Source organism: Protomyctophum parallelum (assembly GCF_964188405.1).
Source record: "Protomyctophum parallelum genome assembly, chromosome: 13".
Taxonomy (NCBI): Eukaryota; Metazoa; Chordata; class Actinopteri; order Myctophiformes; family Myctophidae; genus Protomyctophum; species Protomyctophum parallelum.
The window spans coordinates 5,905,210-6,049,388 of record NC_139708.1 but is presented as its reverse complement, the minus strand read 5'-3'; the positions used below and the strand labels follow the sequence as shown (position 1 = coordinate 6,049,388).

Genomic DNA, 144,179 nt, shown 5'->3' with positions numbered 1-144,179 from the left:
AGAACACCGGGCCCGAGGGATATTCCAGCGATGAGCCATACAATAAAAGTCATAGTAAAGTTATTTATTCCCTGTTGTGGAAAAAAAAATTGAAAAAAGAAAAACAACTCAGGGGAGAAGGCAGACAGCGCTGGTAACCTTTGAAGGGGAAGCTGCTCGGATATCCAGCTAGGACATAAAAACCAAGGGAATGACAGGGACATCCTACCAGAAAACAATAAAGGGGGTGCAGGGGGATTGTTTTTTATCTTTAACAGCAGCCGTAAAACGCACACAAAGCTTGGGGTCCGCAACAATGGCCTAGGGCAGGGGAGGGTGGCTAAAGATTGAAGTGGCAGGAAGACCACCATATCCCAGACACAAGGGTCTTCCTGCTGCAAAGAGAGAGAGAGAGAGAGAGAGAGAGAGAGAGAGAAGAGAGAGAGAGAGAGAGAGAGAGAGAGAGAGAGAGAGAGAGAGAGAGAGAGAGAAATGGAGTCTGGGAGGGGGCACAGGACAGCACATGGAAAGTTATAAAGAAAAGGCATGTTTAAAGGAAAATGGGGACTGGGTGGGGAGAAAGTCAAGGTGACACAAATATGACCTTTGATTACATGGGGTGTTTAGAGCAGATCTCAGCCATGGACAGACTCAAGACTCCCTGCTGTTTTAGCACCGCCACAGGACCAGGGATCGGAACAATATGGCTGAAAGATGAGCCCCTTGCCCCCCAAACCCGGCCATAAACGCTGACAGCAAAGACACTGTGTCTCTTGGTTTGACGCCATCAGACGTCTGAATCCTGACTGTCACCCACCCCAGAATGGGAAGACCGCCTCCAACTATTTGCTGGAGCCAGCCGGAGATAAAATTACTATTTTAAAGCCGCCTGTAAAACCAAGGGGCAGAATTAAACTGCATTTCATGAGTTTACATTGCTGCTGTGTCTTACTGTATCGGATAGGCGTGAGAGCGAACTTGTTCCAACGTCACATTTCCAGAAGACAGTGTGAATGCAAACTATAAATCGACAATCTGACATGCAGTCCAAATGACGAATGGTTAATATTAGGTGAAGATGGACACAGGCCAATGCACACGGACAGAATCTCCGGCAGGGCTAAGTAACATGCTTCAGTGGGCAAGAGGGGAGGTAGCCTTTGAGCCTGTGTCCACTGCCTGGAGAGCCCTAGGATTGAAAGCGAAATCGCCAGTCCGCGCAAAAGATATAGAGAAAGGAAATTCTTCCTCGAGTGTGGTGAAATTCTGTAACTCGGCAAAGGAACAGATCAGCCTTGATGCCGAGAGAGGATGTTGCAACAGCAGTCACTATTTTCAACACTGGAGAACGTGGGAGAGGCTTCACAATAAACACACTGACAAGTCTGAGGAGCCCTTTCAGGGAGCCACATCAGAAACCTGCTTCTGAATGCATTTTTTACATCGACCCTGAAATATTCATGCTCTTTGTAAAGTATTCATGTGAACCACAGTGTGCAAGTTAGTCCCTGGGGGGAAGGTGCAGTGAAACTGAAGGATTCAACACACTCAGCAGACAACATGCTCGCTTCTGCTAATGTTGCTAGCATACAGGACAGTTCGAAGGGACACTAATGACCTGCCCTGTCAATACTACAAAGCCTGAGTTACGCTTTGCTGCGCATGGGTGTTGCGCGCCAAAAAACTGCCGATCGATAAGCTCACAACGTGTTGCACTGCGATGTGTATTGTGCTTGTAGATCGTCTGTTTTCTGTGTGCGATATACCAGTGCATAACTAACCCTAAATGAAGCTTTACGACAGTGGGAAAACCAGTTTGTGCGCACAACGACTCGGAAGCGGTTGACCATTCAACTGCGTAGTATTTTATGACTGTGATGTAGTTTAGGCTTTGCCGGCAAGGAGACTTATACAAAACGTGTAATTATTCATTAACTTGTGACATATTATTTAAAGAAAAGATCTAAAAAAATTAAAAAAGACATTCCCAAAAGGGATGTTTTGTTTTAAAAGGGAAGGGGAACACTTTGTTAAATATACATAATAGGAATAATCTTTATATACTGTTTAATCACCAATTCTTCTATCATTTTACGTTGCAGTTTATAATACATCACTCCAAAAGTAGAATGACATTTATTGCAGTTATTGTGAATTATGCTTCTATTCTCATTCGTCTATTTGCATTATGGCGGACGTGACATTTTCAAATATTGTTATAGCAATGAATCATCTGTCGTGCATTAAAGGAATACAATAACACAGGTCAAAAATAAGACTGATAGATCCCTTTTCCTTCGTATTATTTTTTATGTGAAACTTTCAAATCATCCATTAATGAAATATTAATATGAATTATGTTAGGTCGTTGAAATCTAAAAGATTAACTCCATTTAATTCCAAGATTACAGAGTAGCCTACACAGTAAAATCCATTACGTATATCTATGTATCTATTAGTAACTCTTAGAGTTCAATGAACTCTGAGGATTTTAATGTGTAGATTCTCATATCGCTGCTTGTCGGGCAGAAACCTCTTATCACCATATTTCAACTTGTGTTTATTGTTCTCCGTAAATTAACCCATTCTGACCTGAGATCAGATTCATACGAGGTTTTCCACTGGACACACACTGGTCTGATTAACCCATTCTGACCTGAGATCAGATTCTAAAAATGTCAGTCGTTCTTCGATTAAAAAAAAAATAGCAGACCTACAAGCTCGTATCGCGCCACTCGGTGGCGCGATATGAGCTTGTAGATCTGCTATTTTAAATAGCTAAAGCACGACATGATGCCAACACCAAATGGGTGCCCGGTCAGAATGGGTTAATGCCCTAAATCATCACACAAGAGTGTCGCACAAAGTAGTGAAAATAGCAGATCTACAAGCTCACTATTGTCACAGAGAGATGAATTGTATGTTTGTAGATCAGCTATTTCACAATTGGAGAAAAAAAAAAGAAATACCCATTAAAACCGGGAAAAGCATCTATGCGTCATTTTAGATTTCCGCGTTGGCTCCTCAAAAAAAATACAAATACGTTCACACGCTTTTAAATTATTTTAACATTTGAATATTCCTGAAAGTGTTTTTCTCTCTTTCTCTCTTTTCTGGGGCTCCCACGCACAAAACATTTTCAGATGCACAAAATGTTGATTCAGTTTGAATAATATACTGATTTAGAAGGCATTTGTAGAATCGGCCTCAGGTCTTAACCCATTCTGACCGGGCACCCATTTTGCTGTCAGCATCATGTTATGCTTTAGCTATTGAAAAATAGCAGATCTACAAGCTCATATCGCGCCATCCGAGTGGCGCGATACGAGCTTGTAGGTCTGCTATTTTTTGAAAAATCGAAGAAACGACTGACATTTTTAGAATCTGATCTCAGGTCAGAATGGCTTCATCAGACCAGTGTGTGTCCGGTGGAAAACCTCGTATGAATCTGATCTCAGGTCAGAATGGGTTAATGGGTTGTTGTTGTAATAATAAGAAAGGAACGGCTTTGGGACATACAAGGTTTCCGCCGTACAGCGGCGATATTGCTCTCAGTCATACCCATGTGTTACTGAAGAGAGGGAGAACAATAAACCACCTGTGCTGTTCGATGAGCACTGATGATATTCGGGGGGGGGGGGGGGTAGATGACGTGCATGTTGTTGGTGTGCATGCTGCAACAAAAGACATGCCACATCCACTTAGAAAAGCACCTGTGCCATCTGTAGCCTATAGCGTTAGCCATAATGCTCTCAATGAATGAGAATATGGGGCTGGGCGATGTATAGGGACACAATAAAATACCACATGATTTTTGACCAAATACCTCAATATCGATGTCGTATAGCGATAATGTTGTATTAACCCATTCTGACCTGAGATCAGATTCATACGAGGTATCCGCTGGACACACACTGGGTCTGATTAACCCATTCTGACCTGAGATCAGATTAAGAAAATGTCACAGTCGTTCTTCGATTTTTCAAAAATAGCAGACCTACAAGCTCGTATCGCGCCACTCGGTGGCGCGATATGAGCTTGTAGATCTGCTATTTTTCAATAGCTAAAGCATAACATGATGCCAACACCAAAATGGGTGCCCGGTCAGAATGGGTTAAGACAATACAATAGTTTACAAAAAATGTAAAAATATAGTGATAGTACTAATATCCTAAACTACGTACCTATAACAACACACCATGAAGTAATGTGTTGTGAGCTTACAGGTCGCCCTTTTCATGCTATAGCGTATACTCATGTTGTTTTTGAATTGTTTTGTGATTCAAACTAGGACTAGAACACTTAAATATCCAAAATCCCAGGCGAATTGAGGCGATATTTAGTCTCATAGTGCAATATCAAAATAATATCAATATCTTGCCCAGCCCTACATTGAGAAAATAAATAGGATGTGTGTGTGTGTGTGTGTGTGTGTGTGTGTGTGTGTGTGTGTGTGTGTGTGTGTGTGTGTGTGTGTGTGTGTGTGTGTGTGTGTGTGTGTGTGTGTGTGTGTGTGTGTGTGTGTGTGTGACACTGTGCGTGTGCGTGTGTGTGTGTGTGTGTGTGTGTGTGTGTGTGTGTGTGTGTGTGTGTGTGTGTGTGTGTGTGTGTGTGTGTGTGTATACACACATGCGGGTGTGTGCTGCCAAAACATGGTGTGATGTGAATAGTGAACAGCCCTCATGAATAAACCTGAATGACTAATTATCATTATTGGCATAATTCTGCAATATGTGCAGGTTTGAAGATTAAAATGGATTCAGAATCACTCTACTGTTAATTCAGAAATGCCTCAAATGCATCTCATATATGATATGATATGCATCGCATATCACCTGCAGAATAGCAACTGAATTTTTCAAGAATAACAAAATCAATGGCTGGACTCGGAGAATAAGAGGTGATTTGTCAAAAGTCATATACAGTATTTTTTTTTTCTTCCCAGTAGCAAATGAGCCAGAAAAATGTTTTCCACGTAAACATCCAGTTCCAAATGTACTATCGACTAAACACTAGAAATAAAAATGTTGAATGTTATTTCCAAGCGCTATAAGTATGCAATTGCCTTTGAAGACAAATGTCCCTGCGTCTCAGCTGTTGGTGTGTGGGAAGGCCCGACTCCTTGCAATTAGAAATAAATTAAAGACAAATACGAATAGATTCAGTCCAACTAAAATGATTGGTTTCAGTGTCTACATGTAAAGCAATACAGGAGACTCTGATGGGTACATTTCTCAATTTCTTGAGGAGATTATTTACAGAGCACAGATATTTGATACAACCAATATGTCATTTAATGTGACCTGTCTCGATTCAGCCCATCTGCTCCCCGATTCACGGCCATGAATGATTATTCCATTCAGCAGTATACTATATCCTTTAAGCTGCTAGTTTGACTCTCCTATGTGACCATGGGATGAATGTGTGCATTCACGTTTGTGAACGTGAACATTTGCATGTGGTATAACAAAATACCCAAATCACAAGCCAACCACTTTCAACCTGGTGTCCCGGTTGTGGGCATCTCATTATAGGGCACATAAAATTTAAATTAAAATCATTTTCAAAAATACAAGCTCTGAAGCTCACAATGTGTTTTTTGCCTTTTTTTTTTAAGGTTTTTGAATATGGCTAAAATGGTTCAACCTGACACATGTCCTGTGAATCCATTCGCACCCAGACACTCAAATTCCCAATATTGAAGGAGGATTTTCTTGTACTCAAGAAGGCAACCTCTCCTCCCTATACGGACCTCCATAGCTATGCTTATTCATTCAGCCAATGCACCTTCATCAGGTGTATAGAAGCCATGAGCTTGGCCTTTATTTGTGACAAGGTGATATAGCCAGCCACCTAACATGAGAAATTGAAATGGAAAGACAAATATCTCTACAACCAGAGCCAATGGGCAACATGGGGATGTGCTTACCAGATGTAGAAAGGGAGAACAATTAAATGAAATATACAGTCTGTCTGTATTAAGGATATATATAGGTGTTTAGAAGTTTCAAGTATTCAAATAGGCTGTTTGCTTAATTAGGTTGCCAGCCTTGAGAGGAAGGTTATGGATATTGATTCTGTTCAGTTAAAATCTTGATCAAGCCTAATCAATTCCACACTGATTTGTAGTTTGACCTGACGGTTTAATTTAATCTGCCCCAACCACTGGGGCCATTTTCTTAAAATATAAAACGACTTCTAATCTGCAGATGTTGTGAAATAATCAGCTTTGTAGCAACGGCAAAACATATTGCAGAGAGCCTCAGCCTATTCTTCTATACGTGCACTGACTGTGAGACAAGCAGCTATAGGCTACGTGGGATCGTGTGAAACAAACATGTTCAATTGGTTTAAAAAAAAAAAGAAGCGCGTATGCGGACAAAATGCATTTCCACGAGCAATATAGAACATATAATTGACGTATAGTGGTCTAACCTGAGTGGGGAGCCATTGGAATGTGCGAGGGGTAGTATTTTCCTGGCGGGAAGTGGCCGGCATGTTGCACAGAGCCGTGGCCGGAGGGAGCGATGCGAGAGGCGGCACGGTGAACCAGCGCGCCCCGCTCTGGGAGGAGGTGTGCCGGCGCAGCGAAATCCCGTCCTTCCATCCTGGCGAATGTTGAATAATCCGAAATCCGGAGGGCAGGTCGGGAGAATCAAATGCAACCCATATAATAATCCTTTCCTGCGGATCTATGCATTGCATTTAGTTGATCGTAGGCTCCTCCAGCCAAAAACGTCGCCCCCAATCATCTTTTCTGTTTGGAAGAAAATAATTTACATTAGCAAGGCAGGCAGGGCAGGATGGAAAGAAATGCCGAATGATATAGCAAAAAATGTTACAGACATTTAAAAGCTTATATTACGTCTGGCAAAAAAATAAATATGAATCCTTCTCGCACTGCAATCACACCACGACCACGGACGGTTTACTTTCAGTAGCCGCAGAGCGCGTGCGATCGTCTGAAGCTATAAGCAGCAACCGCCCGGCCAGTAAAGGGTTTCAAAACCCCAGCAAGATTTCAACCCTATTGATCAGCCTAGGATACAGGCCTGGCCGCCTATGCATCTCACACAGAGGAGCATAGGCTCCATAGCAGCCTGCTAGACGCCTATAGCAGGCCTAGATCTGTGTATAGGCAACACATCACAGAATCGTATCTTTAATGGATTTCCATTATATATTCATCAAAATAACCTATAGCCGTATACTGTGTCTTAATTGCCTGCAGTCTGGTCTAAACCCGATTAATTACCGCCAGAGCCACATTACAGTATCTTGGTCAATAGTTGTTTATATTTATTTATTTTTTAAGTGAAAAGACAATTGTGTCCTGGATCACAATATAAATGGGCTATTTTCCCTCAAACAAGGTACATGTGTGGCAGCTTATCACAGCTCAAGGTGAACACTGCCTTCTCCTGCTCCTCTCCTATTGTCTCGGATTGTTACAGGCGTTTTATGGAAGGTGCCTATATCAGCTCTGTTCTGTTCCTTAGCGATAGTCTGACAACAATACATTTTATTCTTTTGACTGCACCGCAGCGATATCTGGTTTCGGACACTGGTGTGTTATACCAACTTAGACGTGGTTGTGTTTAGCTCTTCTTCAATGTTTTATAAAACTGACATTTGCAAATTGCATCAATCAACAACATGCATCAACGAATTCGAAGAACAAGGCACAAGCAAGCCACTGGCAGCACACAACACCCATTTCACCATCAACTCATCAAGCACAAGGCCCTATAATCTTCAAAATGTCATTAGAATGCCTCTCCATAACTGAGATGCATAGCTCAGGACTCAGGGGCAAAATGGGTCTCCTCTGTCCACTCTGTCTCTCGCTCGCTCTTTCTCTGGTGTTTTGAATAACTGCACTCTCACTGTCTTCAATCTGTCTTGTCGACTTGTCCTATTTCATGTCAGGTAATCAAATAGAGTAGGCTAAACCCAAAATGTGTTAGAGACTAAAGGCTATGTTCTTGTAGCAATATGCCATAAAATGCCATTTTCAGCAGAGAAAACAATTAAAGCAGCATAATATAAATTGTGTGATTGCGATAATGATGTTTGCCTTTGTCTTTTTTTTTTATAAGTATAGCCTATACAGTCCACAAACGTGACAGTCCTGTTTGGTGTTCATATAATGGCAGTGGGCATCAGAGGACCATCTGATCAAACAGGAATTAAACTAAGAGTCTATACAAAACGATATAAACCCCTCGATTTAGTTACATGTTATGGACATCCTCATCTCAGGCCGTTTTTTTAATGCGGCATGTGAGTCGAGAGCTGAAGCTCCAAACTAGACTCCCAAGGTGAATGGCCGACCGTCACGAAGACTGCCTTTGTCTCCACACAGAGAGACTGCTTGCTTGCAGTCAGAGTCAGCCATTACCGTCCATCGCCATACTGATGCATTTTATTCCCCCCAGCCCACTGTGTGTGCGTCCACTCTCACAGCGACAGAATAAAACCTCCCCAAAACCCCATCCGTCTCAGAAGCTGCCGTGCGAAAGCTTCTACAAATGTGTATAGGCTATTCGCACGAATTTATTTAGCAGCAGACGCAAATCATGTCCGAGGCGAGCCCCTTTCTCTTCACGTCAAAACGCGATTTTTTTCCTCCCCCCCCCAGCAAACTACTGTATATATATATTATTTTAAATGTTTAAATGATCGACGCCTGTTAATTAAATTGCGTAACACGGGCAGGCTACCTATTTCGCATGCAGAATCCGATCAGATGCAGAAACTCGGATAATAAATCAAATTATGTTTTACAGTTCGGAATCGGAGCAGGCTGCCGGAGAGAGGCACCCCTCCACGTCGAGGCTGGCTGGCCAGGCGGAGCACACCACGGCATGGGATAATGCTAAACATGCGTCCCCTTCCTCTATGCAAATGATCCGTAATATGAGTTTATGACGACTATAGGTCAACAGATTACGCCTAGAATAACTCTATTTTTTTTAATTAATCAACAATTCATCAATTTAACAAATAAGGCCTTTATATGAAATAGGGAGAAAGGCCAATTAGCCTATAGGCTATATGAGAAGTGGATAGAAATTGTAAATCTATGCTACACTACAAATTATAGAATGCTTCCAAAAAATAGATAATTACCGCAAAACAATTGGAAATATCTATAGGCTAGATAGCTCACCTAATTATAATATAAAATATAAGTTTTCAGTATATGGAAATGTTAAAATACTGCAACCTGTAATACTAATAGCCTATATTATTGTTATAGTCTAACAATGTTTTTATTATTAGGTCATTTTAGGCCTACAAATAATGACAATAATAATATTTTTGTCAGCTCATTGCTAAATTAATTATATCATTTATATATCCTATACACTTACATGCAAATGCATGTTAGGCATTTATGCAATGCTTATTGTAGGTCATATCTAACAATGTGTCAGCTGGCAGTTTATTAGTTTATTATACATAAAAAAGAGACAGGCCTTCAGATGTTTTATTAAAAAAAAAAAAAAAGTATATAAAAAATACTACTTACTGGTATGTTAAATCCTTGCATAACAAATAAATTATAAAATCACAAAAAAAGGAGAGGGAAGGTGCAGACCACAAGTGCGACGCCCATTTAAAAAGAAAAACGTGGATAATACAGTTTAAATCCCACAGTTTTCCATTTGAAGCTTGTGTCTACTAAAAAGCAGTAGGATACGGGGCTTGGTAACACTGTGGTGAATCGAGAACTCGGATCTCTCCGAACAGCGATTCTGTCTCTCCCAATGCACTGCGTGCCTCGCATCTCAGGGAGGGTAAACACACTCGCCCATTGGTCGGATACCTGCATGTTAATGCGCTCGTGCCGCCCGCCCGGGGACACCGGAGGCTCCGATTGGCCGGCGTCGCGGGCCAATGGCACGGTGACTGGCGATGCTAAACAAAGCGAGCGGCGCCAGATTTAAAGCTCAGAGTGGGCTTTAATATGAGCTCAATGAATGTAGGCTCCTCATTTATATGCATTCTGTCTATGTGTGTTTATTAGAAACATTTAGGGTGGGGTGGAGTAAACCATTGTAAATAAAGGCCAATGCGTTTACCAATTTAACTGGCTGCTAAAAAAAATGCAAGTTACATTTTTTGATATAATACTTTAGAATGAACAAAAAATAGCTATTATTACCGGTTTGCAAAGTCGTACATACACGAATACACAAAATGCTAAAAGGATAACACAAAAAGCCTTATAAGGGCTTGGTTCATTTGTGGTCCTGCATAATATTCTGTTACAGAAAATGTTTTTAAAAATGATTTAAAAAAAATCACACCTGTGTGAAGTGAGGGGCGCTCTTAGCATACATCATCATGAAGAGCTGAATTTATGTGATTGTGGTTAAATTTACGTCATATTTGGCGGACATTTGACCACATTTTTCCTTTGATTGTCAATGGCAAATATGAGACGTGTGTGGGGACAATATTTAGGTTATATTTGGCGGACATTTGACCTAATTTCTCCTTTCATTGTCAATGGCAAATATTGAGATATGTGGGGACACAAAAGCTGTATATAGCGTCCCTCAAAAATAACACTTAATGTTTGTGTAGAGCACTTTAATCAAACTCTACCATGAAGGCAAAGTGCTTTAAACAAGCATTCAAAGTCCATAGACTTGGCTGCCATATGATGTAATTCCGAAAGCCTATCACACACACACACACACACACACACACACACACACACACACACACACACACACACACACACACACACACACACACACACACACACACACACACACACGTATAGTGTGCTGTGTATAAAGTCAATCATGTAGCCTAGAGTACCAACCAATTTCATACGCTTTTATTATTATTAACAATTATGATTAATAATTAGTACTAATTATTATTCTTATATTTGTTATTATTATTATTGTAAATATGCCTAGTTGTCATTGCTTGTCTGTTCTTTTCTCCAAGGCAAGACAATAGTTGTAGCCTAATATTTCTCGAGTTATTACAATGGACTTGTGTTATTACATTATGCTAAATGTTTATAAATGTATTCCCCTGAATGGGTTGTGATTGGCTGGCACTTTGCCAGAGTATTGTCACTCACAGAGTGTAAACAAGACTCTGATTGGCTGTTGGCCAGTCCGCATTGGGCTGTCTAAAAAAAAAAAGAGAGAAAAAAAAGGCAATAACTGGCCCTGCGGTTTCAAGGCATCCCAGGGTTAGATGATGAAAGGAGATAAGAAGAGACAGTTTCAAGGCTCTCCAAAGGCGGACCCCATTGGCCCCGGAGCCATATGAGTCAAGCGTGAATCAAAGGGAACGCTGCAGAGAGGGGAAATTATACGTTATAGAGATATTTAAAAATCGAGGTTAGTTTTCGGATAAATGTGGAGCAACAATGTCTAATCGTTTAAAGTTGCGCAAAACAAGTTGAAAGGAGGCACGAACGCAGTAGGTATTTTAGACGAACGCGAGGCTGAGAAGGAGAGAAAGGGGAGCTTGCCGGAGTCGCTCTGCATGGAGTCTTTTTCACCATTTTAAAGTGTGGCTGCATGAGGTTTGTCGATGTAGACACGGTAGTGAAAAAGAATACTGCTACGATTTGTTTTTAAATAAGATTCTATATGTGAAGTGAACTGCATCGAAGCTAGATATAGCCAGCCATGCATGTTGTATATAATTGTATTTCGCTGGGTTTGTCGCTGAATTCATGGATCCAGAATGTCCGACTGCACTGAACTATATGTGTGTCGACGAGAGAGAGTGAATGGAGTCTTATCTTGCATGGGGGGGGGGGGGGGGAGCAAACATATTCTGAACGGTTCTTATGGCCTTGGCTAGTTGGCATTGGATGCAGATTAGCCTATATCAGTAGACATATACATTAATTGTTTTAAGCTTTTTATGTGAATTACTGTTCATAATGTCAGACCACTTTATGCATGAGTGAACAAAGGTATAGGCTACATGGCGTTTCCAAAGGCTAAACTGTATAGGCAATAATTTGTCTATTGTTTTATTGTTTATGTCTATTTTGTATATGAATAATAAAATAGTAAATTGTCTGCCTTTGGTATTGTTTGGTTCTTTTGGGAAACATATATATTTTTTTTTTTATGTTTAAAACCTCAATACATTATGAGTGTATAGGCAGGCGGCTATTTTGTTAGAAGAGTAATGCAAATCATGCAGGTAGAATTGTACAAAACAACCCATCATTTGTGACCCTGTGACCTACAAAGGCAAAGACCTCGATTTGAAACCCTTTAGGTGCAAATATCTTGATTTAAATTCTGTGCTACTCCATACTGGTGAAAATCAATGATAAACGTCTATCATTTGGTTGTAAAATGATAAACCTTTGTACACAGCATCACTTTTGATTATTTATATCCATATCTATATAAAAACTGGGCCCTTTTTTTCCAACCTTTAAGGATTGATTGATTGATTGATTGATTGATTGATTGAATAAATTATTTACAGTTTGCAAATAGTATAGTGGTACGATTATACAATGGTGTATAAACAATGGTATATAAAACAGCCCTAAGGGCTTTTTTATATATATATATATATATACACACACATATCTATATAATATCTATATAGAAACACACGCACACATACAGTCACACACACACACACACACACACACACACACACACACACACACACAGCATTTTTGTAAACTACGATTGAATTTAATTATAGCTTTTTTTCTCACTGTGTGAAATTAAAGAGGTGGAATAGACCTGCTATAGAATGTGTTAGAATTTGTATAATGTCATAGTAATAGCGTCTTAGTGTATAATGTCATATAGTAATAGCGTCTTTTCAAGTGAGAGCATGCCCATATATGTGGTCACGTGCGTGCGTGTTGTGTGTGCACGGGCACACATGCACAAACACCTTCTTAGCTATGGTATGGGCAGAGCGATAATACGGATTGATTGATTTCTTAAGAAAAAGGGGAAAAAAAGACCAGGTTTACAACGAGGATTGTCCTTGATCAATGAAGCGTCAATGATTGACACTTTGTGTCTCCCTCCCACATTTGCAGACAGAGAACAGGCCCTCGGTCACTAGGGGTGGGTATAGCCTTGAGAGCCTGCTGGATGTGAATTTAGAAAAACATTAGTTTGCTATAAGCCTCACATGTATAACTGAGATGTCGAGCACACACAGGCAGTCATCCTGATCATGGATCCAGGCCTACACACATTCTTTTGACAGTAGGCTTATAATGTGTGATTGATAAAAATGCATTTAACTTTTTAAGCAAGGTGTTTATTGAAGTGAACTGATAATAAAATTAAATAGGCTATAGACTGTGGCTGCAGCAACTAGACTAAAATTAACTAAATGGGTCAAATTGCAATGCTATGAAACTATGGCAGCACATAAAACATTCAGTGACTGGTATGTTTTGGGGTTGCATTAAACAGATGCAAAAAAATAAAAATAACATCAACGCACCAGCTATCATGTCCCATCTTTACTTTACTAGCTCCAAACCAGCAGTCTATTGTGCAATTTTTGACCTCGTCTTGGTGGTCAAAAACAATGCAGACAAGGACGATCTTTTTTTTAACCATTTGATAGTTATGCACGGTCAGTCAAATAATAAGAGTTTAACAAATGAGGTCAGAGAAACAGCCATGGCTAGTGTGTGTGTGTGTGTGTGTGTGTGTGTGTGTGTGTGTGTGTGTGTGTGTGTGTGTGTGTGTGTGTGTGCGCGCGCGCGTGCATGCGTGCGTGTGTGTGTGTGCTACATTCAGAAAATCTCTGGATCTAGTATTTTCTGATAAACCGATAGTTTAGCTAGCTACCACTGAAAATGCACAAACATCCACAGAAACGGCATTTCTGGGAATCTACTATACAGTATACTAGTATGTAGGTGTACAGACTGCTAATATTTCATGGTAGATGGATTGGTCTAATGGACGCACAGAAGGGGGTTGGGGTTCATGAGAAATATGTGAATTCTAGTGACATATGGCACAACCAGAAGCAGAGCCTTCACCGTTCTGGCAGGCTATTTAACAGCTCTGCTTTTAGACTGATTGAGGTTCACTTCAGGGACGAATTTATTTTCAAACAAATCAGACATAATGTGCAGCTTACATACATTTCATAATATTCTATATAACAATATACAGCATTAAACATAGCCGTCCAACTCTAATCATTAATCGCTAATAAAAGTTATGGCCTTTATGCGCCAGCAAACTTGACGGTCACACTCTGCAATACTTCCTTCTCTATGCCATTGGCTACACAGCCGGCAAACAAAAGACAGAGGAAAAATGGGGGTAGACTAGCCATAGGTTATCTTTTTTATTTATTTAAAGATTTTTTAGTTTTTATGGATTGTAAACATATTTGGTGAATGCAGTCAATCTAGTGTTAGTAGCGTAGAGTAGCCTATATTATAAACCTGGCATATTGATATGCATAGCTTAATGTGAATAAAAACAAATCTGTGACCAATTTAACAATAGTGATGTTGGAATTAAAGTAGTTTTTGTTTGTTAGAATTAGGTCTATAAACAGACCTAATACATAAATAATAACAAGTGGGGTGGAAATTGGGGTGCTGATTAGCTACAGTACACCGTGCATAGACAGTTAAGTCATGCCTTATTCCAAAAATGGAACACATGGGGAATCACTTGAATGTATAATGTGTCGAATCATAAAATTCACAAATAAAAGCAGTGTTTCCAGTGTTATTCATTCAGTGTTATCGTCAGCCAAGGCCTTTCGACACTGAAATCTGTCAACATAAGTGAATAATATTTTCATTTGAGGCAGTCCCTTTCTTCTCCTCTGGATTCGCACACACAGAACATCGACTCTCTTTACCTTTAAGTTCACCGACCCAGGGAGCCTGACGTCATATCCTTAACCCCTTCATTACCTTCCACAGGGATTACTCCACATTTGGCTACACTTTCCCTGCAGTCATATGGGAATCGACTATATAAGCAATGTTCATAAATAGTTGCTCCCCGTTCCAATGCAGTTTCGTGCTATTTGTGACCAAGAAACATAATCCAGCAGGAGGAGAATTTATGACGCTCAAGAGCAGAAAATGTGTGCTTGCCTGTGTGAAATAATGCTTAGAGTTTAGCTCATCAATAATATCAGCACAGTATGCAAATAGAATCAGTTTATTTCTTTTAGACCCATTTTATGTCAACTCTCCTCTCAAGGGGAAAAATACATATGGGTCTAATTCAAATGATTCCAACCAACAGATTTAAGCAAATCATTTTGCAAATCATTATCCACCATTTGTTTGACTGTGAAAGAGTTTTCCTGGCTGATATAAGACTGTATTACCATTTCATCTAACATGAGGGCTTTAACCCATTAAAACCATTTTAGATCTTTCCATTGGCTGTTCAAAAATAGCAGATATACAAGCTCATAGCACATCACGTCGTGCCGTGCCGCGAGCTTGTACAAATTATATTTTTGAACATTTTCTAAAAAGCTTGAAAGTAGAATTTGTAGAATCGGCCTCAGGTTTTAATGGGTTAAGACATACACAGCGACTACATTGTGCCTCCATTATTAAACTTATCGGCCATGTTTTTTTTCTCCTCTCAACATCTGCAGCGAGGGGTGCTGGGGGACACTGCATGATGCTGCCATGGTCATGTGACCAGGATGGCTGTTGTCACTAAAAAGCTCTTGTTTCGAGATAATAAAGGGAGTTTGTGAGGCGATTGATTCCACTCGCCCCCCCCCCCCCCCCAGCTGCAGGTTGGAGAGGCATTGCATAAACATCACATGGCTCAACTGGCCAGTGATAACGCAGATCAGACCAGGGGTCTGGAGGACACAGGCCTATAGTATCTCCCAGGCTCAGGGGCCCGGGGCCTGCACAGCCCTTTCGGCTTCCTCCTTTCACATAGCCCCCACAGTCATTCATTTCACACACACAACCCAGCCTTTATCCACATCTCCTCACTGAGCCCTAAATGGTTAGATTGTGAGCGGCTAACATATCAGTATATGCCCACTGCTATCGTCCGGTTTGATGCGAAACGAGACCGCATGATTTCACGACGGTGGTTGGAATAGAGTACATGAGAGGGACATATGGCTGCTGCCTCCATTGTGAATATATACATTGAGGCCCAGTTTTATACTCCGTCGTACGACGGAGTCGCGGGATATAGCTGGATCCACATTGTCACAATGCATCACAAATGGATGTGAGGCATTGTGAGATTGTAGATCAGTGGCCATGGGGGCAAATCACCTGTTAACCCAATAAGACCTAGAGGATGATCCTACAAATGTCTTCTAAAACAGTTTTGGGAAAACCGTATGTTGCTATATATATCAGTGATTCTCAAACGTTTTCACGTCAAGGCAGACCCCCAAAATGTGGCCGCCGACCCGCACCTCCAACTATTTTGTTCCAGGGACCCCCAGAAGCAAAAGTTTCATTTAAAAGTTCTCTTTTGCATACCACATAGGCACATGCCTGACAGCGTGTCACGGATTCGAATCCCGATCCCGACGACCTTTGCTCCATGTCATTCCCAGTCTCTCTCTCTCCACGGTGTCCTATATCAATAAAGACACAAAAGAAGATGCACAAATTGTTATGATTTTTCAAATCACTTTGTGCAGAGTGCCACGAGCTTGTAGATCTGCCCAAGTATAAAATTATGCTTTTTTTTGCTAAATAAAAAATGAAAGAGAGTGTGTTTGTTATGCAGCAGGGTAGGCCCTGCGTCAAGTTGAGTGGGAACAGCCTGCTAAAAAACATCCCTGGCATGCAGATGGTGTCAGAAATGATGAGAGACCAGATTATTACATGGGTTGGTGTAATTTCAAAATGACAACCGAAGAAGTATAATAAGTTCATTTCTGTAGTGTTTATGTTATCTATCTATCTATCTATCTATCTATCTATCTATCATTTCGCTGGTTAGATCTGAACCGTAAGATAAACTAAAAAGTCAAATTAGTCATAAATACAAAAGTATGCCAACTGACTATTTCTACTGTACTGTACGACATTTGAGAAATAAAATATTGAAAATATTTAGTGATGGTGGAGTCTAAGAGAGTCTTATAGACATAACTAACCTCGCATGTGAAAACTTATAGTATCTAGCAGTCATGAATGTGAACTGCAGGAGAGGCCTCCATACACCAAATTACCAATTTAAAAAAGGCTCTTGAGACACCAAAGCTAGAGCCTTGTTCCAACTTGTGGTCTCCAGTTCGCAACCCGTCTTTACTGCTGTTACTGCCGTAAAACAAAGGATGCCGAATGCGAGGCTGTTTAGCGATGACTAATCAGCGAGAATTCCAGGATTCAGGCATTCTTCTCAGAATAGCTAGGCCGTGTTCCAAAATGAACATTTTCAGGCTATGTAAGTAGACACGCTGGTGCTAACAGCTGAGTATTTTAATGGCACAAGCAAGTGCCGAAGATGACAATGATGTGCTTTTGTTAACGATATTTTGTTCAAGCAAACTCTGAAGACATCTTGGGCAAAATGGGCAGATAATCAATTAGCAACCTCCCTGCACAGTTCTATACAGTCATGTATCAATTGTTTAACAAGTGATGATTGTCCAGCATTCTGTCTCTCTCTCTCCCTCTCTCCCTCTCTCTCTCTCTCTCTCTCTCTCTCTCTCTGTGTACCACTTCATTCGTAGCCATCATAAATCCAGCTCCTCTGTCATACTAACAGATCAGTTTATGTGACATGTATATGCTTTTCACATGAAGTGCCCAATTAAAAATGTCCTTTGCAAAGCCGGAGCCAGTATTCGTAGGGGCCAATGTGCCCCCTATAGCAGATGGCCCCTCTGTCAGATTAATTTCACATCCCAATGGCCAATTGTGTTTCCGACATAAAAGTGATGAGCCGTATTTCACTGTCTGTGGCTGGTATGACTAGGGGGTGGTGGGGGGGGGGCTTTTATGAATCTTCAAATGTACCGACCCCCTCCCCCCGACAAGCTAGCAATGTCTGTCAAAGATAAAACTTTAACAGCGCTAGATGATCACCGGTGCCTTGGTGAACAGGTAGAAATCAAGAGACTGGCGTAGTTCACACGACTCTGAAATCCTCAGAGAACCACTCGGGTGGAAGAAGGCAGCTCATTTGCCACCATTTCCATATTGATGATGTTTCAGAACCTTTTTCTCTTTCCTTCGATTGGTTTTCGAAACACGCAAAGTGGTAAGAAGAAGAGAGAGGAGTATGAAAGAGAATGAAAGAGGGAGATTCCTCTTTCATGACGTTCCCCTAACTCACTGCATAGGCCCACAGTGCAGTGTGTGCTGATTGAAGAACGGCAGCCATAAACATCCCCACCTGCAGCTGTTCAGCGATAGCAGTGGCTTGAAATATATACACCGAAGAAAAACTGGTAGAGAGATAATGCAGGAAAAATATTTATCGACCTATAATTTTATGTTGGACGGTCACGTAACATTCTGCACAGAGTTCCTGTAAACATTCTATATCCTGCGTGCATCCTGCCGCTGATCTGAAATGCAAATACATGTAAATGGGTTTTTCGGGGTGTTTGGAAATATGTTTCATGGAGTACATTTCAATCCTTTCAGCTTTGTGTTCTTTGTGAGTCAATGTGTCTTTAGGCACGCGCACGCACGCACGCGCACACACACACGCACACACACACACACACACACACACACACACACACACACACACACACACACACACACACACACACACACACACACACACACACACACACACACACACACACACACACACACACACACACACACACACACACACACACACACACACACACACACACACACACACACACACAAAAAGAGGGCTTTCTTAGCTTACGCATGTTTCATGATAAATACTTTTATGTGATGTATTCCCATGCTTTTGTTCTTGCTTAAATGTAAATCGCTCTGGATTAAGAGCGTCTGCTAAATGCCTAAATTGTAAATTGTAGCTGCAATGCACTGTATGCAGCCCTGGCTGTGTGCGAGCAATGTGCATGCAATCTGTGATTGTGTGTGTTTTTGTACATGAGATGCATTGCTCACTCATGAGCATGCTTCATTTGCTTCTGGGTCAAAGATATTTCCCCGATATTTGACCAGCTGGGATTATATAGGCACTTTAGGTGCAATGTTTTTTTATTTGTATTTTCCACTCTTTTTAACAGAGTAGGATCTTACATTTGACATGTATTTGCTTATTTAACTGTATGTTTTCCTTGTACGTTATATGGCATGACATTTATATATAATTCTACGACAGAAACGTTGCTTCTTTACAATAAATGCTCTGAACCTAGCGGTGTGGCGGTGTGCGGGCGTCCCTCCTTTCTCCTACAATGTATGCCTCGTCACCATCGCATCGGAAGACATCTCTCTATAAAGATATTTCCCCAAAATATATATTTTAAATAAATGCACAGTGAAATATTGAGTGTTAATTTAACTCTGAAAAGTGGAACCAAATGGACCAGTAATGCTCCACTTGGTTCCACTTCCACAGTCTCAGAGATTAAGACTCGACTTGCATTCTTGTGTGTTTGTTTGAATATGACCAAAGGCCCTCGTCCTCCATTCTTAAGAGGACACAGCTCAGGCCAGAGGACAACATAGAATGTAGACTGAATGGCTGCACATTCTCATTAGTATCATTAATCACCAGGGACAGAGATGCCTAATGATAGGAGGGGGAGGAGGGAGGGGTATGACAAACCTATTCACAAATGAAAAAAAATCACCGGCAGTATCGTAGGTAGTATAGACCTACTGTATGTTAAACAAAATAAAATAAAATAAAAGCAAATAGTCTTACCCAGAGTAATAGTCATCCAGACTGTTGACCCACAATTTTCAAATACTTATCTTGTACAGTGCAACGGAAGCTTTGACAACAATCCCTCCTATGCCACAAAAATGAAGAACGCCCTACCAACAGTCATTAAGACATGTGAATCCCTTGACTCCTTCAAAAGGGCACCTACGGACGGCTGCAATTGGAAACCACCTTTTTCCCCTCACTGTATATGTTTTTCCCCCTTTTTACCTCCTTTATGATGATTTCCTGTTTTTGGCTATATAGAAGTCAAGTGTATATGTGTACGTCTCTAAATATTATCTATTGAAAACGGTTGTAAACAAGTGTAATGCTTTATGTGGTGTCGTCCACTCACAGTTAACAGTTTTTGTATTGAGTTGTATTGAGTTGTGTCTGGTGGTGTAGTTCTATGAGGCAGCTCCTTCTGCACAGTGGTGGAAAGTAAAGTACATTTACTTAAGTACTGTACTTAAGTACCATTTTGAGGTATTATTACTTTACTTGAGTATTTCCAATGCTTTTACTTCTATACTCCACTACACCTCAGGGGCAAATATTGTATTTCTTACTCCAGTACATTTACATCATACATTAACCACTTTAACCCTATATTAGACCCTAATTAGACCATTCCTGATAGTTGGAGCGGCCAGATGGTATCTTCACTGCATGATCCTATCACACATCGAATACTGTTTCACAAACTGGTCTTGCACAGGTGTGACTACTCTCAGACCCATAGGACAGGTGTGTCTACTCTCAGACCCATAGGACAGGTGTGACTCCTCTCAGACCCATAGGACAGGTGTGTCTACTCTCAGACCCATAGGACAGGTGTGACTACTCTCAGACCCATAGGACAGGTGTGACTACTCTCAGACCCATAGGACAGGTGTGACTACTCTCAGACCCATAGGACAGGTGTGACTCCTCTCAGACCCATAGGACAGGTGTGTCTACTCTCACACCCATAGGACAGGTGTGTCTACTCTCAGACCCATAGGACAGGTGTGACTACTCTCAGACCCATAGGACAGGTGTGACTACTCTCAGACCCATAGGACAGGTGTGACTACTCTCAGACCCATAGGACAGGTGTGACTACTCTCACACCCATAGGACAGGTGTGACTACTCTCAGACCCATAGGACAGGTGTGACTACTCTCAGACCCATAGGACAGGTGTGACTACTCTCAGACCCATAGGACAGGTGTGACTACTCTACTACCCATAGGACAGGTGTGACTACTCTCAGACCCATAGGACAGGTGTGACTACTCTCAGACCCATAGGACAGGTGTGACTACTCTCAGACCCATAGGACAGGTGTGACTACTCTCACACCCATAGGACAGATGTGACTACTCTCAGACCCATAGGACAGGTGTGACTGCTCTCAGACCCATAGGACAGGTGTGACTACTCTCACACCCATAGGACAGGTGTGACTACTCTCAGACCCATAGGACAGGTGTGACTACTCTCACACCCATAGGACAGGTGTGACTACTCTCAGACCCATAGGACAGGTGTGACTGCTCTCAGACCCATAGGACAGGTGTGACTACTCTCAGACCCATAGGACAGGTGTGACTACTCTCAGACCCATAGGACAGGTGTGACTACTCTCACACCCATAGGACAGGTGTGACTACTCTCAGACCCATAGGACAGGTGTGACTACTCTCAGACCCATAGGACAGGTGTGACTACTCTCAAACCCATAGGACAGGTGTGACTACTCTCAGACCCATAGGACAGGTGTGACTACTCTCAGACCCATAGGACAGGTGTGACTACTCTCAGACCCATAGGACAGGTGTGACTACTCTCAGACCCATAGGACAGGTGTGACTACTCTCAGACCCATAGGACAGGTGTGACTACTCTCAGACCCATAGGACAGGTGTGACTACTCTCAGACCCATAGGACAGGTGTGACTACTCTCAGACCCATAGGACAGGTGTGACTACTCTCAGACCCATAGGACAGGTGTGACTACTCTCAGACCCATAGGACAGGCGTGACTACTCTCAGACCCATAGGACAGGTGTGACTACTCTCACACCCATAGGACAGGTGTGTCTACTCTCAGACCCATAGGACAGGTGTGACTACTCTCACACCCATAGGACAGGCGTGACTACTCTCATACCCATAGGACAGGTGTGACTACTCTCACACCCATAGGACAGGTGTGTCTACTCTCAGACCCATAGGACAGGTGTGACTACTCTCACACCCATAGGACAGGCGTGACTACTCTCAGACCCATAGGACAGGTGTGACTACTCTCACACCCATAGGACAGGTGTGACTACTCTCAGACCCATAGGACAGGTGTGACTACTCTCAGACCCATAGGACAGGTGTGACTACTCTCAGACCCATAGGACAGGTGTGACTACTCTCAGACCCATAGGACAGGTGTGACTACTCTCAGACCCATATGACAGGTGTGACTACTCTCAGACCCATAGGACAGGTGTGACTACTCTCAGACCCATAGGACAGGTGTGACTACTCTCAGACCCATAGGACAGGTGTGACTACTCTCAGACCCATAGGACAGGTGTGACTACTCTCAGACCCATAGGACAGGTGTGACTCCTCTCAGACCCATAGGACAGGTGTGACTACTCTCAGACCCATAGGACAGGTGTGACTACTCTCAGACCCATAGGACAGGTGTGACTACTCTCAGACCCATAGGACAGGTGTGTCTACTCTCACAGCCATAGGACAGGTGTGACTACTCTCAGACCCATAGGACAGGTGTGTCTACTCTCACAGCCATAGGACAGGTGTGACTACTCTCAGACCCATAGGACAGGCGTGACTCCTCTCAGACCCATAGGACAGGTGTGTCTACTCTCACAGCCATAGGACAGGTGTGACTACTCTCAGACCCATAGGACAGGTGTGTCTACTCTCACAGCCATAGGACAGGTGTGACTACTCTCACACCCATAGGACAGGTGTGACTACTCTCAGACCCATAGGACAGGTGTGACTACTCTCAGACCCATAGGACAGGTGTGACTACTCTCAGACCCATAGGACAGGTGTGACTACTCTCAGACCCATAGGACAGGTGTGTCTACTCTCAGACCCATAGGACAGGTGTGACTACTCTACTACCCATAGGACAGGTGTGACTACTCTCAGACCCATAGGACAGGTGTGACTACTCTCAGACCCATAGGACAGGTGTGACTACTCTCAGACCCATAGGACAGGTGTGACTACTCTCACACCCATAGGACAGGTGTGACTACTCTACTACCCATAGGACAGGTGTGACTACTCTCAGACCCATAGGACAGGTGTGACTACTCTCACACCCATAGGACAGGTGTGACTACTCTCACACCCATAGGACAGGTGTGACTACTCTACTACCCATAGGACAGGTGTGACTACTCTTAGACCCATAGGACAGGTGTGACTACTCTCACACCCATAGGACAGGTGTGACTACTCTCAGACCCATAGGACAGGTGTGACTACTCTCAGACCCATAGGACAGGTGTGACTACTCTCAGACCCATAGGACAGGTGTGACTACTCTCACACCCATAGGACAGGTGTGACTACTCTACTACCCATAGGACAGGTGTGACTACTCTCAGACCCATAGGACAGGTGTGACTACTCTCACACCCATAGGACAGGTGTGACTACTCTCAGACCCATAGGACAGGTGTGACTACTCTCAGACCCATAGGACAGGTGTGACTACTCTCACACCCATAGGACAGGTGTGACTACTCTCAGACCCATAGGACAGGTGTGACTACTCTCAGACCCATAGGACAGGTGTGACTACTCTCAGACCCATAGGACAGGTGTGACTACTCTCAGACCCATAGGACAGGTGTGACTACTCTCAGACCCATAGGACAGGTGTGACTACTCTCAGACCCATAGGACAGGTGTGACTACTCTCAGACCCATAGGACAGGTGTGACTCCTCTACTACCCATAGGACAGGTGTGACTACTCTACTACCCATAGGACAGGTGTGACTGCTCTCAGACCCATAGGACAGGTGTGACTACTCTCAGACCCATAGGACAGGTGTGACTACTCTCAGACCCATAGGACAGGTGTGACTACTCTCAGACCCATAGGACAGGTGTGACTCCTCTCAGACCCATAGGACAGGTGTGACTACTCTTAGACCCATAGGACAGGTGTGACTACTCTACTACCCATAGGACAGGTGTGACTACTCTCAGACCCATAGGACAGGTGTGACTACTCTTAGACCCATAGGACAGGTGTGACTACTCTCAGACCCATAGGACAGGTGTGACTACTCTCAGACCCATAGGACAGGTGTGACTACTCTCAGACCCATAGGACAGGTGTGACTACTCTCAGACCCATAGGACAGGTGTGACTACTCTCAGACCCATAGGACAGGTGTGACTACTCTCAGACCCATAGGACAGATGTGACTACTCTCACACCCATAGGACAGATGTGACTCCTCTACTACCCATAGGACAGGTGTGACTACTCTACTACCCATAGGACAGGTGTGACTACTCTCAGACCCATAGGACAGGTGTGACTACTCTCAGACCCATAGGACAGGTGTGACTACTCTCAGACCCATAGGACAGGCGTGACTACTCTTAGACCCATAGGACAGGTGTGACTACTCTACTACCCATAGGACAGGTGTGACTACTCTCAGACCCATAGGACAGGTGTGACTACTCTCAGACCCATAGGACAGGCGTGACTACTCTCAGACCCATAGGACAGGTGTGACTACTCTCAGACCCATAGGACAGGTGTGACTACTCTCAGACCCATAGGACAGGTGTGACTACTCTCAGACCCATAGGACAGGTGTGACTACTCTCAGACCCATAGGACAGGTGTGACTACTCTCAGACCCATAGGACAGGTGTGACTACTCTCAGACCCATAGGACAGGTGTGACTACTCTCAGACCCATAGGACAGGTGTGACTACTCTCAGACCCATAGGACAGGTGTGACTACTCTCACACCCATAGGACAGGTGTGACTACTCTCAGACCCATAGGACAGGCGTGACTACTCTCAGACCCATAGGACAGGTGTGACTACTCTCACACCCATAGGACAGGTGTGACTACTCTCACACCCATAGGACAGGTGTGACTACTCTCAGACCCATAGGACAGGTGTGACTACTCTCAGACCCATAGGACAGGTGTGACTACTCTCAGACCCATAGGACAGGTGTGACTACTCTCAGACCCATAGGACAGGTGTGACTACTCTCAGACCCATAGGACAGGTGTGACTACTCTCACACCCATAGGACAGGTGTGACTACTCTCAGACCCATAGGACAGGCGTGACTACTCTCAGACCCATAGGACAGGTGTGACTACTCTCACACCCATAGGACAGGTGTGACTACTCTCACACCCATAGGACAGGTGTGACTACTCTCAGACCCATAGGACAGGTGTGACTACTCTCAGACCCATAGGACAGGTGTGACTACTCTCAGACCCATAGGACAGGTGTGACTACTCTCAGACCCATAGGACAGGTGTGACTACTCTCAGACCCATAGGACAGGTGTGACTACTCTCAGACCCATAGGACAGGTGTGACTACTCTCACACCCATAGGACAGGTGTGACTACTCTCAGACCCATAGGACAGGTGTGACTACTCTCAGACCCATAGGACAGGTGTGACTACTCTCAGACCCATAGGACAGGTGTGACTACTCTCACACCCATAGGACAGGTGTGACTACTCTCACACCCATAGGACAGGTGTGACTACTCTCAGACCCATAGGACAGGTGTGACTACTCTCACACCCATAGGACAGGTGTGACTACTCTCAGACCCATAGGACAGGTGTGACTACTCTCAGACCCATAGGACAGGTGTGACTACTCTCAGACCCATAGGACAGGTGTGACTACTCTCAGACCCATAGGACAGGTGTGACTACTCTCACACCCCATAGGACAGGTGTGACTACTCTCAGACCCATAGGACAGGTGTGACTACTCTCACACCCATAGAACAGGTGTGACTACTCTCAGACCCATAGGACAGGTGTGACTACTCTCAGACCCATAGGACAGGTGTGACTACTGTCAGACCCATAGGACAGGTGTGACTACTCTCAGACCCATAGGACAGGTGTGACTACTCTCAGACCCATAGGACAGGTGTGACTACTCTCAGACCCATAGGACAGGTGTGACTACTCTCAGACCCATAGGACAGGTGTGACTACTCTACTACCCATAGGACAGGCGTGACTACTCTCAGACCCATAGGACAGGTGTGACTACTCTCACACCCATAGGACAGGTGTGACTACTCTCAGACCCATAGGACAGGTGTGACTACTCTCAGACCCATAGGACAGGTGTGACTACTCTACTACCCATAGGACAGGTGTGACTGCTCTCAGACCCATAGGACAGGTGTGACTACTCTCAGACCCATAGGACAGGTGTGACTCCTCTCAGACCCATAGGACAGGTGTGACTGCTCTCAGACCCATAGGACAGGTGTGACTACTCTCAGACCCATAGGACAGGTGTGACTACTCTCACACCCATAGGACAGGTGTGACTACTCTCAGACCCATAGGACAGGTGTGACTACTCTCAAACCCATAGGACAGGTGTGACTACTCTCAGACCCATAGGACAGGTGTGACTACTCTCAGACCCATAGGACAGGTGTGACTACTCTCAGACCCATAGGACAGGTGTGACTACTCTCACACCCATAGGACAGGTGTGACTACTCTCAGACCCATAGGACAGGTGTGACTACTCTCAGACCCATAGGACAGGTGTGACTACTCTCAGACCCATAGGACAGGTGTGACTACTCTCAGACCCATAGGACAGGTGTGACTACTCTCAGACCCATAGGACAGGTGTGACTACTCTCAGACCCATAGGACAGGTGTGACTACTCTCAGACCCATAGGACAGGTGTGACTACTCTCAGACCCATAGGACAGGTGTGACTACTCTCAGACCCATAGGACAGGTGTGACTACTCTCAGACCCATAGGACAGGTGTGACTACTCTCAGACCCATAGGACAGGTGTGACTACTCTCAGACCCATAGGACAGGTGTGACTACTCTCAGACCCATAGGACAGGTGTGACTACTCTCAGACCCATAGGACAGGTGTGACTACTCTCAAATCCATAGGACAGGTGTGACTACTCTCAGACCCATAGGACAGGTGTGACTACTCTCACACCCATAGGACAGGTGTGACTACTCTCAAATCCATAGGACAGCTCTACAAGAGTGCGCTCAAGGTGTTTGACAGGAAGCCCCGCTCATATCATCATTGTAACATCCTCCGGAGGCTCAATATTTTTAGCTTTGATAACTTTAACATTTTCAAACAGGTTGGAGTCATATACAAGACCCTACATGGTCTGTGCCCGCCCCCCCCCCCCCCCCCCCCCCCCTAAGTGAATTAATTAAACGAAAGCCCGATAGGGGAATCAGTACCAGAGCAACAACTCGAGGAGACTGCGAAGTGCCGCACCGGCAAACAACATTGGGCAAAAATGTCCTCTCAGTACAGGGCTGTGTAAAATGGAATGGACTTCCTCTGCATATAAGGGGATGTGCTGCATTTTCCTCTTTTAAATACAATCTGAAAAAATGGTTGCTTGAAAACCAAAGCTGCAACCATTCATGATTATTTTAGGTGCATTTCTTTGTATACCGTGTTAGAGAGATTATTAGAGTAAACCTACCCTAATAATAGTTTTATCTAATAGTTTAATCTTTTCTTATTTCTTATTCTTACTAGTATTATGAAGTTTGAAATGTACGAGGTATTTGTATGCCATGTCCTGTATGTCAGTCCTGTTTGTATTGTTTGATGTTTGATGTCTGGGGACTGCAGATGGAAATGAGCACATTTTGCTAAATCTGGTATATTTACACTGCATTTTTAATGTAATGTTCATCAATATACACTGTCCCGACCAAATAAACAAATAAAGTAAAAGTAATATACATTTCGGACATTTGAAAATAGCCGATCTACAAGCTCACGAGCATTTTGACCTTGAGCTTTGATACATTTGAAAACTTTATATGGGACAATCTGATCTTGTACTGTATATGGGATCAATCTTGATGCCAATACTTTTGTACTTTTACCCAAGTACATTTTGAATTCCGAACTTTTACTTATACCGTATATTGTTTTACTTGTATTTCTATATTACAGTATTGTTAGTAGTACTTTTTCCACCACGGGGGGAGTGGAGTGTCTGGTAGGTGTGGCTCCGTGAGACAGCTCCTTATGGGGGGAGTGGAGTGTCTGGTGGTGTGGCTCCGTGAGACAGCTCCTTATGGGGGGAGTGGAGTGTCTGGTAGGTGTAGCTCCGTGAGACAGCTCCTTATGGGGGGAGTGGAGTGTCTGGTGGTGTAGCTCCGTGAGACAGCTCCTTATGGGGGGAGTGGAGTGTCTGGTGGTGTAGCTCCTTGAGACAGCTCCTTATGGGGGGAGTGGAGTGTCTGGTAGGTGTGGCTCCTTGAGGCAGCTCCTTATGGGGGGAGTGGAGTGTCTGGTAGGTGTAGCTCCGTGAGACAGCTCCTTATGGGGGGAGTGGAGTGTCTGGTGGTGTGGCTCTGTGAGACAGCTCCTTATGGGGGGAGTGGAGTGTCTGGTAGGTGTAGCTCCGTGAGACAGCTCCTTATGGGGGGAGTGGAGTGTCTGGTGGTGGAGCTCCATGAGACAGCTCCTTATGGGGGGAGTGGAGTGTCTGGTAGGTGTAGCTCCGTGAGACAGCTCCTTATGGGGGGAGTGGAGTGTCTGGTAGGTGTGGCTCCGTGAGACAGCTCCTTATGGGGGGAGTGGAGTGTCTGGTAGGTGTGGCTCCGTGAGACAGCTCCTTATGGGGGGAGTGGAGTGTCTGGTAGGTGTGGCTCCGTGAGACAGCTCCTTATGGGGGGAGTGGAGTGTCTGGTAGGTGTAGCTCCGTGAGACAGCTCCTTATGGGGGGAGTGGAGTGTCTGGTAGGTGTAGCTCCGTGAGACAGCTCCTTATGGGGGGAGTGGAGTGTCTGGTGGTGTAGCTCCGTGAGACAGCTCCTTATGGGGGGAGTGGAGTGTCTGGTGGTGTAGCTCCGTGAGACAGCTCCTTACTGGGGGGAGTGGAGTGTCTGGTAGGTGTAGCTCCGTGAGACAGCTCCTTATGGGGGGAGTGGAGTGTCTGGTGGTGTAGCTCCGTGAGACAGCTCCTTATGGGGGGAGTGGAGTGTCTGGTAGGTGTAGCTCCGTGAGACAGCTCCTTATGGGGGGAGTGGAGTGTCTGGTAGGTGTAGCTCCGTGAGACAGCTCCTTATGGGGGGAGTGGAGTGTCTGGTAGGTGTGGCTCCGTGAGACAGCTCCTTATGGGGGGAGTGGAGTGTCTGGTAGGTGTGGCTCCGTGAGACAGCTCCTTATGGGGGGAGTGGAGTGTCTGGTAGGTGTAGCTCCGTGAGACAGCTCCTTATGGGGGGAGTGGAGTGTCTGGTAGGTGTGGCTCCATGAGACAGCTCCTTATGGGGGGAGTGGAGTGTCTGGTAGGTGTAGCTCCGTGAGGTAGCTCCTTATGGGGGGAGTGGAGTGTCTGGTAGGTGTAGCTCCGTGAGACAGCTCCTTATGGGGGGAGTGGAGTGTCTGGTAGGTGTGGCTCCGTGAGGCAGCTCCTTATGGGGGGAGTGGAGTGTCTGGTGGTGTAGCTCCGTGAGGTAGCTCCTTATGGGGGGAGTGGAGTGTCTGGTGGTGTAGCTCCGTGAGACAGCTCCTTATGGGGGGAGTGGAGTGTCTGGTAGGTGTAGCTCCGCGAGACAGCTCCTTATGGGGGGGAGTGGAGTGTCTGGTAGGTGTGGCTCCGTGAGGCAGCTCCTTATGGGGGGAGTGGAGTGTCTGGTGGTGTGGCTCCGTGAGACAGCTCCTTATGGGGGGAGTGGAGTGTCTGGTGGTGTAGCTCCTTATGGGGGGAGTGGAGTGTCTGGTGGTGTAGCTCCGTGATGCAGCTCCTTATGGGGGGAGTGGAGTGTCTGGTGGTGTGGCTCCGTGAGACAGCTCCTTATGGGGGGAGTGGAGTGTCTGGTGGGTGTAGCTCCGTGAGACAGCTCCTTATGGGGGGAGTGGAGTGTCTGGTAGGTGTGGCTCCGTGAGACAGCTCCTTATGGGGGGAGTGGAGTGTCTGGTAGGTGTGGCTCCGTGAGACAGCTCCTTATGGGGGGAGTGGAGTGTCTGGTAGGTGTAGCTCCGTGAGACAGCTCCTTATGGGGGGAGTGGAGTGTCTGGTAGGTGTAGCTCCATGAGACAGCTCCTTATGGGGGGAGTGGAGTGTCTGGTAGGTGTAGCTCCGTGAGACAGCTCCTTATGGGGGAGTGGAGTGTCTGGTGGTGTAGCTCTGTGAGACAGCTCCTTATGGGGGGAGTGGAGTGTCTGGTGGTGTAGCTCCGTGAGACAGCTCCTTATGGGGGGAGTGGAGTGTCTGGTGGTGTAGCTCCGTGAGACAGCTCCTTATGGGGGGAGTGGAGTGTCTGGTGGTGTAGCTCCGTGAGACAGCTCCTTATGGGGGGAGTGGAGTGTCTGGTGGTGTAGCTCCGTGAGACAGCTCCTTATGGGGGGAGTGGAGTGTCTGGTGGTGTAGCTCTGTGAGACAGCTCCTTATGGGGGGAGTGGAGTGTCTGGTGGTGTAGCTCTGTGAGACAGCTCCTTATGGGGGAGTGGAGTGTCTGGTAGGTGTAGCTCCGTGAGACAGCTCCTTATGGGGGGAGTGGAGTGTCTGGTAGGTGTAGCTCCGTGAGACAGCTCCTTATGGGGGGAGTGGAGTGTCTGGTAGGTGTGGCTCCGTGAGGCAGCTCCTTATGGGGGGAGTGGAGTGTCTGGTGGTGTAGCTCCGTGAGACAGCTCCTTATGGGGGGAGTGGAGTGTCTGGTAGGTGTGGCTCCGTGAGGCAGCTCCTTATGGGGGGAGTGGAGTGTCTGGTGGTGTAGCTCCGTGAGACAGCTCCTTATGGGGGGAGTGGAGTGTCTGGTAGGTGTGGCTCCGTGAGGCAGCTCCTTATGGGGGGAGTGGAGTGTCTGGTAGGTGTAGCTCCGTGAGACAGCTCATTATGGGGGGAGTGGAGTGTCTGGTAGGTGTGGCTCCGTGAGGTAGCTCCTTATGGGGGGAGTGGAGTGTCTGGTGGTGTAGCTCCGTGAGACAGCTCCTTATGGGGGGAGTGGAGTGTCTGGTAGGTGTGGCTCCGTGAGACAGCTCCTTATGGGGGGAGTGGAGTGTCTGGTGGTGTAGCTCCGTGAGACAGCTCCTTATGGGGGGAGTGGAGTGTCTGGTGGTGTAGCTCCGTGAGACAGCTCCTTATGGGGGGAGTGGAGTGTCTGGTGGTGTAGCTCCGTGAGGCAGCTCCTTATGGGGGGAGTGGAGTGTCTGGTGGTGTAGCTCCGTGAGACAGCTCCTTATGGGGGGAGTGGAGTGTCTGGTGGTGTAGCTCCGTGAGACAGCTCCTTATGGGGGGAGTGGAGTGTCTGGTAGGTGTAGCTCCGTGAGACAGCTCCTTATGGGGGGAGTGGAGTGTCTGGTGGTGTAGCTCCGTGAGACAGCTCCTTATGGGGGGAGTGGAGTGTCTGGTAGGTGTAGCTCCGTGAGACAGCTCCTTATGGGGGGAGTGGAGTGTCTGGTAGGTGTGGCTCCGTGAGACAGCTCCTTATGGGGGGAGTGGAGTGTCTGGTGGTGTAGCTCCGTGAGACAGCTCATTATGGGGGGAGTGGAGTGTCTGGTAGGTGTGGCTCCGTGAGGCAGCTCCTTATGGGGGGAGTGGAGTGTCTGGTGGTGTGGCTCCGTGAGGTAGCTCCTTATGGGGGGAGTGGAGTGTCTGGTGGTGTGGCTCCGTGAGGCAGCTCCTTATGGGGGGAGTGGAGTGTCTGGTAGGTGTAGCTCCGTGAGGTAGCTCCTTATGGGGGGAGTGGAGTGTCTGGTAGGTGTAGCTCCGTGAGGTAGCTCCTTATGGGGGGAGTGGAGTGTCTGGTAGGTGTAGCTCCGTGAGGTAGCTCCTTATGGGGGGAGTGGAGTGTCTGGTAGGTGTAGCTCCGTGAGGTAGCTCCTTATGGGGGGAGTGGAGTGTCTGGTAGGTGTAGCTCCGTGAGGCAGCTCCTTATGGGGGGAGTGGAGTGTCTGGTGGCGTAGCTCCGTGAGACAGCTCCTTATGGGGGGAGTGGAGTGTCTGGTAGGTGTAGCTCCGTGAGACAGCTCCTTATGGGGGGAGTGGAGTGTCTGGTGGTGTAGCTCCTTGAGACAGCTCCTTATGGGGGGAGTGGAGTGTCTGGTGGTGTAGCTCCGTGAGACAGCTCCTTATGGGGGGAGTGGAGTGTCTGGTGGTGTAGCTCCGTGAGACAGCTCCTTATGGGGGGAGTGGAGTGTCTGGTAGGTGTGGCTCCGTGAGACAGCTCCTTATGGGGGGAGTGGAGTGTCTGGTAGGTGTAGCTCCGTGAGACAGCTCCTTATGGGGGGAGTGGAGTGTCTGGTGGTGTAGCTCCGTGAGGCAGCTCCTTATGGGGGGAGTGGAGTGTCTGGTGGTGTAGCTCCGTGAGACAGCTCATTATGGGGGGAGTGGAGTGTCTGGTAGGTGTGGCTCCGTGAGGCAGCTCCTTATGGGGGGAGTGGAGTGTCTGGTAGGTGTGGCTCCGTGAGGCAGCTCCTTATGGGGGGAGTGGAGTGTCTGGTAGGTGTAGCTCCGTGAGACAGCTCCTTATGGGGGGAGTGGAGTGTCTGGTGGTGTGGCTCCGTGAGACAGCTCCTTATGGGGGGAGTGGAGTGTCTGGTAGGTGTGGCTCCGTGAGACAGCTCCTTATGGGGGGAGTGGAGTGTCTGGTGGTGTAGCTCCGTGAGACAGCTCCTTACGGGGGGAGTGGAGTGTCTGGTAGGTGTGGCTCCGTGAGACAGCTCCTTATGGGGGGAGTGGAGTGTCTGGTAGGTGTAGCTCCATGAGACAGCTCCTTATGGGGGAGTGGAGTGTCTGGTAGGTGTGGCTCCGTGAGACAGCTCCTTATGGGGGGAGTGGAGTGTCTGGTGGTGTAGCTCCATGAGACAGCTCCTTATGGGGGGAGTGGAGTGTCTGGTAGGTGTAGCTCCATGAGACAGCTCCTTATGGGGGGAGTGGAGTGTCTGGTAGGTGTAGCTCCATGAGACAGCTCCTTATGGGGGGAGTGGAGTGTCTGGTAGGTGTGGCTCCGTGAGACAGCTCCTTATGGGGGGAGTGGAGTGTCTGGTGGTGTAGCTCCGTGAGGCAGCTCCTTGTCTCCAGCCTGTTCTGTGGGAGCAGGAGGCCCTGAGCTTGGCTGTCCCAGTGCAGCGGTGGGAGGCTCTGGGGACAGGCGTGAGCGGCTGGGGCAGGCTGTTTGATCAGCACATATTTTTAATTGGCTCCCGGCACCCTGGAGTGTCGGCATCGCCACGGAGTACACTCCTACTGCACCTTCCCTAATTAAAATCATTAGAAATTCCAGGCGCATCATGAAGGATTAAATGTGACTCGTGTGTGCGGGCGCGCACAAGCTGCTGTGTGTGTGTGTGTATCTTTGTGTAACTGTCTTTGTGCATGTGCGTGTGCGTTGCCTCCTTGATAGTTAACATGTATAGCTTAATTGTTTTTCTTCCCCTGAATAATAGTGTATGGGGGAGGACTGGCTGTAATCCTGGCCCACTAATCAAATTACATGAAAGGAAATCACTCAACACATTCCCACTGTCGCTAACTATGTTACCATATCTCCACTCCAGACACTGAAATTAAAGGGGAATACTGCAGAATGTTAACTCTTCAACTAACGCTATGTGCTGCTAGAACCGTTTCTTCTGATTCTGTGACTGTTCATATATATAGTGAGATAAAACATACTGTAATTATGTGTCCTGCCCCTGCTCCGCATACTGTTGGAGGGGAGTTCATATCAGAACCAAGTAAAAAAAATATTCATGTAATGCATTTAAAATGTGGCCAAAACAAAATCTGCAGTAAAAATAACTTGACCAATGAAACCCTATATATATATATATATATATATATATATATATATATATATATATATACACCGGGATACGATATGACCGGGATACCTCAGGGGTCTATATGCCCACCCTCCTTTTTGTCCCTCTCTACATAGAGTGTTTTAGCTTCTAGATCGGCTATTTTTGTAGAATGTTCACCTATTATGACGGCATGTCCAGAATAGCGATGCTATGGTTCATGTAAACGTACTACCAGTCCACGGATGTTTAATTCATCACGTCTTTGACAGATACAACTCTGTTTCCCCCATCATTACACAGCCTTAGATTCATTTTATAGATGAAGATATCCTATTGACAAGTTGAGCCCAGAGCTGGTGTCTCTACAGTGCTATTGGGGCGAAAGGAGGAGTAGCCTCGCTTTTAAGGCCCATGCCCTGCTGCAGCCACAAACAAAGGAGGCTTAAATCTTTTAAATATCTACCAGTGCTACTTTGCCCCGGGGCCACATACAAAACAAGGGAGCATTTCTTTGGTCCGATAATGGAAGCAAGAGCTCATGGGGGCGAAATGCAAGTGGAGACCATGGAGGGATTTTAAGAGCTGGCGCAACTCAGAAACATGCCCCCAGTCGGAGCCCAGCTGACACACCCTGACACAAACTATTAGCCAAAACGTTAAAAAAGCATATGGACGCATGCCACAGAAATTGCCTTCTATACAGTGGTAGACGGCGACTGGCCTGGCCAAAGTTAAAGATTCATTTCTCAGTCGTCACCATTTCAACAACCTCCGTGAGGCCCATCACGAGACAAAGCCCAGTGTTGTACAGTAGCCACATACTGACCGAGCAAGTCGTGGCTGATCGTTAATGGCGATCGAGATTGATATTCTCCTTCCCATGGAACACAGTGAGACCTCTATTCACCACGACGGCCAATAAAACTACAGCGATTTATAACGCAAAATGGACAGTATTGTCCGACGGAGAATGGAAAATGAAATGGGTAGGCAGACGGGACAATAGATGGTATACAAAAGTCCCATGGATCCCCGCCACTCTTGTGGCTGGAGATACGACAGGGACACAAGACCGAGGCTCATGTCTCATGATAAACCATTTAGATACATCTCTCTGCAGTGACAAGGGGGGGGAACCGTCCACTATATAATCCTGAGTCTCAATTTAACTCTGAGTGTACAAAATGGAAACAGTTGGACCCATAAGGGTCCATTTGGTTCCATTGTGTACACTCTCAGAGTTTCAAATGGGGTGAGGGTCCATTTCTACACTCCCAGAGTCAAATGAACACTGAGGATTTCACAGTGTGGTATTTTTGGTGGCCACCACACCGGTGGTGTCAACCTTGAAACAATGGGATGCATTGCAGATTGATGGAGGATAACAGCTTTATCATACAGTGAACAGAAAGGCTATTGTTGAACTCATATAGTTGACTTGGTTAACCTATCATCATTGTAGCTTTGCAAGCGCTATATTTTGGGCTCATAAATTATAATAATATCATTTTTTCCAGTTGTTGTTGGGGAGTTTCTGGGTTTTGGCTAAACCACCGGTCTCAAGGGACTGCGGACAGGATGTATGGAGGTATGGCGCACGCACGCACGCACGCACACACGCACGCACGCACGCACACACGCACGCACGCACAGCTATGGTACAAAGAAGAACCTGTTTTTTTTTTTGAAGTTCAATACTGGTTTACTTTATATATATCACCATTTTACAAAAGGTGTCGTAGCAGAGGTTCCCCTATTACAATGATCCAAAGAACAACCTTTTAGTGCCATTTATCTATTTTCCGATTAAACAAGTGAATAAATACATTTTGGAGGGCTATGTTTGCAGAATGCGATAGCTCGGCTGCTGTGGCGTGGATTCGAGGAGGACAGGCAGCAGGAGAGGGGCGGCGGCGGCGGAGAGGTGGCAGAAGATGGAAAAGTGAAAAATGGGAAAGGGAAAGATGAGCGAGGGTGGGGCGTCTCTTCAACCATCGCTTCCTGTCCGGAAAAGTCCATTCATCATTTTCACGTCTTCACGTCGTGGCTTACTTTGGCAGTGGCCAGGGCTGTGGTAACGATGACACTAAGGATTGATGAGGTGCAGGCGGGGGTGGCTAGCAGGGGTTTGGGGTGGAGATGGTCAAACCAGATGTGTGGAGAGGTGGGGGCTGGGACGGTCCAGTAGGGGGACCAGCTGAAGGTCATGATGCTGCCCTCTGCCCCCATTAACATGAACGCCTTCACACACACACACTCACACCTTTGTATCATTATATTTGTGAGGACACCATTATTGATTTGATAATAGACTAAAATAGCCGAAAAACCTCTGTTTTGTGTGACATCGCCAAATTCATAAAACAACCATTTCTCTTGTGAGGACCATGGAAAATAGTCTTCACAATGTCTATTTCTCACATCTGACACTCTAACATGAGTGCACATACTGTGCGCATGCGCGTGTGTACACATGGTGTACACACACACACACACACACACACACACACACACACACACACACACAAATGTAGGACACATAATGCAGGCAGTATTTTCAGTATTGCGCATGCACATTCAGACACAGATACACATAGATGCTGAGAAAACGGCTACATGTCCTTATCCAAAGTCATCCAGGGACAGCCGCCATCCACACGTGCACTGACCCTGACGGCGCCTCAGCAGTTAAGCCATAAGCCAAGTTCATACCCTTTGTCGCATGCCGAAGAAAAGAAAACAGATGTTTTGTATTTTGTATTTTCAGCAAGCAACACCGTCGTACGACAGAGCATAATTTAGGCATTAATCTCCACACACCACCTATACTGACAATGACGTCTGTTAAAATGAGTGATTTGGAAGTTTCCAGCAAGGTTTGGCTGTGGTGGCGAGGATGTTCTTTCATCTAATATTGAATTAGGTAAAGAGCTAGACGTGCTTTTAGAGGTGGTGAGGGACAGTGGCGTGCACAGACATTTAGAGGGGCAGGTGCTCAAGTGAACAAAAAGGGCACCTTGTGCAGCGCATTTTGGGTGGCGGGAAGTTGGGAACCCATTTTGGTGCTTTAGCTATTGAAAAATAGCAGATCTACAAGCTCATAGCGCGCCACCGAGTGGCGCGCTACGAGCTTGTAGGTCTGCTATTTTTTATTTATCGAAGAACCACTGACACTGACTGGGCCTAAATAATATAGTAGAAGCGTTTTTTTTTTATCAAGATTTGATCAATGTCACCATGGTCCACACACTACAAATTAAAGGTATATTCAGTGATTTCACTCAAAAAACCTTAGGTTTCGTTTTTGGCTGTGGGACCCAGCCTTTCGTCCAATCAGGATAGAGAGTCAAAAACGAGGTTTTTTGACCCCCAGGGGTTAACTGGGGACAGGGAGGAACTCCTTATATGGCCAGCACACTCTATAGTAGGGAGGATTATCACAACAACACAAAAAAATAAGTGATATTTTAATTAAGTGAAATCACTGAATATACCTTTAAGAAAAAAAAGATTTTTTTTTTTTTTTTTTAAGAGCACATTGCCAAAAAGGGCAGGGGGTGCTCTAGCACCCCCTAGTGTCTATCTGTGCACGCCACTGGTGAGGGAGACAAGTGCCAGCCCCCTTTTGCTTTATAAAGCTCAACTCTGCTTTGGAGTCACAGCTGTATGGTCAGCAAGTCTCTCTCTCTCTCTGCAGATAAGGAGTTACCCATTACACAATGCAGCACTCCCCCTTGTGGTAACATACCACAGCACACCATTAGAGCACATCTGAGAGGGTGCTATTGGATACAGATATGTGTGTGGCTTTATATCGTTGCTGTTGGGAAGGAACCTTGTATCTCCATATTTGACCGGTTTTAGCTTTCTTCCGTAAACTATAGTGGGCTAATTCGCGGTGCAAGAGCCACTATACAAAAGTAGTGAAAATAGCCGGTGTACAAGCTCACAACGCATTTCATTGTGTAAATCAGAAAATCTTTGAAAGTGAAAGAGTTTAGGAGTGACAGTGGGTTTTATATTGAAGCGATGAAAAGTATTTTCAAGAGCTTGTGGCTAAATAAAAACTACTATTGGAACAGAGGTAATTTTTTTTCCATTTGCATTAACAGTTTTGGACATACAAGGTTTCCACCCAACGGCGACAGTGTATGAACGTGTATTTTTTGGCAGTTATGCTTAAATCGAACACGCCAAAGCCAAAAGCAATACCCCCTCCTTCCCAATGTCTCTCTCTCTTCTCTCTCTCTCGTGCATAACCTGCTGGCACTGGGTGCGCTGTAAGCGTGTTGGTCTCCCAACTCGGTAGCTGATCAGAACCAGGTGGGGAGGTCTCCACATGCTTTCCATTTGTACGCAGGATGTAAATGGATTCAATTAGATCCAAATGCACAACCTGTCAAGCCAGGCTGGGGGAAGTGGCAGACTTTCAAAGGCCATTAGATTATGGACAGGATTTGGAATAAAATAGTAAAAAAAGAGTAAAAAAAACAAAATACTTCACCAGCCAAGATTGTGCCATTAGATTGGCTGATGTGAAACTATTTAATTGATTTGAGCATGTACGCTGCTGACTGTGTGCTATTCATGTGGGTGCAGAATTATGTCACTCACACCCCCATGTTTTCTGCGCCGTACCGCGGCTATTACACCATATCTTTCTGTCTCTTTCTATCTCTCCATTTCACACTGTCCCACCAACACATGTGCATTCGCGCGCGCGCGCACACACACACACACACACACACACTGTCACACACACACACACACACACACACACACACACACACACACACACACACACACACACACAGAGCATATAAAAGCTGTATACTATTACCTCAGACATAGTGCCAATGGTCTATAGCGAGCTTGCCTGCATTACAAACAGGAGCTCTTGTGGTTGTAGCGAGTCAAAAGGCTCCATCAGTTATGGCTGTTAAAAGGCCCAGCCGTAAAAATTAAAGACTTCCAGGAAACTGACCAAGTGTAACAACTCTACTTTGTTTTGACTGGCTGAAATAATCCATGATTTGTTTTGTTTTTTATACATGTACTTCCCCCCCCCCTCCCCAATTTGTGGTCTCTGCAGACACAAACGCATGCAGAAAAGGCTATTCATTTAACCACTTAGCCAGTAGCATCCATACTCTGGGATGAATGTAAGCCAATGAAAGCCAATCTACAAGCTGCACATTCACAACATGTTGCATTGCGACACGTCCATGTCAGCTTGTAGATTATTTTGGTCAAATTTTTTAATTCGGTTTGAAACGGTCCAAGCTCTATAGTACAGTAAGTACAGTCAACTCAGGCCCAGTTTACCAAGTCTAGAGCAGTGGTTCCCAAACCTTTTCATGTCAAGGACCCCCAAATTGACACTAACTAGCCCGACAAACTATCATTTAGCTGGGGACCCCCTGGAACCCCCCAGACAAACTATCATTTAGCTGGGGACCCCCTGGAACCCCCCAGACAAACTATCATTTAGCTGGGGACCCCCTGGAACCCCCCAGACAAACTATCATTTAGCTGGGGACCCCCTGGAACCCCCCAGACAAACTATCATTTAGCTGGGGACCCCCTGGAACCCCCCCAGACAAACTATCATTTAGCTGGGGACCCCCTGGAACCCCCCAGACAAACTATCATTTAGCTGGGGACCCCCTGGAACCCCCCAGACAAACTATCATTTAGCTGGGGACCCCCTGGAACCCCCCCAGACAAACTATCATTTAGCTGGGGACCCCCTGGAACCCCCCAGACAAACTATCATTTAGCTGGGGACCCCCTGGAACCCCCCAGACAAACTATCATTTAGCTGGGGACCCCCTGGAACCCCCCAGACAAACTATCATTTAGCTGGGGACCCCCTGGAACCCCCCAGACAAACTATCATTTAGCTGGGGACCCCCTGGAACCCCCCAGACAAACTATCATTTAGCTGGGGACCCCCTGGATCCCCCCAGACAAACTATCATTTAGCTGGGGACCCCCTGGAACCCCCCCGGACCCCACTTTGGGAACCACTGGTCTAGAGTGGTCTTGACTGAAAATTCTCAGTGTTAATAAATCAATTTGTAACCAATAGACATACACAGAGTTAAAGGTGCATCAGACAATATTACACGACTAGATTTCGCATTCTCACTCTTATTTCCCTAACTAACACACATTGATACGGCAGCAGTTACCGGTATGCCGGTGTCAGCTTTCAGAGGTAAACAAACCAGTCATTTTGGACCTGCCTTCATTTGACTACGTAAAAATGTGTATCAATATGACCTTTAAATTAACACTGAGGATTTTACTGTGCATGCACGCATGGCCAAGGCAGCTGTAAGATCTGAGCTATAGGTAACCACAATCTCCATCCCCATCTCATGTGTCAGCCGTTTCGAAGAGGGGGGGAGGGGCGGACACGGTTTTGTTGAAAACAAAGGACTTGCCACATCATGCTGGATAGTCAGGAGTCAGGAGAGAAGATCATGTTGACCCTGTGTATTTTAATGTGGACACCAGTCTTAGCCATCCTGATATAGAAGTGAATCGTTCTGAGCCATTATTATCAATCTCCATGGCTTATGACACCGTAATGAGCTCATTAGATAAGACGAACGTCAGATTGATTGCAAAAAAGTGGGTGGGGGGGGCATACAGACTAGAGTAAGATGTAGAAGTAGAAAGAGATAGAGGAGAAAGGAAATAGGCCTCATGGATCACGAGGAAGAGGACTAGGGCAGGGAAATTAAATGAACATGTAGAAGGGAGATGACCGTGGCGTGAATGCAGTCAATCACCAATTCCTTTGTATTTGTGGTGACATGCTTAGGGTGACCATATTAAAAAAGAATCACACCCGTGTGAAGTGAGGGGCGCAAATATATTAAAGTCTAACTCGTTGATTAGGTGATGTAAAACAAACGGTGCCAACACAAAAATTAAACTCCACTAACAATAAAGAGACAATATGACGTAATGAGGCACATTATGACGTAAATGTTTCCTCAATTGTCAATGGCGTTTACAAAGCAAACATTGAACTAAAGTGAAACATTAAACCTGTGTTTAGGTTAATAGGTATTAGTATCAATAATAACCAAAACCGGGGCCATTGATCACTTAAATCTGATTTCAAAAATCACTTATTAGATAGATCTGCTATTTTTGCCGTATGTTTGACTTGTTATTTTCACCTCGTGTTTTTTCAACAAGTTGGGGAACATCTATGTAAGCAGTCAAAACAAACATGTGTTATTTTAATTGTGGTGGGAAACAGGACAATTTGGTGGTGAATGTTGAAAACCAGGACATTTTAGTGTTTTAGAATTTAGAGATATACTTGGGACACCCAGCCAAAAACCAGGACGTACAGTGGGCATGCAGCCAAGTGAGGCCGTCCTGCTAGGGCCACTGAGACATCTTTGCTATGCTGCGGAGCAATCACATACACAGCAAAATCACTGTCAATGTGAACTCCATGAGAGCATATAAATGGACCCCCAAGAGCAATCATACAGCGATGATGGTTTGGTACAAGACAGATGCTAGGTTTGACATGGCTACTACTACTGCTGCTATACTCCCACTGTCTTTACGCTCCAAAGAAAGGATTCTATGGGGGCTTCGGCATGGACATAGCTACACAGGGGATGTAAGAAGAGGGGAAAATGAAAAGAGAGGGAAAGAGAGAGAGAGAGAGAGAGAGAGAGGAACGCCCGATGAATAAATGGTAAATTGTGCATTTATACAGCGATGTACGGACATTGCATTCACCGATTCACACACACACTTTCAATCACTGACAGCAATGGAAACCATGCAAGGCACCACTATAACCTGCTCAGCGGAAGCAGTTAAGGGTAAAATGTCTTGCTCAAGGACAGGTCGACTCTAACCCAGGGGCAGCCAGGAATCAAACCGGGAACCCTCCGTTTCCCAGGCAGCTGCAGTGCCCGCAAACCTCCTGAGCCACCGCTGCCCCGCAATGTTGCCACCTTAGAATGTCAGGTTATTATGAGGACACAAAGTGAGTGAAAGTGATTCATAGGAAGTGCTAACCATTTAGGCCCTATATACCGTACTTGCTTATAGCGTGCGCCACAAATAGCAAAAATATATTTATGTATTAATTAGATTTTCTATAATGACATGCTCAAAAAGGACGCCAGGGTTCATGGGGTTTTGTTTTAACGATTTTGGGGTTGGGTTATGCCCGCCCGGCGCCCCGGGCAAGCATGCCATCTAGGCACATGCTGTCTGCACTGGGGGGACTTGTCGTGGTTTATGGCTGTTGGGACACACTTAATAGAACACTGAAAATGAATAAGAAAAAGCTTATATTAAAGAAATGGTAGCCCTCTCTGTCTGCACCTGGGACACAACAGATGTGCTCATAATTCCAGCTGTGCCAGATGTGGATAAAGGACCATCTGTGTGGAGCCGTTTCTCTCTCTCTCTGTGTGTGTGTGTGTGTGTGTGTGTGTGTGTGTGTGTGTGTGTGTGTGTGTGTGTGTGTGTGTGTGTGTGTGTGTGTGTGTGCACGTGCGTACGTGTGTGTGTGTGTGTGTGTGTGTGTGTGTGTGTGTGTGTGTGTGTGTGTTTTCAAACGTAATGAAGTACATTTTGAGCCCAGAGGAAGGTTGTATACCTCCAAAACACGTTGCTACACATACAATCTATTGAAGGGATGAAACAAGAAGCCGCTATATTTGTCACACTCATAGAGGTACGAGCAGTGAAATGCAAGTGTTAGGTCAACTATGTTGTGCAACATCAACATAACAATTATAAAACTAAATAAGCAAAAGTCTCATGAAGAGCAGCAGCATTATCAACATCAACATAACAGACACCGTCCTTAACCTTTTGTTTTGTAATAAATGAACAACAATAGGCTTATGAACCAAATGCTGTTAACAAGGCCTTGAAAAGAGGAAAGCAGCCTGTTCTGCTCCTTTCCTAACACATTGATTCTTAATACCATTATCATGGGCAGTGCACAAAAGCAGTGTCGTGATAGATTTTTCTTTTAAAGATAATAGTCTCATACAATAGCAGTCTGTTTTATTGCAGACATGCTGTCGTCCTGTCCACACACAGTTAGACACAGACGGTAGACACAGACGGTAGAGTTAGTTTTCACAGTATTGACTGCTTCCTCCTAACCAGGGGTGTGAATTATTTAGTTATTAATTTATTTTTAATCGTTTTGTTTTTTTACACAAGGATGATATTAGGACTGTTTTTTCTCCCAAATGGAACACACTTTGGTGTGCATTCATTTCAACTTCATGCCAAATTTATGCCATAAAATGTGGATCATAAAATGCTCCTGCACAAATACGCTTTGATCTCATGTGTTGCCAATTACGTGGGAGTATTTCTAGAAGACTGGCTCTATTCACCATAGCATCCACATTAGGTGAATTTAGAACGCTGACAACATGCCTTGTCATTTTTAATGTAAGGGTACATACATTATCCTTCCATTCAGATTCAGAATGCTCAGCAGGCATGGAAAGTCGTTCATTCAGCTCGACATGCAGTGCCATAAAGAGCACGCAAAGGTCATTTTGATCCAAGAGGCAACAAAGAAACCAAAGTAGTAAAGAAAAAAAGAAGTCCATCTTTTGTCTGGTCATAGAAAATAAAACCTGATGACATGGAACATGGAAAGAGGCAGCAGGAGGCCGCAGAATGAAAATGTGTAAGGGTGATCTTTCGACCAATAAAAAGGTGCAGGCAGAGGCTGCATGGCCACAGCTGTGCAGTGCTCCACACGGGCAAGGAGAAACGCTATGAATAGACCCTACAACACAAACACAGTGATCCTGAGTGTTCAGTTCAGTGTCAAAACCCAACTGACCCACAAAAGCGTCCATTTCTTAACACTCAGGATTTCTTTTCTGTGCAGCTACCTTCATAAAGCCCAGGCTTAATGCCACCCAACAAAGGGAATAGAAACCAAGCCAATCAATTAATGCCCCCACCTCCTCCAATGACATGCATTGACAGGAAGAAAATGTTTTCACTTTTCAGACCTGGTGCAAGTCTGAGACATGCTGAGCTCCTGAGGCATTGAGCACCAGGGAGTCAGGGTCCACTCTCACCATGTTCACGGCTTCTGTCTTTGTGTATGCACGGTGTGTGTGTGTGTGTGTGTGTGTGTGTGTGTGTGTGTGTGTGTGTGTGTGTGTGTGTTGAAAAGCTCGCTATTGAATGAGTACATTGAAGGGAGTGCTGCGCTCTTTAAATGCCAATGAAAATAAAGAGAGGGAAATTGTAGGCACTCTGCAGCAACAGGGGAACAAACCAACTGAGCGAGACAGAGAAAGCAAAACCCACCCAGTGCCAAGAGAGACTTCATAAGGTTTAGCAGCCCTCCACTCAAATATATGGTGGCTGTAAATTCTCCAGTTAATGTTCGTTGGGCTCCACTTTCTTTTATGGGTCGCGACAATGACAGTGAGTGACTTCCCCTGGAAAAAAAAGAAGCCTATGTTAATCAACACTGCAAAATTTTAGCAAGGATGTCTGGAATGACTCCAAGCTTCACTCTCGCTCTCTCTCACGCGCTCCCATTCCACTAATGAAAGTCGACATTACCCGCTGCAACACTATTCCGAGACATTCAAGGAGATGTAAGGTGTTAGTTGGGATTTGGAGATGGGAAATCAGACATCACAAAGGAATACACAGTATTGTTCAAAAGGCCATGCTGTATTAAGTACAGTAGTGTCAGTGTGTTTGTCTTAAAGATGGAGTATCATAGTTTTGCATGTGGAGTTAACATTAGACCCCCGGGTGTGGTTATAATATTCAAATATGTCTTCCGTGTGTTTTTGGTTTCTTCTTGAAAGCTGAAAGCATTTGACTCAAAAGGCCCAATCGAAATATACCACTTTAGTGACACACTAAAATCTTTAACTCTGACTTTAGCCTCTTTGTTAACATACCGAAATGAGCTGCAGAAACAGATGATCACATCTCAGCATTTAACCAATTAAACCCCGTCTACCTCGTTGACTGGAGTCCCTCTGGGATCTCTACTAGGCTTTTTCCACTCTACACCAAATCTCTTTGCTGAAAAAGTTGCATATATATATATATAAGATCTGGACTTGTAGATTTTCAGCCAATGTTCGACATGGGCTGCTAGGGTTCCAGTGGTTAAATGTATAGATTTTAGATCTGAGGAGGAAAGACAGACCCCGCCTCTCATCACTAATTTCTGTCATTAATATTGTTTTGCTGCTGGGTTTTATGCACAGTATGTTGAACAAGGCAGTCCCTCTCTTCAGATGTTTTAATCATTCATTCCTAAATTATTTTAGTGTGCAATTCCGACCATCAAGGCTTGGGATGAGAAGGCACACCCTAACCTTGTGCACATTGTTTGTGGAGACTAATTCACACACTCTGCTTTGGAGATTAGTCATGTTTTCACATCACTCAGTAACCAACTGGTTGGAGCTGGACAAGTGCGTACAATGATAAGCTGGGCGTCTAGGCCTTTCAGTAGTCATAGTCATAGATATGCTCAAACAATGCTTTCTCCAAGCATTACTCACCGTTTTCTCTATACAGTGTCAACGTATTTTCATAGATTGACCACGAAGCGTCTGAATCCAGCTAAGTAGTCTCTGTTCTCTACTCTCAGTTTCTGGGTGACAAACAGTGAGCCTTGTCGTGGTCCTGCATGCTTTTAAATTTGAACCACATGAACCCTAGCATGCCTATTCTGGGCATGACAGAGTCGTAACAGGCAGACACCCCTGATTCCCCATCTACAAGCACACAGCAGGTGGTGTTGTCGTGCACCCTATGAGCTTGTAGATCGGCTATTTTCGGCAAAGATATTTGGCGTGGAGGGAAAAGAGAAGGGGGCCAAGTAATATAAACTGTACCCCTGGGTGAACCCCTCAACAAAGTATATTTCATGTGGTTATGGCATTCCTCTCTTTATGTCTCTGAACGTATTTTCTTCGTCATTGCAAGCTTTGAAGTGAACCCAAGACAAGACCTCACCATACCTTATGTTGATCTTGGAGGAGCCCTGCCACTTTGGGCCCAGCCTCACTTTTGTAGAGGTTTGGGGGGAAAAACAGAGAGAGAGAGAGCCTTTGACACTGGACGGAGTGATCAAACAGAGTGACTGTGAACAGACTTGATGAATGTCTTTAATAACTCTTGCCTGCTTAGTTTGCATACTCTGGGATTTGTTGTTATTAAGACCCAGGTCTTATTATGATGACCACCCCTTTCATCGTCTCCCACGGCATGCTGGGCCTCGGTCCAGACAGTCAAAATAAACACAATGTCAAACCCCCCCGCAGGCACGCACGCGCACACGCAACCCCCCCGCACGCACACACGCACACGCATTCTGCTGATGTGGCACATCGTTGGAGCCAGCATGTCTCACTACTCATGACCATGGAACTTATGACGTGGGGGGTTTTTTTGGGGGGGGGGGGGGAGGGGGGGGGGTGGTGGCCCCCGCATCACCTGTTGAATCGGAGACTTCCATCTCAACAATTCCCGTACATCTGACAGTAACACAACATGAATATGTTTAATGTGATGGTCTTGATGATAACCATCTCCATTATACCCACAAAGAGACAAAACAGACAGGAGGGCGAAAGAGGCAGTCATTCCGTTATGGGCGGTGGATGCATGATCAGATTTATACTTCCACTTCTTCACAAACAACAATCACCAGCACTCTGATAGCATAAAGCTCCAACAGAGGCATGTGTTTGGTGGAGAGAGGGGGGGGGGGGGGGGGCAATGTTTTATTAATTCGCAGATGAGCTCAGCTATTGATGGTGCTGGCTGCCCATGGGTTCAATTAGGATAATACAGGGAGAGGGGCAGATTATGGGCGGCTATTTAAGTGAGGGTATATCTCTTCCTGACAGTTATGGTCCAAATGCAACAAATTGCACCTCGGTGGCTGTGAGAGGCGCCATATGAGAACTCTCCTGATGAAACATGCCTGTGTGGCAGGTCGGCCGTGTAGAGACGACACCAGGCTGTGTGGGCCATGTACTGGAAGCCTGTTCTCATTGAGCTAACAACAGAGTTCTAAGTGCAGCTCTATTCCCCTTCAGTTAATTGGGGCCATTTAGAAAACAGTGGTCAATATGATGGTATGCTGAGTGCATGCTCTCTCCAGCCATGCTTAAAGAGGCCTACTCAGCACGACTCACTCTAAACTAGAACAGTTTCGCGCCCTAAGCGATGCACTGAAAAGGCTGTAAGCCTTGACAGTTGAAAGTGTTTAAACTTAACAACGTAAGCACCGCCAATTAATTCTAAATACGGTATTTTTGCAGAATCATGTTACTCGTGTTAATCATGTTACACACGGTACTACTGTACAAGGAGATAGTTCCGGGTGCCCTGTGAGGAACAGTGCAGATTTCAACCTTTCTCCTTAACCCTCTGTGGTAAACTTACTGTATTATGATTGATTGGGGCCTTGACTGTGGCATTGCTGTGCTGAGAAAACAGTCTACTGTACATTGTCTCTGGAGCACACTGTGTGAAACTGAATAGGCCATAAAGTGGAACTGGAGACAGTCAGTGACCCAGGAACCCTGAGCCTGTTGGTTATCTCAGTACACTGGCTTGCCGGTTCATAGCATTAACAATACGGACTGAGCTCTATAGGGAGTGCCTGGACTGTTTACTTTCTTTCGATTAGGAAAATGGTGACTGTCTCTCAGCTGCTTAAAATCACAATCGTATACACTAAGTGATATAACCAAGTCCTTGTTTCCACACTTTGGCTGCGGCAGCAGGGGTGAAAGTATTGTTGCACTTATTGTCTCCACCAGGCCGAAGGCATGGGGGGAGAGTATGTTTTGCACTCCGTCCGTCCGTCCGTGTGTCAGGCCGAAGGCACGGGGGGAGAGTATGTTTTGCACTCCGTCCGTCCGTCCGTCCGTCCGTCCGTGTGTCCGTCCGTCCGTGTGTCCGTCCGTCCGTCCGTCCGTGTGTCCGTGAGCAGCTAATCTCCGGCACCGTTAACCCGGTCGATGCCAAATTTTGCACACACACTCCCTGGATGCCAACGATGAACCTCTGCCCCAAAATTTCCAGAACGGCCTGTTATAGCGCCACCAGGAGGCCGCTTTGTGCAAAACAAGTTTTTGCACAGTACACCTACAGATTTTGTCCAAACATCGCGCAAATTGGTACACAGTCTCTCTAGTTTAAATAATAATTCAGATTGTATTAATATTAACTCTACTACATACTTTCTTATGCTTACTCAAGTAATTATTTACAAACACTCCTATCCTCCTGGTGGAGACCTGTGCCCAGAAGGGCACTTTTTCTAGTTTGTACTGTACTACAATGGCTTGCCATTTCACAAAAAGCCAAGGAATGGCAATGTCAGATGATAATTTTGACGTCAGGTGACGACATCAAATGTCACCCCAAATTATCAGTGCACTAGAATAGAGACTCACAAGGAAGTCTCTAAACACTTCTCAAAGAGAGACTGAGGAAAATGTCCCAGCTTTGTTGCTACAACTAGAAAACAAATGGCATTGCAGAACCAATCCAAATTCTTTAGGGTGGTCCGTCGTAGAACCGTAAATGGTAAAATGGTAAATGGTGCATTTATATAGCGCCTTTATCCAAGGCGCTTTACATAGATTGCGTTACATACATTCACCCATTCACGCACACATTCATACACCGATGGCTGCGGAAACCATGCAAGGCATGAACCAGCACATCAGGAGCAATTAGGGGTTCAGTGTCTTGCTCAAGGACACTTCGACACTAACTCTGGGGCAGCCCGGGTTTGAACTGGCAACCTTGCGGTTCTACCCCTGACACTGTGAAAGCAGTAGGTGTAAAGATTGATAGCAGCCATGCTCACAGCCGTTCTAGCAATTACCTTGAGTCGCCTGTACACAGTACACAGACTAACTTGCAAATAAAGTATTAAATCAATCAATCAATACGGCCCAGGCCGTAGCGTAACGGTCTGGGCACCGGACTGGTAATCCAGTCGCAGTGTGCCGCGGGTTCGACTCCCGGACCCGACACGGCCTTTACTGCATGTCATCCCCCCATCTCTCTCCCGTTTCCTGTCAGCCTACTGTCTGTCCCTTCAAAAAAATCAATAAAAGGCGTAAGCCGCAAAGAAATATCTTAAAAAAAAAAAAAAAAAAAAAAATCAATCAATACAACTGATTCTGATTCTTCAACATCAATCTGGGAACCCATCAGCAAGAAAAGGGGGGGGGATCCTTTGAATTTCCCCTTGGGGGCACCGCCCAATTCCCCATGTGGGCCCGTTTCAGATTCAGCTGCGGAGCTCTGAATCTGAACACATTACTTGGACACTAACCCGGGCGGAGCCGGGGATCTAACCTTACCATTCCTAAGCTCTACCTCCTGAGCCACTGCCACCCCATTGCCAGTAGCTATTGTGAAATCAATGTTACAATGCTCAGTTCTCAACTTCACCAACCTGAAAAGGCTGATCTCTGCAACTAGCAATCACAATTGTACTGATTTGTTGATTAAATCACAAATTCCTGACTCTTATTATACGTTATATACTTATATACGTTACTGACTGCATATGACTGTTTCAAAACCAATACCTCACCAAGCCAAAACGCCCAGTTGGAGAGCAAATACAGAGAAAACTAGAACTGCACTCTGTCGAGTGCATACTTGCTTGTTGCACACTAGTAGGCCATAAATGGCCAACTAGTGCGCAAGCAGAGCGCGCAAGTACTTTCGACTGCTGTAAACTGTGGAATCTCAGTATCTCTGTGAAGGAACATTTGAAATGTCTAATTATTAGGTGTAACTATTTGCTACCTATCTACTTTATGCATGTAAACACCTAGTATTATTAAGTATGGTTCAAGTTTCTATCTATATAAGAAATACACTTTTATCAATTTAGAAATATTCTAGATCCATTTTTAGTTTTTCAACGAAAAATAAATCATTGATATGTGATGAAAAAAAGGTATATAAACTGAATTAAAATATGTTATACAGTATAATTATTTTATTATTTATTTTAAATTGTCAATTGTTTTAAATGTATTTCATCTTGGACTATAGTGATATTAATACTAAATTATGATCAGAGTAATATGTGTCTCTAACAAATATACATGATCTAAAATACTTCCGTAATCTGTAGTTGGATTTGTATTTAATTGTTTAAAGCCTAATCTTGACATGAAGGTCTTTATAATTTTGTGTTTCTCAGTAATGTTGTATTACTTATGTCATCACTGAGAGCAGTTATACATATACTATATAGAGTATGTAGTTGTAAGTTGATTAGCGGTATACTGTGGTTACTTTGCGCCAAAAACCGTGCCAGCCAACCCGCCATTTGATGCGTATGCAAATAAAACAGCAGATTTGTGCCTGGTTTGCTGGGACCAGATTACATAAATGACCATATTTCTTACGTCATCATTGAGAGCTAGTCATACATATACACACCATGTACTCTGGTCCCAGCAAATCAGGCACAATTTGCTATTTTATTTTACTGATTATGTATGTATATAGTATACGTATGACTAGCTCTAAATGATGATGTAAGACATATGGTCATTTATGTAATCTGGTCCCAGCAAACCAGGCACAAATTTGCTGTTTTATTCGCATACGCATCAAGTGGCGGGTTGGCTGGCACGGTGCACACAGACCGGGCGAAAGCATTACTTGCGCGCTCTGCTTGCGCAAGTAATGAAATGCAGACAACTCCAGTAAAACATATAGGGAAGCCTCAAATACCACAACCACAATCAGCACCAGCTTTAAAATAATGGTGCACAGACATACCCAATAATAATATTTAAAAAGCTACAGTACTATTTACATTGCATATATGGCATAACCTGATGAATTTACGATTTTTGCAGACGTGTGCATTAAATAATAAATGAAAGAAGTAGAACATATAGGGACTTAAGAAACGCACGTTCAAAACTTCAACAGACCTGACATCACTCATGGGGGGTCCTCAGGTAAATCCTTGACACGCTTGAAAACCTTCAAAAATCTCTCACTGGATGCAGTGAAGATTGGCAGTATCGCCACAATCACAAATAATTGTATCACTTCACTCCGAGAATGTGCTGGCCGGGTGCGTGCTCAACCTTTGGAAGGGGAGCGAACAGGGAATAGTAGAGGGTATGCGCATGCTTAAAGGACAACTTTAGTTTTTTTCAACCAAGGTTCATGTTTTAGGTTGTTATTAGAGAAACTAAAAGGTGAGTGTTAAATTTCTTTCATTTGCTGCTTTCTTTCGTTTTGGGGATTTTAGCAGTTTTTGACAGGGGGGCGGGGGCATTCGAGCATGGGGCTAAATATGTATTTTTTTACCAAATTTGATGGTGATTTATTTATTTATTATTTACTATAGTCCTAATAAACCCCAGGAAATTACATCTGGCCACAGCAGATCACAGGATCTACTGAATGTGAAGGTAGCCTACTGGGGGAAGGCTTATACTGTGTGTATAGGCTCAATATGTCAGTTTGTCACATTCAATAGATCCTGTGATCTTTTGTGGCCAGATGTAATTTCTTGGGGTTTATTAGGACTATAGTAAATAATAAAGAAATAAATCGCCATAATATTTTGTAAAAAAATACATATTTAGCCCCATGCTCGAATGCCCCCGCCCCCCTGTCAAAAACTGCTAAAATCCCCAAAACGAAAGAAAGCAGCAAATGAAAGAAAATGAACACCCACCTTTTAGTTTCTCTAATAACAACCTAAAACATGAACCTTGGTTGAAAAAAAACTAAAGTTGTCCTTTAAAGTGAATGGCACATCGAGTGGCAAAGCAACATGCAAAGTGAGTTTAACATTGTTTAACGTTGTTTAATGCAATCAGATTGAATACATGGGTTGTTCAATTCAAGGCCAGAAAGTAGTTTTTTGCCAGTCAGTAGGCATTCCTGCATAACTTCCGGGTTTGATGATGATGTCACACGCATACCCTCTATAGATCTAGATGACATCACATTTCTGTTTTCTGTGTGATCAGCTTGCTTGTGCTAAACAGTTGTACTTAAAACGTTTGAATTAAACGATCTCACAACTGACTACTAGGCGACCAACATGTATGTATACAACATATGGCTGCTGCCATACCCAAATGCCACTGCTGTCAAACCCAGCTGATGGATTTCCTAAAAGTACTTGTCCATTCTCTCAATATGACTGGCATACACATAATCTTGCTCATGCAGGTTAATAATCAAGAAGCAGGATTTGTGGATGTATATGCACGTGTATTTTCTTATATATCAACGAATCAACACAAAACAATTCGGGAAAAAAAAAAACATTATAATTAAGAACATTGCAGATGAACGTGTCATGATGCAACGTGTTGTGAGCTTGAAGATCTGCTATTGCTTTCACCAATAATCGTTCATTAATCGGTATTGAGGCAAAAGTTAAAAACAAAAGTGTGATATTGATTTGAAGTCATATCGCCCAGTGCAATTATGATATGATATTTGCATCGATAGGGAGAGAGGGAATGGATGGAGTTTTTCATTCGCACTACAGAAAAGTAGTATATCACCTACCGAGATATCTCTTCATTTGGAAGCTTGACCTGTGGAATTCTTTATCACTGTGACCCTCACTCACCCTGCCCTCTCCTTGTTTGCTTGCCATGGAGCTCCCCATTTCCCACTCCAGCCATGCCAGGGCATTAGGGCACGGCTAATGTGGTTGGTGGGTCATTAATTCTTGGGCTGGGCATGGGGCATAAGAGCATGCAGGCTTTGTTGTTAGCCAGTGGGTGAAAAGAGGAGGGGTATAGAGCAGATGTTTGTGTTGGCTGGCAAGGGAAACCAGTACAGTGTATGTCAGCCCAATCACCATCTCATGCCAGGCAACAGCTGCCCAAACACATTTCAGCCTATGTCTGGCAAAGAGAGGTTGGGTGAAAAGATAAAACTTTAACCCGCTATTGCATTCTACTCTCTAATTCCTGAATAATTGATTTTAATATACAAACTTTATGGCTCTGAAGAGTGAGGTTATCTGTTGAGAGCAACATTACTTGACTTTTCGGTATCCAACACTTCTACTGTTGTAGAAGATAGCAGATCTGCAAGCTCACAATGTGTCATGATGGGAAGGGCTAATGTTGTATAGTTCACATTTCACACAAGTATTTTATATTTACTTGCTTCCTTCATTTTATAATTAAAGTTAAATGTTCTTTTCATGAAAAGTTATTGCTTTTTTGCTTAATAAGTGAAATATTCTCAAAACATAAACTTTAATCAAATGCAAGTTTTTTCAAATATTTTAGAAAAGGTTGCAGTTTTCTTTTACAAAACACCGGTGAAAACATTGGAAATGGTTTAGGTTTAGGACTCAGGATCAGCATCGGACACAAATATCTGATGTCGATCGGGATCTAATCTGCGACCGGGTTGCCTTTGAAGATGAAAGGGGACACTTACAGCGGTGGAAAGTGTACTCAAGTACTGTTTTTAAGTACAATTTTGATGTATTCTTTACTTTACAGTAAAGAGGCATAATGAGGCGTGTCACCCCCTTTAAAACAAAAGGTTTTTTGTGCAAAGGTTAAATCACTATATTCTGATCTTTGCCATAGTGTTTGTTCCAGCTCTTTGATCAAATACATTTTCAGGTAGGTGACACATTTTCAGCCAATCAGGAGAGAGCTTCAGCTTAATTATTATAGTGTTCCAGTTCCAATTTTGTCTGCTCATTTCTTTGTGTCATCAATTACAATTTCAGTTGTTTAATCTGTTTAATAAAACGCTGGAGGCATGGAGACTCCTGTTACTGAACAAACACTCTCTAGCAATGAGAACTATCACAATATAGAGCGTTTTAACACTTATAATATAACTATAATTACTTAGCTCACATTGTGTCACAATGCAGTATGTTGTGAACTGAACTTGTAGACTGCCTATCTTTGACATTTCTTAATTTATTTAATTATTCATGTTTTATGGAATTGTTTTGATTTATAGAACATTTCTGAAATTCTTTTGAAAAAAGTTTTATTTCATTGTCGTTTTGAAATGACAATACTTTATTTTATAGGAAATTAAAACAAATTGATATTTACCAACGACCCATGAAAATAGGTCTGCGACCCAAAAATGAGTCCCTACCCATTGTTTGGGAAACACTGTCTCAGATGAGCCTTAATGTTTGCAGGGATAGATTCTTAACAGACACTGATGAATGTAAAATCATGGTTTGCCTGCCACATGATAGCAACTTTGTCCTGTGTAGTAAGCACTTGCTATTGCAGAGAGATGGGAATCTTAGCAGAAAGGACACAAAGAAAAGGAACCATAGACTAACCCAGATTTTCCGCTGGCCACGGTAAAAATATAACAATATATGCGCATACATAGACCCCAGAACAAGGACAGTTCATTTAACTCTCTCCTGCCTCTCTGCTCAACTGATATGAGCCATTCATCACCACCCACCCCCATATCTAAGTGCTGCATGGTGCTGTGTGTGTGTGTGTGTGTGTGTGTGTGTGTGTGTGTGTGTGTGTGTGTGTGTGTGTGTGTGTGTGTGTGTGTGTGTGTGTGCTGTGCGTGCATGCGTGTGTGCATAATTGCATACACATGTGTGTATGCATGTGTATACACAATATGGAGAACAGAAAAACATAAATATCAACATTGCTCTTCCAGAGCCTACAGTATATGGAATAATTCCATATACATTTTACATTTGATACTTCCAGACCAGACAGGGATCTACTACAGTATGTGATAATGGAATGCACACAGCCAACTCTCAGAGTGTGCTGCCATCTATTGCATTTTCAAGGAACATCTAGCAGCACACTTGTACCAATAACCAGTTAATCGTGAGAGCAACCAGTGTTGCCAAGTCCGCTTATTATTAAGCGGACTTAATAAGTCCGCTTATAAGTCGGACTTATTAAGTCCGACTTATAACACACTTATTTAACACTGTTACTGAACACACTCTATAGCAATGATTACTGTCACAATATAGAGCTATTTAACACTGTTACTGAACACACTATATAGCAATGATTACTGTCACAATATAGAGCTATTGTGGCATAGCTCTATATTGAGCTATGCCAATATATGATGCCATATATTCATAAGCATCATAAGGCATCATGCCTTATGATGCCATAAGCACCATAAGTGCTTATGGCAGCACTTATGGTGCTGCCATAAGTGTGTGGCAGCACACTTATCTATTGCATTTTCAAGGAACATCTAGCAGCACACTTGTACCAATAACCAGTTAATCATGAGAGCAACCAGTGTTGCCAAGTCCGCTTATTATTAGCGACTTTGGGTCTGTTTTTCTGTATAGTCGTGTTTAAATATTGGTAGTTGCGGGTTAAATCAGTGGTTCTCTTCTTTTTTTTTGTCATCAAAGTTTTTTAATGATTTTAAATAAAGCATACAAAAATCAGTGGTTCTCAAACAATATCAACAAATTAATTGTGTATTTTTCCATGGACCCCTATCTGAAAATATTTTGTGCAAGACTTATATGTTGCTTTTAGCAAAGGTTCAATGAGGAAGATCTCTGTTGTCATCTACAGCTTGAGAGGCCAGCTCATCTAGCCAATCTGCAGTCAGCCAATCAGGCGATTGGACTCCGCCTTTAAATATCACTGCCTCTGACACTTGCCATTATCTTTTCAGTTTGCAACAAGCAACCCACCTCCATCCCCAACTCCACCTTGTCATCTTTACTATAGATGACAACCTCCTTATAGATTCTATAGTGTTGAGAAGGAAGGAGGTTCATATGCGCTGCCACCACCAGTCTATAGACTCCAATGTTCCGATGGGGGGGACCCCATCTTATTCAATAAATGCAATTGGAGTCTAAAAGCCAAAATGTTATGCAATGCCAATAATGCAAATGCTATGCAATAAATCCATTCATTTCCAACAACTTGATCTCTCCTTCCATTGAAAGGAAACAAAAGTTCTTCATATTTTTCAAGATTTCTTTGAAAAGCACACAAGTTGCGATGGATGGGATACGTTGTGATCTTGTAGATATATTTTCAAATGGCTGCGTGTGTGTGTGCTCATGTGGCCTAGCCTCTTTTAGTCTTGTTTTCGTAGACCTGACCGCTCTTTTCTCTTGCAAAATGTACACTGAGGTGCAACCGTTACTAATACTATGAATGATGTCTCTTTGTGTTCACTATAGGTTTCCTGCCATTTACAATGATCTCGGCACTCGCTCTGGATAAGGGCGTCTACTAAATGCCTAAATTGTTAAGAAGTTGAGAAGTAATGTCATCCGGCGAGAAGACATCTCGCCTCCAGCCCTACCTGCCGCTGATCCCATGGTGTATACTGTAACTGCTGTTCAACAGCAGTTTGGTATGTAACGCCTCATGACTGTGGTACAGTACATTGACAAGACATTCCACAGTATGAACTTAGCCATGTCCACAGTCCCTGGCCATCGGAAGAGTCTATGAACATCTGTTTTCCAGGCCTGGTTTTTCCCTTTTCAGCCTAAACAATGCATCCTTCCTAAGAATCCTTATCTCGTTCATTAGCTACATAAGCAGTACTGCTTTATTGAATAAAGCTCTTGATGTCTATTGCTGGCAATTCTATTACTGTGGCTTCTTGGAAATATTTATTCAAGCCGATACTAGATGCAAGTCATTATCACATGCCTAAAGTAATTAACACTAAATGGAATTTAATGTTTACTTCTGAAATTCAAAGGCCTATTTAAAAAGTGCCTACTTTATGAGATTATAGTACCAAACGGCAGACCTTCCAAAACGCTAATTAACCCTCTAAATGTTGTTTCTAAGTATGGTAGCTGAATTCCCTACGCTAATGAGGTTTCCACCCCGAACATAAGAAATTAGCTGTCATGATAAGAAAAAATATAACTAATGATGGTTTATCATTGGCCCATTCTTCATCTCGAACTCCAAGATTTTGTGTGGGGATTGCAGGAGGCTGATAATGAGGGCTTGCAGTAGAAGGTAAAGTAGTGGTTGTTACGTGTGGCGCATTAATGTACGTAATCTGTTACACTGCTCTGTGACAAGACAAGGACATGTAGTGTGCTAATTAAAGGAACCTTTTCACTGCTCTTTCCTCAGACACAGGTCATATCTCATTAATGATGGCCTCAGTGCATGGGGAATCATTCATTACCATCCAATTGAAAGAAAGGGGGAAGAGTGTGCAGAGACAGAAGTATTCCTGTATCATCATGTAACAATGGACAGTAGGATATTAGCAGACAAATCAAGTTGACATGTGCAGTAGGGCCACAGACAGAAGAGAATCTTCTGGATCTTTTTAGTTTTTCACCAAAAGGTGAAATTGTGTTTGTCCAATATACTGTATGTTAAGTGTTAGTTACTCTAATAACCAAATTCAAATATATTTTTAAGAAAGAAGAATATAATATTAATTATTAACATATATTTGGCTTTACCTTGTCCATCTCTTGGAAGTAGAGTTCCATGCATCTCAATGTCTTCTATAAGAGAAGACAGTGTCAGTCGAGCTAGAGTAAGATGAAACCCCATATTTCAAAGATTCTAGAGACAAAATGCAGTATAATGTAGTACCAATTATAGGTTGATGTTAACATTACTCCATGTGATGGTTTGGATTGATTGATTGAATACTTCATTTGTCAGAAATGTAAACCGCATGAGGTACAGTCAGACAATTATGCTAAAAGGATAACACAAAAACGTCCTGGGGACTTGTTTCCATTGCGGCCCTATACAGTATGTTCAATTCATCAACATCGTATTAAAATAAATAACACAAAAATACATAACAAATACAAAACATTATGTACAAAGGAAAATAATAATAATATCTGCAGTGAATCCTATATGTGGGAAGATTGCATTTACCTCCCCCTGTGGTCTCCTGATAGCCTGTTCTCCACATTTAGTTGGCAGTTTGTAGTGGTACCATGTGGCCAGTCAGATCTTGCTTCCTCTAGTATTGTGGTGGCTGTGGATCATAGTGTACAGTAGAGTCAAAATGATGTTTGTTGCGATGCAAAGTGATTTTATACATTCATTTATATCCTAATGAGTCAGAGTAGAATCAGTAGATCAGTGTAAGGTGGTAGGCTATCACAAATCAGGTAGTGTACAGGAAGTTATAGATATCGCTTAGCTCTGCTTGATAGCCTTCTACTGCTTCTACGATTCTGCACTGCAGGGCAGAATCGTAGAAGGCTATGGACCAGAGCTAGATATCGCTGATGTGATGCAATTGCATGGCATGTCCTGCGGTGCTGCCTACCATTTATATGTTCAGGTTGTGGCTTTGGGGTATCGGCGGTAGCCTAAGATGAACAACTGGTTTGGGGTACGTTGAGCCTGTAATAAATCAATGTGAAATTATTTATGAAAACAAATGAATAATTGTGCATCACATGGTCAGGATTGGGTATGTCATATATGCTAGTGCGATGTAAACAGAAAATCCAAGATGGCCACCACAGGCCATTTTGGCACAGACAGACTGCTTATTATCTTTTTTTTGTTCTCTTTGTAAAACACTACGCCATTTACCTCTTCTGACCCAAATAGATATAATTATGAGCCTGACCAATGCCATAGTGTGGTGTTATGGCCCAGGAAGTTGTGGAGATGGTGAACTCATGTTTGTTTTTTGTCTGTAGTTCCAGAGTTGTTGGTGCTTTTGTAAAGTTGTGATTCTGTGTTTCATGCAATGGTTCAGCTATTCGTAAGAGGTCTCAGTGGAGACGATAGGAGGAAGGGGTTACTTTGAGTGAGGTCTCTGTTAGACGATAGAAGGAGGGAGTGAACGCAGCATGGTCTGTAAGGTCTGGGTTCTGTGAGGTCTGTACATTTTGTGAGGTCTGTGAGTTCTTTGAGTTCTGTGATTCTGAAATATTTCAAAAAATAGAAATTTCTTAGGGGAGAAATGTTTGATTTTAAGGCCACACAAGTTCACAATCCCAATAATTAAGGATTTATTTTCATAATTTACAATAAAAGTCACGTACCTCAGGGTGGGATCAAAGAAAGCCTGATTACAAAAATAAACCGTTTCTATACCTAACAAAAGGAAACCAAAAATACAAATATCTAACCTAACCAACTACATCATACCCCCAAATCTAAAAGAGGACTGAAATGCTGGTGTTTAGAGGCTGGCTGGGAAGAAGACCCCAGAATGCTGGTTTTCACCAGCTTTATAGTTGAGCCCATCACAGGAGCCAATCATCAGCCTGGTTCCTCCTAGAAGTTAACCAATCACACACATACATCACTCTGTCTGTTCATGCAAGCTGGTATGGTAACCACTCACCCACTCAATCAGTCCCTCATCTCTCTCACACACACACACAATGCACACAATGCAGAGCAATACCAACACTAAAATACATAACCCTATAGGGCCATAACAGTGGTTATAAAACAACTCAAAACTATGTGTTGAAATTAAATAAAGCAATTTCCACACAACTGCAGTTTCCCTTGTTTAAAGAAATCTGCAGTTGCCACAGCATCAAATCAGGTTTATTAAGAATGCTACTTCCGGTAGACCTTCAAAGTAAGACCTGCGTTAACTAATAATAACCAGAGCCATATATACTTACTTACGCCTGACACCCCTACTGGGGTATAGGCCGTCGACAAGGGTCCTCGGTCACTGGCATTGGTCTCTATCTGCGACCAGGTGCATCCCAGCCTCTTGGTCTCTGCCTGGAGATCCCGCCGCCAGCTGTTTTTGGGCCGGCCTCCGTTTCTCTTTCCCTGGTTCCAAGTCAGAGCCTGTCTGGTGGTCAGAGCAATATGGCCCACATAATATATCTAAACTCTAAAAAGTAAATACATTTGGTGCCCAGAGGTCTCAGGGGCCAGTTACACAATAGGCATACAATCCTAACCATAGCCTCGGTACCCAGGCTTTTATTCTCGTTCTCATTCACCCTAACAATACCATGGCGCATCTAGGCTAAGGACAGTTGAACAACAGTATGTAAAGTGGTGACAGAGCACACAGAAAACACTGAATTTGAAAACATCAATGTTTATTTTTCAAATGTATGACTTTACAAAATGAAACAAAAAATAATCAAAAACTTCAATGGCAGGTAAATGTCATGTACAACCCCAAATACAAAAAATATATCATAAAAATAAACCACATTTTCAAATATGCTTTGTCTGACACCAAACACGGCCTCAAAAGAGTGACAGCTGAGTCTGTGGGGTAAGGAGTCAGCAATCAATCCTACCCCACTTCAAGAAACGGAGGCAGAATGCGCACATTGCACAGCCTCTTGGTCTGTATACCTGGATGTTCAGTGCAGAGGGACAATCATACAGCAACCATCAAATGGCAATGCACCAGCAGGAATCAAAAGGCTTTGCTTGCAAAGAGAGCATTTAATTGGCTCCAGTCATATTGCAAACAAAGCCAAGGGAAGGTTTTCTCTCCATAAAAAAGGTTGTTTAACTCCTCTTCTGTCTACATGCGGGTCATAGCTCAAAGGTCAGGCAAAAGTCAATTTTTATACATGCTCATTTGAAAGATGAAAAGGGTTTGATTACATTTCAATAAAATCTGGGGAATTAGTAGCTAATGTGCAAATCCTTCTCAAGACTGACATGAACTCGTATACAGTACAGATTCAGCATAAGTGAACACCTTTTACCCTATGGGGAGACTAAACAAGTCATATAAACTGGCCTAAGAATAGTGTTTGCCTGTTTGGGTACATTTCTGAAACCCTTGCAGTTTTGCTTTCAAACAGCCAATTGTAGGAAAATGTGATTCATCATAATGTGAGGCTCAATGAGCAGCATGTAAACCAGACTGTTAGAAAGCAAGTAAGTCAGAAAAATGCGGATCACACAGTTATTATTATTATTATTATTGCTAATATGATTATCACGTTGATTTATTTTGTACTCATGAAGAACTTACTTCAGATACTAGACAAGGGACTAGTCTCTCCATTCACAAAATGCAGAGAAAACAGCTGTGAGATAAGAACTGCAGATGAGGAGAAACAGAGCTGAGAGACATCCTCCGCCATTGGATGTCCAGGCATGCTTTGGGTGCTTAAGTCCTCTGGTGACCTTCAGAGGGGCACTCCGTGAGGTGAGGAGCAATCATGTGTCCCTGAGCTGGGATCGGCTCTGCAGGCTCTGGAAGTGGGCCTCCCTTAGAATGCGGTTGATCTGGTGGTAGGACACCAGGTCTGTGGGGTCAGCCGACTCCAAAGAGTGGGCTAGCGGACTGCAGGGTCCAGGAGCACTGTGGCCTCCAACACCGTCCACAGCACACTGACTGCTGCAGCTCCCAACCACATCCTCTGGACTGTGGATTCCACTGCTCTCGCTAGTGTTAGATGACTGGAATATAAGAGTACTAATGAGTACACCCAGTTTTCTTTATACATTTCGTATGGATTTTGTTTAATTAGAAAAATCACGCCTAATTCACCTACAAACTCAATGTTATTACTATAGCATATAGTGAAAAGACAATAATGACAACTCAAGCACTTACACACAAACCGCTGTACGCTAATTGTGAAAATAGCAGCTCAGAAAATGCCTAATTAATTTATCTTCCTATTATGACTAGAGTTGTTAAAATGCTGGTATCATATCGGCGAGTATGCCGATGTATGCCATTCCCATACCATTACTTTATCACATGATGAGATTTAATTTACACTTAATATTAATTGATGCTGCACTACCAGGTTTTTTTACTGCACAATTTACATTTTTCTTTCACAATATATATTCTTACTGCACAATTTACATTATTATTTATATACAGTATATATATATATTTGTAGATCTGTGGAACGGAACCCCCTTTGAGAACCACTATTCTAGATTTTCTTTTTTTATGTGTAATTTAAAGAAATCTATCGATACCAAGCATCGGATCGGTGCTTGGCAAGTTATGGGATATCGGAATCATTATCAGGATTCGGAAAGAAAAAAAATTGTATGGTAGTTTGGGTACATCTCTAATTATGACATGGCCAGAATAGGCATGCTAGAGTTCATGTGGTCAATTGTACCTCGGAGTCCCAGGCATCGCGGCGTGGCTCAAGGGAGAGAGGATGAGCTCCGCTCGGCCGCTTAGCTTGGGGCACCAGTTGGCCATCCTCCTCATCAGCACCACGCTGCCGTTTTCTGTCATGGAGGAAAACAATACATCATTCAGACATAAGAGATGAAACATCCACTTAACCATGTCAAGAAACACTGAAACTGTTTGAATCTTAGCAAACTTCCAGCAGCAATATATTATATATCGTGATCATAACAACTATTTATGTAATGTAATAAATGCATAGTGCTGAAACCCGATAACACTAACAGGATCAGCCATATTTCAATATTTCAAGTGTCATAGAAAATCAGAGATGCAGACAACCTCACCTGCTTTCAGTCAACATATGACGATGTGAAAGGCATCAATGTACATGAACAGGCTTATTTATGATGGATCCTAAGCGGCTATAGAAGCCCCCGGTACCGGCCCGCCGGCCTCTATCTACGTTAGCTCCTTCTCTGTCAGTTGCCGTGGGGATATATAGCTAGCAAGCCGGCTAAATATGATTAGGAACAGTCAACAGTCATTTTGGTCGTTCTGACTATATTGTCACCGGACTACAGTAACTAAAACAGACGTTTAGACGTCGTTATAGCTGTGGGATAGACGATGGAAACACAACAGACACTGACTGGGCGTTGTTGTGTTGTAGCCCCCCACAGCACACAGTATAGTTAGCTGCTATTATTAGCTAAATGCTAGCCCGAGTTACATTAGACATATGTCAGGTAAAGGCGCCGTATCACCAATCCGTTTGGAAACATAGCACAGCACAGTAACGACTGGCCGACTTTGACCCCGTTCAGCGATCAAAGTAAAGAACACAGTTTGACAGAGAGATGGCTGACAGGGATGAAGATAGTGCTTTATCCTGGTGGAGTGACTTCAGCCGTCCGCAGCTGCTGTGTGTTTACATGCTACTGCGACTGCGCGTGAGAATATAATATGCTTCGTCGTACGACGTGACTTTAGAGTATAAAGTGACGCGAGGTTAGAGCAGAGCCATAGAGTTACGAGTCAACTCCGTTCAAGGGGTCAGTCAAATGGCGGCTCTTCTACATAGACTTCTATTGGCGAATTGTGACAAATAATGCCTGAACTGGAAGTTTACGGGATGCATTTAATTGGCTTTATAGTGGCGAACCACGTGGCCGAACTGTTTTCTGCACCCTCAATATCGTAACTCTGTTTTACTCTATGGCTCTGGGTTGAATTATGTTCGTACTAGTACATGAACATAATTATTATTATATTAGGAATTAGCTCATTGCAGAGCCAGTATATGGCTCTGGCTCATTATAGCTTGTAAAAAAAGAACCGACGTGTACAGATAATGTGTACAAACAACACGACACGGTGCAACACGTACGTTGTTTAACATACTGAACCAATGTGTCCCAGGAACAGTTACCTGTGTATTTGGTAGGCAATACATTGTATTCTGCAACAAAAGCATAGGCTAATCAAAGCATTCGCCTACCGCTAGTTATTTAAGTGTTATTCCACAAGATGTCGCTGTAGCTTACATCGTAACAAAAACTATTTCATTCTGTGCTTGCAAAAACATGCACTATTCAAAAATAATAAATAGCTTGAACACACAAACACACCAAGCTGGCCATAGGGGGCGCTAGCTCCCCTCAAAGAGAATAACCAGAATGCAAAATGCTTGTCATTCAGCCTCACTTTGAGTTGCTCAGTGGACTGTCTCTCACAGCGATATGGAGAGAAATATCACACCCACGTGACGTGAGCGGCACTGTTATCACCATACATCACATTCCGTGCTCAGCCAGTCAGCTTGAGCACATTCCGCGCACGTGCACACACACACGCACACACACACACACACACACACACACACACACACACACACACACAGCCTCAAAATACAACACAGCTCAGTGTTAGGGACACTGTAGCAATTTACAAATTAGGCATTTAGCAGACGCTCTTAATCCAGAGTGATTTACATTAAGCAAGAACAAAAAAGCATGGGAATGCATCACATAAAAAGCATTTATCATGAAACATGTGTAAGCTAAGAACGTAACAGTCGAATATCTATATAATGAAACTATATTATAAACTATACATATATACTATACTATGCTATACGTGTGGAAGACCCATAGATCCATAGACCCCAAGGTAGCCGCAATGTAATAAATATAGCAATAGAGTTCAAAGGGTGCAGATGAAGAACAGCTGCACTAATTGGCGTCGTTAAGGCGTGCATGGCAACAGTTTGTGTCTCGTGTGATTTCACACCAGAAGATATAAGATGATGCACCGTGTTGAAAATGACTGTAGACGTCGAGACAGACAGACAGACAGACAGACAGACAGACAGACAGACAGACAGACAGACAGACAGACAGACAGACAGACAGACAGACAGACAGACAGACAGACAGACAGATGTTGTCTTGGACCGTTTCCAAAGCAGGAGGACCAAAGCGATCCTCAAATGCTGCTGTAGCAGTGAGGAACAAACTGTATTCCTTTGGAGGCTACGGAGGCTACAGTTCCTTCAACATGCAGGAACATGTGAGGAACAAACTGTATTCCTTTGGAGGCTACGGAGGCTACAGTTCCTTCAACATGCAGGAACAGATGGATGTCCATGTCTTCAACACAGTGTCTTTATGCTGGAAGAAGTTACCTCCAGTGGAACCAGGAAGAGGATATGGTCACCTTGAAGTTCCATCCAGGCGCTTCAGACACACAGCTGTGTTGGTTGAAGATACAATCTACATCTGGGGAGGGGAGCCTTACTGCAATGTGCTTTATGCATTTGATGTTGACGCACAAAGATGGTTCCAAAACAGGGTTTCTGGGACTGTTCCAGAGGGGAGGAGCTTCCACTCAGCCTGTGTGTTGGAGAAGGTCATGTTTATCCATGGAGGACAGACCAAGCTGACTGGATACACTAATGACATGTACAAGTTGGACACCAGCACAATGGTCTGGACTTTAATTAACACCAGAGGAACTCCACCTCCTGATTCATCAGCTCACTCTGCTACCATCATTGGTACAAAGATGTTTGTATTAGGGGGCGGGATTCCCCAGGGGGTCTACAACGCCATCAGAGTGTTTGACACAGAGACCAACGTCTGGCTGAACACACCTTCTGCACAACTTCTACCAAAAGGACGCTGGTTTCATTCAGCATTTACCTACAATGGAGAGCTGTACATATTTGGTGGCTGGAACGGTAACCAGAAATTCAATGATGTGTGGAAATTCAGTCCAGAGACCTTCTCCTGGAAGAAGGTTGAGCCCAAGGGGAAAGGACCATGTCCAACGTATGGTATGCGCTGTTGCATTGTGGGAGATCGTATCATCTTCTTTGGAGGAAGAAAAGGAGATGACACTATCCCTCCTCTCCTCTCTGATGATCTGTTCATCTTAGACTTCAGTCCTTGTCTTAAGACGATATGTAAGCTAGAAGTTATTCAGTACGCTCTGGACCAATCAGAACTCCCACACAACATCAGGTGGGAACTGGCAGCCATGGCAACCAACGACAACAGACGACAACAACAACAATAACAACCGAGGAAGGAACAGCAGAAAGATCAAGAAATGATGGATCAACATCTCATCCCACCTGATGGTGAGCCACCTCTCAGCATCACTTACTGAGATTCAAACCTCAGCAGACTTCTTCTCTCCAGACAGGCTCTCTAACCATTCAGCTAGGCATCAAACAATGACAATTGTTCCGTCCAACACAATGCGGTGGAAACACAAACCTGTGTCTGTATGTTCCAAACTGAACACGGTGGAACTCTCTTTATTGTATATTTATTTCTATGATCTTTTTTTATTTAAAGGACCAAGCAGTCCTGAAAGGACTTGGTCCTTTATTGTTATTGTTAGGTTTTTTTTCCTTCTTCCAAAATAATTGCGAAACTCGGCCTACATAAAAAACAAAAATCTTAAAGACTATCTGGTACACAGCAAGCTAAAAGGAATCAACACACCAGCACGCCAGAGACCAGAATACTTCAAACCCAAACAAATAGTTAAAAATAGAACTACAAAATGCATGTTGGAGATTAAACAACAGATAACAGCCAGCAGCAGCAACTGTGTTTATTTAATCACATGTGAAAAATGTGGCTTACAATGTGTCGGAGAAACGAGTAAAACAATAGCTGCAAGGCTGAGACAACACAAATACAATATTAACAATGCAAAAAAGACAACTAAAAGGATTGTTCAATATTACATGGCACATGGCATTGAAGCTCTAAAAGTATCTGGACTTCAACACAATCCCAACTGGTAGTAGGACAAAGACGTTTTAATGGAAAACAGTGGATTAAGAACCTCAACACGGATTTTCCTGGAGGTTTAAACATGCCAAAATATTAGACAAGTTGTTTTGATTTTGTACCAAAACTCCACAGTCATATACATGCTAAACACAGCCAACAATCAATGGAAATCAGACTTTGAATATAGGGGACAAATTACTACATTCCACACCAAGCCAACCTGGGACACGAAGCAAGAGTGTACATTGGTCACTCTGAAGTCCCCTCAGTCAACCCCGCCACTCTTGGCTCTCTCTCTCTCTCACTCACTGCCTTGCTCTCTCCCACAATGTTAATGTTAAGTTAGTAAAGTTACACCTATTTTATGTAAATAACATGGTAAAATGTGCAGCATTGGGAGGTAAAGGGGAGACACTTTAATTGTGAAGGGACGACAGGATGAGGAAAGGTGTTGTTGCTAATTGTCGAGAGTAATGGCTGCGTGTGATATTGAACAGTCAAACTATTCGTATCAACATACGGCTGTATCAACAAAATAATGATGTCATAGGTATATGGGGGCCTCATATTTGGTCTTGAAACGGGCCTCCAGATTCCTAAGGCCGCCCCTGCTTATATTATGAGCTACTGCCCACAACTCGGCTGCTATTTGTCTGCTATAGACTAGTAATAGTCTATACAGAAAATTGAGAATGTTAGTTGATATTCATAGTTGTAACATCTTAATTTACAATTAAAACATAAAGCAGAGGGTTACACAAGCAAAGATAGAATTAACACAGACAATACAACATCAGAGACAAATACATGTAAATCACTCTTTAAAGAGTAAACATTTAAAATACATTTATTTAACACAAATATAGGCTACAGTTTTTGCAGATTTAGCCTATGCAGCATGATTGACAGTTTTTTGCAGATGTATTATTATTTGAGTTACAAATGGTAACTAACTAAAGGATACATACATGAACAGAAAACAGGTGCAGCTTGATTGACATCTTTAGAAGCCGGAAGTTTTGCAGCCTGTGATGCTGCTGATGCTGCCGAGCAACCAGCCAATGGCGAGCTAGAAACGCCTCCGCAAACGAAGGAAGGAGGGGAGATTAGCAGGGATTGACGGCAGGCAGGCAGCGGCCCCGCACTGAATGATCATAATAAAAAACAATCAGAATGGGCAACACGGACTCCAAGCTGAACTTCAGGAAAGCGGTGATACAACTGACAACCAAAACACAGGTATTTATTTGTTGATGTTATTATAAAATAAAAATAGGTAGAGAATAAGAGATCGCATTCGCACCGATGAGCGCATCAGGCTGTCTTGCGATGCGGACTATAGGACCATCACAGAGGAGGAGACGCTCAACATAAAAAAAAACAAAAGAAAAACACAAAACAACCAAAAACCGCACATATGCCTTTTCATATAAAATCTAAATCTATAAAATGATAGTGTCATCCATGAACAAAACGTGTATATTGGTTGGCGCATTTATGTTGATATCGTAGCCTATACTGCATTGCAAAATCTATTTCGCATTTGATAATGTTGGATTTTGGAAAAGGAAGAATTGTGTAGTGGGCCTAGTATGATGCAGATGCGAGAGAGCTAAAAGACCTACAAACCTCCTTGGTTTCATAATGGAAAATAAACATACGGGGGAGGATGGCGTAGCTCAATAAATGACGTATACAAAGACATCAGGAGATCAGCACGCCTGGTGATGCAGGACAGGTGTGTGTGTGTGAGTGTGAGTGTGTGTGTGTGTGTGTGTGTGTGTGTGTGTGTGTGTGTGTGTGGTGTGTGTGGTGTGTGTGTACTGTGTGTGTGTGTGTGTGTGTGTGTGTGTGTGTGTGTGTGTGTGTGTGTGTGTGTGTGTGTGTGTGTGTGTGTGTGTGTGTGTGTGTGTGAGTGTGTGTGTGCTGCCACATCATATTGTCTGCTATCTATAGTGTCTATAGTCGTCTATAGCTTGATGGTGTGTTTGCATTGTCATTATAGTGATGGAAGAAACTCACATGATTTACAGGGCTGAATGGTTAATAGTTCAATTTTCAATTCAAGTTTCAAATTACAACAAGCTGTCTCAAGACACTTTACAAACCAACAAAGATCCACCCAGAGCAAAGCAATATTGCCCCTTAGATAGCATTTCGGTAGACTTAGATAGCATTTGATAGAATTATAGCATGTTATGTAGACAGCACTATAATTGCATCGTATATAGTCATAGCACGCCATAGTACATATGTATAGCATAGTAGTATATAGTTTATATGTATAGTTTATGTTTATGTATAGTTTATATGTATAGTATTATATGTATAGTCTCATAATATAGATATTCCACTGTTACTTTCTTAACTTACGCATGTTTTATGATAAATGCTTTTTTGTGATGTATTCCCATGCTTTTTGTTCTTGCTTAATGTAAGTCGCTCTGGATTAAGAGCGTCTGCTAAATGCCTAAATTGTAAATTGTAATGGTAACGAAAAACTCCTCTTTAGGAAGAAACTTCAGGCAGAACCCGACTCTAGGATGGGGGGCCATCTGCCTCGACCGTGTCGGGGGAGGGGGGAGGGGGAATAGGAAGAAAGAAAAGAAGAGAGATAGACAGGGAAAGAGATACAGGCAAATACAAGTAGTAGCAATAACAATAATAATGAATGAAATAGTGTAGGATAATATAATTAAGGAAATAGTGTAAGATAATATAATATGGTATAACAATGTTGTCGGATAATAATAATATATAATGTATATTAGGATATAGTGTATAGTGGTGTAATAATATGATAGCAGTCCATGGTCGTGCACTGTGAGGGGGCCGGGTCCACGGTCACACTTTGGTGGGCTCCGTGAAGGGGACTGGTCCACGTCTGGTCCAGGTCGTGCACTGTGAGGGGGCCGGGTCCACGGTCACACTTTGGTGGGCTCCGTGAAGGGGACTGGTCCACGTCTGGTCCAGGTCGTGCTCTGTGAGGAGGCCGGGTCCACGGTCACACTTTGGTGGGCTCCGTGAAGGGGACTGGTCCACGTCTGGTCCAGGTCGTGCTCTGTGAGGACACACTCGGCAGTCAGTTGGGGCCTTGGGGGTTCATATTAGAGGTCCACGGAACTGCGAAGTGGAAGACGAAAAGAGACTCCGGGGAGTGGCTCCCCGGATGTTGAGTTAGTGGCAGGCCTTACTGGAGCCTATACAGTGTTTATTACAAGCACTGCTGGGAGACAAACCCACACAAACAATGTACGATTTTGGCATTTAGCAGACGCACAACACAGGTGAGGGGTTTGGTGTACCCCTTACTCAGTTCATTTAGCAGACGCACAACACAGGTGCGGGGTTTGGTGTACCCCTTACGCCAGGGCTCCACTGGGCGTTGCGTCACGCGTGCGTGCGTCAAAAAACGAACCGGTTCAATTTTATGGTGACGGAGACGCGACGCAACGCGGGCAGTGGAGCCACCCTCCATTGATTAAAAGGGCACATTCCCGACGTTGACGGAGACGCGACGCAGACGCGACGCAGACGCGCCCAGTGGAGCCCTGGCGTTACTCAGTTCTCACCCTTTTTACTTTGTCGGGTGACAGGCGAGTACTGAAGACAAGTCTAGCTATAGGCTTTGTCGTAGAGAAAGGTTTTTAACCTAGTCTTGAATGTGCAGAGCGTGTCAATAATCCAAATCTAAAAAGTAACTAGTAGTAACTAAAATTATCAATTCATATAATTATGTAGTGGAGTTTAAGTACAAAACGTAGAAGTAAAAGTATTGAAAATTGAAAATATGTAAGAAAGTAAAATAAATAAATAATAATAACAAATACCTCAATATTGTACAGTACAGTACTTGAGTATGTATGTACTTAGTTACATTACACTACTGATAGTCGTCTATAGCTTGATGTGTTTCAATTCAATTACATTTTATTAAAGTGTCAAATCCCAACAAGTTGTCTCAAGACACTACATGTAGACAAGAGCAAAGAACAGACAGAGATCCCACCCTGAGCAAGCAATTTTGCGACAGTGGTGTTTGCATTGTCATTAGGCAGTGGCACACAGTAAAATCCTCTGTGTTCATCTAACTAGAGTGTACACATTTGAACCAAATCGGAGTGGATACATTAACACTCAGTATTTTACAGTGCATGTCTCACTCCCTGGATGTTCTTTTCCGCTTGTAAAATGATATCCAAGTAGCTAGGCCTATAGATAGACCTTGTATTAGAGTTGTCAAATAATCAATGATTTGGTCGGTTTGGTTTTAGACAACCAAGACTTGTTTGTTAGGAATACATGATTTTATTTGGCACAATTTTACAGATGTGCGGCTTAAATCAACAAATCAATTTAGTGAGTTGATACATTTCTATGACTACCATATTTAGGTTTACGCTGGCAGCCCAAATCCAATGTTTGGCCTAATCCAGATTGGAATCGGATTGGTTGCAAATCAGTTTTCAATCACATTCCTTATTCATGTTCAGACAGCATAAAGCCAATGCCACTCTAATCTGGACAGGAAATCAGATTTATTTGGGCTGCCAGTCTGAACAAGACTCATTTATTTTAGGACAGCCCAAATCTGTACATTTTATTTAAAAAAATCTTCCCTTTACTCCCTTTGAAAATGTGTTAAGATGTTTTAGCTCAAATTTAGCCCATACTGACCATACTGATGCCGAATAATTGTGTCAGTGTTGGTTAACCACATATTTTGAAATGTAAAAAAAAAGTTAAAAATGTCACATAAAACATGTCCAAAATAGGGACAGCAGATTGCACGGACATTCACTTGAAATGTAACATGATGGTAAATAACAGCGAAAGCGTTTTCGTCCAGCCAGTGGAGGCCACAGACGATGCCTTCTGGGACCAGTTCTGGGCAGACACCGCCACCACTGTGCAGGATGTTTTTGCACTGGTACCAGCGGCAGAGATAAGAGCCGTCCGAGAGGAGTCCCCCTCAAACTTGGCAACGCTTTGCTATAAGGTATACATGATACATCACAATCCGTTGGGGGGGGGGGGGGGGGGGGGGATATGTCTTACCTTTCTTCTGGTTCCTTTTTGGAAATGTTTGTGTGTGTGTGTGTGTGTGTGTGTGTGTGTGTGTGTGTGTGTGTTTGATTGATTGAAATATTTATTAACAGTTTGTAGAATTTACAGTACATTTTAAGCACAAACTCAATACAAAGACTGTCAACTGTGAGTGGACGACCCAATTAAGCATTACACTTGTTTACAACAGGGTCCACATTGTTCAATTCATCAAAACATTTAAAGACATACAACCATTTAGAGACATACAAATAGACATTTCTATGTAGCTAAAGAACAGAACAGGAATTCATCATATGGGAAGCAAAAAAGGGAAAATATACAAGCACTGGGAAAATATACAATATACAGTGAGGGAAATGGGGTGGGGGGGTGGGGGGGATTGTGTGTGTGTGTGTGTGTGTGTGTGTGTGTGTGTGTGTGTGTGTGTGTGTGTGTGTGTGTGTGTGTGTGTGTGTGTGTGTGTGTGTGTGTGTGTGTGTGTGTGTGTGTGTGTGTGTGTGTGTGTGTGTGTGTGTAAATGACGTATATTGATTTAAGCAATCTCAAATGATGATTGATTTCAAGTGATTATGTCATAAAAGTAAAGAAAAGATTTGTTGCTAGGCATTCAGTATACAGTAGTCACAGTCAGAAAAACCTCCCCCCATCCTGTTAAGAGCCTGGCAGAGATTTCTACCTACTGTACCACTACCGCTCTCACAAATAGGAAAAAGGCAGAACAGCCACGCTTCCCTTCCCTTCCTCTTGCCAGCGCCCTGCTTCCTATCAGAAACAAAACACATAGGGAGGTGGGGGGGAGGGTGGGGGGTGGGGTCTCTCTAATGAGAAATGGAGGAGGATGGAAGCTGGTTCACGAGTTTTTGTGTCCTTCAGACATGGTCTCCAGTTTGCTGTGGATTTTGTCAGCATAATCATTCAATAGTAAAACCTTTAACCACTCACCCAAACGTGTGTGTGTGTGTGTGTGTGTGTGTGTGTGTGTGTGTGTGTGTGTGTGTGTGTGTGTGTGTGTGTGTGTGTGTGTGTGTGTGTGTGTGTGTGTGTGTGTGTGTGTGTGTGTGTGTGTGTGTGTGTGTCCAGGCGGTGGAGAGGCTGGTCCAGGGGGCAGAGTCTGGATGCCCCTCAGAAAAGGAGAAGCAGGTGGTGCTGAATTGCACCCGCATGCTGACCCGCATCTTGCCCTACATCTTTGAGGACCAAGACTGGAGGGGCTTCTTCTGGTCTACTGTGCCCGGTGCAGGGAGGGCTGGGGTGAGTGTGCACGGTTACGCTATGAAGGACAACACTGTGCTTGGCTGTTAGGGAGGGCTGGGGTGAGTGTGCACGGTTTACGGTATGAAGGACAACACTGTGCTTGGCTGTTAGGGAGGGCTGGGGTGAGTGTGCACGGTTTACGGTATGAAGGACAACACTGTGCTTGGCTGTTAGGGAGGGCTGGGGTGAGTGTGCACGGTTACGGTATGAAGGACAACACTGTGCTTGGCTGTTATGAGTTATAAGTAATGTAATCTGTCATCACATGCCGGCGGCTAGGGACGTATTTTCATTGCAGATCAGCCAACTGCACCCTCTGGGAATGTGTTTGCTCCATGTTAACCCATTCTGATCTGAGATCAGATTCATATGAGGTTTCCACTGGACACACACTGGTCTGATGAACCCATTCTGACCTGAGATCAGATTCTAAAAATGTCAGTCGCTCTTCGATTTTTCAAAAATAGCCACTGTGCTTGGCTGTTATGAGTTATAAGTAATGTAATCTGTCATCACATGCCGGCGGCTAGGGACGTATTTTCATTGCAGATCAGCCAACTGCACCCTCTGGGAATGTGTTTGCTCCATGTTAAAGAAAAGGCTTCAGAGATTCTACTCCCCTATAGTCGATTTTGGGGTGTGAACAATTAAAAAATTAGAATCCATCCAAACAGCTGGCGATAATAACAGCAGATCTACAAGCTCACCACGTGTTTGATGTAGAAGGAAAAAAGGAACGTACCAAGTATAGAGGTCTTGGGGACCCTGGTTAACCCTGTATATACGTGGTTAAATTAGCTAGACGTGTAAATAGCTGTCAGGATGTTGACAATGATTTGTTCACCTCTCCAAATGTTTTTAATTTACAATGGTGAAAGCATCTACTGTATAATGGGCACTCATGTCATCAAAGGACCATACTGATGCCATCGTGTATTCCCAACTTCTCATACATGAACATACTGGTATACCACTTTAGTGTAGGCTTTCGTTTTAGGCTTTAGTTTTAGATTTAGCATATATCGCTAAAATGTTAACCCGAATAATTGTGTCAGTGTTGGTTAACCACATATTTTGAAATATTTGTAAAAAAAAAGTTAAAAATGTCACATAAAACATGTCCAAAATTGGGACACCAGATTGCACGGACGGGGTGAAAAACATACAGTACTCTCCCCCATGCCTTCGGCTGGTGGAGACAAAAACATTAATTTCTCAAGGGCCTATTTCTGTCTGGCTAGACTTTTCAAATTAATTAAAATGACATTTGACATTTTGTGTAACTGTAGTCAAATGAATAGAATCCAATAGCTTCCTGGAAAACACAAAACCACGGATTGCTTTAGAAAAAGTATACAATGAATTGGCGACAATGGCGAGACATGACAAACCACCAGTGAACTGTTTCCTCATTCAATGAATGCGGATCCTTTGCTGATTTCAGTTCTTGGTTTCCTCATTCCAGCAGTGTGGGATCTTCCCCCTTTCACTGCACACTAAACTGAGAAGGATATCAACCTCTACGAGGAGATTTAATTACTTTGAATACTGTAAGACCTCCGTCCAAGTCCAACCACATGAAAGATCTTTCGTATTTTAAAGTAAGGGTATTATTGTAGATGTCTTAGTGGATATGACGAGGTCATTTGAATGTTAATCGTGTGCCACCTTTTTGTCTCCCTCGCATGCAGGCAGATGAGATGGATGATGATGAGGGAGCTCGCCCTCTGGCAGAGTCCCTGCTCCTGGCTGTGGCTGACCTGCTCTTCTGCCCCGACTTCACTGTGCACAGCCACAAGAGAGGCCCTGTGAGTCCACCTGGTGACCTCTCATTCAGCCCACCATGTTTACTGTTTTGTTTTGTACATCCACATCCACTCTACATCCACTGCAAATAATACATTCTGAGTCATCGAGACCTTACATTGACTGACTCTTTGGCATATTGTTTAGTATCAAAAAGGTTATTCTGATGGGGAACGAGAGAGAATTTGTTCACCGTTTCCTGCTGTAAAAGGTCCCCACCTAACCTGTCATCCAAGTTTGTCTGAAAGGAGAGATTGTAGAATGTGATCTCAGCGAATGCCAGGCCAATGAGGAACACTTTGTCACACACTTTGCATGAATGGAAATGGAAAGACTTGACAGGACTTGACAAGACACTACTTTTGTATACTCTTATATCAGAATGAAGCAGTGTTTGCTCTTCAGAAAAGATTTATCATTTTGCCTCATATCATACTTTAATGAGAATGAGAATCATATTCTTTGCTCTAAAAAAAATATAACATTTACCATATCATTGAGAAAATGTTCACATGTGTTTGTTATCGAAAGTGAAATAACTGAAGAATATGAATGAAGTCTCTGTCTAACAATCCAAATGTTATGGTGCCTCTGCAGGACTCGGTGGAAGACATGCAGTCCATAGACAGCTGCGAGTACATCTGGGAGGCAGGGGTGGGCTTTGCACAGTCTCCTCCGCTCAATTACATCCACGACCTCAATAGGTGAGTCAAACAGTGTGGACAGTATTCTCTTATTTTGACTTCAAAATAAGACCAAAATCTCATTGTGTTTTTATTTTGTCTTTTCTCGTTACCAGGACAGAGTTGCTGAGATTGTTACTGACATGCTTCTCTGAGGCTATGTACCTGCCACCCTCATCGGACAACAACATACTAAACCCCTGGGTTACTTTCTTCTGCTCCACAGAAAATAGGTGAGAGGCATACTGTACATGCAAACACACACAGGCGCACAAGACGTAATGAGGGGGTGAGGGTGTTTTATTTGTTTGTCTCGACTTCCAGGCACGCCCTGCCGCTGTTTACGTCGTTGCTCAACGTGGTGTGTGGCTATGACCCAGTGGGCTACGGCATACCATACAACCACCTGCTCTTCTCTGACTACCGGGAGCAGCTGGTGGAACAAGCTGTGCAGATCCTCATCGTCACATTAGAGCATGAGGGAGGAGGGGCAGCTCACCGCCCCCCTTCCCCTTCCAGCATGGATGAACAGGAAGTAAGTCACCCGGGACACCAGAAAGGGACAAATTCAGATGTGTGGTACCCTATTATTCAACAATATATCAACAGTTGACTAACGACGAACAGTTTATTTTCATAAAAGTTTCAATCTCATTTCTCCACAGTCTTCTGGCCCTGATAACCTGTTTGTGAATTATTTATCAAGAATTCACAGAGAGGAGGTGAGCTTTTCATATTCTCTCCCAGTATAGCGGTTAGTCGTGGGGAAATGTCCAAAATGGTTGCTTTTCAGGAAATGAGGGGGGGGTCCAATTTTTATTATTTAGATACAGGTCGTGGTTAATACTTTATAAAACCCACAGAGAGACTATAACTGTTTTCAACCAGATGTTATATCATTATACTGTAGGTGAAAACAAAAACAAAAATAACAGGTCTACAAGCTCCACAACACAATGTGACACGTTGTGAGATGGGAGATGCCCAACTATTTCTGAGCATCTACAACGCAGTATAAAATCAGGCAATTTGTGAAAAAACTAAACTAAAGGATTATGGAGAAGCAAGGTTTCTTATGCGCGCACGTGCACACACAGTCACACACACACACACACACACACACACACACACACACACACACACACACACACACACACACACACACACACACGTCACACACCTTCCGTTTGCACTCCTCTTACCCAAAGTAACTGTTATGCCTGTGCTTGGCAGGACTATGACTTTGTTCTGAAGGGACTGGCTCGCCTGCTGACAAACCCCTTGACTCAGACATACCTGCCCAACTCAACTAAGAAGATCCAGTTTCACCAAGAGCTACTGGTGCTTTTCTGGAAGCTCTGCGATTTCAATAAGGTTGGGTCACTATCCATTTCTGGGATTTGATGACAGATATAATATAATTATTATTTAAAAAACAAACAAAAAACCCCAAAAAGAAACAGCTATTGACTGTCACTGTATTCATTACTATTCAATACTCTGTTCTCCCATGGCAGAAGTTCCTGTTCTTTGTCCTGAAGAGCAGTGATGTACTGGACATCCTGGTGCCTATACTCTTCTACCTGAATGATGCTAGGGCGGACCAGTGTAAGTATCGTCATCAATGTCATCAACAGATGCCCTCTTTATCAAGAAGACTACACTATACAAAGCCTCAAATTAATATACGTGCCCTCTCCTCGAGCCTACTGACACATATTTGTCTTGTCTGCAGCTCGTGTTGGACTCATGCATATCGGTGTGTTCATTTTGCTGTTGCTGAGCGGCGAAAGGAACTTCGGCGTGCGTCTGAACAAGCCCTATTCCATCCATGTACCTATGGACATCCCAGTGTTTACTGGGACCCACGCTGACCTCCTCATAGTGGTAAGACCCAAGAGGGACTTTGGAACCATCTTCAATAAAGAATGTTCCGAGTGTTTACCCAGTACTAAAGAAACATTTTAGTGTAAGTTAGATGCTTATTTTTGTCTCTTAGGTGTTCCATAAAATTATTACCAGCGGGCACCAACGTCTGCAGCCTCTGTTTGACTGCCTGCTCACCATTATTGTAAACGGTAAGTGACACTGGTTTTGTCCATGTATATTGTTTTCAATATCAAATCTTTACAGCTTGGTATAAAGAGTCACCATGATTTGCGTAGTTATTTCCCAAAGTACACATTTGTGCCTCTCTTTCACAGTGTCTCCCTATCTGAAGAGCCTATCTATGGTGGCAGCTAACAAACTGCTCCACCTGCTGGAGGCATTCTCTACCAACTGGTTCCTATTCTCTGCAGCCCAGAACCACCACTTGGTGTTCTTTCTACTGGAGGCTTTCAACAACATTATTCAGTACCAGTTTGATGGTGAGAGGAAGTTGGCATAGTATGCTGTGGCACAAAGTGTCTTTGCAATCAAGAGTACTGTTGTGTAATTGCATAGAACTAGACCGGTGCCTGGCTCGGGGACTACGCAAGTCGAGAATGCACGCATGCCCTACCTGTTTATGCATGCAATAAGAGTTGTTCCTCCATTTTCAAGTCATCAGAACATTAATGACATACAAATATGCAGTACTAGGCAAATAATAATAATAATAATAATAATATATATATATTATATATATATAAATATATCGGTATACACACTGTATAAACAGTTAGACATTTGAGTTAGTCCATTGATTTCCATTTGTACAATCTTAGAGTTACTGTTTGAGAACCACTGTCCTAGTGGACTCCTAATGTGCCATACATACTGTCATAGTAAATTAGTGTCATACATGTTCTGAAGAAAACATGGAAACTTTTTTTTTTTTTTTTATCCCACGATTTTGTAACCCAGTTTTCTTTTCACCTAGTGCCAATTATCTAATGTAATCCTGGGCGCTACACTTCCTCTGCCAACCTGGGGGGGCAGCGGACTGACCTCATGCCCCCTTCTATGCATGAGGAGTCCAAGCTGCTTCTTTTCACCTGACAGAGGGGAATTTCCCCGACCGGACGTAGCGCGTGGAAGGGACATGTTATTCCGACCAGTTCCTTTCCCCTCCATCAGGCGAAAAAAGAAAAAACATGGAAACTTGACATATTGTAATGTCGGTCTTATGATCAAAATAAGAACATTATAATAGTGTGTAAAAACAGCATTCATTGCTGACTCCTGTACCTGAGGTTGTGAAATTCATTTATAGATACAGTCACTGCTACTGCAGTTTTCTCTCACACAAATTCAAAGCATTCAGCACCACAGTGCACAGCGGACCCACTTCAACTAATGAACTAAAGTAATTGGCACGGCGGCCAAACAGATCCATGTACAAGCACTATTTAAGGGCATGATATAATTAAGCAGGCTAAGTGAACTTCAATTTAATAACATCATATCCTTGTGGACAGTGACAGTAACGGTACTGTAGCCTACCTGTTCCTGGTTTTTGGGCAGCCTGTTTAAGTCACAGATACTTGTTTTTCATATCATAAATATATGAACTTTGGCTAAAAGCTTGTGTTTAATCCACGTGGGTTCTTGTTTACCACTTGTTCACTTGCTGATGTCATGGCAGCTTGGCTACAATCAAAACTGACTCCCTCTTCCTCTTCAAAATAAGAGCCACTTGTAATGATTAGTCAACACTAGTTTTATTTCTAAGTCTCCTTACAGGACGTAGATAGACATTTTTACTGTAGCACCCTGCGTTAATGCTTTGAATGGGCCCCCTGCCTGCTGCTCGTGCCAATCGGCAGAGCTTGCAAAGTGTGACCAAGTAAACATATGATCTGTGAATGTGTGATCATGATTCGTGATCATCTGACAGCTGGAACTCCCTGGAGGCCGGGGAACGGCCGTAGCGGCCGTACGCCCAGCTCCCCTAGCCTGGCTTCCTCCCCGGTTATGATACCAGAGAAGAGGCGTCAGTGAATCCACGCTATATGTCTGGCCAAGCCAGGCTACAGCTAACCCCTGACGGACCGCTCCTGCATAGAGCATATGCACGCATTTCATTGGATTTTCTTTACTTCATCCATGTGACCAGGAAACTGCAGCCTAGTGCAGAGCTACCAACCTGCACACATTTTGTGTACCAACCACGCAATTCTAGGTGTTTATACCCCTAGAATTGCGTGGTTGGTACACAGAATGTGTGCAGGTTGGTAGCTCTGCTAGTGTATGCCATCACCCGCAAACGCAACGTGTTCCAGCATGTCATTGGATTCTTTTTTCTTCATCCATGTGACCTGCAGGAAACTGCAGCCTAGTGTATGCCATCATCCGCAAACGCAACGTGTTCCATCAGCTGGCCAACCTGCCGTCGGACCCTGCCTCCATCCAAAAGGCCTTACAGAGGAAGAAGAAGTCACCGGACATCATTTCACGCACCAGCTCCCAGGAGACGGTCTCCATGGAGGGTTCCCGCCCCGCTGTGCCTGCAGAGCCTGGTACACTGAAGACCAGTCTGGTTGCTATCCCAGGTACACACACGACTCCTATACACAGGGTTGCTCATTCTGCTCATTCATTTACTGTACAGTATATAGCTGGTGGAGATATGGTTTATGTTTATCCTTGATTTTGGTGAGACTGAATTAAATATTCTGTTTGAATGTCACGTACGTACGTAGCATGGGTTGTGAACAACACATTCAAGGGACCTTTGTCATGGTTTCCCTGGTGAATGTGTGGGTTGTTGTGGTCACCTGCAGGCATTGATAAGCTGACGGAGAAATCTCAGGTGTCGGAGGATGGGACCATGGTGTCCATTTCCAAGATAGACTCCCTGCACACACCCCACCCAGACCAAAGTGCCAATGCTGGGGCAAGTGACACAGAATCAAATTCAGGAAGAGAGAATGAGGTAATTGACTTTACTGTGTGTGTGTGTGTGTGTGTGTGTGTGTGTGTGTGTGTGTGTGTGTGTGACAGAGAGAGAGATAATGAGAGGGAAAGAGAGTAAGAGATGGCTCCTTTATAAGCAAATGGCCTTTTCCAATCAAGGATGTTTTCTACACCGAGGCTGAAATGGACAGAAGACGTTTGTCAAGTGCATCTTCAGTATCGTATTGGGCTCCCACACAAGACTGGGTTGGTATCACTTTGATCTTTTGTCCATCAGTTCAGACATTCTGCTGCATGTTTTATTGATCGCCTAATGGTCCTACTCTGTGCTATCTAGGTTCTCTCCTGGAAGTGCAAACTTCCCCTGCAGACAATAATGCGCTTGCTGCAAGTACTAGTGCCCCAAGTGGAGAAGATCTGTATCGACAAGTAAGGACATGGGTTGTTTGAGATGAAGTAAAAGTATTGAAAATATACTCCAGTAAAGTAAAAGTACCTCAAGATTGTTTTGAGGTACTTTAGTTTTTCATTTCAAGGACTCCCAGTTTGATATGCATTAGGCCACGTAATTGATATGATTTGTATCTCTGGTATTGGTATGATATGATTTCTATCTCTGGTATTGTATCCCCAATCTACTCATGTGTTAATTTAAGTAATTTAACTATAAATTTGTACATTCTGAGTTACAGACCCGTAAGGGTCCATTCGATTCCTGGGGGTCCCCGGACACCACTTTGAGAACCAGTGGTGATTCCAATATTTCATTACATTTCTTCCAGGGGTTTGACAGACGAGTCGGAGATTCTCAAGTTTCTCCAGCATGGCACACTTGTCGGTCTTCTACCAGTTCCTCATCCCATCCTCATCAGAAAGTATCAGGCCAACGCGGGCACCGCCATGTGGTTCCGTACCTACATGTGGGGTGTCGTCTACTTGCGGTGAGTGATTTGCACCTATAAATACATTGCAGGGGTTCTCAAATGTTTTTGGCCCAGGTACCCCTTGGAGGGGAGATTTTGTTTTCCAAATACCATTGCTATTGCCATTTTTTACTTCAATACATCCAGCATTACTACTTCTTTTATCATTATCTTGTTATTATCTTTTTTTTGTACAGTCGATGCTGGTTGTAGTTTGTACCTGTACGAGTGACAAATGAAATCACTACTGATTCTCTTGATCATCCTGAGGTCTGTTTCTATGTTTTATAGGAACGTGGACCCTCCCATCTGGTATGACACCGACGTGCGCTTGTTTGAGATCCAGAGGATGTAGAGAGAGGACGCTTGTTGACTGAAGACTACACTTGGCAACTTTTATTTTATTCATATCTGCTGGTTCCACAGTAAAGACCACTGTGTTCAACTTGACTCATTAGTACCATCATACAATGCTAGTTCCATGCACAGCCGACCTAGATAAGTGTCATGTGGATGGCTTGGGTAGAGACACCGTACGACTACAGAAGACGTGAGTTGGATGAGGAATTTTGGAATATTAATAAACGCAAACAATGGTCTTCGTGAAGACCTCAAGACCACAGAATGTCAAAGCACCGAGTTTGTTTTGCCAACAGTTTAGCCTATTTTCCAGCCAGTGTCGAAGTGGCTGTGAAATGCTCATTGGACTTTGGGTGCTTTCAAATGGAAGCATGACACGACTGCCGTTTGATGTTGTCTTACACATTTGCCATGCTTAAAGTGAACTTCAACTTTTGTTGCATTTTGTGTGCAACTCTGCAGGCCTGAGAAATATATATATATAGTATAGTATATTTACTTTTATGTACAGTATTTGACTACGTTTTGTCTTAAATTGTACTTCTATGTTGTATATAATATTGATGTTGAAAGTTGTAATTTATCTGGTCATGAAAATATAATATATTCCAAAGCATTAATTTATTTGACCACAGTAGGCCTACCCCTGATTTTTATGCCTTTAAAGTGTAAGATTGCCATTACAAGTATTAAATTTCCTATTCCTTCTGGTCGCTCTTGGCTTTGGTTCCCCTTACCCTTTGAAATGTATACTCCAGCAGTCAAGACAGGACAAGATTCTTTGAAAACTGTTCATTTCCTCCAAGAACAGTAGATGGCACTATAGTTCAACCATAGTACAGTAGACTGGAAACACAAACAAAGCTCATTTGATCACCTGTCTTACTGCATAATTTCTGATTCACAGTAATGTCATTGAAACTTTAGCCTAGCTACTATAGTTCTGGTACTAATATTTATTCATTCTTTATACATACTTTTGGTGTGTCTTACAAAAACGGTAACCAGCACTATCGCAAAACAGATTTTTACTAATAAATGCTCCCAGTATTATAATTAAAAGACCCAAGACATAAGATTTTGTCCACTATTCCATGCTGTGGTACCATATATGGTATATATATATATGAAACAGGTGTTGATCAAAATAACCATTATCTACATTCTCTAATTGTGTAGTCTTGTAAATTAAGTAATGCAGATGTTTAATAATTTTAACTCTTGAGAGCATAAAGAATTTACACTCAAGAGTTAAGGATTGAATAAGGGTCAATTTGGTTGACAAATCTCCATTATTTTGTTGGGGACCACCTGTAACGCCCTCAAGGACCACTGGTGGTGCCTGGACCACTGGTTAAAAACCACAGTATATGACAGATTTATGCAATAGTATTTGGGAATACACCAAATAGCTTTACAGATTGACAAGATTACTTAATATATGCATTTATTACTACAGTAATTTCAAACAAATGGATATAGTTTAAGGAGAATTTCACTTCAACATTTAAACTTTATTTCACATGAACTCTGTGCACCCCAGACAGTTTTAAGTTGTGCAATTCAATGTTGATATTTAGACATGTATATTCATTCGATTTGTGTACACCCAGTTTTGCATTTGTGTGCATCCCAAAAAGTTTGCTCAAGTTGTTTGATTCATTAACTATTTAGTATTAATTTCATAAGTGCCTGATCCAAGCCCAACTCCACATTATTCATCATAAAAACACAGATGAACTAGAGAAAATTAGTGACGAACAAAAAACAAAACAGGACTTTAGTCAGTGAAAAATATCAAGGTCTCCCCATTCATTAGGCCTATATCTATCAAGATGTTATTTTTAATGAGTCTAACGTGGAGTTAAGAAAAATGGGGTTTAATGTGATCGGCAGGGCACTTAACAAATTAATGTACACCTCTAGATTTCTTAATATTGAATAAAGCAACTTATAAACTGTCTGGGGTGCAGACAAAAGCGAGGATAGTGTGGTAATGTGACAATGTCACCAGACGTACTTTAAAGTGAATTTCCCCCATAGGCCTACTACTCTTAAGGCAAAACAAATTACTATAGTTGTCAAAGCAAGTTAAAAGAAAATAATGGCTATTGGTGACATAGTTAAAAACTTTTAAATAAAGTTGTAAACTTAAGTTAAAAACAAATTGCTATAGTTGTCAAAGAGCAAAATAATGGTTATTGTTGACAAATAGTTAAAATATTTTTTTTAAATAAAGGCTTATAAAATTATGATTTAGACACACATATAAACTTCAAAGAGACTTGAAATTGAGTGCATGCGATAGAAAATACCAAAAGGCAGGCCAATATTCACAATAGCAGCCCACATGGTGAACTTGTAGAATTTTGTCTCGAGGTAGTGGTCAAACTGAGGACGCGCACCAAATGCAGGCATGATCCAGAGCTGTCAGTACAAAGACAAAAGAGACATGATCAAGATATTAACAGAGCAACGAAGACTCACCAACAAAGTGAAACCCAGATAAGTGAACCGTTCGAGTGGTCAAGTCAAAGTTGAATGCAGTGGAACTTACAATGATGTTACCGAGCAGTAAAAAGGTACAGACTTCCTTCAGTACCCGTCTCTTCCAACTGAGCCCCTGTCGAGTCGCAGCCGGGCCCTCTTCGTACTCGGGAACAACGCTCATCTCTCCGTTACATTGGCATGCTTGAGCATTCGTGTGCAGTGCTGCCTCCTGTATCACGTGGAAGGGCTCCCGATGAAGGCCCTCTATGATGAAATAGTTCTGCAGTCCAAGCTCGACCACGGTCAGCAGAGCACAGGCCAGGTTGAGGCCATTCAAGTAGCCGTCAGCTCCGGTTGCCACCACAGCCACAATAGTGAAGTAACTGATAATGAACTGTCCAAGAGACGCTCCGATCAGCAGCCCCACATCCAGGGTGCGTGAGGGGTTCTTCGCCGCTATGTGCTCCCTATGGTCGATCCTGTAGATGGTGCAGCCAACCACCACCGAGACAGACATCAGGCTTACTATCACTATATTCATTGTGAAGTAAATCGACAGTGCAAGTTTGATCTGCGCCTCGTCGTCTTTCAATACATAAACCTCATACACTATGAAGACTGCCAGACTTGCCACTACCATGAGAATCCCTGATATGGGTCCAAAGAGATAGACGTTCTTGACTCGAAACGTGACTTTGTGGCCGGGGGCGTGGGCAACCACATAGCGGCCAACGTTTTTCCACATGACATAGGCTATAGCGGAGGCAAAGAGACTGTACTCAATGTTGAAGGGGTACAGGTAGTAGTAGGCTGCTTTGAAGACTTTACATGCAGAGTGACTACAAGTGCACTTGTAATCTCCATAACTTGCTGAAAAAAGGGGAGGGGGGGAGAGATTTAGCTGTAATCTTTTTTAAATCAGTGCTACCAGTTAAGAAACTGCCACAAAATTAATAATAATGTTTCCTTACATCTTAAATGGTCGCCTGTGCCATTTCCTATGTCAGGAATATCAGTTTGATGAATCAATTCTTCAGTGACTGCAGCCATCCACAGCACCAAGTTAGTAGAGATAGTCAGAGTAAGACCACACCTTACAAGAGGGGAAACACTTCAACTGTATATCCAGGGTTTGATTTGTAAAATAGTACAGTACACAATGTGTAGCATCGCTAGTGTGCATTTTGAGCTTGTAGATTGCCAATTTGCCATTTTTGAATTAAAAATCATTTAAAAAAAATGTGGGACATTTGCACAAAATAGGGGCACCAGGGTTAATGTGGTTAACATACATTTTAATTACATTCTTAAACTGTCAAATGCATGTCAGTCTACATTTCCCAAAAGGAAATGGTTGTATTTAACTCAGTCTGACCAGAAGCAGGGCTAAAACATTTAAATTAATGACCAGAGGGGGATATCAAAAGCAGAGACACGGATTCACTCTCCAACAAATCGAACCCTGTGTAAATCCCTCAGGATTTCAAGCTAATAATTACAGACTTGCTTCCTGGAACGTGTCTGAAAAAGAGTTTAAACCACATGCACCCTAGAGTCCAATTCTGGGCGCTGCACTTGATTTCCAGTCTCGCGTTGCCAGACTGTTGCCTCTCGCAATTTTCAAATGCTTCCGTCATACAGTCAGGAGAAATGTAAGCTCCATCATGACCAACTTGACGCAAATCTATCCTAATATAAATCATCTATTTGAGCATGATTGCTCCATAGCAGAAATAGAACAAATAAAATAAAGATATTTTAAAATATATTTGTGAACGGAAATGGGAGCTTTCTTACTCTGACTTTGGGAGGTGTAGTTCCAGACTATCATTCGGAGATTGTGGAATAGTTATCTACGCAAGACTATGATTTACAACATTCAGCAAGAATAGCGAATCTGCAAGCTCATAACGCTGCAACACGTTGTAAGGTGGTAGATTGGCTATTTCTGTCAGAGAGAGATTAATTGCCAAGTACAGACCCCTAGGCCCTAGGTTTAAGTTGTTAAAGCCCCAGCTGATATCTGCTGCCCACGGCATACAGTGAGCAGTGTAGTTTTATAGTGAGCATTAGTGATATTAGAAATATAAAGTTTAAAAAGGTTCCTTAAAGATGGGGTAAAAACAAAAGATGAGATTACCGAGTAAAATTTGTATGCAGCTGTACACAGTCCTTTGCATGAACCCATAGGAAGTACGTCTGAAAAGCAAAAAGGTTTGTGTTAATTTCCCCAATCCAACATCCTGCAGTCAGAATGACAGTCATGTTCTTACAATGTTGTTACACAGAATGTAATTTCCTCAGCTGCACCAACCTGAACAAATAAGAACACAACTTGTACTACTGGGAAGGCAACCTTCACGGGAGAATCACAATGGAGGTAGCCCACATAGTAGGCAATCTTAAATATGTCCATCATCAAACTCAGAAGGCCAAAAAGTACGAGTCCAACTGCAAAACAATGGTTAACAGCCATTAGTTATTTAGTTCCCATAAATATACACAGCAGGCCTGAGTGTGTCTTAATGGACACAAAAGGGTCCATAGCAATAGCAATTCTTCTGCAAAAGCTACAAGCTTGATGGTCAGCTATTTTTGGCTAAGAGATTTGGTGTAGAGGGGCTAAAAAGCCTGTTCAACAAAGTATAGATTTTAGGTGGTAAACACTCTATGGTTACTTTACTGCAAGTGATAATTTTCCTCAGAGTTAAACTGTATTGGACAGTGCAGTACTAATTTGAAGCCAAACTACCAGTACTGCTCTACATCTCATGAATCTTTACAAAGGGTAGAACATTCACCCAGAACATTCCATAACCTGAAACTACAGAACCAGTGAATGTTTTTTGTAGCTGATCTACAACCTCAGCACATCACAACGTGCAAAGTTGTGAGCTTGTAGATCTGTCGTTTTGCTATTTTAGAACGAAATGTGAAGTTAAATAAATTCATATGAGAACTCAGGTTAACACCTCCTGAGCAGGGCCCAGATTATGTTCTGAAACCCAGCCGTATCATTCTGGAAACAAATGCAGTAGTCAAAAAGAACCATAGAAAGTAGAGATGTACCGATATCATTTTTCCCTACACAATACCGATTCACAACAATACACAACTTGCGTGTCGGCCTATACGACCAATTTGGTTCCATTTTGTACAGTCTGAGTTATGAGGGTTCTTTAAATTAAAAAGTTTGAGAACCACCGATCTAGATCTAGGAATAAATAAAAATACCATTAATAATTTTTAATGTGCAGCTCCAAGTTAGTAAAATGATCATGTAAATGGTATAGTAAGAGTCTAAAACGGCAACATCAACTGAAGCAATCAAAATATCGGAATGGCATAGACTCAGATACCAGTATTTTAGGCAGAATTGGCAGTGGCTCTCAGACAGTATCGGTAAACAACTCCTAAAGGACCACTTCACCACTTTTCAACGTATCTTCAGGTAATTGGTCCTCACTAATGTTCATGATAAAATAGCACAGTTTTTTTCCTATAAGTCTGTCTCATAGGAGGGCTGTGGACAGTTCAGAAACCCATCCACCAGTGACATCGTTAAGCAGATTTTTTTAAACAAGATTTTTTCAAAACATATTTTGATTTTTATTATCATGAGAACGATGGCTTCCATTTTCGTATTGCAACTTTTCAGGAATAGAAAGCCTGTAGTTTCTATTAGCTTAGACTCCATCGATGAGGTCACTGGTGGACATGTTTCTAAACTGCCCATAGCCTTGCTATGAGACACAGACCGAGTAGAAAGAAATTGTGCTATTTTATCATGAACATTAGTGAGGACCAATTATATGAAGATAACTTGAAAAGTGGTCCTTTAATAAAAAAGACCCAATCACCTCTGAGCCACACAGGTCCGGCGTGGGGGTCATCGTGTGTCGCTTCGTTCTTTCGGTGAGTGAAGGCCATGTAGAACAGCATCCAGAGGATGGTCAGCAGTAGGAGAATGATGAGGAAGATCTGCCGGTGGACGGCTGTGATGGCCACGCTGTTGAAAGCACTGCCGGTGACCAGGGCACAGCCCAGGATCAGGGTGTTGACACAGATGATGCCCGACAGCAGCCAGCCACCACCGGTGTGTGCCCTCTCCACTATGTCACATTCCGGACTGGTTGACTTCGGTACTTCAAAGTGCTGAATGTTGTCCATTTCGGCCGCAGTTTCAATGTTGGATGGGTGGGCCGATGAAAGTGAGTTGTTGGATGTGCATAGGACCATTTGACCTGAAGACAGGAAGTTGGATGAATGTTGAGAATCTTGAGATCCAGTTTCACTGTTGTTGCACGAGTGGGCTATATGATGAGCTGCATTTTCAATGTTGGACAGGTGGGCCATATGGGCTGAATTGTCAATGTTGGATAGGTGGGCCATATGGGCTGAATTTTCAATGTTGGAATGGTGGGCCATATGAGTTGCAGTTCCAGTGTTGGATGAGTGGGCCTCTTCAACTTCCTTGTCATTTCCAGTCTTTCTGAAGAACAAAAGTGTCCAAAATACATTGATAACAATAATTAAAGCCAAACTAAAATATGTTTTACTCTTAAGTACCGGTACACAAGATGTAACAAAGTACAACCTTGAAGCTTGAACATTGAATAAAGTCAGCTGCAGATGATCACCAATTGGACATGTATGATGATGCAGCTATTTGATGCTGTCAAATAAATTAGGCCATTTTTGTCCAAAGCTGATATGCTGATATAATAATGTATCCATGGCAACACCGTTAATGTTATATATGAACACAGTACACTGCATCCAAGTGGTTTACCATATAGTACCATATAGCCCAAGTCATTTTAAGGCAAGTCATATTTAGGCAGAAATTGTTTTTGAATGTAACAAGCATTCTGACAACATTTAGGCAGATAAAATAAATAAAGACAGATAAACAGTACTTTAGGCAAAGTGAGTTTGCCTAAAGAAACTAAAAAAAAACCTAGAATGAGTACTTAGGTAGGGCTAGTGATTTTACATTTAAAAATGTATGAAAAGCTTAAAAATATAGACAATTATGCCATTAGGCTAAAGGAATGTTTGGGGGGCGCACCACACACACAACTTTAGAGACAAATGTCTCCCTCAGGAGACAAAATAAAGTAAACCTTGAACCTTGAACAAATGTAATAGACCAGGCTGACATTAAAAACAAAATATACAGCAACGTCTTACCCGTAGAAGAGTAGAGTGCAGTTCTGCATCACCTCTCGAGCTTTACGTTTTAGATTCATTGATTTCATTTCAACGACTGCAAATTGTATGGATTAATAAACAAAGCGTCCAAGATGTAAGATAGAAATAGGTTTGACGTCGAGTGTAGGCCTATTTATTTGAGGTAAGCCTATTTACGATGAAGTTGGTTGAAAGAAAAACAACTACAAACTGTTAAAATGCCATCCGAGTGTAATACGGTTCCCACACACGTAAAACAGATGCGACCAATCAACTAATTAGGCTAGTGGGCAGGCAGTTCGCAACCGGGAGTCAGTGACTGGACCCCTTAGGCCAGTCAATCGATCTATTTACCAAAATAAATGGCAAAAGTAATCATTCAAGGTATTTTTTTTATCATCCTTAGGTTCATATTAAAAATAGAGTAGGCCTATTATATAAATTGTGGATCATGGTAAATGCAGGGGTTGGAAGTTGGAGTAGGCCTACCATTAAAAAATAAAAACATATAAGGCAAAGAAAATCTAATTTTAAGAATGTAATGTAGCCTAATGTGTCAAAGGGGGGTTTTCTTGATTCTGAATCCATTCCAAGCATTATTTTGCAAAAGGGCTAAATTAGGCCAAAGACACTTGCCCAAATGTAATGAGGTCAGCACATTTGGGCAAGTGGCTATGGCATCATTTATACAAAATATTATGGTTCATTTCTTTTACATTTAATATTATAACCCATCTGCAAAACAAAGGGAGAACAGCGCTCAGTCAACAGTCTGCATGTGTGTCACTCCTTCCTACTAGCCTATTTGGTGCCATTTCAGCCTAGTAACAAAATGTTTTTACAGGATTGTTCTGAAAGAGGACATGTTCAGATGTTATATTTGTCCAGTATTATCCAATCTTTCCATGTAAATATCCATTGATATTTGTAACTGAAGCTGAAAAAACATGCGGGGGACATGGCATTTTAGCATACCTCTACTCAAATCAAAGGGATTATTTTATATTTATTTCACTCTAAGGTACAAATATATAATATATTTGTTCCTATGGTGGATTCTTTCTCTTTAATAGTAGGCCTATAAGCTTTTTGGAATTAGTGTTTTTGCTTATTTTACACAAGCTGTATTATGACCTGGGGACACAAATGTCACCGAATACTATATAGGAATGACCCATGTACTGTATCATGTAAGACAAACCAGCAAGATGTATGCAAACACACTGCTCTGGTTGCTCTGTGTTGATCAAGAAGGGGCACGGTCCAGGCCGTGGCGTAACGGTCTGGGCACCGGACTGGTAATCCAGTCGCAGTGTGCCGCGGGTTCGACTCCCGAACCCGACACGGCCTTCACTGCATGTCATCCCCCCATCTCTCTCCCGTTTCCTGTCAGCCTACTGTCTGTCCCTTACAAAATCAATAAAAGGCGTAAGCCGCAAAAAAAACAAGAAAAAAAAAAAAAAACAAGGGGCACGGTCACATTGCACTTTCATTCTACCTATGATGGATTCTGCCAATGCATTTCAATGGGAATGGAGCGTTTTTCCTGCATGCAGGAATCTGCAGCAAAACGCTCCATTCCCATTGAAATGCATAGGCAGAATCTGCCCTCATAGGTAGAATAAAAGTGTGGTGTGACCGTGCCCGTGCCCGTAGACAGCATTTCTTTAGGAGAAGGCCGGTGCACACCTCAAAGGTTGGTGACAGGTGCGTAGGACAAATGTGCAAATGTTCAGAAGGGGAAGCTGGTCCCACAACCTACTTTGAATCACGGGTGGACATGAAATTTACAAACAGCAGCTTTAAAAAAACCTTGCTTTCTGTGCACTGTTGTGGAAAAGGTAAATGTTTTACCGGTGACCTGGCTAATAAAGCTGAGTGTTTGACAGACCTCATCAACTTTACACTAAAGAAACCTGTGTGCACTCGTGATGGTCACAAGCATGGAAACAAAGGTCACATTAACTTTCCTTCAGTCAGCCAGAAACACTCAAGATGCTGAAAATGCCAGACATGCTCCTTCTCCTCTGCCTTTTTGGGGCAACTGATGCCTTGTACAAGCAGTGGATCCCTGATACAAACTATGAGAACAGGTTCAACTGGGATACAGGGTTTGTTCCATGCGCCAAGAATGGAGTTCACTTCTTAGCCCAGACAAAAGTCTCTATCTATGTGGAGACGATTCACTCTGTACTTGCGCTGAGGTTGCCACTTGATGGTGAATTCATCTTGAACTCGAAGGCTGGATTTTACATCGGGGGCAGTCAGGAGGAACCTGGCTGTGGACCGGGTGGCTTAATAAAGTTCAACGTCTCCGAAAATGTTAAGTGGTTCAACCCAACTCTGTGGCAGGTGGCCGCATCGCTGGAGGACTTGGAGAAGAGACGTTTCCTGTTCGCTGTCCATGAGGAGACAGTCCCCTGCCAGCATGATGATGTGGTGTTCAAAGCTAAATCGTCATTCAGAGTGGATACTACGTCCAGCTACGCCTCCATCCCTGTCCAAACTGTGTCTGTTCTGGGCAAAACATTTAGTAGTGACGATGAGTTCTCCCGATACCTTGGTTCAAATTCTGGTCGATTGCAGTTCCAGGGATCGTCAGTTGTCAGTGTGGGAAATCCAGGATGCAGTGATTCGTCTGGCTGTGACTGTGGGAATTCTGCAAAACATGACATGATCTGTAGCAGTGTGACAAGTCCAACTGTGACCTGCAAGAAGCCTCTACAGCCTGCAGGACATTGCCATGCTGTGTGTGGTGCCATTGTCACTGTCTATTATGCAGATGGTTTCAACCTGGAAGCTTACAGACAACGGCTGCAGCACCTATTTCTCGTTAAACCATCATACAAATCTATCCAGCTGGGAATGTCCAAGATCTTCAAGTCACAACGACTTATGGGCATCATTCCTTTCGGAAGCTCGGCTGAGATTCAGATTGTGATTCTGGATGGGGAGACCGGTCAGCAGGCAGGTTCGATTGCAGAAGCTCTGGCTCGTGATATTCTGAAGGATGTCCATTCCGAAGGCTCTCACCTGGGCATTGCTGGGGCAGAATTCCAAGCCTCCTCTGGCAGTAGCAGCGACGATAGGCCAGGATCTAGTGCTGGGGTGGCGGTTGGAGCTGTGTTTGGGGTTTTAATTGTATTGACACTCATCGTCGTCATGGCCATTCTGATTCGGAAAGGGGTTGTCCACGTGCCAAAGGTTGTCATGCCCTCAATGCCGTCGCTACCATCGCTGAGCAGGTTTAAAAATAATAGTGATGTTGGGGACCTTGGCGGACCTCTCGACCGTGGCTTTGAAAATCCAATGTTTGACAAGCCCACGCTGATGCCTGCCGAGTCCACTCTCTACACAACTGAAGCTAATTCAATCTCCATGACTCAGTCAGGTGTGCAATTTGTAAACCCAGTTTATGACAATGAAACAGATTTCAATGCCTGACACTTGCTGTAGTGCACAGATGCCACTGATTTCGGGAATACCTTGACTTTTTATTGAAGAAATAATCATTTCTTGATCTCTTTATGACTTTATGACCCATAACTTTATGATTTATTTTTTGACAAATGATTGCTTGATGTACTACAAAAAAAGTAGTTGCATTTCTGATACTATACTTTAACCAGATGAGTGAAACTGTAACCTTTTCAACTGCTTCAATTGTTGGATAATTTACACAGGCACCGTTTGTAGGACCCTCTCGAAAACGAGATACTGTATCTCAATGAATGGGGTATTCCTAAATAAAGAATTTCAAACCACAATACATTGGAATAAATAGCAATTGCCTTTACTTCATCAACATTATAAAAAAGGAAATATTACTCTTATAAAAAAAACTCTTAAAAAATTGTAACAAAAAACTATCCATATGCTCAGAGTCAATATCTTCTACTCACACATGGAAATAAAAATTGCATAAGCTATATAAATACATATATTCCCTATATATCCACATAAATGCACATATGAGCCTGAATATGGAATATATGTGCAGCATAGGCTATATTCTGCATATACTTGCCATATATTGGCATAATATGTTACATATTTAAAATAAATATAATAATAAAACCATAGCACCACCATTAGCCTTTTCATGTCGCGCGCCCCCTAGAAGGCACTCGCGCACCACAAGGGGTGCACGCACCACAGTTTGGGAACCACTGTTCTACTGGATATAAAACGTGTATTTATGATTTTACTATTTCACTACTTTTCATTACAAATCTTCCATGGTGCATATTATGGTTATATGACATGCAGCTAAGGACAAAGAGGATCATTAACATTAACTATGTTGTTGTAGAGATTAGAGAAACCATGTTGTCCTTCTTTGAGAGCCAGACAGTGGCATACAGGGGCTCCATGAAATGAGCCTTGTATTCATGAAGCAGAGTCATTGTCCCAGTCACATTATAGAAGGCAACTGAGCCTGCTTCAAAGTCAATGTATAACCCGACCCTTGTGATCTCAGTGACTTCCAACGGTGTCTCGACACCAGCATGCCAAGCGGAGAAACCTCGCCGGTTTCTCCCCAGGCACCAGGAGAAATCATTCCCAGTGATGCAGCTGCTGCTATGCTCCAGCTTTCGGTCAATGCTCTTGTAGGTGACGCCCACGTGCGCCCCTTCCTGCGCCCCGCCCACGTGCGCCCCTTCCCCGACCAGCTCCACTTCTACATAGCGTCTCCCCAGGTAGACGCTCTCTGAGGTCATGGCCTGCCGCCAGTACTCAAAACGAGCAGCGTTGTCCGGATAGCTGTGCTGCCAGGGGCTTGTGTTTGTCACCTTTCTGTTGTCCTCTGTCAGTCGCAGGAAGTGATGGGTGGTGTCTGGGTCAAAGGTCAAACGGCTTTTATCTGCAGTGAAAAAACTGTCTGTCATGCAAAGAAACCTTGTATCTCCATATTTCATGATTCGTTGTTATTCCCACAATACATTATTTAAATGAATGCCCTATTTTATACTTAATCGTATGACAGTGTTGTTGCAAAACGCAGTGAAAATAGCTGATGATCATGCGATGCGTAAGTGGTTAAGTCCGTTTGTACATTTTATAAAATATTTAACCAATGAAAGTATTAACCCATTCTGAACGGGCACCCATTTTGGGGTCAGCATCATGTTATGCTTTAGCTATTTAAAAATAGCAGATCTACAAGCTCATATCGCGCCACCGAGTGGCGCTTGTAGGTCTGCTATTTTTGAAAAATCGAAGAGCGACTGACATTTTTAGAATCTGATCTCAGGTCAGAATGGGTTCATCAGACCAGTGTGTGTCCGGCGGAAACCTCGTATGAATCTGATCTCAGGTCAGAATGGGTTAAGTAGACTTATTTGGCAAAGAATATTCAAAAGTGATGAATTATTTGATTTCCCCTTACATTTCAAAAAGTCCTCCCGTGTGTCAGGGTGTGGCAGGGATGAAGGCTGAGATTCTGTCGTTGGGGCATTGATGATGGTTTTAATACCTAATGTACACATAAAAGACAAATTACTCTTCATATACAACCAACACTTTTGGAATTGGAAAAATAAGATTGCAGGAACCAGCTGGAGAATGGCATATCATGGTTCCGTAATCCACAATGACCTAGATTGGGTTCAACTCCATTTGCAGTTTTCTGATCTGGTAGAATGAGCAGATCCTACAAGATGGTCTGTGCTCTAAAAAAAACTATTCTCCGCTGAAACCAGAGGCATTATAGTGGCAAGGCCTACCCATGAACGTCAAATCGTATGAATCCGACACGTTTCTCAAAGTACTTCATGGAATACTTCGTTTAGTATGTCCCTAACCCTATAGAGGCATTCAAAACAAGACGTCACGTCTTTCCAGTCCAGTTTCAGCCTTTTATTTGTGTAAGGTCCAGGAAGTTGCCTGCTTCCACTCCATCTCTTGCAGTCTTGAGACGTCTTGTGTATGATGTGTACGATAATTTTAAGCCTCCAGTACAATAATTCAACATTTCCCATCTGGAAACACTGGTGCAGGGGAATCCACACAAAAGATACAATATACAATACATTTAAAAAATAATTTCTAGTCATGACTCATAAAAAGGGGTCTGTGACTGACTATAGTGTACAACCCACCATTTTTACAGATCTTCAGTTTTTCCATGTAGCAGGAACGGATGTGGTCACACAGCTCCTGTGTGGCGTCTGCCACCACACTGCAGAAGGAGGCCTGGTGGTCCGTGAGGCTGACGTACCAACCAGGCAGACACACATCCACCATTCCTTTTCTCCAATGCGAGTACTTCTACAAGAACAGTGAAAACAACATACAGTAGATGCAATGTATACAGTAACTTGGTGAAGAATCCGGATTTCTTTATATCGTTGCCATCGGGCAGCAGCCTCCTATCTAACTTTTAGTTAGAACTCAATATTCTAACTTTTCGTGGTTTTTTTGTAAATAAATGCCCTACTTGATCCTACTACAGCAGCGTCACACAAAAGTAGCTGATCTACAAACTTGTAGATCTGCTCATTTTGTTATTTTTTTTTATTTGAATCCTGAAAAATAACAGTTTTGGACCCGACAGAGACAATAGCCGATATTCAGTGATAGAAAACATCTTGTGATTAACCACTTTCACCCTGGCATCCCTATTAAGGCATGTCATCAAGGCAAGATTTTAGAAAGGCTTTGAAACATTTTCAAAAAATTCTTTAAAATAGCAGATGCACAAGCTGGCAATGCATCGCCAGATCATACTGTGACTCTTACATCGCTCACATTGTGACGTGTTGTGAGCTTGTAGATCTTCTATTTTGAAACTGTTAGAATAGGCCAGGGCTTAAATTGAGCACTCAGTGGTGACTGAGTGACTGACACACCACTGACTTTTTCCACAAAGCGATCGGAAGGATTTTTCACAGACATGCCTACGCGCTGTATACACATTCAACACGATAAAACCCCAAATAAACCCAGAGAATGTTGTGTACTCTTTCCCACACATCAGAACATATACAGTGTTTTGGGCTTTTCCAAGCACATACAGTACTGTGTATATAGTCGTGTTCCCTTTTCACCTCCAGGAAGTCGACGTCGGTCTTGTTCCTCGCCAGCTTCTCCATGCGTGCCGCGGTTTTCTTCAACTCGGCTCTCTTCTGTTCCAGATGTGCCTGTATGCCCTCCGCCTGCCTGAGAGCCCGTCTCCTTTCACACTCCAGCTCCTCCACTACCCCCCTCCTGGCCTCTTCCACAGCTGTCTGCAGCGTGGCGAACTGCTGCTCCACCACACTGAGAATCCCTGCAACAGAAGTCTGAACACTGAAAAAGTCAAGTGACAACATGAAAGCAGCATGTGAGGGTGACAAAATCCTACATGATGTGTCCCTTCTTTAGGTATGTCATTATAGGCACAGATTGTCCCATTTATTTTTCCTAAATATTCAGAAAATGATTTTCTAGTTCAAATGTTTAAGATACTGTACCTCTATTGCTACATTATTACTTTGAAGTTTGCAAATTGCCTTCTCAGCTGCTGAGATGGTCTTGACAACCTCAGCTTGTTTCTCCTTCAGGTCCATCTACACACAATTGAACACAAACAGAAAGAGATATTAGATCAGGCTGTCAAACAAGAATGTGCGCCTTAAAGGAGTGTTTGTGTTCTTTGTGCTAGACATCATCAGCCCTTAAATAGATTGAAAGTCAATCATTACTAATGTAATGTCCTGTATGTATCTATCGGTCATGTGATTTGTACACTACACGTCTTTAAAGCATATACATAGTTGATTACAACAAACTTTACGTAAAAGATGTGGACCGAAAAGGTCCAGTACACCAGTACATGTATGTATGTATGTTGTAAGTGCGTGCGTGTGTGTGCGTGTGTGTGTGTGTGTGTGTGTGTGTGTGTGTGTGTGTGTGTGTGTATGTAAGCATGTATGTATGTTGTAAGTGCGTGCGTGTGTGCGCGTGTGCCTGTGTGTGTGTGTGTGTGTGTGTGTGTGTTTATAACCTCAAACTGTCTTCGAGTGTCCCCTACAGATGCAGTCGTGTGCTCCTTGTGCCCCTGGACGTCACACTCCTGGCAGACGCAGCATTCGTCCAGCAGACAGAAGAGATCCAGGGGAAGCCGGTGGACTTCACACGTACGACACTCTATATCAGGAAGGGGCTCCACCAGACGGTGATTCTGGAATTTGGTTTTCTCCAGGTGGGGTCTGAGATGGGCTCCGCAGTACGACACCAGGCAGGTTAGGCAGGACTTCAGGGCTCTACTGGGGCTCTCGATGCAGGAATCACACAGCACATCTGTGCTCGGCGTGTCCGAGGAACAGGCCACAGATGGGCCTGTGCTGCTGTTTACATCTCCTGTGTCCTCATTTCCTTGGGAGTTGTCTTGGGTTTCAGAGAGCGGTGTGTTCCGTTCCGTGCTCGCTTCGTCTGTACTAGGAGTCTCCATGTCTGAGGGTGATCAGCTATAGTTTCGCGTCAGATCGAGGTGACTCTCTTCTCACAGAAGCTATGAAGTGGTATAGTATGGGGTTAGAGCTAGACTGTACACATAATCTGCTGGACTCCTTCCTGTCAGACACAAGAAAGGCCTCTTGTGAGCACACAAGGGAAGAATTACGAACCACGCCTAAGAGCACTATATTTGACTCAGCCACGTGACAGCCAGCCTAAAATGTTCTCTTATTTCACTCCACCCCCGTTTTCCTCCTCTGTATCCAACCTCATTTAGCTGCAGATAAAAGTTAACCCAGTTCACAAAAGATCAGGGGAGGAAATGACTAGTGCACAACACATGACCCAGCCTGGTACAGGAATGAATGAGATCTCTGTAAGCAACACTGTAAAATCATTAGAGTTAGTTTAACTGCAACCAAACTGCAACCAACTGCAACCAAATGCAACCAAATGGACCCGTACGGGTCCATTTGGTTCCATTTGTACACTTTCTGATTTCAATGAAAACTAAGTACTTATATGTTTCTGTCTCGTCATTTGCTTTACCTTGACATTTCATAATAACATTTATATTTATGGAAGGATGATAAGAATAGGTCTTGTCTTAGAAGGTGCCATGAATTTGTTTTGAAAATGAGTGTTGAATGTGCATATGCTGTAGAGTTCCTGATACATATCCAAGCTGACATTGGGATATGACCTGAGAAAGTGCCAAACAATTTGTAGGGGGAAGCTGACAGTGTTTCCTGTTGATAACTTAGCTACGATGGAATTATCAGAGCCATGGCATTTTCAGACAGTAGCGCTTCCTGACTTCATCTCTTGCGATGCGTAGTGAGCATCAATAAAGATTGTGTAATCTGTGTGAGCAGCCGGTACAGGCTGGTTGAGGATGCCAAAACAAGCGTTCACTTGGTACAAGCAGGACATGTAAATAGAAAGATGGATATCCTGGCTTAATGTGAACAGGTTGTGACCAAGACAATACTTTCACTGATCCAAATGATAATAGTCTGGAAACAGTAAAAACAGGCACATTTGGTTGTTGTTGGTTTGGTTATTAATTATTCTAATAGAATACAGCATTTTAATTAGTAAAATGTATTAAGAAAAAAGTTCACTTTGAAAATATGATTTTTACTTTTTCTGATAAGACATTATCATCATATACAACCCTATAGGGCATGAACTGGACAGGCACAATACAATACCTTCACATGCCATATTTTATGTATTGTAAATTATGTATTTCACATAGTAAGTAGGCTATTGTACATTTATACAAAGAGAATTCAAGACATAAAATTGGCCAAGTTTGACAGCGAGCCAAGCTTCCTTTGACCTGGCTTACTGTATGTAAACATGTACAGACAAATCAAAATAAATGGATATTGGTACAATGCCAGGCCAAAGCTATTTCCTAGAATGTTTGACAGAAGCAATTGTTGAGCTCATTGTTAAACAATGTATCAATACATTATTTTAAAAAACTAAACAAATTTAAGCAAATGCACTGGCACAAGGAACACAGGCACAAAGGGGTGGTACCCCACAGGGGCAAATGTTTAAAGGGACACAGACCCCCAAATCTATGTTAATTATGCCACATGGCATACAAAGACCCTGCACCACTACATTGAACTCTCACAATATGCATTCAGTTCATTCATTCGTGCATGCATGCATTCATGCCGTGCAGGAGGCCCTATAGCCCTAACCCTATACATTCTATGATGCTACCATTGAGACAATACAATACATCTTCATTCTTCAGTGCTTCCCCCGAATCTAACTAGCCTAGTCTAGACTTTAGCTCAGGCTTCCTCTGGTTTCCATTAAGAACAGCCTTTCTCCCTGGCTTACCACAGCATTACCAGGGAACTGAGGGATGGTACAGTAAGTCACGGAGGTGTCCATTATATTCGCTCCACAGCACGGCAGTGATAAGCGCCCAGCAGGACCATCAGCTAACATCATCTGTATAGTCAAAGTAAAAGAGGTTTGTGAGAATACAAGCATATGAATGTACGTATGATGTTTTACATGGGGTGCATATAGTCATACTGTACTAACAGTCCGATGGTGTTAGGGGGGGGCGGTTACAACTAACCTGTGGCCGGTTAAGACTCACCCGTGGCTACCGACATGCATGGCAGGTTAAAACTAACCCATGACTTCTAAACCATGACTTCTTGTGAGGTTAAGTTTAGGGTTTGAGTTTTGAGTAGGGTGTCGGACTAATGCCTGTCGGACTGTTAGTACATCAGAACAAACACATGCCACTGTTTTAGGGGTGCATGTACCATGTTGCGTATGCCTGAAAAAATCTTGTTTTATGGCAGAGATAAGCCTGATTTATACCAAAATAGCCAATCGACAAGCCGACAACACATGTATGTGCATGTCAAAGTGAGTATAACGTCGTTTAATGCAATCACAACTTTTCTGTTTGGATGTTTGGGCTGTCAAGGCCAGGAAGTCGTTTTTTGCCACTCAGTCAGTAGGCGTTCCCGCATCATTTCGGGTATGATGATGATTTCACGCGCATAACCTCTACTGTCGGCTCGTAGATCACCTATATTCATCACGCGACACAAGCATAAATTAGGCAATAGAGTAGGCTACGGAACAGTGTGGATCAGCTCCAACTGTGTCTTTATTTAGAAACATTTCTATTTAGACATTTATCTTCATTTGTTCTTTATGAAAATTATAATGAGAAATCGCACAGTGTTGTCTTGTGTCTGTTGGTATTTGTGAAAAAAGAATTGAATGCACTCATGTCAAAGCAAATTCCTATGTGTGTATACACAATGGCAAATAATCTGAATCTGAATCTGAATCTGAAAATCATCAAAACTCACAGTTCTGTATCTTCTATACAGTCTGGGTCCTCAAGAGTCTCCAGACGTCTTTGACAGGCATCCAGGATCTTCTTCCTGGGTCCTAGGGGGATGTGGATGCTCTTGAGATCCTCATCTGAGCACAGCAGCAAAGACTCGAGGTCTATCTTCTCCCTTCTGAAGATGGAGAGGAACTCTGTCATGCTCTGGGTGGCAAGGAAGACCTCCAAGGGGCTAGTCTCGGGTTCGTCATCCCCATCCAGCCCCAGGTCCACGTCGTCCCAGGGCAACTCCTGCACATTCCTCTCCTGCAGGCTGTGTGCGCTGCCGATGCTGTCTTCATCCATGCTAGCGAGGTGCTGTAGCCTGCTGCGCAATCGCACGTTACCGCCGGGCTGATCCGTGTCCACCACACTGGATCCATTCTTGGAACCAATTCCAAACAACCCTGCACTCACATAGTTTCTCCGAAAAACCATGGTGCCCAGACCCGGCCGGTTGAACAAAGAGTCATGGCCTGAGTCTGTGCTGATCTCAGAGTATTCCACATCGGGTGCGTGGTGAAGGTCTGGCTCGCTCATGGCACGGGATATGGCGTCGTCGTTGTCCCTGGAGAACATGTCGCGGACGTTGCGGCGGCCGCGGCCGTCCTTCGGGTTGACATAAGTGCCTTGCTTGAGGAACATGACGTCGTTGCCCAGCTGGAGGCCAGACAGCGAGCGCACACTCTTCCTTCCATCTTCATAGATCTTAAACGTCCCGTCGCCACCTTGCTTCCTCTTATCCAGCTTCTTCTGTATCTTGGTCTTCCCCCTGTTTGTGGCATGAAGAGTCTGACACGAGAGAAACGACACAGCAATCAGTCACAAGCAGTAACAACTAAAGAACCTCAATGCCGCTGACATAACACTATAAAGTATACATGCATAGTTTAATTATATAGATATTCCAGTGTTATGTTCTTAGCTTACGTAATGTATGATTCATGATAACTACTTTTTATGTATGTATGTATGTAGGTAAATCGCTCTGGATAAAGAGCATCTGCTAAATGCCTAAATTGTAAATTGTAAAACGACTAGATGTGGAACTAGAAATATTGCGCTGTGGCTGTATGCCTTTGCCATCCAGTTGCCGTTTACATGTGTGTCTGTCCAGACTCATAATAGTATGTAATGAAGACTTCAAAGTAATGTAATCACTTAAGTCGTAACCTATATACTTTGTTGTATGACAAATAGTGGAAATAGCCGATCTACAAGCTCACAAAGTGTCGCAATGACACACTTGAGCTCGCAGTTTAAGATATTTTTTTAAATGTTTGAAAGTATTTGAAATGTTTTAAAAATAGGAGAAATGTCCTAAATGTCATGAAAATTGTCGTATATAACGGCATGCCCAAACTTTTTGAAAGCAGTTAAACGTGTTTTGTTGTAGGTCACAGTGACCATTACCTTTGACCACCTATTGCTAATCAGTTCATCCTTACGGCTAAGTGGACAGTTGTTTCCTGAGGGCCTCCCTGAGACATTGCTTGACAAGGTTGGAATGGACAAACATACATATGGACAACCCAAAAACATTATGCCTCTGGACACGGCTGTCAGCTGGTGGAGGCATAACAATGTTTTACAATTTAAAGAGAGGTGAGAGGTGGAACAAAACTGACCTGAGAATATGGCACGTTCATCGTAGCGGCATTGAGATGCTGCAGCTTGCGGCTCACAGAGCTGCTGGTGTAGCTGGAGTAGCTCATGGCGTCCGATACGGAGGCCTCCTTGTGGTACTCGCGCTCCATGCGCTTGTGGTGCTTCCTCTGCAGCTTGACACACTCTTTGATTCGCCGCTCGCCTTCGCGGAACGCCCGGTCCTTCAGCTTGCTGATGAGCTTGGGGTTCAGGGCACTCTGCTTTGCCGCAATGTTGTCCAGGTAGCGGACGCAGTCCATGTGGTTCTTGGTGGCGGCCATGTCCAACGGCGTGTGGTAGTCGTTGTCCAGGCACCATATGTTGGCACCGAAAGACACCAGGAAGGACAGGCAGTTCTGGTGTCCATTGGCAGCTGCCAGGTGGAGTGGTGTGTTCCCCCATATGTCACACTTGTCAGGGTTCCCTCTGTGTGACATGAGGAAGCAGAGGTCAAACAACATTGTCTACATACTTATTTAATAATGTTATACAACAAATATACAACAAATGTCAATAAAGCTCATGTTCATATTGTTTCAGACTGTGCGAAAGGCAAACCCATCACAAATCAGTGATCCATATAGGCCTGTTATACCTGTTCCAAAGGCTAATTGTTAGCTTGGTGCAACATGAGCCAGTATAGGGATAGGGACATTCTTTTGTCCTCTATATCTAGAGATAGAGAGTCCACACATCACCCATTGATGAAACACCCGTTTTATCTCCAGCTTTTTAATAATAAACAATCAGTAACACTAATCACTAAATTGCTTTCATGCATCAGGAAAATACAGAAGTCAGAAGTTACTCATAAATTACTCTAAATGGCACAGAACTGCTGATAGACAGAAGGGCCGTTTGACCTTACAAACGGTATTACTATTATTGTTAACTGTTGTTATCTGGATCCCACATACATTTATTCACATCCACTGTTGTCCAACAGCCCATGACCTAAGGGTTACCTCTTTTTGTGTCGCTGCTGGCCTGAAATATGACCACAGGACAGGATTGTCAGCTCTGACAACTACACTAGCTGTATCCATTTTCAGAGGTGGTTGCACTTTGTCGTACGACGGTGTCCCGTGCCAAAATGATTGCTCATCTACAAGCTCACAACACGTCGCATCATGACGCATTGTGAGCTTGTAGATCAACTATTGCCAGTGCGCAACACTGATGTACAACAGAGCATAAATTAGGCATGACTCAGAAGCACAACCGAACCGTACATAAGTGGTGATGTCATGATGAATTCCTAGCAATGTCGTGGCACACCGTACATAGCTGGCATTGAGGAGGGAAGTCAAGTGTGTGGATAATTTTCACATTTCTGTGACAGAATATAAGATTATATGCAAGCCTATACAGACAGTTGTTTCCTTGCTTCCACATGTTGTAATTAGCCTACTGTTCCACTGTGCATTAGCATTGTTCCACAATGCTATTCCACTGATTTACAGTGTCTCCTGAGTCCTGACACTGTAAATTGTAAACAGTTTAAAATGTAGAGGTTATAAAGTATTATATAACAGTGGGTCAGGGGTAGAGTTGCCGGTTGGGAACGGGAAGGTTCCCAATTCCCTAACCCATGTCGAAGTGTCCTTGACCAAGACTCTGAACCCCTAATTTCTCCCGATGAGCAGGTTGGTGCCTTGCATGGTTTCCTCCGCCATCGGTGTATGAATGTGTGTGTGAATGGGTGAATGTAATGCACAATCTATGTGAAGTGGCGCTATATAAATGCACCATTTTCCATTATGCAATGTATATGATAATATTATTGCAGCCTATCATTAGGAAAGCAAATGTTAGCAAAGTTTATAGACCTATGCATTTTAACCTTTCATAAAATGGTCTCTGTATTCTGCTTCTAAATTTATGAACAGAAGATTAATGTGTTATATACATGTATACCTACATAGCATCAGCACTCCATTACCGTGTAGAGACTATTCAATATTTTATGGGCTCCAGGTGAAGCCATTACAGAAGCCTGTGATATATATTATTGATATGAATAACACTGCCGGGTTTTCACAGGGAACGTGTGCCATGCTAGCCCCACCAGAGCAACGATTAGCACCCTCTTGCCTGCCGACCCTGATTTCACCCCTCGGAAGTTGGGACCTTTGGCCTGCACTGGGCCGGTAGCCAAAACACTGAATCGGGCACATTTGGTTACATTTGCATCCATTGTAGCCCCTCAGAACTCTGTATTTAGCCTTCAACAACTTTCAGACTATCATCAGTCTCCTAATCCCCTTGAGGGAGGTGGATATTCTTATTCTTGTCATAAGGAGCCAGTTGCACCACCTCACACTAAGTCCAGACTTAGCTTAGTTATACATAAAATGGCTTTAAGTTTAAAGTCAAGGCTTATGCATTAAAGCCATTTAAGCTATAACTAGGCTAAGTTTGAATTTAGTGTGAGGTACGTGGTGCAACCCCCTACAGTTGTATAAAATACATATACTAAACAGCAGTATTAAGTTAAGTAAGTCTTTGGTTTATTCTCTTACCAATGGCAATATTTAATTTCCACAACCCTAATACCCAATATATGCTCTGTGTTGTACAATTTACAAGCTCAAAGTATAAACCAGACCTGGTGGTCCAGATAAATATTATGAGGTTTTTCTATGGTGATGGATTATATGTATCATATATTCTGTGAATTCAATGTCTGAAATATGAGCACTTTGTAAACAACAATGATCAGCAATTATCAGCATTTATGGCTGTGAAACAACGGGATAACACTATAACCCATTCTGACCGGGCACCCATTTTGGTGTTGGCATCATGTTATGCTTTAGCTATTGAAAAATAGCAGATCTACAAGCTCATATCGCGCCACCGAGTGGCGCGATACGAGCTTGTAGGTCTGCCATTTTTGAAAAATCATTTTTTTTAGAATCTGATCTCGGGTCAGAATGGGTTCATCAGACCAGTGTGTGTCCAGTGGAAAACCTCGTATGAATCTGATCTCAAGTCAGAATGGGATAAATAAGGCACAGTGGCGCCACGGTGCCTTATTTATAGTGTTATCCTGTTGTATGCGGGGGAGCATGTTGTCACGCCCGGTGTTTGTGCAAAACACGTGTATGCTTTCTAGGTATATACTGTACTCCAGCCAGCACCATTGATGTTACAACTGTAGTTGGTCCTTAAGTGCTGCTCTGTGGCTGCTGAGGATGGGTTAAATGCTAGGACAGATTTCCCCAAGGGGACAATAAACCAAAATCATGTAGGTTAAAATACTTAAAATAATTTAAATTCTATAAACTTAATTGACATGGGTCCTAGGGCTCTATAATTATTTGGTGCGCTTCTTTTTTCCATCTACACCCAAATGGCTTTGTCAAAAATAGCAGCTGGAGAAGCTCACAACGCATCATGTTAGGGTGCACGCTAGTGTGCATGTATATAACAGAAGCACACTTAACACAAAGTTAGTTTCAATTTCATTTTTCTTTCTTTTTAAGTACTGATCGCATAGTAAATTCCGAATCATCCAAATTTTCTTATTTTTTTTTCTATAAAAGATGTCACTGAGAACAGTACACAGCCTTGCACACATGCCTCTCCTATATCATTCTGTTGTTTCATTTGGAATTCCCTTGACAGACTTATGTTTCTGTTCTATATGTAATGCAATATATCTGCCAAGTACATCATGTTGAAGCCATAAAGTTGTCATTTGGCCTTAAACTTATCTTGTCGTTATATTTCCCTGGGGTTGGCTCCTGAAAGAATATGACACAATCTATCCATGTTTACATATAGTACTGCGATACATGCCATGACAGGCTTTATTTGCGGAGGGATTTGCGTTATCGCAAAAATAATATAGTGTTCTTGGGAAGTACATGTCTTTGATGCTTTATTTACTTTTATTTCGTGGGAAATGACCATTTTGAGATAACTTGATATTACCTTACATTACCTTCCGTATTTCCATTTTTTGTAGGCCTATATCTCAGAGGCAAATATTGTACTTGTTACTCCACTACAATTATTTGGCAGCATTCAACAAGCTCACAATGCATGAAGCATTAGACGCAATACATCTGATATTTTGGAAAGTTAATTGTCTAAATTTGACAAATGTTTGTACTTTTATTCAGTAGCCTACTTTAAGTGTAAATGTAATGCCAATACCTTTGAACTTTTACTTGCAAAAGGAATGTGAGTAGGCTACTTCCTCCATACAGAGAGTAGGCTTTACTGTATTGTAGGCTACTGTAGGCCATATGTGGCATAACTTGCATTCATGCACTGTGGAAGAATACCGGTATGTTCTATGTGAGATAACAACATAGCCTACAGTAGCCGCATGGTTGCGTGCACATTGCACTGCAAATGTGCATGCAACCATGCCATGAGAGTACTGTATTGCAAACACTGGGCAACAGCCTATAATGAGTCACTCCAATAGCTGTGGTCAATTAAGCCTGTTCATAATGAGGTCCATTTTTCTGGTTGGCAGGCAAACCAGGTCAGCCAGAAAATAAATTAAATTGCTTTTGAGTGGTCCCCATAACTGTCCATATAGGCATATGGTATAAGCAGCATGGTCATAATGGTCTAGAATTTAGTGTTGTAAAACTCACTACAAACGAATTAATTATGTAACTTTTAAAAGGGCTATGCCGAAAGGAGCAGAACAGGTTACTAATCCACCACCATACCCTATTAAGGCACAATTTTGAGACACTCCCCTAGCTGAACCTGATGATCTCTGCGGAAATGTCAGTAATGTTGTGGTAGTGCATGGTTGTTGTCTGTCTGTGTTCTTAGTCTGTTCTTGTCACGTCAGAGTCCTACACATTTGACGCCGACTGCGGTGTGGACTCATCACCTTGGGAAAGGGTGACCTACATTGTTTGTGGTGTATTGTTACAAATAGCACAGCACAGGCGACGTTTCTGATTGCACTAAAAAATAATGCAGCACACCCACGTAAGCGGCGTAAGCCTGCTACTTCCCGTTCGTGCATTCATTGCATAATGATGTATTTTGTGAGTGATAGACGTCAAGTTAATACGCACCCCCTGCCAACGACCAGCCGCAGAGCCTCCAGGTTACCGTGATAGGCAGCCCATAACGTTGGTGTCATTCCATCTTCGTCCGGCGCATTAAGATCTCTCCGAGTCGCCTCTTTGAGCAGGTCCAGGTAGCCATCCCGGGCCGCTTTATGGTACCTGTCATTCATGGTACTGACTTAAAGGACGTTCGACCCCATTCCGTCCGGTCATCATCTTCATCTAGCCATGTAGCGGGCGGCCACCGACCGTCTGAAATGCTAAGCTCCACCACTGCCACACCACAACAAGCGCGTCAACAGATAGTTGCAGAGCGCGTCGTCGGTATCCAGGGACACCGAAGATGCGCGCAGCGCACTGGATAGACAATGGTGCTCCCCCTGGCCAAATCAACCCGTGAATTCTCTGGTGATTAAACAAACAGTAAAAAAAAAACGTAAATAGCCTATACACACACAAACATTACATTAGCAAGGCTGTTAACATAAAATAATAAAATAACATTATTAGTAGTATTATTATTATATGAAAAACAATATGCCTACTTTACTGTTCATATAGCCTTTGGAACAATACAAACGCAATTTTAGAGGAAGAGAGAGAATGCAAAACACCCTCAGACAGATTCATAACCCACAGACAGAATGTTTGCCTTGCTTGCTAGCCCAATATGGCCCTTTGAGAGGGTCTGCAGGACCTGGTTTTCTTTACAAAACAAAAATTCGACGTAATTTAATATAAGCCAAAACATCTTTTCATAATGATTTGATATGGGAGTTCATTATTGCTTTCATGGACTAATGAAAATAAGTCAATTGGGGGTCCATGGCATGAAAATAAATAAATAAATAAGGTAACCCGTTAAAACTATAGGAAAGCATATATTATGTCATTGTAGATTTTTGCTTTGGCTATTCAAAAATAGCAGATGTACAAGCTCACACATTGCGTCACCTCGTGCCGCGCTGCAAGCTTACAATTTAGTACATCTGCTATTTTTAAACATTTTTTTAAATAGCAGGCATTTGTAGAATCTGCCTCAGGTCTTCATCTTAATGGGTTTAAACACCTGAGGGTCCTCATACCCTGTAGGCCAGGACCTAATGGCTTATATCCTACATCCTGTTGTAAGTATAGTAGACTGCTTGTAGACATAATAATACGCCCATACAAAACCTAAGCTCAATGACCACTACGATTTTGACTTCTTTCGACTCTGTCATTAGTGAATGACTTTGATTTCTTCTAGCAGAAGAACCAGGAAAGTTTAGGACATATTAGTATGCTATTTTGGCATAAGTTACTGAATATTCATGAGTCTGAATCCATAATTCTATTTTGTATATAAAGTAGACAGATTTCTTCAGATCAAATAGTAATCTCAGCAAGGCAGATGGCTTCTTGGTTAGAGTGGGTGACAACATTATCACACGAAAAGATGAAATTACCTACCTAGGTTCCATCCTGGAGGCCAATCTTTCCGGTGATAAAATGGCCACCAACGTAATCAAAAAAGTCAATCAAAGAACAAGATTCCTTTACAGGATCTCCTCACTGGTCAGCAAAAACACCTTGAAGACCTTAACAGGAGCCCTCGTACAAGGTTTCTTTGACTATGCATCCACCTCTTGGTACCACAGCACCTCAAAGGCCCTTAAAACAAGGCTCCAGACCTCCCAAAACAAACTGGTCAGGCTCCTACTTGGCCTCACCCCCCGAACCCACCTCACCCCTGCCCACTTTGACAGGCTGGGATGGCTTAGGGTCGACGACAGAGTACAGCATTTTGCAATGGGTCTGGTCCACAAGATTCGATACACCACTAAGATACCCATGTACCTGTCTAAATACTTCCTTAATGTAAACGAAGTCCACACCCACAACACCAGAGGGAGTGCAACAAACCATGTACAACCCAGATTGTACCGCCCCCCCCCCCCTTTCCCCTCACTGTATATGTATATTTTCCCCTTTTGCTTCCTATTTGATGAATTCCTGTTCTGTTCTTTAACTACATAGAAGTGTCTATTTGTATGTCTCTAAATGTTTTGATGAATTGAACAATGTGGACCCTGTTGTAAACAAGTGTAATGCTTAATTGGGTCGTCCACTCACAGTTAACAGTCTTTGTATTGAGTTTGTGCTTGAAATGTAGGCTACTGTAATTCTACAAACTGTTAATAAATATTTCAATCAATCAATCAATCAATAGACTATTCGCTGTCTACCTAGATCATCAGTGTTTATGTTCTACATGTTCTGACTGTAAATTCTAATTCACTCACTATAGGTCTATCTCAGAAACACACATTTCACCCTTTCTCAGATAGTCAAATTATAAGTAGGCTATTATAACCAGTAAGACGCCCTGGGGGCGAGAAGCGACCTCAGGTCGCGTGCATACATCCGCCTGGGTGACTGCAGACTCCTGGGCGAGCACTGGTGCTTTGGCATGGGGTGTCAGATCAACAAAATATGGAATGAATTCTGTACTAGCCAGATATGGAGCGTGTCTTGAGTGTACAGGGTTTGATGAGGTCAGATCAACATATGGAATGTCAGAACCGGTCAGCTCCATATATGGAGATCTATCATCTAAGGGTGGCAGCGGGGGCAGTGTCTTGAGTGTTTGATGAGGGTTTTGATGCGGGACCAGGTAGGACCGGGCCTTTTGCCGGCTGCCGGGCGTAGCTGCACTAATAATTTTGGGGCGGGCCCGTCTAGAGTTTGAATGGACAGGTGTCAGTCAAAAGGGAGACATCGAAGAGGAAGGACGGATGGGGAAGGATCAACATATGGAATGTCAGAACAGGTCAACAGCTCCATAGGCCTATATGGAGATCTAAGGGTTTGAGGTCAGATGTACGGTTGATGGCCTGCTCCATATATGCAGATCTAGGTGATGATCAGTCTTCTCCATGTATCCAGGGTTTGATGAGGTCAGTGTAGTGATCTTCATATATGGAGACGGCCATATATGGAGTGTCGACCATACATGGTGGTGTGACGTGTCATGAGGTGTGGCTGACAACCATAATGGAGGCGTGATAACAGAATAGTTTACTTTAAAACAATATTTCAAAACTATCTCACCATGTCATGTGCTTTTTTTAAGCATTTATTTAACCAGGGTCACAACTCTTTTTCAATGGGCCCTGGGACAATTTTGTCTAATGACCGCAGCTTCACACTCACACAGTTACATAAATGTCATTAATGGGTTACCTGTAAGCCTTAAAGCGACATTGTTAACTTCAAGTCCTCCATTAAGAGCTGTCTGAATAGCAGTTACTCAACCATCAAACAGTTGAGTTGTAGGTTCAACCAAAAACAGGGCACTCGTTGAGTTTACCTACACCCATTTCCATTGAGGATCAAGATTCACAATGGAAATACGTTCTAAAGCTTTTTTGTGTTTTATCATTTTGACAGATTATGTACAAATATATGGTCATATGCTAAAACATCAATCAACTGCAGCTTCAGTGAAGTAGTAGGGTGTTCACCGAAATTTTCAAGTGCAGGGAGGAGTGAGTCTTGCTCTTTCACTGCCCCCCCATCTCTCTCAGGCACGCACACACACACACACACACACACACACAGACACACGCACACACACACACACACACACACACACACACATTTTTCTGTTGTTCCAGGAGGTTGAACTGGGGGTCTATGCAACCACTAGTGTGCACATTACATCTTACAAGGTACAGTCCTCTAACCTTTAAACCACTGATAGTATAATTATTGCACTATTCTCGTGCAATATTTGCTTTGTTTGCAACGATGTGCCCCATATAAGTGTCCATGACACTTTTATGTGTCTGCATGGGACAAAAAAACAAAAGTGTCAAAGTGGTAAAAGATGCTTCCCTATATTGAAAATAAATACACAAACCTACCCTACCTTAGGCATTTTGCATTTTTATTGGCAGTATTAGTTCAAGTATTCCCTTCAAGCCCTACGTTAAAAAGATAAGCCAGTTGAATTTGTTCCACCCGTTTAGAGAATTTCAAACACTTTCACATTTGAGCCACAGCCATGCATTGCTGCAATCACATAGCAAAACAGCAAATCTACTAAATGTATAATGGCAAAAGAAAGAAATGGCACATTTAATGTGTTAATACTGTGATTAAACTGTTAAACTGTTGCCAATAAATTGTTCTATTCTGTTCTGTTCTGTTCTGTTCTGACGTGTTTAAACAAATGGAAACTAATAAAAAAAATTAACAACTCACATGGCAGTCAATCTGTTAGAAACTTTCATGATGATTATTTTGTACATGGCAGGTAAAAATTCTATTTTGACAGAATGACATTAATAATGTATTGTATAATATCAAAAAGTTGCTGTCTCTGAAAAATAACCGGTTTCTGGTATTTTGGATGTCCCATAAAGAGAGGTGTTCCCTGGAAAAAAGTCTTTTGAACTTTCCATGGATATTTTGTGCAAAACACTCTGTGTGTGGTAATAATATGGTGTTGTTCATAACAGATTTATTGACATTTATTGCTCTTCGTACACAAACTCCCATGCAAACCGCAGAGGCAGTGGGTGGATATAAAAGCCACCAAGGCTCAGTTAGACCACCTCTCAGGATTGCACCATATCAGGTAGGCTTAACATTATTCTGTTCTCAAATCCTCATTAAACTTCGGTATAGGTAGCCTACTTTACCTATATTTTCATTGGGATATATGATTGATTGATTGATTGAAATATTTATTAACAGTTTGTAGAATTTACAGTACATTTTAAGCACAAACTCAATACAAAGACTGTCAACTGTGAGTGGACGACCCAATTAAGCATTACACTTGTTTACAACAGGGTCCACATTGTTCAATTCATCAAAACATTTAAAGACATACAAACATTTAGAGACATACAAATAGACATTTCTATGTAGCTAAAGAACAGAACAGGAATTCATCATATGGGAAGCAAAAAAAGGGAAAAGATACAATATACAGTGAGGGAAAATGGGGTGGGGGGGTGGGGGGATTCAGATTTTACAGAGGCCAGTTTCGAATTGCAGCCATCCGTAGGTGCCCTTTGAGAGCGGTTTTGAAGGAGTCAAGGGATTCACATGTCTTAATGACTGTTGGTAGGGCGTTCCACATTTTGGTGGCATAGGAGCGAAAAGAATTTAGTCCCTTGTTTGTGCTAATCAACAGCCAACTTGCCTGGCCTGTTTGTTTTTCTTCTGTTTTTTTACATCAGATAATGTGGACTTGTCCTTCTGAACGTCCCCAGGTGAAATAACTCTGAGTCTGATGCATTGTGAAGAACAATAGAGCTACCTGTGACTTTTTCCACACTGATTAGGCCCACAAGCACTGTTTTAAGCACTGATGAGGGGAAAGACTTATAATCTTAGGTTCATGCAGGTGTCACCAGGGCAGTATGTTAATTTAGAAGGAGCCTAAAAAGTGGGAGTAGCTGCTTAACCTGTATATCTCTTAAATACAGCTAGAAACAGCAAAGAGCTCATTTTCTGAAAAAAGATCTCAGAGGGAGACATCATGTGTCCCCATGCTTCCGACAACCCCAATTTTCTGAATGAATGTGAATGTCTGACCACGGGTGATCCTTGTGAACCGTGCAAAACCAACCAGGGTTCCGACAACCCTGGATATCTGAGTGAATGTGAATGTCTGACCGCCGGTGATCTTTGTGAACCATGCAGGACAATCCAGGGTTCCGACAACCCTGGATATCTGAGTGAATGTGAATGTCTGACCGCCGGTGATCTTTGTGAACCATGCAGGACCATCCAGGGTTCCGACAACCCTGGATATATGAATGAATGTGAATGTCTGACCACCGGTGATCCTTGTGAACCATGCAGGACCATGACGAAAGAAGACAGGGACCCAGAGGATGAGTCCAACGACATCAATGAAGGGGGTGGAGTGGAGAGTTCGAGTGAACCCAACCTCGCTCTCTCCCACAGCGGAGTCGTGAGCGAGCGGGGCCGCAACTGGGGCTGGCTGCTGTCTGGGATCATTTTCCTCAACATTCTGATCCTGGGATGTGCCTTGGTCAGCGGGACCGCCTACAAGTCTGTCAGCGTCAGCGCTGTGGACATGCAAATCTTCCTCATCATTCTCATGATCCTCACCATCATCTGGATGCTTTTCTATACCTTCTATACGTCTCGGAGAAGTCATTCTATTCTTTTCAAGGATGGCCATGCTGGACCTGTCTGGCTCAGGGGTAAGGAATCTACAGTATTAATAGGAAAGCCTCAATATGTTGAACTGAGCTTCATGACCATCCACATTTATTCAACATTTTCTAAGTCTATCTTCCCCCCTTTCTATTTTTGTCTTTCCAGCTGGACTTGTGTTATTTGGTGTCCTTGGTATCCTAATGGATATTTTTAAGATAGCCAATTATATTGGCTACCTCCATTGTGATTCTGCAGTCAAAGTGGTCTTTCCTGTAGTGCAAGTTGTGTTCATTATTGTCCAGGTAAATATGTCATATACACAGACAGTTAACAGCACAATATAAGGACAGAATAGAAAACAAATCAATTTGTCTGATGCAATTTGAAAGTTGATTGTTTTGTTTTGAAATCCCTCTTCAGACATACTTCCTGTGGATCCATGCCAAGGACTGTGTGCAGCTGCAATGGAACCTAACACGGTAAAACTAACCAGTCCTCATAAACATGCCTATGGTCTGATAACTCTTGAAATTGTGGTTGTGTGTGTACAGTATGTATTTTTTGGCATGAATGACCAATTTCTTATTCGCTGTGTGTGTGTGTGTGTGTGTGTGTGTGTGTGTGTGTGTGTGTGTGTGTGTGTGTGTGTGTGTGTGTGTGTGTGTGTGTGTGTGTGTGTGTGTGTGTGGGCAGTCTGTCTGTCTGGAGAAGGCGTTGTTTCATTTATCCCTAGGTGGCTTAAAACCCCCCCCAAAACAACCTGTCTAGTAGTATCAAGTAATAGTATGTAAACAATGTGCTATATATATTATTTGTTTTCCTTCTTTTCCCTCTGTGTGTTAAGCATGTGCAGCAGCTATATCTGGTTGGACAATATAATGTATAACCTAATTCTGATCAGTGTTTGGGTCTATTGTATTACGCCTCTTGTGCAGATCCAAATAAAATAATTCAAATGTGTGTGTGTGTGTGTGTGTGTGTGTGTGTGTGTGTGTGTGTGTGTGTGTGTGTGTGTGTGTGTGTGTGTGTGTGTGTGTGTGTGTGTGTGTGTTATTCGTTACTGTTACTAGCATTAATTAATCATTCAATTCATTAATTAGTACATTTACCAGGGTACATTGTGTGTCTTTTGTTCCTCACATTATTACTCTCTCTCTCTCTCTCTCTCTCTCTCTCTCTCTCTCTCTCTCTCGCTCTCTCTCTCTCTCTCTCTCTCTTTTTCTAGCTGTGGGCTGATGCTGATGCTGGGGACAAATTTAGTCCTGTGGATGACAGCAGTCACAGAGGAGTCTGTACACCACACAGACTATCCAGATTATTCAAACACCTCTAAACTCTCTCCTCGAAGCATATACTTGAACAAAGGTAAAAAAAAACCCAACATCATCAAACATCAAACAAAACTGCCACTGAATATAGTCAACTGTGACTGAATACAAGACATGTCCCTCATGCTGTTGCATCTTTTCAGCGGACTACGGAGATGGCAAGTGCAAGTGCAGCTACTCTGCATGTAAGATCTTCAAGACGGCCTATTACTACCTGTACCCCTTCAACATCGAGTACTGTCTCTTTGCATCCTGCATGGCCTACGTCATGTGGAAGAACGTCGGTCGCGTCACAGAGGAGCACAGTTCTCACCATGCCAAGTTCCGCGTGAAGGATACATGCGTTGGGCCCGTCGCAGGGGTTCTCATGCTAATAGCAGGTTTGGCGACCTTTGTAGTGTATGAGGTGGAAGTGGGACAGGACGACGCCGACAGGAGAGAAAATGCACTGATAATGCACTTTGTATATAACATAGTGATAATGATTCTGATGTCTGTCTCGCTTGTGGTTGGCTGCGCTGTCTACAGGCTGGACCATAGGGAACACGTGTCAGAAAAGAACCCCACACGCAGTCTGGACGTGAGCCTGCTTGTGGGAGCATCTCTGGGACAGTTCATTATCAGTTACTTCACTATTGTGGCTGTGGTGGGAAGTTTGGGAACAGGAGCCAAAGGCTACTTGAATGGCCTCAACCTGGCCTGGGCTATACTGACTGTGATACAGCTCGGCCTGCAGAACTTCTTCCTTATCGACGGCCTTCACCGCGAGCCCTTCCATGAGCCACAGCCAGTCACTGTATTTTCAAATCCTTATGTGCTGCAAGGCATCAAAGAGCTGAGCAACATTGAAGGTTCAGACATGGACACAAAGACCATGCCATGCCAAGCCCACACAGCTCACAGTCAGCATGGCCATTCGCATACTGCACACGCCCCGGAACACAAACACAAGCTGAACTGGAAGAGAAGAGTACTGAAGGAAGTCTGTGCCTTCCTGCTGCTTTCCAATATTATCGTGAGTACCGTCTCTCTCATCTTGCCTCGGTAACTATAAATCCACTGTCGTAAGATTCATAAGCATAAGCATAACAAATATATTGTATAAAGCAAATGCATTTGTTTTGATCAACAGCTCTGGATCATACCTTCCTTTGGTGCTCGACCCCAGTTTGACCACGACGTGGAAACCAATTTCTACAATTTCACCTTATGGTCAGCGGTTGTCAACATTGGACTTCCCTTTGGAATCTTCTATCGTATGCACTCAGTTGCCAGTCTCTTTGAGGTGTATGTAATCTCATGAAGCCAGCGTGGGCAATATATAGATTTAACAGTTTGGATATTGTTCCAAAGCTGTTTTTTTGTAAAAAAAGTAGTTTTTATTTTGAAGATAATCTGTTTTATTTTTCTTGATAAGCAGGTTGACAAATATTACTATTGTTTAATCTATGGCATTGTGTATAAGCTACACATGGCATTCACTGGCTCAGGAGGGAGAGCGGCCAGCAGGGAAAGGCTCCTCCCGGTTCAACCCCTGGCTTTGAAGTGTCCTTGAGCGAGACACTGAATCCACAACTGTTCCCGATTGGTGCCTTGCATGGTTGCTTCTGCCATCGGTGTGTAAATATAGGTGAATATATATATATATAACAGGCATCATAAAGAATGTAACACACAAGCACTTTGGAGAAATGCAGACCATTCTTTGAATGCAAGAAGAGTACAACTACCGTATATTTAAAAAAATAACAAATAAAAAATTGTAATCATCCAGGCATCATAAACCTGTTTTTTGCACTCAGTTTACGCTTTAATATATGCTCAAAATAAAGGTAAACACTAAAAGAATGTAACTTCACAGTCCACTTTCTTTTTTGTAAGTAGCATATTATTTACTATAGTATTACAATTAAGTTTTATTTTTGTTATTGGTGACTCGTCAATTGATTGTAATTATAATGCATTATAAATCATGTGGAAAAATAAAACTACTTTATACCTGAATAGCGAGTGGTCTCCCTCTCTATGTTCTGAGGGTGTTGGCTAATTTACTCTGAGGGTGTATGGGAATTAGCTAATTTACTCTGAGGGTGTATGGGAATTAGCTAATTTACTCTGAGGGTGTATATTAGCTAATTTACTCTGAGGATGTAGGGTATTTGCTAATAAATTAGGCTACTACTTGTGTGAGGAGTTTGACACAAGTGTAAGTTAAATAAATTCAATAATAAATTCCTTGCACAGCTCCCTTGTTGGCTGGTCAGTTGTCAGGTCTGGTCAAGTCAAGTCATCTTTCTTTATAGGCGATAGCACATTTAAAAACAATACCAGTTGTTCCAAAGTGCTTTCAAACAAGGACCTGATTTGATAGTCATAATAAAAGCAAGTTAAAAGCAAGTAACTCACAGACTATAGTGAAACGCCCCCCTCTGGGTTACATTTTCTAATTTCTATGACACTGTTGAACCACTTGATGGCGGTCATGTCAGCGCTTACATCGAGTTCAAGCGCACAGAGGTTTTTCATTGCGGATCCTGGGCTCAATTGAAAGTATCTCATTCAGTGGGAAATGATTACCGTAAATACCTTTTGTTTATTTTTCTATATTCTTCAGCTATAGTGTAGATTTTTGAGTGGTGCAAACCACTCCTACAACCAGCTTGCAATGTCCTCGTACCTGTTTGTTTGTGTGTCTGTGTGTTTGTTTGTTTGTGTGTGTGTCTGTCTGTCTGTGTGAGCATGAGTATGTGACTTAATAATAGCAGTAGGGGGCGCCAGAAACAGTGAGAGGGGTAGTGACTCTAATGAGAGAGAGTGAGAGAGAGAGAGAGAGAGAGAGAGAGAGAGAGGGGGGGGGGGGGGGGGGGAATTGCACCACTCAGTTCACACGTGTGTGATTTTGTCCTAACACAACACAAACATTAAATATGCCATTGACAATGAATGGAGAATTTACGTCACATGTGTCTGAGCAAATCGGCTATTTTGTCCAAACTCAAACATTAAATGCCATTGACAATGAATGGAGAACTTACATCATGAGCAAATCGGCTATTTTGTCTAACACAATTGACAATAAAAGGACGATGTACGATGATGAAGAGCGCGCCCCTCACTTCACACGTGTGTTTTATTTTTTTATTTAAAGAAATATACAGTACATCCCAGAGCAAGTGTAAGAAATTATGAAGATGAAGATTTATTGGACTGCAGAGGAGTAAGGAGTCAAGCTATGGCCTTTTATTATAATCCTCATCAGACGGATACAACAAGGTGAACTGAAGCGTCATTATTAAAGGCTACCTCTTTGATGCATTTTTAATTGTATTCTTTATGCTAAGATAAAACCAGAAAAAGCACAAATACTTGTTTACATCAGGGTCCTCCATTTTCAATTCGTCATTTATTTAAAGACATAAATATATACACATGCAAAATAGAAATAAAAATCATCAAATACACAGTTAGAAAAGAAGGGAATACGTGAGCAGTATAGAAAAATCACACCCGTGTGAAGCGAGGGGCGCTAATACAGTATATTAAAGTCTAACACGTTGTTTAGGTGTTTAGGTGACAAACGGTGCCAACACAAATATTAAAATTCTCTTTTCTCTATTGTTAATGGCAATTTAATCTTGTAGACCATTGCAAGTTGCTGTACTCTGTCGTAAACCCTAAGCCATTCCAACCTATCAAAATTAGTGGGGGTGAGGTGGGTTCTGGGAGTTAGGCCAGGTCATAGCACTTGTTTTGGGATGTCTGGAGCCTAGTTTTTAGGGCCTTGTCGTCTGTGATGTCTGTGATGTCTGTGATGTCTGTGATGTCTGTGATGCTGCAGTGTCACCATCATCTTCATAATCATCCCAAAATTGAAAATGGTTAGGTTGACATTCTGTGTATCCTGTAAACATATAAAGCATGCAACTCAAGTAGATAGCGACTAAACATAAATACACACACAAACAGATCTTGTCCATCTTATTGGCAATGTTCTGGTGTTGCTCAGACACTCGATCTCGGGTAGCCTGAGCTTCCAGGAAGATGACCACCTTCTCGAGTACTCCACTCTCCCCAGGGGCGTTCAATTCAGTGACTTCAATGATCTGAGGTTTGGATTCTATTAGAAGTTAAATAATAGGGCACAAATATTTGGAATATAATCATTTTCAAAATATATGTTTTCTGTCAGGAAAGACATAATGCAATGTAAAACTATTGGTACCTGAGTATTTGTGAATGTGTGTTTTCCCTTGTCTTGATACAGTACCTTTTCATGTAATCTCTATTCATTTTATGCTGAATTCCCATATGCTATGCAATTTTCCTTTCTATTCCAATAAATGATTTATCACAAAAGAATATTTTAAATCCACACTTTTGCAATTAAATTCTTTCTTACCCTCATCCACTGCCTCCTGATTTTGATTCATGTGTTCTGGGACAGATGTTTTGGACCCGGGGAGGGTAAAGAGTGAGCCATCCTTGGACACTCGTGTAAGCAGTATGGATGCCAGCATGCTCAGCACCAAGAAGATCAGGCAAGTACAGAAGTGAACTCCTATGGATTGAGGCCAAATGGTTAGTATTGGTTTCAGAGATACTGACGGTATCATTTAGATGGAAACTGATTCAAGATGTTTATACATGAGGTTTTGTGTGGGCATATATGCATTGGTGGAAAGTAACTCAAGTCATTACATGTACCCAAGTAGAGTAGTAGTACAATTTTGAGGTAGATGTATTTTACTTGAGTATTTCCCATTTTCACTACTTTTACTCCACTACATCTCAGATGCAAATATTGAGCTTTTACTCCTATGCAATTATTAAAAAACTGAAGTGAGACATTGTGCACACTGAGTACTTTCTACTTCTGGTACTTTAAGTACATTTTATTACCAATACTTTTGTACTTTTACCCAAGCACATTTTGAATTCCAGAATTCTATTAGTATTTCTACATTGCAGTAGGCCTACTCAATGACACTTTTACTTAAAGAAAGCACTTCTTCCACCACTTCATGTATGGCATGTGGAATGTCATTACTGACGGATGACGGGACTGCATTTGCCATCTCCAGGTAGCAGGTCCTTGAGGATGATGAGAAACATGACGAAGCTGAGCACCAGAGTGACCTTGAAGGAGTTGCGTTCGCCGCCTCCCAGTGGCAGAGCGAAGCTCACGATGTCAGCCAGGATGATCAGAATGCTGGGCAGGATTAGCGTTATGAAGGGATTTCCAGACTTGGTTCTCAAGGACACCTGGAAGAGAAGAAGGTCGACAGAGGTAAGGTTTTCAGTGGTGGACAGTAACAAAGAACGTACAAAGTTCGTTTTGAGTATCTGTAGGCCTACTTCATTTGAGTATAGTTTGTATTTTTGGATAGCCTACTTAGCCTACTATTCATTTCACTACATTCCAACGTCTTACTGTAAATTGTAGCCTACCTTTGACTCCACACTCCACACCAATTTCTAGGAAGTACATGACTTGAGTTGAAATGACCTCTTAAAGGGACAATTTTTAAACTAGATTTTTTTTCAACCAAGGTTCATGTTTTAGGTTATTAGAGAAAGTAAAAGATGAGTGTTAAATGTTTTTCATTTGCTGCGCTTTCTTTCATTTTAACGATTTTAGCTATTTTTGACAGGGGGCGGGGGCATTCGAACATGGGGCTAAATAAGTCTTTTTTGCAAAATGTTACAACGATTTCTTTATTAATATTTACTATATGTCAGTTTGTCACCTCCTAATATAATTATTATGTTCACAGCACAAATGTTACATTTGGCTTATACATTTGGCTAATGGCTACCCTGCAAACCAAATACTATATTACGATATTATTATGTGATGAATTGCATTTGTACATGACTTTGTTATGGTCCAAAAGGTGCAGTATGACAGGAGAAGCAGTCGGCATTTTCAAATATGGCCCCCTTTGAAAAAACCTTGGACACCCCTGCGGCTTAAGCCATATTTCAATAATGAAAATCACCAAACATTTCCTTAATGCTATAGGCAGTGTAGAAGCCATTTCACTGTGTTTTTTGTTTATTATTATTATTATTATTAGCCTAGAATATTCTGAAAATGATTGGCTAATTGATTTATTGTTTTGGGCATAGACGGGCACGCCTCCCAGGCCAAGGGTTTAATTATGGACAGGTGTGGGGGGAGAAGGCATGCACCTAGTGGATACAAGGTTTTTACCAGTAAACACGGAAGACATTTGTATTTTGTACTATGCTGTCTATACACTTTATGTGAATTAAACGCAAAGCAAAAGAAAGTAACAAGTGGACAATGAAGTTCTTCCTGTACTGCGTACACCTAAACCCATAGAATGGGTGCATCAGTGGGTTTGTTATGGACAAGGGTGAAAGCTGACAAACTAGCACTTACAGGCAGAAATAAAAAGTATATTGCTGTGGCAGGTCCTATAGGTTTCACACAAGATATGATTGATCTTTGGCCATACAGCAAAATACTGTACATAACAAGTCATATCAACTTACCATGATATAACTTTTCCCATTGGCTTCATTGCCATGATATAACAGGTCTGTATCTGTAGTCTTCCACTCTCCATTATCTTCTTCCTCCGTTGGTCTGGCATGTGCCAAATTCAGTGACGTGCCACAACCTAATAAAACGTAGGCTTGTTTTAATCAGGTGTTTAGAAGTCACAATAATGCTGAAAATGGTTTGATCTAATGTACCGTTTCTCAACATTGGGTCTGGGCTCTGGGGACCCGTTGGGGTAAATGACCTCCAATACCGTTTTGACAGCGAATGGGGTACCATAGATTTAATAGCATGAGTGATTTTGCACACCTACTTGCAAGGACAGGTACGGTATACGTAGGAAAAAGATCAACGTTTAATGGGTTAATTGAATGGGTTAATATAGGTGAACATACCACTTTCCTCCCATGCTTGGATTGCAACAGGGCACTGATCTTCAGCAAACGGGTACTTGAACATGTTTATATCGCATGCCACCTCTGTGTTGATGATAACTTGGTGCTGCACAGAGCCATTACTGCGTACCAGCAGATCCCGCGAAGCATGTACTATAGTCGTTCTCACTCTATAGATAGACAATAAATCCAGCTGTTTCAGCTACACTTCACTAAGTGCATGATGATAAGTGGGAATTGATTGATATCTTTTTTTTAAACAAGAAAGTGGACTAAAATCAAAACAAAGAATAGAACAAAAGAAAAAAAACGGATTTTACAGACTTACGCATTAGTTACACGGAGTTCTGGAGTCCAGATTTTATTCACTGGCAGGACCACAGCATCATATGGGTATTTACTTTCATCCCATCCCAGTTGAGCGTCGGTCCATATCTGTGGTATACAGTAGAATCACGATTATTCTGATTGTGACATTTTACTTTTACTCTCTTTGGCATTAATGTAAAGTACAGTACTGTACCATTGTGGCTTCCAGGCGACTATATAAGCGCCGTGTTACAGTATTCTGTTGAATAAAATAATGAAAAAAGGCAAAGGCAAAATTAAGGCCTAAACACACAATCCCACAAAAGTTTGTGGGATCTTCATGTAAAATAATTATTTGTCGAGGGTTATAGCAGTAAAACAAATGCATCATTAGTATGAAGCAATACTTACAACAGATAAAGTTTTGTAACTTATCCGTGGCACGCGTATTATTTGCTTGCATTTGTCTGCCTGTGGCTGAGACATGTAGCTTTTGGCCATCAACTTTTCAGCCAGACAACGGCGTGTGCAATTTGAAGAGACATGTCCTAATGCTGAAATGACGGGAAAAATTAAGTTGCATTCAATAGACTCATGAGTTCTGTAATTCTTCTTTTCCCCCCCACATTTTTCACTGCATTGAGCAACAGCAGCTTTTAAGCATGGTTTAGCCATTGTGTCATTGTATTAGACAAGACAAGATTCCACTCATTTAGATTCAAGTTACACTTACCTGCTATTGCTATAATCAGCAAGAATACACCTTTCACCATACATCTCAGCATTCTTGTAAGTTTTCCTGCTGCAAAGTAAGTTCTGAATCCATCCAGTGACTCAACTGCACATGTAAAGGCTGCAGATGTGTGGCTGGTGTGCTTTACAGCATCCCTGTCCGCTCTTAAAAAGGCTCGTAGTGACGTACATGCTCATCATAGTGGCAATAGTGCACACCTGTTTACATTCACAACATGCGTGCATGGATTAAGAGTTGTGCCCTGCAGGATAATAGGGGATTAAGACAATGGGGTTGGCTGTAATATGGTTTATAAAGTGAAAACTTAATGAATGTGTACCCGACCATAAGCTTGTGTAAACAGTCCAAATTACTTCAAGTGCATGTGTAATGTACTTTAATGAGTTTATTTATTATTTGTCATTAGAGGTGGGTATGCTACACTGCGTAACAAAAGGACAGTAGACCACATGCAGGAGAGCACGCTGGAAGCAACAATAGAGCTATGAGTTTATTTAACTGAGGCAGTCCACTTGCGTGACAAAGCCCTATATGCCTGAGGTTTCTCTCTGGGCTCAGAATGGGCACTGCCTTCTGTTCAAAGCCTCTGTTGTGACAGCTGGTTGTGGCCTTATTGTCCTTTGACTTCTCATGGCACAAAGTTAAAGGTTCTACTTCCAGATTATGTAATGCTGCTCAATAAAATTGTTTGACAGATCTCTATACACTTTGATAACATGAGAGATTAAAATAATCATTCCAGATATCTCTATATACACTTTGATAATGTGAGAGATTAAAACAATAATTGCTGGTGAATGAGAACAGTTTCCGCTGTTGTTGAGAAACAGGTTAAACGTACCGTGAACATGCCCTTACCATGAAACACATGACATTTCACATTACTATTATGTGTAACTTTGGGGGACCTTTGAAGGACACAGAGCAAAATGAGTGTTAATCCATCTCTGGAAGTGTAGGAATGTCCCTTACTCTTTAACCCTGAGGGTTTTACTGTGCGCAAAACCATATGCTTACCAGAACATCTTTCTACTGTACTAGACTGACAGGCTTGCAGTGTTATCAAGAATCAAGGATGTTTATTTGTCACTTAACATACAGGTACAAGAAGTGTTATGGACTAATGGCTAATTATATGATATTTCAAATATAATTCCATATTTTAACATGAGGCCTATTCACAGCACTTCATTTCATATGATATAATTGGCATACATAGGGTTACCTACAGTATATGCAACATTCGTGATCTTGACATGCATGTGTGTGTGCGTGTGCATGCTGTCTAATTAAAATAATATGAATGTACAAATTTACATTTTCCAACATCATAACTACCCTCCACCCTCCTATCCACCTACCTCCCATAAGGCCAAAAAGGGGGCATAATAGTAATATGCATATACATAAACACACTTACACAAAAATACACAAACATTTTAAAGTACAATTGAAGATTGAAAGGGGGCATGCCATTTTGATTAAAATATACATTGAAAAATGTTAATTATCATATACTTTGTTGACATGGTCATAATAATTAATAGCTTATTGTACTGCACATGATTTTTAGTGGGTCTTGGGCCAAAAGTACATCCGCAGGTGAGTCAGTAGCATGGAAAAGTTTGGGAACCCTTGGCCGATATGTTTGCTTCTGTTCTCCACTGCTTCCTGGTGCAGAGTATCAGGCACTGGATGTACTGTAGTAAAGCTATTGTCTTTGTTTTTGCTTTGTCACTCAGCCGCTGTTTCCTGTTAATGACAGAGGAATGACCCACTCCTTCTAGGTTATCTGTTAGAAGAATGTCCCTTATCTCTGTCCCCCTTCTCCACTTATACAATAGTGAAAAAGAAAAGTAGAGGAATGGTTGTACTACATAAACCAGGGATCTGGATGGCAGGGTTATGGTTGTTTTTGGTGTAATTAACCTCATTTGCTTTTGGACGCTGTTAGATTGTGATTGAGATGTCTCTTCCCTGTCTCTTATCTGATGAAGCATCAGGTGAAATCGAGGACACTTGAGACAAAGAAGATTCCAATGTCAATGGCATCCTCTTCACTTGAAGCAACGGTTAACTTGCTGTCTGAGTCTCATGGGATAAAAAGGGATCACAAAAACTACATAAGCGACTAAAGACATAAATATTTGCTGCACATTCCTCAAAGTACCAATTTTATCACTGGCATATCCTGTAGTAGAACTTAACTGAAGTTACATGTTTTTTTTTATTCATTGTCCCAAAAACAAACAGAAGAGGGGACATCGTATACGTCTGGCAGAAGGAACCTTTGACGTATAAACAAGCCATAAATTCTTCTTGATATGGCATTGGATTCTAGAGGGGAATGATTGCCGTAATATCATAATGACATAAGGACTTTGCCTTCCAGGCCAGGCCTGCCCCCCAGAAGGGTCAGACGTTGGAATGGAGTTAGGATTTAAGTCAGTGACTCGCTATGCCACATAGGCAAAGGCTTGGCAGACTCTGTGTGTGGTGTCCAACTTTCAAGATCATCTGTAGCCTACCACTGCTGGAAGTAAGTTGAATAAATATATACAGAAGTTAAATTGCAGACATTTTATGTTGAATATTGTAATGTTTTATAAAATCCTAGAATATCCTAGAATTCATTGAGATTTTTATGAGTAAAAGAAACTCACATTCCTTTATCATCATTATGACATGTTGACAAATCTACATAATAAAGTCCTCAGAGTTAATGTAGGTCGAGTGTAAAAAATAGACTAATGTGTTAATGTACAAAACCTACAGTTAAATGAACATGGACTTAACTATAATTTCAGTAATCAAAGAATCAGACTTCAAAGTGCACTGTGCCATGAAATGAGAATTCTGTGCACTGTGCAGAGAGGTTGCAATCTTTTGGGCATGCATAATAATATGAGGCAGAAACAGATACAAGTTTAAATGCAATATTGCGCAACATGACGCGATCAACCTAAAAACATATCCAGTGGCTTTAATGTACAGGGATAAACAGTTGTAACACAGGTGTAAAATCAACTATTTTCAGACGTAATTAAGATTAGATAAGCATTGTCTACGTGTTCTCAGGTGACTCAATTAAGCAATAAAGACGCAAGATGAAAGCACGGCTTCCTTTTGGTATATATAGTGTATCAATCTGTAAGTAACTAAACTGAGTCCAAAAGCAGTCTACATCCATGGGAGAAATGCAGTAAACTTTCAAGATTATCGTTTGTGACAGTAAGTGTGTGTGATTTATTTTTTAACTCTACTGTTCACTATTGTAGGGAACATGGCAAGGTTAAAGATTGACATTAGAGGTAACATTTAAAGGAGAAAGGTGGTAGCAAGATAATTATTTACTCTCATAAAGAGAAAGAGCTTAATACACCACAGTGAGGTCAGGGTTGTGCTTAATTAAGCGACAAATATATTCATAATAAGAGAGGCAGAGGTGAACAGAGCCATGCCAGCCAGGATATGTACTAACTTAAGCAGGCATGTTTTTCCTTTATGTAGCAGGGCTATATTATGAAATGACTACGCCACCCTCACAAATAGGAGTAATGGATTGTACAAACACATTAACCATAGCATTAAACATATAGGCAGGCTACTGTAGCCGCAATTTCGAACACTAGATTGTTTTTATAATAGGATGAATCTAGAGTTGCAATACCCTCCATTGACATCCCATATGTTGTTATTTATTTATTTTACCTATGTTTGTTTATCCCTGTCACATTTCACAATATGATGGATTCTAAAGTCCTATGTCCTTGAACAGTATAGAACAAGTCTTATTTTACTCTGGTAAATCTGACCTTTTTCCTTGTTTGCTCATTGTTCTACATTCTACAACATTGTATCTGGTACAGCCTTGACCCACACTTGAAGCTGTGACATACAGTAAACCATCAATATTGAAATAAGAACGTATTATGTACGATGTCCAAACAAAGAGCATGATGGGTAAAGAAGATCAATAGGTGTCTGATTCAGGGCTCTTTAATAAACATCCACTCTGTGAAGTAATGAAAAAGACTAAGGAAGAAGTTGTTTTCTGGGAACAGATTATATCAGATATACACAAGGAGGTTACCACCAAAAGATTGCAATACAATTGAAAATGGATAATGAAAGAGTAGCTATTGATGAATCAATATATTTGTGAGCTTGGGTGGGGTAGAAAACATTCCACTATTATTGTTGTATTTGTGCAATAAGCAGCCAAAATACTACAGAGAGTATTATGTACACTCTCTGGATGTAAATTAATACTGAGAGTTGTAGGCTACTATGTAGAATGCAGTTTCTGTTCAGGACGGCTTCCAGCGTTTGGTAAATAATCAGCCAATCTTTGCTTGTGAAGGACTGCTTTAACACCCTGAACCAGGTATTGCTTCAACCCTCTGATGGTTATTGCCTCAGACACAATGACTGTTTACCTAAACATGAAGGTTTCACTTCAACAGACACAAGAAGAACCATTTACATCCTACTCCCTTGTAATTGAAGCTCCTTAGTATCCCTCCAGTCCAACTGCAGACTTTGTCATGTATTATTACCTATTTACATTGTTTATTCAACATTGTATCTTGCGCCACACCTTACCCCTTATCCCCTAAACGTATTTGACATTTTTTACTATTTTGAAAAACATTAAAAAAATTGTTCAAATAGCCGATCTACAAGCTCACAACATGTCGATGTAGATAGTTGAACTATTTTAAAACGTTTTTCAAGATGGTAAAATATGGCAAAGAATTTTAGGGATAAAGGGTAAGACATGCCCAAGATAGGGCCATTTGTCTTTGAAGGAAAAGCTCATTCTGATGTACATTTTGCAGTAAAACTAAATGTGTCAACGTGCATAGAGTTTAATTAAGAGTGCAGATTTGACTGTGTTGCCATCTATTTTTGTTTTGTTTTGTATTTTTGTCGTAGAAACTCATGAGACCTGTCACCTTGTCTTTTCTACAGGACGGTGAACCTTGGCCTGGTCAAAATGAGCCCCGACAGAGAGGAGCAGATCGTCATTAATACATTCCAAACCACAGTCCACACACTGAGCAGCAGCGATAATGTTGAGAAGCCAAGTCGGCTGCGCTTCATGCAGAAGGATGGCAGGTTTCCCGTGAAGTTCTTGAAAGCTTCAGGGGAGTGGAGTCCATACCTGATGGACATCTTCACCACTCTTGTGGAGATCCGCTGGAGGGTCATGCTGCTCATTTTCACCCTCTCTTACATTCTTTCCTGGCTCTTCTTTGGCCTCCTTTACTGGCTTATCGCTTACGTGAACAAAGACACGGAAGATCTGGACAACTCGCCTTGTGTGCAGAATGTGCGCAGCTTCACCGCAGCCTTCCTGTTTTCAATGGAGACCCAGGCGACTATTGGCTATGGCAGTCGCTACATGACTGAAGCCTGCATGGTTGCCATCATAGTCGTGACCATTCAGGATTTGCTGAGCGTCTTTATTGACACCATCATAATTGGCATTGCTGTGGCTAAAATGGCGTCTGCGCGGAAGAGAGCGCAGACCGTGGGTTTCAGCAGGTATGCCGTGGTCAACTTGCGGAACGGAACCCTTTGTCTCTCGTGGCGCCTCGGGGACTTCCGGGGCAATCACATTCTGGAGGGCGTCGCCAGGGCCCAGCTAATCCGCCACGTGAAACACCCCTCGGGGTCCCTCCGAATGTCCTACCAGGATCTGGACATCGGGAGCAGGGACATCATCTTGGCAACACCAACCACCATAGTCCACAGGCTGGAGCCTGGGAGCCCCTTCTACAGTGTGGGCCCTGACGACCTCCCGGAAGAGGACTTTGAGCTGGTGATGTCGTTCACCTACACCGGAGACTCTACAGGGACGCTGCATCAAAAACGCTGCTCCTACACCCCTGCAGACATACTCTGGGGCCAGCGGTTTGAGGACATGCTGAGACTGGGAAAAAGGCACTATAAGGTGGACTACGCTTTGTTCAACCAGACCACTTGGGTGCAAGTGCCCATGCTCAGCGCAGTGGAGTACGACAGAGGGAGACCGCCGGTCTCATCATCACAGCTGCAGCGCTTGTTCCCACCGGTCCAGAAACCCACAGCAGACAGCAGACAGATGAACGGGATCACTGAGGCGATTATTCAAGAAGCCTGCCTATAGGGAACGTCATCCAAGGCCATATATTACACGTTGAGTGTAAGACACAAACGTGTCTCAAAGCATCCAACGTATCTAATAGTAAAGATATTTAACATCTGGCGCCTCCCCATAAGACAAAAGACAGGGAGAGTTGCACCACTCAGTTCACACAGGTGAAAAAAGGCGAGGAGGGTATCTTCAGCGGATTCCGTCCTTCTTCCGGGGTCTTGGAAACGCCCCAGCCACTGAGTTTAGTTTTACTGAGTGCAATTGCACTCCTACTGTATAAATACTGTACATATTATGCTTTTTTATAACTTTATAACAAATGCTTTGTATAGACATCTTGCCTATGGTTTTAATGTTGTATTGCAGTCAATAACATTCCTTGAATTAATGTCACTTGTAGGTGTGAGACTGTGCTTAAATTAAAAACATTATTCATGTTGACGTGACTGACGTCCCTTTTCTCTGCCGTGATGTATGTTTCCATCCATTCTCAAGAGCAAAAAATTATTTATATTTTAGAGCAGGGTTTTTGTACTTTTTAAAGTCACAGTCCCCAAGCTCATGTAGTTGTATTTTGTATTGTATTTTTTATTTAGCATAATATAAACATTTTCACACGTTTGTGATGTTTCAGGATGACAGATCAAACATGTCAGATGAAGAACAATACACTTCTTACCTTTGAGACTGTATTACGAGTAAATAATTATTTTATTATGAGATGGGCCTAATCATAATTTGCAGATCACTGTTGTGATATGATTTGTATAGCTTATATTTATCATTCTTTACAGGAGTTGAAAGGTTTATGAAATGTCACTCCACAACATGTCTTTTACTAAATAACTTTTAGTTGTATCCATTGTGCTGCCTTTTTGAGCGGTGCCTAACCGCTCCAACACACAGCTATGTCTGTTCGTCCCGTGTATGTATCTTGTATCATTGTATGTCCGTTCCATGTATGTATGTCCGTTTCAGCATGGACAGCTACAGTACAGTAGCACTGTGTGACCTGGGCGGCACACACTCCCACTGCTCACTGCAGCAGCAATGCTAGTACAGTACACCCATTGCCCACTGCAGCAGCAATGCTAGCACAGCACAGTACAGTACCTGTACTGTATACTACAGAGTACAGTACCTGTACAGTGTACAGTACAGCACAGTACCGCAGAGTACAGTACATAGTACAGTACAGTACGAGTAGTACTTCACAGTACAGTACGAATAGTACGTTACAGTACAGTACAGGACGAATAGTACAGTACTGTACAGCATGGTACAGTATGAATAGTACAGTATGGTATGGTACGGTACAGTACCAGTGCTACAGTACAGTACGGTACAGTACTACTATACAGTACTCTACAGTATGAGTAGTAGCCTACAGTACCGCACGTACTGTTCTGTACTACTACAGTACAGTATTGTAGGCCTAAGCTATAGTACGAGTAGTACAGCACAGGACAGTATGAGTACAGTAAGTATAGTTTGCCTCACTCAGTTCACAGGGTGTGACTCTTTTTGCGACTGAAGGTCCCAGTTAAGTCCTATAGTGCCATGGACGCCTTTGGACGCCTTGTAACAATCGCCCTCTTCACAGCAAGGCAAATTATTAACTATAAGGAGTAAGGAATAAATCAGCAGGATCGTGGGGTTTACTCTGAACACTATTATGTAGGGATGCTCAAAAGTTGTAATTGACGAAATCACAGGTAAACAGTACACTTCACAATGACGTCTCTCCCTGTCTCTTTCCCTACTAAATGAAATGAATAAACAAGAAAACAAACTCAAACCAACAGTCAGTATTACATCCAAACCCAACCCCCCCCCCCCCCACACACACACACACACACACACACACACCCCAAACCAGTCCCAAAGTCAGCGGAACGCAACTGCGCTTCAAATTAATTAAGACCGCGTTCGTCCTCCTCTTCCAACGAGGCGCGCGCACGCGAGAGTTTACAGCAGTCCAACGCAATGAACGCAACGCGTGGGGTAGTGGTGTGCATGGTACCCGTTAGTATTTACAATCCTCCAAGAACACTTTGGAATGATCTCACCGGTCGCAGCAGCTCTGTTATTAGCCTCCAACCGCCGGCAGGTATAATCCTGATTCCAACGCCGATCCCCGACGGCAACACCAAGTGCGATGCTTTGCCCGACGGGCACGACTGTTCTCCAATTGTTACGGCTGCAGATAACTGCGTTTAAACTTTAAGAACGGTTCGAACGCTATCTGGCGTCTGGAGCTCCTCTTCTCCTCCGTGTAGGCCTACACCCTGTTTGTTTGGGAGCTTCCTCCCGTGTGTCACTTCCTCCCCTTAGTAAACTTGGGTGGTGGCATCAATCAGTCACTGACACCTATACCTCTCAATCACCCTATAGTACCAGACCCGTTACCTTTCATAATACAAATAGGAAAGGTTTCGTGACATCATTATGACATAGATCTCGTGACATCATTAGGGATGATAGTAAATCAGGGATATCATATAGTAAATGCGACTTGCTGTCGCAATCAAGCCCATATATGGAGATCCCTGATGTCATCAATATTAGTATATGTATGTCAGAACCTGTTCTGACATTCCAAATGTTGATCCTCCCCCATCTGTCCTTCCTCTTCCATGTCTCCCTTTTGAACTCTATAGACGGGCCTGCCTCAAAGTTATTTGTGCGGCTGTGCAGCCGGGCACAGTTCTCAACAGGCCTGAAAATTAAGTCCCGGCCCTATACCTGGGCCCTCATCAAACCCTGTACACTCAAGACACTGCCACCGCTGGCCGCTGCCACCCTTAGATCTCCATATATGGAGCTAACCTGTTCTCACATTCCATAATTATGTTGATCTGACCTCATCAAACCCTGTACACTCCAGACACGCTCCATATATGGCCAGTACACGCGACCTTGGTCACTTCTCGCCTTCAGGTGTCTTACTGGTAATACTGTGAGCAGTATTTCATACGGCAATAGCACCTTTCATACACAAGGCAAAAAAGTGCTTTATAGAATAAACTAGAAAAAGTGCCCTTCTGGGCACAGGTCTCCACCAGGATTTCTTCCTCAGCCTAGTGGGAATATACATGCACAGTTTAATCGCAATCGGACGCTGCGTTGAGGAGTTGTGGCGATTTGTACAAAGCGGGCTACTCCTGAAAACTGTAGGAGACAATCGTGGCCAATCAGGATGGAATATGAGAAATCAAACAAACCTGTCTTGATCACATGACTATGGAGATCATGTGTACCGATTTGCGTGAAATTTGGATAAAATCTGAAGGAGTAATAATAGAAAATGTGTTTTACATATGTTGGCCTCCTGGTGGCGCTATAAAGAGCAGATGTGAAAAATTCCAGGCAAAGGTTTTTCCTTGGCCTCTAGGGAGTTGGCATACAAAGTTATCCACAGATCTGTGCAGTTAGAGGTAAAAACACTTTTCGGCCAGTTATAGCGCCACCTTGAGGCTGAGTTGAAATTGTTCATGTGGCATTTCGTCCTCGGCCTAGTGGGAATGTGGGTGCACAATTTCACGGAAATCACGCGATGTGTTCATGATTTGCAGCATTTTGTTTGAAACTGAGCACTCCTGTGAACTTTGGAAGCCAATCTTAACCAATCAGGATGGAGTCTGAGAAATCTGAAAGACCCGTTTCGTTGAATGGCTCTAGAGAGACTGTGTACCAATTTGCGTGATGTTTGGACAAAATCTGTAGGTGTACTGTGTAAAAACTTGTTTTGCACAAAGCGGCCTCCTGGTGGCGCTATAACAGGCCGTTCTGGAAAGTTTGGGGCAGAGGTTCATCGTTGGCATCCAGGGAGTGTGTGTGCAAAATTTGGCATCGACCGGGTTAACGGTGGCCGAGATTAGCTGCTCACGGACACACACACACACACACACACACACGGACGGACGGACACACGGACACACGGACGGACGGAGTGCAAAACATACTCTCCCCCCATGCCTTCGGCCTGGTGGAGACAATAAATAAATACAGAGTGCAAATTTATGATTAGATACAAGAACTAAATACATTGCATATCCCAACTTCCCAAGGTCATCAGGGTTTCGGGTCTCGTGAATATCATAACCCTGAACCCCTCACTCGGGTGAACCAGCCGGGGTGATCAAGTCCCGAATTACGTCCCTATACCACTAGGGAAAGACATGGGGCTACACAATCCGTTGGAACCACTCCGGAACTACATACTCTGCCGGGACTGGGAGGCACAAATCTGGCACATGGAGGGACTAGGCTCTGTGGGTTGACTCCTGTCCGGGCCCATCCTACGTCTCACCAGGTCCACTCCTGCTCTCACCAGGTGCAGCCAGCCAGCCAGGACCTGTGCATTGTACCAGACTCTCAGCACCAGACACTTCATTCAGGAGTGGTGGATTCTTGAGCTGCAGTGGTTCTGCAGGCTCCACCTGGGCAACGGTGGTACTGCAGGCACCGCTTGTGGCTCGAATGGCCCCCCTAAAGGCCTCACCGAAGGTGTTTTGGGCTTCCTCCTCACAGAGGATGCAGGCTGGGGAGCCAACCCTACTGCTCCCGGGGTGCCGTCTACATTCATCCGGCTGTCACCCGTCTTTCCGGTGCAGGTCACCAGACTATACTTGGTTGTCACATAGTTTATTAAATACTGTAAGATACTCTAAGATAAAGGAGCATCTAAATTAGAACAAATACTCCCACCTTTGATTAAAAAATCAAAACAAAAACTGCTCATTTAAAGCTGTTATTAGACATCATTAGGATAGACAATGTTAAATAAATATGTTTTTAAATTGGACTTAAAAACAGCCATATGGTTGGGGATTTCCTAATGTAACGATGATGTGGTGCATTATAGTGAAATAATAGCATAATAACATAATAGCGACCTCGCGACTCGCGAGCGACCTCGCTTCTCGCCCTCAGGCGTCTTAATACTGTGTGCAGTATTTCATACAGTGGGATATGGTCTTCATGCCAGGCCTTTGGCCTGTCACTGTCGCACCTCCAACGGCTCCCATGGTAGACTATATGCATGGCAGGGGTGTCCTCTTCACTGAGCCAGGCATAAACCATGTCTGCATACAAAACTAGAAAAAGTGCCCTTCTGGGCACAGGTCTCCACCAGGATAGGAATGTAGGACATTGCAGCTTGCCTTCATCTGGTGGTTGGATAAAAGGGCAACAAAAGTAAACTAGGGAGTTGGCATACAAAGTTATCCACAGATCCGTGCAGTTAGAGGTAAAAACACTTTTCGGCCAGTTATAGCGCCACCTTGAGGCTGAGTTGAAATTGTTCATGTGGCATTTCTTCCTCGGCCTAGTGGGAATGTGCGTGCACAATTCGACGGAAATCACGCAATGTGTTCATGATTTGCAGCATTTTGTTTGAAACTGAGCACTCCTGTGAACTTTGGAAGCCAATCTTAACCAATCAGGATGGAGTCTGAGAAATCTGAAAGACCCGTTTCGTTGAATGGCTCTAGAGAGACTGTGTACCAATTTGCGCGATGTTTGGACAAAATCTGTAGGTGTACTGTGCAAAAACTTGTTTTGCACAAAGCGGCCTCCTGGTGGCGCTATAACAGGGCGTTCTGGAAAGTTTGGGGCAGAGGTTCATCGTTGGCATCCAGGGAGTGTGTGTGCAAGATTTGGCATCGACCGGGTTAATGGTGGCCGAGATTAGCTGCTCACGGACACACACACGGACGAACACACACACGGACGGACACACGGACGGACGGAGTGCAAAACATACTCTCCCCCATGCCTTCGGCCTGGTGGAGACAAAAAAAAAAAAACAACAGCTGCTCAACTTACTTCAATGTGAGCCTCAAAGCCTTAATTGTCTTGTCGGCTCAATAGGTTATTTTATTATGCATCCCTTTCATTAGGTCAAGGACCTCATTTCAAATTATTCTGTCCTCGGGGGTCGGGACCCTGATAGGCCTATAGTTGTGTTTAACTTAAAAAAAATTATTATAATAATAAGTTAATTCAGTTAGAGTGAAATTAAGATAGCCTGTATACTTGGCACTGCACTGGAGACTAGTCTAGAATTACCCCAACAAGGACCCCACTTCAGTTCACTTAACTGTCTGTCTGTAGGCTATTGTAACTTTGTAGTTTATGGCTCTAGCTCTAGATCGCCACCTTGTGTTCACTTATCGTTCACAGCAGCATACGTGGTCTTAGCTATGCCACACTAACCAGGCTGTGACTGATCATACAATGAATATATTATATATAATTATGGCCTTATAATAGTTAATAAAATGTGATGGGGGTGGTCCTGTTCCATATACCACAACATTGTGGCGATAATTCTGGTCTAATGGCGGTAGTGCTTTTAGTTACATCATTATTACACTAGCTGTCTGAGCTGTCAGTCAGTCTATTATTGTTTTGCATCCTCCAGCAGCAGGGTGGTGGGGGCTTGGCTTTCCGCGTCATCCGCTCAAACTCTTTAAACAAGAGGTGCGTGCGGCTTATAATTGGCCGGTTTAGTGCGATAGGGGCGGTGGTGGGAACATGTGTGTTTAAAGTGCGTCCCTGGATCTGTTTCACACACAGTAGCTGCACATGGTTACTGCACAATTTGTAAAGTCTTGTTGATCTGTGTGCGAACAAAACACCATGAGAGAGAAAGGGGACTCCGTTTGGATATTATCTGGTGTATGGGAAATATTGCAATAATTAAGCCACGGCAGATTAATGCTATATAGGACCTACAGGTAAGATGCACTTTATACACATGTGTAGGCTAATGATATGGTCGTCCCGTTCGTTATATATTGGTTTATTGGTTTATCATTGTTCACAATGTTCAGCCATATAAAATCTATTCTAAAACAAAGTTAGCTATTTCTGTCACAGGTGTACGAAATTATGTATCATTAAATATTGTAATATAGGCCCTAATAACATCTTATTTGTGAAGTGCTGTGTCTCTGCAGAAGTAAAGGCTACAATTTCAATGTACAACAACAACAACAACAACAACAACGATGATGATGATGATGATGATGATGATGATGATGATGATAATTGCCTAATAATTATGATAATGATTGGTGATGATAATAATATTCATATTAGTACTATAATACTAATAACAACAGCATTGTCATATATAATATATTATTATTATTACTATTATTATTATTATTCACAGATTCAAATGCAAAACAGAAAATCTGTATCACGCACCTGTTACAATAGAGTTTAGAAACTATTGTCCTGCACCTCATACATAAATTATGCAGAATTTAAATAATGGTCACGTTTTGCAACAATTCCTTCACCTAAACATGTTCTGTACCAAAATGTGATCTGCATCAGTTAGTTAGAGAATAGAGCACTCAGGATTATATGCTATTATGGGTCATGTTGATGACAGGCTGCTTATTGATCTGTGTAATAAAAAATGGAGCAGCTTTATGTAACGAGTTTCCATCTCCCTCAGCTGCTAGTTGTAAATGAGCACACAAGCAAAACAAACAATCACGGGTCATGCAGCCTATGTAAACTTTGTAACATCATTTTGTCAAGCTATAGTATTATCACACAAGGTGTAAGTCCTCCGGAACAAGAAAATAATACTATCGGGAACATTTTGAGGTTTGGGGGGCCAATGTTGTGTACAGTTGTGGTGACCCTGTATGGTTTAGTCTGACTGGACTGGATGCAGTAGCCTAAGTGTTGTACAGCCACTGTTATGTTTCATAATATGTCGATCATTCTAGTCCCATGAATAAAGCCAAATAACATTGAACTAAAATACAGTGTGGGTGGGTATGTCTTAGAACTAGATCAATTTCCACTGAGAGATACAATTCAACATCAACAATGTCAACGAGTATTCTTCACTCTTGAGAAAATGTGTGTAACATAATATGAACTTAAGCCTAGCTGGTTTATATTTCATGATCGTATATCATATTTAGAAAATAGACCGATCTATCTTTACGTCCTGGTACGGTAGTTCTTGATAAAAGCATTTTGTGAATGCAATTGAAAAGCGGTTAAGCCTGGCTACATGTATTAATAGATAGGATATGAACAAAGTGCATGAATGAAGCCCCACCGTCCCAGCAGTGGTGTAGCGGGTTACTATTCCTAGTTGACCTATACAGCTGTGACATCATTAGCTGAGAAAAACAGAGATGATGCCGAGGGATTAAGATCTTGAACTTGAATGACTTTTGGTTCCTTTTAGAACAGATACTAATGAAATAACAAAACATGGTCGACGTCGAACATTCACACCACAAATGTGCTTTTTGAGATTTTGTGGCAGGTTGGATTTTGAATACCGTACTTTATAATCCGGGAGGGGAAATTCAGTTTCAGCTTCAAAATCCCAGCTGATGGCTACTCAGATGGTTATGGTGATAGCTCAATTGGGGAGTAATTAGGGGTTAAATGTCTTGCTCAGGGCAGGGACACTGTGACACATAGAGTGGGGCTGGGAGGCCAACTGGTGACCTTTTGTTTACCAGACTGCCTACTAAGCTACGGCCACCCCCAAACCTTAATCATCCCACCTACCCTCTCCATCTGCACTCAAAGTGCGTCCTACTTAACATGATGACAGAATTTACTCGTGCTCATATCAAACTCCATTCCAATCCTGACCTTCTCTCTGTGACAGTTGAGAGACAAAATAGAGACAGTTGTTTTGGCAGTAGGAGAATATGTCTGGCCTTATGTCAAGACCATTGTAGCCTGTGGTGGTGTATTTGAATTGCCTGTACACGAGCCAACAGCCTTTCTAATAATTAAAGCTGTCCTTGGTGCTCTTACATATACAATTGCTCTATGGAAGGTTACTGTTACTACTTAGATCTGGCCTTCATGTGTACAGGTGATACTGTGCAATAATGTGATTTTTTTCTCTTTCATAATACTTGATAATGCTTAAGGTCTAATAATGGATACATGGAATTTCATAGAGAGCAACTGTAATAATTTCCATCCTCTTTGCATATACAGAAGAAATTTCATAGCCATATCTTATTCCTGCCTCAGCCTGGATTAACATGAACTTGATCTGTAATTTGACTCAGTTCCCCATGGACAGCCTGTTCTAATTAATACTTACATTAAGCAGGATAAACATCATTTCCTACATTGTCAGTGACTAGGAGCTTGGTTTGATATTTTGAATCCAATAATGAAAGCCAAATGCACCTTCAAAAGATTTTGCATATTTTCTCCATGTGCTGTGTACAGTATTTTCAACTGCATATCGCAAGAATTATGCAGGCATCTCTTGAGTGTTCAATGCATTATTTAGACAGCAGGTAACCACACACCCACATGGCACTGATCTTTGCTCTGGTTTCTGGCAATTAGTTTAACACAGCCTTTCTTTCTGTCTGTAATTTCCACAGCACACTTCACTGATGAGGTCCAAAGCACCCATGACAGAGGACTGATCAGCCCTCGCCTAAAGTGCAAAATCCTGGAGCAGCCCAGGTCAAGTGTCCACCGTCCCCTGAAGGACTGCATCCTGTCCTGCACATTTTCTGCTTGAGTTTGGTCCCTGCTATCGTTCAAAACTGTTTCTCCAACGTTTCTACCAAAAACTCAGACTGTTTTCCAAAGCGGAAGCGGCCCAGCCCTCCCAGGCAGAGATAATGGGGAGCGTGCGAAGCCACCGTTACAGCATTGTATCCTCAGACGAGGACAGAATAAGACTGGCCACCATTGCCGTCCCGAATGGCTACGGCAATGGCAAAGCCAATAAGGTGCACACATCACAGCACCAGCCCCAGAACCGCTTCGTCCTGAAGGACGGACACTGCAACGTGCAGTTTATCAACATGAGCGAGAAGGGCCAGCGGTACTTGGCAGACATCTTCACCACCTGCGTGGACATCCGCTGGCGCTGGATGCTGCTCGTCTTCTGCCTTTCCTTCCTGATGTCCTGGCTGTGCTTCGGTTTCGCCTTCTGGCTCGTGGCGCTCTCTTACGGGGACTTGGGCAATGAGACGCAGATGTGCGTGTCCAACGTCAACAGCTTCACAGCCGCCTTCCTCTTCTCGGTGGAGACCCAGACGACCATCGGTTATGGTTACCGCTATGTCACAGAGGACTGCCCCGTTGCCGTCTTCATGGTGGTGTTACAGAGCATCATGGGCTGCATCATTGATGCCTTTATCATCGGCGCCGTGATGGCCAAGATGGCCAAACCCAAGAAGAGAAACGAGACCCTGGTGTTTAGCCACTATGCCACAGTGGCGATGAGGGACGGCAAGCTGTGTTTGATGTGGCGTGTGGGGAACCTGAGGAAGAGCCACCTGGTTGAGGCCCACGTCCGGGCCCAGCTGATGAAGTCACGCACCACGCCTGAAGGGGAATTCATCCCCCTGGATCAATCGGACATCGATGTGGGTTTTGACACCGGCGTTGACAGAATCTTCTTGGTGTCCCCCATTACTATCGTCCACGAGATTGATGAGGATAGCCCCTTTTATGAGATGAACAAACAGGAGCTGGAAAATTCTGATTTTGAGATTGTGGTGATCCTGGAGGGCATGGTCGAGGCTACGGCCATGACCACCCAGTGTCGGAGTTCATACGTGGCCAGTGAGATCCTTTGGGGCTACCGCTTTGAGCCTGTGCTCTTCGAGGAAAAGAACTACTACAAGGTGGACTACTCTCGCTTTGACAACACATACGAAGTGCCCAGCACTCCCCACTGCAGTGCCAGGGAATTAGCTGAGAAAAAGTCCAATGCCTCCAGTGTGAGGAACTCTTTCTGTTATGAGAATGAGGTGGCTCTGGAGAAAGTGGAGTTGGACGAAGAGTTTGAGGAAGAGGAAATAAGGGAGGCACGGGACATGGAGAACTGCGTAATTGAGAGAGCCATGCCCGAGGACACAAACACATTTGACTTGGACTCTGACTCTGACCGGCCGGACTCAGTGAGCTCAGAGACAAGGCCCTTGAGAATAGAATCAGAAATTTGACTGTGGGGTCTCTAGAGGGGGTTAAATACTACCACAGGGTATGTTACTGTTAACCGTGAACCTTTATCCTGATTGCTGTTGTTATTACCGCATGACAGTTTCTATGACTGTGATTAGAGTGTGAAGTTCTCTCTATGCAGAAGCTCAGGAACAAAAGCTACACGGAAATCACAATATGATCTATTATTTACGGTGATAAAGATGTGGTGAAGAATAAGCCGATGGGAGGTCATATCTCCTCTGTCCAATGGGGCTGTGAGAAAAAGATAGATTAAGTAGCATGGCTCTTACTCAGTATGTGCATATGTTCTCCGTCAGTAGCTACAGTACAGTGCATGCATTCAAATACATTAATGTCTGTAAAAAGAAAGATATCAGTTTGAATGTACTAGCACAAATCAAATAGACTTAGAACATTTAAACGTCATGTTTGCAGCATCATTTTGGAATAGTTCAGTGATTACCTGGAGTAATTAAAGGCTGCTGTGTTAATAGAAGGTATTGGATATTGCTGATCTAGTTTAACCTACTGTGGGTTACATTTACCACATGGCTGTGTCTGGTGAAAGGAAATAGTAGCTTTGGTTTGTCAAAAAGAGAAGTCATAGCAGAGCATTAAAAGAGGAAAGAATACCAAATTCAACTTGCATTAAAAGTTACATATCTCAAATTTTGAGTTTTGTTTTTCAAATGCAAGTAGAATCTATTCTTTATTCTAATCAACTGTACAAAGAGTAAACGATCTCTTTAGTAAAAATAAGACAGGAAAAAATTGATGATTACAATGCAAGACTTGACTCAGATGCACATACACACACAGCTCTGGCATATATCTCAGCCAGAGCCTTCATCAGAGCATGTTTAGAGCGTGTTCTGATGAAGGCCCTGGCCAAAGCGCATCGGCCTGATATGGCATAATAAAAGGGAGTGCATCTGAGTCAAGCCTTGCATTTACATTTTTGGAGTGCCAATATTCTCACCATTTGTGTGTGGGTTTCTTTTCCAACTTAGTGCTGTTTCTTGCAGGCAGCCAGAGGAAGCACACCTGCTCCACATCCAAAAGTAATCTCTGTTTGACATAGCCTACAAGAGTTTGCTTGTAAAACTAAACAAAAGTAACTGCAGGCAGATGAACGTTATATTGATGAGCTGGTCTCCTATAGCAAAGCGTAGGTGTGTGTGCGCATATGTGTGTGAGCAATGGTCTTGTTGCAAATATTATTAGCACATATACTGTAGAAGACTATGCTGTTTAAACAATCTTTTCCTTGTTGGAGTGTAGCTTTTGAAACATGAGCCTTAACACAATTCTCAGCCCCAATGGAGGCAAACTTGAGGTTTGGCATCGACCCGGCACACAGTGCAATATATGAGGAGAGGGTAAGCAATGATTTGATTTACAGAATGCACTTCAGGTGTCCAGGTTCAATAGTGCAATAATATGGTTCACTGGCATAATGTGGCAGCAGTCAGTGTCTCAGGAAGAGAAGCCTTGATCTGGACATGAATGTGGATGACAAGTGCTGCTAAGTTACATATTGTATGGTTAGAATGAAATCTAGGAGCCAAAATGTATTAGTATTTGTCTTTTAAAGTATCCAGTTTAAATATGATGGTACATACAACTTATGTTATTATTTATTTCCAACAGTAGATGAGCATGATTTGTTTGTGTGTGATCCAAAGCTATGGTGCACTTTCTTCCTAAAAAAAATACTTTTCTCCCATACAAATGGAAGCTGTGTTATTAGTTAAAGCCAAATGTATATAAATGAGACAACCATAACTCAGAATAGTTCCTCATCTATTCCTCGTCCAACAGTAGGCGAAACATTCAACTTCTGTATTTGACTTCTTACAGTAATAGCCTACTGTCTACGCAGTGTTTTAGGCTTGGCAACTAACTTTGTTTCTCCACGAAGGTCTTGTGAAGATGGCAGTTTGTCATTTCTGAATGGGCCCAGCTAGGCTGTCTTATTAAAATAAAATTAGATCCAATGAATATTTGTTCAGTGCCACTGCCAGGCAAAAATCCTAAACAGGATATTGTTTTTAACTGAATTTCATTACTACGTTGCCCCATGTTTCACCTTAACCTTAATTCTTGCTTACATGATCATTTCAGTGGAAGCCAGAACACTATATTGCTTCTCTTGGTGAGGAAATGTTGCTTGGTGATGTCAGATGATTCATATGGTGATTATTATGGTGATGGTTTATTGGTTTATAAAGATGAAAATGAATCCGTCACATCTGTTCACTTGTTCTCATAGTAATGCTACTCCGGTCTATATGTCTTTATTTTTCTACCAGGGTCTTCCAACCTTCCTACACAAAAAAAAGGTTGTACAGATTTTTTTTAAATCTTTTGTAAATTATAATGCAGATACCTTATATGGATATTGCAGTTGTTGAAGACAGTTTTATGTCATTTTCTGTTGTTTTTTCAATAAAACAAAATCTCAGAAACTTCACAAAGTTGAATGAGTCGCTATGAACACCACATTTATATGCATCCAAATCCCCCCCCCCCCTCCCCAAAAAAAGTGCACAAAGATTACATTTTTTGGATCTTTTGTTTTGGCCTAAATTAGTGTTTTTGCTACAGTCATAATATGTGCAGGACTTTTGGGTCTGTGGCCCGAAAGTAAACTGTGAAAAATCAGAGCAAATCTGTTATTGTCAGTGACCGTTAACCACAGTAATCCCGGCATTTTGAAGATATTTTATACTATATGATATGATGGTGTCGCATGGCAAAATGGCCAACTTACAAGCTCATAACACGCTGCCATGCAACATATGAGCTTTATAGCAGGGCTATTGTCGTAGCCAAATGTTTGCCTATAATGCATTAGCATTGCCAAATAATTGGGACATCAGAATAATCTATAGTTAGCATTTTGTTCTAACCCATTTAGACCTGAGGTTGATTCTAAAAACGTCTTCTAAAACCTTCAAATTAGAAAAAGTGATACAAAATGATGCTGATATATGAGACACAGAGGTGTAAGAGACACAGAGGTACCTCCCGGCATGAAAGGTATAACAACGTATATAGTTACACCAGGTAAATACGTTTTAATTAGTTGTGTGAAGTGCCATGCAATCCACACAACGTGTTTGTGTTGTAGAGAAGCTGTGCCTGAAGTCCAAGCCTAATATCTCCCGTGTTGTTGGGGGATTCCCTTTTGGCTGAGCACTAGATTGCATGGTTTCCCATGCAGCAGACCCGGATTCGTATCCAGGTGGTTACATTTCGTCTGCTGAACAACAGGGAAGCACAAACTGTAATACGTCCAAATGGGCATATGTAGCCAGTGATATGTGCGCAGCATCAGATATAAAAATGCATAGCCTACAGAGGAAAGAATCGACTAGGGTAGACTAGATTCAGTGCAAAGTCATATCAGCAGGCAGGCCTACACTCAGAAACCAAGTAAGTGTCTTTGCACTATGACACACTGTCAGTGAATGAAGACAGTTTCCATCCCTGGCTGGGATCTGCCAGTGGGAGATAGGAACTGGGGTGCTCTATTGATCGGACCAGCCAGTAGGGAGGCAGTGAGCCGATGCCATTTGGTTGTATGCATACGGAGAGGGTACAGCCTGAGGGCTTTTTCCACATTTGCCTATGAAAACACCACAATTAAAGCTCTGTCTGGAATTAAATAGATTACTTCGCCCTTTCACATTCTAAATTATTCATAAACATTTCCTTTAATTGCCATCAAGTACAAGTATCGATTAAATGAGTTCATATTCCTTTCTGATGTTTGGAATGTCTTTGATTTCACATACTTCGGTGAATGTTATTATACAAGCTATGTATCATTCAATACCAGATAACCAGATCTTGCATTATGCAATGTCACTGCCAAAATCCAAGTCCATTAACTGAATAGCTGGTGTGTATTCTCTGTACACTGGGGACTCATTATGATACATATATTGACAGCTCATGTTGAGTCTGATAGCACAGGCCAGCAAAACCTGCATCGATAATGGTGATTGATGTGATGTCTCTCTGGTGAATTCCCTTTAAAGTCTAACTTGCACTGCAAAATCAGGTCCATTTGTACACTAGCGAAGACTTTGCAGTGTGGTTTAATGTAAGCATAAGCATAGTGCATATGATTTTTGTGAGATGTTGGCTTGTTCACCAACGTACTTATAGGAATGTGTGGACATGTTTAGTTCTCTCAAGGGAACTGATCTCACCTATCACTTTTCTGAGGGATAATAAATCTCATATTGGTCTGCGTAATGGCTATGATCCATGGCTGACAGATGGAATACTTAATGTTACCTGTTGTATGATGGTGTCGCAAAACACAAAAAACAGACGATCTACAAGCTCACAACACAGCAAGCAAGCTTGTGGGTGTGCTTGTAGATGTGCTATTTCCGGCATGGGATGCCATCATATGACGATGAAATCAGACTGGAAAAGTATGGTAAAGTATGTACATGCAAAGAGCTTGTAACTCCGGGCAATCCAATGCATACCGATCATTAACAGACATCAGCGTCACACAGCTTGTCCTTCTCACCCCAAA

General features: G+C 42.9%; 10 protein-coding genes across 12 annotated transcripts; 5 read left to right on the top strand and 5 right to left on the bottom strand.

The window, feature by feature from the left end:
• Positions 1–60,001: 60,001 nt before the first annotated feature.
• LOC310868892 (uncharacterized protein) lies at positions 60,002–62,973 on the bottom strand. Its single transcript, XM_083779373.1, has 3 exons — positions 62,391–62,973; positions 62,027–62,141; positions 60,002–61,340 (listed from the first exon to the last, which is right to left on the bottom strand). Exons 1-3 carry the CDS (start codon positions 62,405–62,407, stop codon positions 61,098–61,100), a joined length of 375 nt encoding a protein of 124 aa, XP_083635499.1. The 5' UTR covers positions 62,408–62,973; the 3' UTR covers positions 60,002–61,097.
• A 4,500-nt stretch (positions 62,974–67,473) lies between these two features.
• Positions 67,474–82,210, top strand: hid1a (HID1 domain containing a). Of its 2 annotated transcripts, XM_083779337.1 has the most exons (19): positions 67,474–67,592; positions 71,203–71,352; positions 72,504–72,674; positions 74,369–74,485; positions 75,081–75,187; positions 75,283–75,399; positions 75,491–75,701; positions 75,832–75,888; positions 76,400–76,540; positions 76,684–76,774; positions 76,902–77,053; positions 77,166–77,244; positions 77,371–77,535; positions 79,414–79,641; positions 79,873–80,024; positions 80,165–80,251; positions 80,343–80,434; positions 80,788–80,946; positions 81,220–82,210. In XM_083779337.1, exons 1-19 carry the CDS (start codon positions 67,527–67,529, stop codon positions 81,281–81,283), a joined length of 2,406 nt encoding a protein of 801 aa, XP_083635463.1. In that variant the 5' UTR covers positions 67,474–67,526; the 3' UTR covers positions 81,284–82,210. The 2 variants fall into 2 exon arrangements, with proteins under 2 accessions (XP_083635463.1, XP_083635464.1); XM_083779338.1 differs by lacking the exons at positions 67,474–67,592; positions 71,203–71,352; positions 72,504–72,674 and adding an exon at positions 74,175–74,227.
• A 1,334-nt stretch (positions 82,211–83,544) lies between these two features.
• LOC310869655 (proton channel OTOP2-like) lies at positions 83,545–87,948 on the bottom strand (the record flags this gene model as incomplete). Its single annotated transcript, XM_083780486.1, has 6 exons — positions 83,545–83,715; positions 83,846–84,648; positions 84,750–84,871; positions 85,919–85,977; positions 86,093–86,229; positions 87,639–87,948. The coding sequence occupies 6 exons, from the start codon at positions 87,946–87,948 to the stop codon at positions 83,545–83,547; spliced, it is 1,602 nt and encodes a 533-aa protein (XP_083636612.1).
• A 3,018-nt stretch (positions 87,949–90,966) lies between these two features.
• amn (amnion associated transmembrane protein) lies at positions 90,967–92,415 on the top strand (the record flags this gene model as incomplete). Its single annotated transcript, XM_083780622.1, has 1 exon — positions 90,967–92,415. One exon carries the CDS (start codon positions 90,967–90,969, stop codon positions 92,413–92,415), a length of 1,449 nt encoding a protein of 482 aa, XP_083636748.1.
• Positions 92,416–92,748: 333 nt separating this feature from the next.
• On the bottom strand, positions 92,749–97,526 carry LOC310869456 (tripartite motif-containing protein 16-like protein). Of its 2 annotated transcripts, none has more exons than XM_083780207.1 (6): positions 96,959–97,526; positions 96,426–96,521; positions 96,021–96,254; positions 95,073–95,241; positions 94,361–94,447; positions 92,749–93,853 (listed from the first exon to the last, which is right to left on the bottom strand). In XM_083780207.1, exons 1-6 carry the CDS (start codon positions 97,403–97,405, stop codon positions 93,270–93,272), a joined length of 1,617 nt encoding a protein of 538 aa, XP_083636333.1. In that variant the 5' UTR covers positions 97,406–97,526; the 3' UTR covers positions 92,749–93,269. The 2 variants fall into 2 exon arrangements, with proteins under 2 accessions (XP_083636333.1, XP_083636334.1); XM_083780208.1 differs by having other exon boundaries at positions 92,749–93,835.
• A 1,110-nt stretch (positions 97,527–98,636) lies between these two features.
• ush1ga (Usher syndrome 1Ga (autosomal recessive)) lies at positions 98,637–107,279 on the bottom strand. Its single transcript, XM_083779396.1, has 4 exons — positions 106,999–107,279; positions 101,926–102,370; positions 100,278–101,089; positions 98,637–99,390 (listed from the first exon to the last, which is right to left on the bottom strand). Exons 1-4 carry the CDS (start codon positions 107,160–107,162, stop codon positions 99,387–99,389), a joined length of 1,425 nt encoding a protein of 474 aa, XP_083635522.1. The 5' UTR covers positions 107,163–107,279; the 3' UTR covers positions 98,637–99,386.
• Positions 107,280–111,542: 4,263 nt separating this feature from the next.
• Positions 111,543–116,510, top strand: otop2 (otopetrin 2). Its single transcript, XM_083781004.1, has 7 exons — positions 111,543–111,616; positions 112,855–113,222; positions 113,344–113,480; positions 113,599–113,657; positions 114,404–114,543; positions 114,650–115,521; positions 115,639–116,510. The coding sequence occupies exons 2-7, from the start codon at positions 112,859–112,861 to the stop codon at positions 115,807–115,809; spliced, it is 1,743 nt and encodes a 580-aa protein (XP_083637130.1). The 5' UTR covers positions 111,543–111,616; positions 112,855–112,858; the 3' UTR covers positions 115,810–116,510.
• Positions 116,511–118,279: 1,769 nt separating this feature from the next.
• LOC310869654 (5-hydroxytryptamine receptor 3A-like) lies at positions 118,280–122,243 on the bottom strand (the record flags this gene model as incomplete). The annotated part of the gene is made up of 8 exons (XM_083780485.1): positions 122,151–122,243; positions 121,954–121,998; positions 121,759–121,865; positions 121,431–121,600; positions 121,026–121,153; positions 119,558–119,768; positions 118,906–119,064; positions 118,280–118,623 (listed from the first exon to the last, which is right to left on the bottom strand). The coding sequence occupies exons 1-8, from the start codon at positions 122,238–122,240 to the stop codon at positions 118,280–118,282; spliced, it is 1,254 nt and encodes a 417-aa protein (XP_083636611.1). The 5' UTR covers positions 122,241–122,243.
• Positions 122,244–127,492: 5,249 nt separating this feature from the next.
• LOC310869653 (inward rectifier potassium channel 16-like) lies at positions 127,493–128,647 on the top strand (the record flags this gene model as incomplete). The annotated part of the gene is made up of 1 exon (XM_083780484.1): positions 127,493–128,647. One exon carries the CDS (start codon positions 127,493–127,495, stop codon positions 128,645–128,647), a length of 1,155 nt encoding a protein of 384 aa, XP_083636610.1.
• Positions 128,648–135,175: 6,528 nt separating this feature from the next.
• On the top strand, positions 135,176–142,080 carry LOC310869613 (inward rectifier potassium channel 2-like). The gene is made up of 2 exons (XM_083780436.1): positions 135,176–135,378; positions 138,040–142,080. Exon 2 carries the CDS (start codon positions 138,286–138,288, stop codon positions 139,618–139,620), a length of 1,335 nt encoding a protein of 444 aa, XP_083636562.1. The 5' UTR covers positions 135,176–135,378; positions 138,040–138,285; the 3' UTR covers positions 139,621–142,080.
• Positions 142,081–144,179: the final 2,099 nt, after the last annotated feature.

Coding starts and splice junctions, on each gene's coding strand:
- LOC310868892 (XM_083779373.1), bottom strand. Junction 61,341..62,026: donor GCGATGCCTGGGACTCCGAG/GTACAATTGACC, acceptor CTTATATTCCAG/TCATCTAACACTAGCGAGAG.
- hid1a (XM_083779337.1), top strand. CDS start 67,527: ATGGGCAACACGGACTCCAAGCTGAACTTCAGGAAAGCGGTGATACAA. Junction 80,025..80,164: donor ATTCAGGAAGAGAGAATGAG/GTAATTGACTTT, acceptor TTTCCAATCAAG/GATGTTTTCTACACCGAGGC. Junction 80,947..81,219: donor TGGGGTGTCGTCTACTTGCG/GTGAGTGATTTG, acceptor TATGTTTTATAG/GAACGTGGACCCTCCCATCT.
- LOC310869456 (XM_083780207.1), bottom strand. CDS start 97,405: ATGGAGACTCCTAGTACAGACGAAGCGAGCACGGAACGGAACACACCG. Junction 96,255..96,425: donor GTAATAATGTAGCAATAGAG/GTACAGTATCTT, acceptor TTCAGTGTTCAG/ACTTCTGTTGCAGGGATTCT. Junction 95,242..96,020: donor CCGACGTCGACTTCCTGGAG/GTGAAAAGGGAA, acceptor CTGTTCTTGTAG/AAGTACTCGCATTGGAGAAA.
- ush1ga (XM_083779396.1), bottom strand. CDS start 107,162: ATGAATGACAGGTACCATAAAGCGGCCCGGGATGGCTACCTGGACCTG. Junction 102,371..106,998: donor CGGCTGGTCGTTGGCAGGGG/GTGCGTATTAAC, acceptor CATGTCACACAG/AGGGAACCCTGACAAGTGTG. Junction 101,090..101,925: donor TGAACGTGCCATATTCTCAG/GTCAGTTTTGTT, acceptor CTCTCGTGTCAG/ACTCTTCATGCCACAAACAG.
- otop2 (XM_083781004.1), top strand. CDS start 112,859: ATGACGAAAGAAGACAGGGACCCAGAGGATGAGTCCAACGACATCAAT. Junction 113,658..114,403: donor CTGCAATGGAACCTAACACG/GTAAAACTAACC, acceptor CTCTTTTTCTAG/CTGTGGGCTGATGCTGATGC. Junction 114,544..114,649: donor AAGCATATACTTGAACAAAG/GTAAAAAAAAAC, acceptor GCATCTTTTCAG/CGGACTACGGAGATGGCAAG.
- LOC310869613 (XM_083780436.1), top strand. CDS start 138,286: ATGGGGAGCGTGCGAAGCCACCGTTACAGCATTGTATCCTCAGACGAG.